The following is a 144179-nucleotide window of genomic DNA, read 5'->3' as shown; positions in this document are numbered from 1 at the left end:
CGTCTTTAATATTGACATTACCTTTTGGTTTCATATATTCTATCTAGATTCAAGATTCAAGTAGCTTTATTGGCATGGTAAAAGTATATTTACAATGCCAAAGCATAGCACAAATTAAACACAACTATACATAAGAATAGAAGTATTTAGTATAGAGTCTATATATCTGTATAAAATAAAACTAAAGTACTATTAAAAATTCTAATAAAGAGACAGGAGAAGGACTGGATCGTGTCTCATCGGTTTATGTGTGTTTTTTTCCGGATGTGACTTGTGGTTCTATTCTTCTGCTTGTCCTTTTATCATGGCAGGTCTTGAAGTACCTTGCAGCCAGGTTAGAGCTTGTTGAGGTTTCTCCCAGAATGTATGGCAATTTGTCCTTTTGTATCTGGTTGAAGTCTTTGTGCTGGTTTGTGAATTGGGGGAAGAATGCTTGCTTAAATTGTGTATAATTACGGCATTTTGTTAAAAAGTGCAGTTCTGTTTCCATTTCATGTTGTGTGCAGTTTGGACACAATCGGTCTCTTTTGGTAGCTAGGTCTCTCTGTGTAGTGAGGTTATAGTCACTGCGTCTGTACATGGTCAGGTCTTTTCTTAGTTTAGGGTCTGCCACTGTATTTAGGTATTCTGCCCATATATATTATCTGTTTAGATACAGATAGCATTTTAATTTACTCTGCTGAGCTGCTGCTTCTGTCCAATGTTTCAGATATTTCTCTTACTGTGTTTTAATGATTTGATTTATTCTAGCTGGGGTTTTGGATTGTAATGTGAGTTCTGAGACCAGCTGGTCGAAGGGGCTTTTCTATGGGTTCAGTTCTTGGTAGTTTAAGGCTTTATGGTGGAGGGTCTCAGTATGACTTCTTTTTAGGTGCACATGGAATTTAATGTATTTTATTTATTTTTTATTTATTTTTTATTATTAGTGGGAACATCCCTAATTCTGCTCTGCAGGCATTGTTTGGATTTTTTCGTTGTACACGAAGAATATGGGCAAATTAATATAAATTAATATAGATAGAAATATCTCTATCTATCTACAGTATCTATAAAAATGGGAAATCGTCAGTGTTAATATCAATTATATAAAATGTAACATCATGTTAAGGGTCATTTATATGTTATATGTGTTCACACTACTTCCCAGTTTAATGTTACACTTTTTAAACCTTTGACATCTATTTTGTGCTGATTCAACACTATATTAAATTGTATATCTGTCAGTCAGTCTGTCTTTGTCTATCTATATTTTGTACCGAAAGTTAAAAGTTTATTAAGGGCACCGTGCAAAGGCTTTTACGGTCTATGTGAAGAACAGACGAGGCGCGCTCATGGCTCAGTGCGTGCAGTCAGTGCAGGAGTTCATCCAGGACTCGTTCGTGCTGATGGTGGCCATCCTGTGCAGCGAGGATGTGGAGAGAGTGACCCGCAAAAACAGCCTGAGCTTCCCCGAGCTGCTGCGGCCTTTCTGCCGCCTGACGTCAGAGGGTAAGAGGGCAGCTGGTCAGACAGCCGCGGATCACCCACCACAACCGATGATCACTAGATGAAACGGTTGTTAGTCAGCTCCCTTACACATACACACTTTCTTCAAAACCTAGTGAGCTGTCTGCCAAGACATTGCCCAAACAGTCAGGTGCAATTACAACGTTCAGACGGGAATAATAAAGTCTAGCTAGGCAGTCCAGTATTGGTTTTGAGAGACCTGCCCAAAAATTTTCCCTAGCAAGGCACCTTATTAGGATTTGAGACGCACTGAAAATTATGTCTAAGTAAGCAGCTCACCAGGTTTTCAGTCACACGCCAAAAATGCTGTTTAGACAGGCAGCTCACTCGATTTTCAGCTACACGCCCAAAAGTGCTGTCTAAATAAGCAGTTCGCTAAGTTTTGAGAGATGTGCCCACAAGATCCGTCTAGGTTGACAGCTAACTAGCTTTTGAGAAACACATGTTCAATAATAGTGTTTAATAAAGGTGTCCCAGACCTAAGAGGGCTCTAATGGTCAGCAAATTCTCTCTGTGTTGAGAAACATAGGGTCTTGTGCACAGTGAGACCGGGGGCCCTATGCTCTAGGGTCCTCTGGCTCATTTCGTAATCCAGCTCTGATCCTCACTTAAATAATGGGAAGGGTTTCAGACCATATTTATCTGAATTTGATCTCTGTTTGTGAAATCTGATCTGATTTCCGCTCACCTGACCATTTAGTGACACGAGTCTTAGACAGACACAGCACAGATCGGATGCCTGTATTGGTGAGGGTTAGATTCCCTCTGTGTTTGACCTGTGCTGTTAATCACCAGCCTGTATCTATTAAAGGATGTGGGATAATCCTAAAGAGGCAGGCAATCAGATCAACTGGCTAAACTTATGAAACTGCCGTTGTGTACAGTGACACAGTAGTCAGTGAATGACCAAGATACACAATCGACCAAAAGTTTGGGGTTTTATTTATTTATTTTTTTTACAAAATTTATTTTTCACTTATTTGTCTTTAAGAGTTGACAGGAAGTAAAAGGGAGAGGGAGATGGGATCGGCAAAGGTCCGCAAGCCAGGATTCGAGCCCGGGACACCTGGATCACATATGATGGCACACGAGGCTATTGGTGCTAATTTGATTTTATTAATTCATGTTTTAGAAGCATCTAATGCTAATCAATATTGTATTTGTTTGATCAAATATACAGTAAAAACTGTGATATTGTAAATTTAATGTAACTTTTCTACTTAATATATTTTGAAGTGTAATTTGTTCCTGTGATCAAAGCTGAATTTTCACCCTCTCCAGTCTTCAGTGCCACATGATCCTTCAGAAATCATTCTGATATGATGATTTAGCACCTATTTATTATTATTATCAATGTTGAAAACAGTCACTTAATATATTTGTGCAAACACTTTCACTATTTTACTGTCACTTTTGATCAGTTTAATGCATAACTTTATTAACCAATAATGATATTTGAAAAGCTAATCATGTTCCATATTCCTCTGGAACAACTGACATGTGTTTTGTGTTTCCTATTTCATTTGTTTCAGTTTTTGTTCCTTGAACTGCTTTTAATTCCTGTCTGAGCGACATCATCACATTCATTGACTGAAATCTTAGAATTCCTCCATTTATCAACAATATTAGTCTTTCAGGAATCATGCAGTTGTGGGAAAACATGGCACATTTTGTATAGCACAATAGACACAGACTTCTTATATCAGTCATAGACTTCACTGATACACTTGTCATCAGAAAACTCTTTCAGATACTAAGAAAAACCCATTTCTCACATTGCATTTGTTGCAGTGTTATGGATTTGTAGAAAAAGCTGGTAACACAGTTAGGTTGACTCAAATGAACACAGTGCTCTCTTTGTGCGTGTGTGTGTGTCCCTCAATAATGTGATGTGATTTATTCAGGAATGCCTTGGCAGCAGAGGAGCAAAGTCTCATCTTTATTATTTATGTCATGCTTATCATGTGAATAGTGGAGTGCAAACACGCAGCTCAAATATTTAATACTTGCGTTCAGCAAGGATGCATTAAATTAATAAAAAGTGACTAAAGATATTTATGGTAAATATGATTTCTATTTCAAATCACTGCTGCTCTTTTGAACTTTATATTTACATAAGAAAATGCATAATTTCCACAAAAATATTAAACAACTGTTTTCAATTTTTATAGCAATAATAAAAAAAGGTATAAAACTGGTATTCTTGAGCAGCAAATCAGCAAATCAGCATATCAGATTGATTTCTGAAGGATCATGTGAGACTGAAGACTGGAGTAATGATGCTAAAAATTCAGCTTTGCATCAAAGCAATACATTACATTTTACAATATATTAATAGAAAACTTAAAATAGAAAACGTTTTTACAGTATTTAAAATAAAGAAAAAATGCAGCCTTGATAAGCATTAGAGACATTGCAAATGTCAAACTTTTGCTCAGTTCCTTTGTGTAATAAATTATTTTAATATGCATTAATGATAATGTACTAGTGGTCCAGGTTGAACCAGTATTGGATTCTAGACCATGTAAAGCCCTGTTCACACCAAGAACAAAACTATAAACAGATCTATAACGATATAGTTCTAAAAATCCTTCTCCATATTAAAGAATATATATATATATATATATATATATATATATATATATATATATATATATATATATATATATATATATATATATATTTTTTTTTTTTTTTTTTCTTTTTTTTTTTTTGCTGGCTGATGAAGATGCAAACATTGACAACCAATCAGAATCAATCCTGCTATCACAAGCTCGAGATTGCGTGTATGTGTGATGTGCTAATATAGTTATCTTTATAGAGATCGTTCTTGGTGTGAAGTTGTGAACAGGCCTTAAGACTGATGATACACAGGGCAACTTCTTAAGCGATATTGCTGGGCAACTTTGGTTAACGTTGGCGTCAATGAGCAACTAGGTGAGACATAGTGCCCACGATTGATTTAAAGTATCCATATATAGAAATGTGTTACCCATTCTCACTGGGAAAGTGCCCAAGCAATGTTGCTCAAAAAAAGTTGCCCTGTGTATCATCAGCTTAATTCTAAAACCTAGAAAAAAGCTTAAGCAGAATAAGCAGCACCATTATTAATTTTACATCAGCCAGTTCATCATCTTTTTTTTTTTCTTCTTTGCTCTCTTTTGTTACTGAACTGTAGGTCACCTGCGTGACCCCAATAACCAGGTGGTTGTGGTGAAGGGCCTCCGGATCAGTGTGACTGGGATCAACACACGGCCTCCACAGACCCCAGAGATGCACACAGTAGCGGTTTTAGCCACGGGCGAATCGGGCAGCCGCCCGGGGCGTCATTTTTTCGTGACACATTGGGGGCGGCAGCACGAGCAGATAAACAAAAAATCCTCTGTGTCGCGAAGCGGTTTTTCGTCATTTATATAATTTCACTGTGTGTGGAATTGGCAAATTGGCGCTCCCTGCAGCTGCCGGCGCCCCTGCTTGCTGAAAATATCCACTGTAGCTTTGTGTTGTGAGAAAAGTGTAAGTGAGTGGGGCGAGAGGCGCGTGCGACATTTCACCTCTGGGTCTCTCTCAAATGGAACGGACAGGGCGGGGGTGGACGGGGACGGGGGATCCACACTAGTAATATAATTAATAATAGGCTAAAGTCAGTCACACACCTCGACTTTCTTCCAAATAACCCACATTTCATTCATAATGTTATAATACAGGCCTATAGTTCCTGCAAATGAAACTAGGTAATACAAGACGATTATGCGGTCATCAAGGTGAATTGGTTTAGTCTTGACTTCTGGTCCTGAGTGACAGTTGGGGGGATGGGAAATCTGTTGATTGTCGAGTGCCAAATAAACAGAGGTGGAGAAGAAAAGGTCAAAGCCAGGTGCCCAATTTCGAAAAAAAAGAAAAGAAGAAGAGGAGAAACGAGCAAAAGATAAAGGTATGCAACTATTGTCTCTGTATGAGACAAGTCATAACTAAAAGTGTGTCATGCGTATAATTTGAGGCAGTAACCTAATGGCACCTCCATGAAAGTTAGATTGATATACTAATTTTGGTTGAAAAATATCCTGAAACCCAAAAAGTTTTTGTTTTTGCCTATACATATAATTTAAAGTCATTTTATTTTTTTAAACAACTGAGTCCCAGTGACCATAGCATAACGTGAATAAAATATAATTTTTCAATGTATTTTTTTACTATTTGTTTCTATGCTCTAAAAAATGTGATGACATGGGGAAAAAAATGAAATAAATAAATGTTTTTATTTTCCGGGTCTAGGAGGATATAGCGTGTAATGACAGACATTTAGTGTGTGAGAGCATGTTTATGTAACCCTTCTATTATGTTTTGAGTCAATTTGACCCTAGGCTGTTTTAGCTTTATAAAACATTATCCTATGGTCTTTTGATTTCAAATGCAGTTAAATTGCAATTTCAGGGGCACTTCTAAAATATTTTGGAGCATCCTCTGCCACTGGTCAGGATGATCGAGGGGGGCGCTCGAAAGGGGTCTCGCCCAGGGTGTATTTCAATGTAGAACCGCCACTGGATGCACAGACTCCTCAGCCAGACGGTCTCTGTCTGCCAGCCTCCAGCATTTCACCCCCCCCCCCCCCCTTTTAATATTACTTCAATTAAAATTTCAGTTAGTAGCCGAGACAAAATTTATAATTTTAAAGTTTAAGATGATTTTTGTAAAATATTTTATTTGACATCATTATTTTTTTTTCAATTAATAAGGACGCTAATATAATAATTTTTTAAATAATTTTTTTTTTTGAGGGAATAGTATCAACACTGTATTGCACATTATTTATCAGTGCACATAATTCCAAATGTTAATAAAAATAACATGTTCCAGCTGAAATGACTTTTCTTTTTAGGTGATGTCATCTAGGACCGGTGGGCAAGACTGTAAAGCCCTGCAGAGAGATGTGCGCTTAGCTGAGCGCATCTCAGGGTCTGCTTTCCCATCTCTGCAGGACATTTACTTCAAACGATGCAAAAGCAGAGCTGTTAAAATCATCAAAAACTCCATCCACCCCAGTAACCATCTTTTCACTTTGCTGCCATCTGGTGACCGCTTCCGTAGCCTGATGGCAAAAACTGAGAGACTCAGGAGGAGTTTCTTTTTATATTTTATTCTTATATTTTTATTGTTTACTTTTATTTAATTCTTCCATAGCTATATTTATGTATATTTTCATTAGGGGCCCAAGCACCGATGGTGTGAGGACCCTATTGTATCTGCTCTCTTTCTTATTATTATTCTTACGCTTCTCCAAAATGAATCGCATTTTTGAGGGCTTAAACATGCTCAAAAAGTCATGAAACTTTGCACACGCATCAAACCTGGTGAATATTTTCGTCTGATATAGGATTCATAAGAGGGTGTGGCAAAATGACTCGACAGCGCCACCTATGCTAAAAAAACCAACAGCCTTCCAGCTATGTTTCATGAATTTTGATGATTCGCCATGAAAAGTGAAGTTGCTATAACTCAGACATACAATGTCCAATCTGCCCCAAACTTCACCTTCGTCCGAACCTGAACAGATTGACATGCCCATATTCAGTTATAGTCATAGCGCCACCTATTGGCAACAGGATTTGACATATTTTACACTGCGTCGAACTACTCCTAGAAATTTTAGTGGTCTTTTTTGTGGTCAGTCTAATCTAAAGGCCTGTGCGATGTTCAGTTGTGAAGATCTTGAGTTTTCGTTAAAAGGTGTGTCCATGGCGCCGTGACGAAGTTCGATGTCTCGCCATGGGAATAAAAGATGTTATAACTCAGGCATAAAATGTCCGAACTTCCCCAAACTTCACATGTGTAATAAGAGTCCTGACCTGTACACATCTGAAGGCCAATATTCCATCGGGTGTGGCAAAATGGCTCGATAGCGCCACCTATTTCGATGGGTCTGACAAATTTCGATGTTTTGCCATGAAAAAGGAAGTTTCTGTAACTAAGACATACAATGTCCAATCTGCCCCAAACTTCACATGTTAGATAAGACTTCTGCCCTTAACTGATCTACATGACCATATTCAGTTATAGTCATAGCGCCACCTGCTGGCAACAGGAAGTGACATATTTTATGCTGCGACAAACTTCTCCTAGAAATATTTTGTCATTAATGTACTTTTTGTGGTCAGTCTAATCTAAAGGCCTGTAATGTTAAATTGTGTAAATCTTGAGTTTATGTTAAAGGGCATATCCATTGTGCCATGACAAAGTTTGATTTCTCTTTATTGTCTAGTTTCGTTTCCTCTTTAGAGCCATCATTCCTTTTGCTGTGAAGTAGAGGTTGATTTTACATGCGCTTTTTCTGAATTCAAACAGAATCAGTTTTAATGTAGTTCATCAGTTTGATTTAATGTAAAATATCTGTTTCTTTTTGCTGTTGCATTTACAGTTAAAAACAATTGTGGTTGTATGTTTCCAGTATTGTAAAGTAAAATTTTATATGTATTATATTTAATTTGATATAAAGTAATTTTATATATGTATTGTCTGTATGTATATACATTTTTTTTTATTTTTTTTTTTATTTACATGTTCAAATAAAAAAACAAACAAACAAAAAAATATATATATTGTGGTTGGCAATTTTGTGCCTGAACAAGACCAATACTCATATATAGACAGGGTCATGAATACAAACATATTCAATAAACATTTATTAAATAATGTAGAATATAACACAAAACACCCTGATTTATATTACTGATGACAATAAAAATAAGCAAAACTAGGATAAATATGTATTAGTATGTTTTTTTGGTTATTCAGTGACTTCTGGTAATGTTTCTTTTTTTCCCCTCATTTTGTTTGAGCCAATTCCACAATCTAAATGCAAAATAGATATGGAGACTGATTTGACCCCCAGACCCTTTTGACTTGACCTTGTTACAATTATTTATAATAAAGCACTTTGTAACTGACTACAACAAACCAGTAATAAAATGTGGGAGCATTAACGGTTGACGACTTCTTTTGACACTTTTACATGTATTCATTTTGCAGGCATATTTATCCAAAGCAATTTGAGGACAATTAGAAGAAATTAATCTTAAGGAGACATTTTTTACAAGTTATGATACAGTAGCTCCAGCTCATTAATGAAGACACAATCTGGCAAATCCTGGAAAGATTCTCTCTCTCTCTCTCTCTCTCTCTCTCTCTCTCTCTCTCTCTCTCTCTCTCTCTCTCTCTCTCTCTCTCTCTCTCTCTCTCTCCCTCCATTTAGGCTTCTTGATGTATGCTGCATCTCATGGGGATCTTTTAGTCCATGGTCCCAGGACTCTGGGGTTCTGCAAAGGAAAATGCAGTTTGTTGGGAGCAGAGTTGAGAAGGTTAATTTGGAAATTTTATAGTTTACAGATTACAAGTTACCCTACTTAAAATGTAATAAATAAAACGTAACAAGTAGTGTATCTATTTCAATTGCCTTATTAATTACTGATTACATTAGATTTTTTAAATTACTTTTCTAAATTTCTAATCATTTTCAAACATTTAAAGCAGGCAGGGTTAATCTTTCAGTAGTACTCAACACTGATTACTGTCAGACTTTCTAAATCTTTCTTCACTTGAATTAAGATACTAATTAATTCATTTTAAAGCACAGCCACCACAAAATCAGACTTTAGCACCTCGATTTACTTTGATATCATTCTGAGGTTAAATACTGTTTTAAAATTAAAATAAGAAACCATTAAATAGCTATGATACTGTTTTTGAAATCAAATCTTTGCATATCTGTAGCAGGAAACACTGACATCTAATGATTCCTGAAATAAATAATTTGTCCTAAAAAAACATTTAAAGAAGTCAATCATATGTATATGTGTGAAATATTCACATAACTCCTTTGTAATTGTTTACATAATTACACATTTTGATTACAGTTACATTTATTTAGTAAATAAATTACGTAATTCCGTTACATGTAACTTATTACTGCCCAGCACTATATAGAAGTTATCCATTTACATTTAATAATGAATATTGGTAGCCCTACAATTATCAAGTATGGGAGGAGAAGACTGGTATGTGGATACATACCATCTGTCTCTTTGGATCCTTTGGTCTCTTGGTCTTCAAAAGTCCAGTCACATCTATTGATAAAGTTGAAATTTAAAGCTCTTTTCATATTTCATAAGAATTACAATGGTATTGAATAAGAACTGCACACCTTCAAGGGAGAGGAGGAAGATGGCATCATGTCCTTTAATGAAGCTTCGACTCTTCAGACGATCATGTGTGATGTAGTTGCTGATATTTTGACCCGGCCCCCGGTAGAATTTTTTACCATTTTGGCCAGTGACTAGACTGCCTACTTTTCGTGGGTTGTCCCAGAAATACTTACCTTTACCCATGTCTGTACAAAAGAGAAGAGACTATTTATAAAACACATTTGTGAACTGTGCTGGCTAGATCAGTCAGAATGAGCAAAGCGGTTTAAAGCTTGCTGAAGGATCCTAGGCAAAATCACCTAGCAACATTGAATCTTTTCATCCCATTCTTTCCTTCGTAATAATTACTTTATTAATATAGCTATTTTTTATTTATTTTTATTTTATTTATGCAAGAAAAGTAGAATAAATATAAGAAAGAAACCAATATTGCATTAGGCTACCTTATGCATTTTACATCTAAACAAAAGCATTCAAATAAGAAAAGCTAATAATAAAATGTAAAAATTCCCTTTAGTGTGTTCTTTACAAATAAATTGATTAGGCCTATAAAAACTACAAAAGCAGTTCAGTCAAGAGCAGCGAGTGATTTCCTCTTTTCATTTATTGTTAGACTAACAGTTATAAGGAAGACGACCTATATTTACACCTACTGTAACGCACAGATCTAATTTAATTTTACACATCAGATGTTTTCCCCAGCAGTTCCATAAATGTTAAGGAAATTAAGACACAAATTAGACAGATTATGTTTGCATGAACACTTAATTGCTGTATTCAGACAATCTCTGCTAGACTTCTGTGCATAATTATCTGGATTGCCTGCCGAAACACCTTTTATGTGGGCACTGCGGATTACAGTCATTGCAAGAAGCGAGTGGAGAAAAGGTCCCCTAATAAGGAAAATGTTACATGCTAAATTACTATTTGGAGCATTGGGATTGCTAGACAAGGGGATAATTAACTAATTTTTGTGAAATCCCCAAACCTGACTAATATCCATTTTCCCCCCTTAGCTCAAAATGAGCTTGTGCAATTTCTGACTCATTTTGCCAACACAGGTAGCATTTTATTTACTTTTATCTATATATAATCTGTAACCAAGTATCTCTACTTAGCATAGCAGCATTAATGGCACATACAAATTACTAATTTCTATAACTTTGTATCTTACAATCAGTTAAGGGCTTGTTTGGATCTGTAGTTATCATCCTAATGTTGTTCATGCGATGTTGGATGTCTGGATTCTGGTCCATCAGCTCCATAGATGCCTGACGCCACGGACATGGCCATTGAAGTTTGTCATCATAGAGTCCAGAGGTCAAGTGGAAGTAGATTGCTGTTTTATTTGGACTATCCTTCAAGCCATTAATGTACAAACCAATCTGAAAGGAGTAACCATCTGGGGATATAAAGCGGGGGCTGTAGATTTCGGAACCAGCAGGGGTTTTAGCGAGAAGACCGGTAACATTACGAAGGCGCCAAATGAATTGAGGACACTTGGTCTCTGAGAGGTTGATGTCATCCAGAGACAGACCACCCTTTGATGTGTCTTTTCCTTTCACCCCTTCAAACACTACTCTGAATTTATCAGAGACATCTAGTGTAACATGATATAGTTTCCAGAAGCCTCCGCCTCCACCTAGGTTGTAAAAGCATAAGTTACCCATAGGCAAAAAATTTTTTTTTATCTATCGGTGTTTTAAACAAAGAATTATTACCTCTGATCTTCTGAATGAGTCTCAGGGCTCCTTTGGGGTCTTTAACTGTGTATTCACGCACCCAGATGTTTAGCTGGTCATCAATGCCCCCGCTGTTGTAGTGATAGAACTGCAGGCATTGGGAGCGTCTTTTGGGATGAAAGAGGCGACTTTCCAGGAAAGCCTTGTCACCCTTGGTTCCTGTAGCTGTGCTGAAATGCATGAAGAACCCAACCCCTGTGGAAGTATAAACTTTATTAGATAATAGATCATTAAACCAGTTTTCTCACTTTCTCTTTGGACCTTATAATGGAGTTTAAAAATTATTTTGTCATATTGGAACCCTTGACAAGAAATGTCTTGAGAAGGTCAAAGAATATTTCCTCAGGGTATCAGTAAAATGTGTTTATCATGACCAAAGCTCCACCATCAAAAAAGAGGTATCAGTGCAGGTTTATAGACTATGAATTATTCAATTTTACATAGTATGTTGATATAACAAAAATTAAACAAAATGAAAAAAATAGTCTCCCATGTGACACCATCCCATTTAAGACAGTATTTGGTATAACTAGGTATTTTGTGATAAGACCTGAAATAATCATATAATAATGCATGTTTTAAACAATTTGTGTTAAATTACCTTGGCAAACAAATACAAATAAAGGTCTAAAAATTTTGTGATTTCCAAAGAAGTTTTGTTAAGTCATGGAAATGCAATGGCAGATTTTTTTCTTTTTTTTTCTATCATAGTTGGCGTAAATAATAGTTGCCGTGTGGAAAAAGGTCAAATTTCCACACAAAACTCCTGCTTGATTTGACTCACAGTGACAAGAGTCTGTATTTCTGATGCATCACAACCAAAGATATTTGTGTTTATATAGAGTTTAGACAAATTAGGTTTTACAATGGGTGGGGCTACTGAGCATGATGGTGCATAAATGTAAAAGAAAATATTGCACAATTTTCTTAACTCACTTGCATGAAGTTTTCATTGTAAATTTTCATTGCAAATTAATGCAAAACTCAGTTTGGTTGAATCCTACCTTTGTGGTTAGGGGTGTACATACCTTTACATTGACCGAGGTTGGTGTAGTCCGTCTGTGGACCGCCCTCTACCATTTGTACACGAGCCCACTTGGCATTTCCACCATCACCCTGGATCATACCACAGATATTCGGCTCCTCAAACTGGCAAGAGTCCAGAAAAGTTGAGGCTGTAGCTGGAAGAGTTATGAAAAAATTTTAGGTGAGTGAGAGAAGCAAAGTATTAGTTGAGCAAGTAGTCTTTATCGTCAAACTAATGTCAATGTATTTATTAAAAAATAACAATCAAAGAATAGTTCACAGAAAGTGCTTAATCATAAACTTACTACAATTGTATAGCCGGTTCAACTTGAGCAGGTCACTGTCACTAAACTCCATGCGTTGACCAATCACATCCAAGAATTTTGGTATTTTGGTAACAATGGTCGGTTCACTGCCTTTGCTGAAGGATTTCTTACTGTAGTGCATGACTGAACCATAATCATAAGGCACACCGAGAGAGCTTGACTCCATTTCATTTTGTAAATAAAAGTTGTCCTTATGACCTGAGTAAGAAACAAACCATTAAAACAGTTAATGAACAAATTAGTTTCTATTTAGTATATGTATAGATTTTAGGAGTTTGGTATGAGAGAATAATCTTATTATTGATGCATGTATTTAAGAATTCAATAGTTACGCTTTTGAATCTGGTCCCACACGATGATAACGTAGTCGTCTCTGTCAGATCTGGATTGTTCGTGCCAGAAACCCAGCGCATGCAGAAACTCGTGCTCCACTGTTCCTAAACGGTCACAGTTTTCACCAATTGACAACTCTTGTTTCCCCATCCGTTGATTCCCCACATATGAGTAACATCTAATTTGAACATAAAAAAAAAAACATTTCATCACCCTGAATTAATTTTTTTTATTTTGCAAATATATACACCACTTAGATACAGCCAGTGGAATAAAAATCCAAATGTTTCCAAATGCCTGAAAGGATCTAACATGTTTATTTGCCTAAAATATTATTTAATACATTTAAGTGATTAAAGATCCGCTGAAGTGCCTTGAAGTGTCACAATTTTCTAATTATACATCCTCAGCATCATTATAGTCACTGCTTTGCTTTACTTACAGTTTCAAATTTAAACTAAAGGGGAAATCTATTAGATTTAGACTGTGGCTGACCCAAGCTGTGATATAAACAAAACACTACTGGATATTTCAAAAAGAGGCGGGGCTTCTTGCTATGTCTTCCTATTTTCGCTAAAACTATGTCAACTCATATAATAATATGTACAGTGTTTGAATTGTTACCTATACCCTATATAGTGCACTACATGCCATCATTTTTATTTATTTTTTTTTTTTTTACTTATGAAAGTTGTTCTGAAAACTTGTTCTGAAATTCCTACTGTTTTAAATAAAGATATTTTCACTAAACCTGCCAGAATAAAACTAGACCCCAAAGTCAAAGATTCCTCACCTAATGTTGAAAAGAAAGATTAAGAAAAAGTAATGGAGCAAAATTAAAGAGAATGCAGAGATGGCTAATGAAACCATTTTGGAGGTGATATTAAATCTGGAAAGTAGGGAGTATGAGAAGCTGGTGAATTTATGTGAAAAATCCAAACAAAGCAGCACCATAATTGTAAACTTAATGAAGGTGATTCAGTTCAACATGGAAGAGGTGAACGAGTGCAACAACAACAACGACACACACACACACACACACACACACACAAAGATCTAAGGACTTTGAGATACAAAATGATCAACTTCCCAAGAATCATGATCTTAAGGAGAGGGTTAGAGAACAGGATAGATATAGAGTGAGGTGGTGCCTCTGTATCAAAGGCATAGAAGAGAAAAAAAAAAAGATGAAGATATTCACTTGTCAATCCATAACAATGTTAGATTAGATGGTTGATTCCTTGATTGATTGATTTCTTGATTGCTTGACTTCTATAAAGCATCCATTTTATTTTGAAGCATTTTGGTTTTGAAGTAATATAAAAAAATATATATATATATTTTTAATATTTAATAATGGTATCAATCAGCTCTATAATCTCAAAATATTCCCCAACTAAAAGAGGATTTCAAGAAGGTTGTGGTGAATGACTTTAAAAAATTAAATACAAAAATGATTTGGTAGGTTTTTGGTTGAAAAAAAAAAAAGTGATAAATTTACATAAATCTGTGAAGATAAGTTTAAATTAGTGTTCTGAACTTATCTTACCCTTTGCCTTTAAATACGAAAATGTAGTTTGGCTCTCCATTCCAGGGTTTAAAGTCAATACAGGTCTTGAGTCTGTATTGCTCAAATGCTCTCAGTATCACGCCTTTAGCATTGATTTCTATAAAAAAAATAATTAAAAAAATTAAAAAAGACAGAAGATGGAGGACAGTGAGTGAGTAATTTGGAGCACATATTCAATTAGAATTATAATATCATATACAGGTCAAAGCATAAATTTAATGGAACTGTATCAGTTATTATTATATTCACAGACCGAGGCTGCTGTCTAGGACATATGGCACAGTTTTTGGCCAGCGATACTTTTCATCCAGAATAATGTTTCTGTCTTCTCCCTGTTAAATATAAACCAAAAAAAGGATTTATTTGAATTAAATAAAAATTTAGCATCTATAATGTATGTATATATATATATATATATATATATATATATATATATATATATATATATATATATATATATATATATATATATATATATATATATATATATATATATATATATATATATATATATATATATATAATTGTATTTACACATTAGTTTGACCTCCTGAGGTTCATTTTGACATTTTCTGAAGGTTAAGATTGTCCTTAAAAATGTTTTATAATTTTTCAGGCCCAGAGATTAAGGCCTTAATTTCTATCCTGTTTGTGGAAAGTGGCATAAGAATTTGTTCAGAGAAAACACTGACCTCCTTTATCAGAATATCTCCTTCCACCAGGTCAAGTCCTGCCGCTGTTGAATGAGACAGCAGTTAATGCAAACTGTTATAGAAATTATGCTACAGATTTAATATGTGATATTAATGTTTCCACAAACCTTCATTTATTTCAAATATATCCAGGTCTTTTCCACTATCCACATTAAACACTGTATTGCCTACAAAAAAATTAGAACATTTTATATAAATATAAATAATTATTGAATATATTGTTGTATAGACTGTTATGACTCACCTGTGAGTGAAGATGTTGGCTTTTAAAGAAAACATTATAGAGATAAGTGTCAGAGGTGCCCATTTACTACAACAAGCTATTACAGTGTAAGTTTCGATATGGTATGAAATAACAACAAACTATCATAAAACTCATTCAGTCTTGAACAAGGTCATTGTACTGTAATATAACAAGAGCTGTGTAAGTTTTGCTTTAAAATAATATTAATTAACACAAAATAGTTTCTCTGACATCTGAATTCTGTACTCACCAAACTCAGGGCTGTGCCACATCCACACAGAATCAGTAATGTATGGAGAGACGCCATGAGAACTTCACTCTGAGACGCTCTCTTCAGAACATCAGTGCATTGTGCATTAACCAATTTATAGAACAAAAGAGCCTAGTATGCAATGATAGTTTATGATTTATTACACCAATGGTTAACTTGATATTATTAGACATGGTAAAAGTAATTATTTATAATGATTTGGATAAGAGTTAGAAGGAGTTTAATGCAACAGTTCACTTAAAATGAAAATTTGCTGACGATTTACTCACCTTTGTTATGGAAAAATTTTTCCAACTCTTGATGAGAGACAACACACAGAGTATTGTAGAATAAGAAAAAGCAGGGGAAAGTCAGAAAATAATACAGACCATCTGTACAGTGTGTGACAAAGAGGAACACTTTGACTCAGTATTTATTACCCAATCAAACCAGGATGTTTCTATATCATCCAATGATAATGCATGCTCATATGTCTCCTTTTATGGTATATATTTTTCCTCAGACTAGGGTTGATTAAGTATTTAAAGTACAGTAAAAAAAAAAAAAAAAAAAAAAACAGCATTTCCCTTTGTGCACTTGTCTCGCACCATTTCACATGTAATGAACATGAGCATCAAAAAATTTGATCCTGCACAACAAAACCAGTCATGAGGGTCATATTATTATTATTATTATTATTTATTTATTTATTTTATACATAAGCTTTATATTCATGTATGGTTTGTTAGGGAAGCATGATACTTGGCCGATATACTGAAAATCTGGAACCTGAGGGTGCAAAAAAATAAAGTATTGGGAAAATCACCTTTAAAGTTGTCCAAATGAAGTCCTTAGTGTCACGACCGGGATACAGGAAAACATGGTGAGAGATCCAAATGCGAGTACATCTTTTATTAGGGGTAATCCAATCATAAACAGTCCATGGAGGGGTCAAAACCAAAAAGCAATCCAACATAAACAGACACAAACACAAGAGCAAGAACATGACTAGACTGACGGGATAATTCATCAAGGACTCTGTGACACATACTAAGACAGACCGGGTATAAATACACAGGGAGAGACAAACGCTAATGGGGAATTGACTGAGTGCAATGATTAATGACCAGTGACAGCTGAGTGCAATGATTAGACAGAGAATGTGAGGAATGTGGTTCATGAAGTGACAGACACCGTGGGGAAGGAGGACATCTAGTGGATACCCAAGGAACACAAACCAGACACTGTGACAATACCCCCCCTCCACGGAGCGGCTCCCAGACGCTCCAAGACAAGACTGACAAAACCAGAGATCAGGAGGGAGGTGGACATGTGGAGGCTCAGGGGGAGGGACAGAGGGCCAGGCAACAGAGGGGAACAGGGACAGGAAGTGAACACACACAAACAAAACAACAACAACAACAACAAAACAGGAGATCAGGGTGGATCGGGGCGTTCAGGAACCCAGGATGACGCCGATTGGGCAAGACCCCAAGGCGGAGCAAAAGACCACCCCAACCGTGTGGTCAGGAAGGAAGCCCCCCAGGACGGAGCAGAAGACCACCACAACCGTGTGGTTGGGATGGATGCCCCACAGTGCGGCGCCGAAGACCACCACAATTGGATCGGACCAGCAGGAGAGCCAGTCCGGTTGGGCAAGTCTGAAACAAAGAACGTGAACAAGTTAAGGGTAGCCTCCGTGGCCACGACAGGATAAGTAGGGCGCTCAGAGAGTTCGACTGAGACGTGATGAGGCTCTGGAAGTTCCGCAGAAGCGAGGAAAGACTCTGGTAGATCAGCCGAGACATGAGACAGGGTCCACAAGCACCTGACTCAACTCTGGAGGGTCAACCGGAACCTGACTCAACTCTGGAAAGTCAACGGGCACCTGCTTAGACTAGAGAATTTTTCAGGGAAAAATAGTAGGCTGATAAGTATATTACCCACCCTAAGAAAAATCATGGAAAGAATAGTATATGAGCAAATTCAAAGCTATTTTTATATAAATGACTTGAACACAGCTCATCAACATGCCTATAGGAAGGTATATTCTACAACTACAGCGTTAACACAAATGACTGATGAATGGCTGAAAGAAATCGAGGCAGGAAAGATAGTGGGCTCTGTTTTACTAGATTTCAGTGCCGCTTTTTATATTCTTGACCATAAATTGTTAATTAAGAAATTGCACTGCTATAGTTTTGACAGGGATTCTATTGCATGGATCAATAGTTATCTTACCAATAGAAAATATTGTGTATATTTTAGTGGAGGTTTCTCAGAAATGAGGGTTATGAGCTGTGGAGTGCCAAAGAGGAGTTGTTTGGGGCCACTTTTATTTTCAATATTTACTAATGATTTACCTTTAGTTTTAAACAATGCTTCCATTGCTATGTACGCAGATGATTCTACTATTTATTCATCAGCGTTTACGTCAAGAGAGCTTAAAGAGACTCTAAATGAAGAGCTAGTGCATATTAGGAGATGGGTTAATATAAATAAATTGGTACTTAATATAGAAAAAACAGATATTGTAAAATATATTTACCAAGACATTTGATTAAACAATTAATGGAAGCTTTGGTTCTCTCTCAGCTTATTGTACAGTCATATGGTCCAATACATCAGAATGTAATCTCAATCGATTACAGGTGGCTCAAAATAAAGCTGCCCGTATAGTGCTTAATTGTTCATATAGAACTAGAGTTTGTGATATGTTGAGTATGTTAAACTGGTTACCAGTTAAAAGTAGGTTATATTTTTCTCTTCTTGGTTTTGCAAGAAATGTTATAACAACAACGACTCCTGTTATTTTATTTAAGAATTTTAAGTTTTCTCAGGATGGACACGAATATGTCACACGTCAGTCATCAATAGGAAGATTTCTCCTGCCTGTTTATAGAACAGGAGCCGGACAGAGAACATTACACTATAGGGCCATGGTAGCATGGAATTCCTTACCTAGTTTTTTGGTTAATGAAGCTAGTAAGATGGTCTTTAAAATTAAATTGAAATTGTATTCATTTACACAAGTTTTTATATGATTTTTTATTTTATTTTTTACTTCTGTTTTGTTAAAAAGGTGTTATATAAGCAAAAGTTTTTTTTCACCCTATAAGTATACATGGGTGCTTAGTTCATGAGTTTGATTTAATTTTTTACCAACTTAAATCAAGGTATATTTTCAGTTCATCTTCTACTAAATGTCTTTGTTTATGGTTGTATGTTGTGTGAATGTATGCTTATTTTGTAAAAAATTATATGTAATAGTGATTTTGACCACTGGGAGAACAGCACTCATATGTATATGAGATAGCTGATTGTTGGATCAATAAACAAACAAACAGACTCTGGAAGGTCAACCGGAATCTGACTTGACTCTGGAGGGTCAACTGGAACCTGACTCGACTCTGGAGGGTCAACTGGAACCTGACTCGACTCTGGAGGGTCAACTGGAACCTGACTCGACTCTGGAGGGTCAACTGGAACCTGACTCGACTCTGGAGGGTCAACCGGAACCTGACTCGACTCTGGAGGGTCAACCGGAACCTGACTCAACTCTGGAGGGTCAACGGGAACCTGACTTGACTCTGGAGGGACAACCGGACACTGACTCATCTCTGGAGGGTTTCTTGTGCTGTGGTGCTGGGCTAGCGGCCATCCTATGCTGCGGTGCTGGGCTGACGTCCATCTTGCGTCGTGACGCTGAGCTGGCAGCCATCTTGTGCTGTGGTGCTGGGCTGGCGACCACCTTGTGCTGTGGCGCTGGGCTGGCGGCCATCTTGGGCCATGACTCTGGACGGGCGGCCATCATGGGCCATGGCTCTGGAGCGGTGGCCATCTTGTGCATTGGCGCTGGGTTAGCGGCCACCTTGTGCTGTGGAACTGGGCTGGCGGCCATCTTGGGCTGTGGCGCTGGCTCAGCAGTCATGACGTGAACACTCCTGGGAATTTCTAGGATCTTGTTCAACATGGAGAAGTAATCCAAAAATGTCTCAGCGGCTATCTTGGGCAGTGGCGCTGGGCTGGCGGCCATCTTGCTATGTGGCATGGGGCTGGCGACCACCTTGTGCTGTGGCCCTGGGCTGCCTTCTATCTTGCCTCGTGGGTCATCATGGGCTGTGGGGCCACCATGGCGGACGTGCGCTTCTTCTCCCCTGTCCGTCCGCCATGGTAGAAGGCGGCTCTGATCCGTCCCACACGAGCCCCCGGGTCGAAGTGGGGCCATGGTTGAGAGCGATGCTGAGCCTCCTCTTGACCACTCCCTCCTTGGCGACCTCCCCTGGTCCCCCGGAAAACCACCAGGCGAGTTCCCTCAAAACTATTCCTATCCCGCTCTGTGGCTGGGGAGGAAACATGAGCAGACATACCGCTGGATCTCAGAGTGACGGAGTCCTTCTGTCACGACCGGGATACAGGAAAACATGGTGAGAGATCCAAATGCGAGTACGTCTTTTATTAGGGGTAATCCAATCATAAACAGTCCATGCCGGGGTCAAAACCAAAAAGCAATCCAACATAAACAGACATAAACACAAGAGCAAGAACATGACTAGACTGACGGGATAATTCATCAAGGACTCTGTGACACATACTAAGACAGACCGGGTATAAATACACAGGGAGAGACAAACGCTAATGGGGAATTGACTGAATGCAATGATTAATGACCAGTGACAGCTGAGTGCAATGATTAGACAGAGAACGTGAGGAATGTGGTTCATGAAGTGACAGACACCGTGGGGAAGGAGGACATCTAGTGGATACCCAAGGAACACAATTGTCACACTGTGACAATTAGTAATGCATATTACCAATCAAAAATTATGTTTTTATATATTTACAGTAGGAAATTTTCAACATACTGCATCTTCATCGAACATGGTCTTTTCCTTAATATCCTAATGATTTTTGGCTTCATAAAAAAAAAAAATATATATTATTACTATACCAGGATTGAAAAATACCATCATTAACTAAAAGGGAAATGCATATACATCTCTACAGTTACAAACTCAGGGGATCTTTTCCATATATCCATATTCCATATATATGTTTCTTTGTCATTATCTAATGAACTTGAACTAGTAATAATCTTGGGGGTTTAGTCACCCATGGTCGTCATCATTTGGTGATGTATAGACGTTATTTTTCTCTATTTTTGCAAAGGTTAAATCAATAGGCAGTAATCTGCAAGTCTCTGTTAATGCCACTATAGCCGCTTGAATAGACTTCAATGAACCAGACAAAATCACATGTTCTGTAGTTACAGCATAGCCAACCTTGTTTTGCCCGTCTCAGGGTCTCTAGAGGCTGACCCCTAAACAAAAAAAGCATCATGTCAGCATTGTCAAAGAGGGTCTCTCTAAGGTCTGGCCATGGCTTCCAAACAGCTTCAAGCTCAGTTACACAGTGAAGTTCTACTTTGTTGTTAACAGAGTGGTAAGATTTAACACAGAGCAGTGTTTCACTGTCACATTTGTTTTTTCAATCAGAATCAGAATCAGAATGAGCTTTAATGCCAGGTATGTTTACACATACAAGGAATTTGTTTTTGTGACAGAAGCTCCGCAGTACAACAGAATGACATCGACAGAACATAAAACACATAATAAAAGAATAAAAAATACAAATAAGTAGATAGTGAATGACAATATACAAATTGACAATTGTAGGCAGGTATATTATGAAATGCAGTTATGTATGTACATGTATATTATGTGCAAAATTTAAGTGTATACTAACTATGTGTGTTAGATAAATAAGTGTATGTGTATATAAATATAAAGTGTAGTGTGTTCGCAGTTATTATCAGCTGTTCATAAGATGGATTGCCTGAGGGAAGAAACTGGTCCTGTGTCTGGTCGGTCTAGTGCTCAGTGCTCTGTAGTGTCGACCAGATGGCAACAGTTCAAAGAGGGAGTGTGCTGGATGTGAGGGGTCCAGAGTGATTTTGACAGCCCTTTTTCTCACTCTGGATAAGTACAGTTCTTGAATAGAAGGAAGGGTTGTACCGATGATTCGCTCAGCAGTCCGGACTACCCTCTGTAGTCTTCTGAGGTCAAATTTAGAAGCTGAGCTGAACCAGACAGTTACTGAAGTGCAGAGGATGAATTCAATGATGGTGGAGTAGAACTGTTTCAGCAGCTCCTGTGGCAGGTTAAACTTCCTCAGCTGGCGAAGGAAGTACAACCTCTGCTGGGCCTTTTTCACAATGGAGTCAATGTGAATGTCCCACTTCAGGTCCTGAGAGATAGTGGTGCCCAGGAACCTGACTCCACTGCAGTCACAGGGCTGTTCATGATGGTGAGTGGGGGGAGTGCAGGGGGGTTTCTCCTGAAGTCCACGATCATTTCCACTGTTTTGAGCGTGTTAAGCTCCAGGTTGTTGAGAGTGCACCAGACAGCCAGCTCTATTACCTCCTGTCTGTAAGCAGACTCGTCACCGTCCTGAATGAGGCCGATGAGTGTGGTGTCGTCTGCAAACTTCAGGAGCTTGACAGAGGGGACATTAGTGTACAGAGAGAAGAGCAGTGGGGAGAGAACGCAGCCCTGGGGAGCTCCGGTGCTGATTGTACCGGTGCTGGATGTGTATTTTCCCAACCTCACTAGCTGCTGCCTGTCTGTCAGGAAGCCGTTGATCCACTGACATATGGAGGTGGGCACGGAGATCTGATTTAGTTTGGGCAGGAGGAGGTTTGGGATGATTGTGTTGAAGGCCGAGCTGAAGTCCACAAACAGGATCCTCACATAAGTCCCCGGTCTGTCTAGGTGTTGCAGAACATAATGCAGTCCAATGTTTACTGCATCATCCACAGACCTGTTTGCTCTGTAGGCAAACTGATGAGGATCTAGCAAGGGCCCAGTGATGTCCTTCAGGTGGGCCAGCACCTGTTTTTCAAATGACTTCATGACTACAGACGTTAGAGCCACAGGCTCTAATTAAGAAATACTGTGTGGTGTCTTAGCCAGCGATCAGTAGACAGATGTGAAGTTTCCTGTTTCAGCAGAATTATTGACACAGCAGTCAAGCTGTGTAATCAGCAGTGTTGCATCAGTGTAACCAATGATTTCTTGGGAAGTCATTATGGCTTTTTCTGCAGTTGCTACTGCCTTAAGCAGTTTGGCAACCTGGCAGCCACAGGATTTTTTGCATAATTTGGGATGATTGTGCAACAATATGAACACATTCACAAGAATGACAATAGTTGTTTCTTTGTAGCTGGTTTTGGACTTTTTTGAATGGCCTCAACCTGTTTTGCAGACAGACTCTCTCCTATAATGACATTCGCCAAAAATGTAACTTGCTTTTGTGCAAACTGTAACTTTTTACTTGCTTGCTTTATGCAGTGCCTTTTTCACTCTCCTCCTTGTTGGTCTGCATACTATCAAGTGTTGCAAGGTATCAGGACAGGAGTAATGGTTCTAGACTCCTTTTCAGTGCCTCTGTAATGCGGGAGAGAGGACTCAGAGGCGAAAGTGGCGATTACAGTCTTTATTTGAGACAGAGAATGACCGCAGGCAATCCAACTTAAATGAGAGAATAATGAACTGAAGAAACCTGTAGGCTGGGAAAAAAACACAAAAACTCCTCTGTGGCAGGGAAGACCAGAGCACTGGCGAGGAACACAAGAGGCTGATGAAGGGAGAGCTCCAAACAGGTAAGCCGAAGTAGCTCCTGACAGGTATTCAATTCAATTCAAGTTTATTTGTATAGCGCTTTTTACAATACAAATAGTTACAAAGCAACTTTACAGAAAATTATGTTTCTACAATATTTAGTAGTGGCTTATAGTGGTGACTGTCAGTTTGTGCACGTTTGACAGGAATTTTAGAAAAATTAATACAAGACGTAGTCAGCCAGACTATGAACATTATTAATATTATTAATTAATAATTATTATATGATGCAGTCACACTTGTAGTAATATTTTTTAGCTCTGTTTGTTGATTCAGGGTTAGCATCATCTGAGGTCCTCTGAGGGTCAGCATTATCTCTTCTCAGGTGTTCTCGATCCAGACTGGAGCTTGTGTAAATCCTGTGGCAAAACATAGAAACAAAATAGAGACATCATTAACATAGCTGCTGTTCCAGCAAAGTTAAATTAATTAGATTAACCCAAGCTAAAGAATAAGAATGCACATTTGATCAGATGCAACTACAATCACAATTTAAGAGATACATTATTTGAATGCTTGGCGAAAGAGATTCGTTTTTAATCTAGATTTAAAAAGAGAGAGTGTGTCTGAATCCCGAACATTATCAGGAAGGCTATTCCAGAGTTTGGGAGCCAAATGTGAGAAAGCTCTACCTCCTTTAGTGGACTTTGCTATCCTAGGAACTACCAAAATCCAGCGTTTTGTGACCTTAGGGAGCATGATGGGTTGTAGCGCGGTAGAAGACAAGTTAGGTACGCAGGAGCTAAACCATTTAGGGCCTTATATGTAAGTAATGTTAATTTGTAACTGATACGGAATTTAATAGGTAGCCAGTGCAGAGACTGTAAAATTGGGGTAATATGATCATATTTTCTTGACCTCAAAAGGACTCTAGCTGCTGCATTTTGGACTACCTGTAGCATTTTTAACACACTCTGTTAGCTTAGACAATTTAGAGGTTTCATCTGGTCTCGTTGAGATATATAGCCGAGTATCATCAGCATAACAGTGGAAGCTAATTCCATATTTTCTAATAATATTACCAAGGGGCAACATGTATATTGAAAATAGAAGGGGACCTAGGACGGATCTTTGTGGCACTCCATATTTTACTGATGATAAATGAGATGACACCCCATTTAAGTAAACAAAATGGTAGCGATTGGACAGGTAGGATCTTAACCATCTTAGAGCTTGCCCTTGAATACCTGTTTAATTTTGTAATCGATCTATGAGTATGTCATGATGTATGGTGTCGAATGCACCACTAAGATCAAGTAAGACTAGAAATGAGATGCAGCCTTGATCTGAGGCAAGAAGCAGGTCATTTGTAATTTTAACAAGTGCAGTTTCTGTGCTATGGTGGGGCCTGAAACCTGACTGAAATTCTTCATACAGATCATTTTTGTGCAGGAAGGTGCTCAATTGAGCAGACACAACTTTTTCTAAAATTTTAGACATAAATGGAAGATTTGAAATAGGCCTATAATTTGCCAGTACACTAGGAGCTAGTTTTGGTTTCTTAATAAGAGGCTTGATAACCGCCAGCTTGAATGGTTTTGTGACGTGACCTAAAGATGACGACGAGTTAATGATATTGAGAAGCATTTCTTCGGCTACAGGTAACAACTCTTTCAGTAATTTAGTAGGTACAGGATCTAATAAACATGTTGTTGGTTTAGATACAGTGATAAGTTTATTTAGTTCTTCCTGTCCTATGGTTGTAAAGCACTGCAGTTTATCTTTGGGTGCGATGGATGAAACTGAAGCGTTAGACGCTGTAGAATCTACATTCGCTATTGTATTTCTAATGTTATCTATTTTATCAGTGAAGAAATTCATAAAGTCATTACTATTTAACGTTGGTGGAATATTTGAATCATGTGGCGTCTGGTAATTTGTTAATTTAGCCACTGTGCTAAATAAAAACCTTGGATTGTTTTGGTTATTTTCTATGAGTTTGTGTATGCTCTGCCCTAGCAGTTTTTAGAGCCTGTCTATAGCTGGACATACTGTTTTTCCATACAAGTGTAAAAACTTTCAAGTTAGTTTTTCTCCATTTGCATTCAAGACTACGAGTTACTTTCTTGAGAGAGTGAGTATTAATGTTATACCATGGCACAGTACGTTTTTCTCTAATATTTTTCAATTTGATGGGGGCAACTGCTTCTAGTGTATTAGAGAAAATAATGCCCATATTGTCAGCCATTTCATTGAATTCATGTGTACAGCAGGTGAGATAGTCCAGGCAGGTTATTTGGGAATCTGTCTTTGGTGGCTGGAACAATAGTTCTGCCCAGACGGTAACGCTGAGACATTTAGTTAATATCAGTGATACGCAGCATGCACAATACAAGGAAATGGTCTGTAATATCATTACTTTGAGGTACAATATCTATAGCAGTAAGATCGATTCCATGAGATATAATTAAATCTAGTGTATGATTAAAACGATGAGTGGGCCCGGTGACATTTTGCTTGACTCCAAAAGAGTTTATTAGGTCAGTTAACGCAAGTCCTAATGTATCATTTGTATTATCAACGTGAATATTAAATTCTCCCATGATTAGCGCCTTATCAACTGTAACTAGAAGGTCTGAGAGGAAATCTGCTAATTCTTTAAAGAATTCTGTATACGGCCCTGGTGGTCTATACACAGTAGCCATAGCAAGAGATACATTAGATTTCTTTTGCATGTCTGACAGTGTAACATTTAGCAGAAGTATTTCAAAAGAGTTAAACCTGTATCCTGTTTTCTGGGTAACATTGAGAATATCACTATATATTGTTGCAACACCTCCGCCACGACCAGTCTGACGGGGCTCATGCTTATAACAGTAGTTTGGTGGAGTAGACTCATTTAGACCAAAATAATAATTTGGTTTTAGCCAGGTTTCAGTCAAGCAGAGTATATCAAAACTATTATCTGTGATCATTTCATTTACAATAACTGCTCTGGGTGTGAGTGATCTAATATTAATGATATTAATGAGCCCAAACATTATAAATTGTTTTTGTTAATTTACTTTCCATGTTTCTGGTTTAATCACGATAAGATGTTTTCTAGATCCTACATTATATTTATATTTTGACCTAACTATTCGGGGACAGACACAGTCTTAATAGTTTTTACAGCGCAAGTACTTTTATCATTTAAGCGGGTTGAACAAAACTAATCATAACAGTTATTTGAGAATTGTCTTACTGGTCACGTGCAAAAGCCATTTGTGGTACTCCAGTTTTCAAGGCGTTTTTGGATCCTCCAATCCATTCATTTAAATGTGGTGCTCTCTGAATCAGTTCCTGTCTAACTGCAAGCATAGTCCCACATCACATTTCTGGCACTTCCATGGGGTGCTCTTTTTGCATCGTATGCAACTCTGTGAAAGGTCTTAAGTATCACTCACAGGAACTGGCAGATGATCGCATCTCTTTCTCAGCCGGCCATCCAGGGGAACATCTGTGAGCGGAGCAGCTAGCAGCTCCTGAAAGTTTTGCCGTGTCATGAGCTTATCATGGTGGATGGCACACAGCAATTTGTGTAAAATGAAGCTGTTGGTCACTGAAATGTCCAGGAAGTGCTGGAAAATGGTCACTTACGACTTGTTTTATGGAGCACCGACTTTGTTCTGATCATCTTGTTGGAGGTGTCAAGTCCCCCCATGTACTTATTGTACAGCTACAGCTGCGACCACGGCCCCGGCCCCTCTGAGATGGTGTTGTGTTCGATGTAGATGGCCCATTTGCTTCTTCGTAGATAATTGGAGAAGCCACACTGAAAAAATAAAATAAAAAAAGCAACATGTGTTACAAACTCACTATATATGTACATAAAAATACTTTTCATTATGAAGCAATTTATTAGTAAGAGAACATTTGTAAAAATATATAAATATATAATAAATAAATAACTATAATAATAATAGCAGTTTTATTTTCACACACATTTGCATACACACAGTCAAACACACATACATGCACCTACACACACACACAAATATACAGATATAGACAAATGCATGCATGCACAAAGTCACGCATGCACGTACACACACACATTTGCATAAACATCATAGACTGTATAAGATACACACATGCACACAGATACACACAAACAGATATACATATACACACAAACACACAGATATACAAATGCACACATTAGCAGTAGCACACGCATAAACGTATGCAAACATGCATGCACACAAACATACATATACACATACACGCACACGCACCTTTACTTACAAACACACACACACACACACACCGATGAAACATGTTCAGCCTCCCAGGTGTCATCAGAGATCAAATCAATCGCCTCCTCTCATGTAAAACCTTTTTTCGCCATGTTTTTGTTCGTCTTTTGTTTATATTTCACAGGGGAACCCAGGGGAACCCTCAATCCAAACAGCGGTTAACTTAACGAGGGGGAAGAGCAGTTAACTGGCTTTATGCAAGAAACATGAAATACAGGATGAATGCGGCGAAGTATAGGTGGTAGAAGTAGTTTGACAGCAACGGGGTTAATGATCTTGATGATTATGCGGAACGGTCCGATAAAGCGGAGTTCCAGTTTGTGAGACTCAGAATGGTGCAGAATATTGGAAATGAAAAGCCACACTCTCTGACCCACAACATAGGGCTCTTGACACAAGACCTATTGGCCACAACGCTCATGCGCTTTCTCGAACGACACAGGGCAGATCTCACCCTCCTCCAGGTTTGTTTGCAGCAACTGATAAACGTTTGAACGGATGGGCAGTTAGTATCCGTTTCTTGGGACGAGAATAGTTGGTACATACAAATGTTGGTAACACAGGCAACACTGAAAGGGTGAGAGACCCGAGGCAGAAGATGGAAGAGAGTTGTGAGCATATTCTGCCCAGGGGAGCTGTTCAGCCCAGGATGTGGGATTGCGAAAGGCTAGACTGCGGAGAATTCTCTCCAAAACCGCAAGGCTCGGACATTTGAGCGGCCAGCTTCTCGATGGCATGTCAGGCAGCGGAGATGTCCTCCTCATGCTTTCAGAGCAGGACAACCTGGTGTTTGACGGCCTTTTGGAGTCAATGGCTGGTCAGATTGTTTTGTAATGCGGGCAATGATCTAGAATGAGAAGACTCAAAGGTGAAACTGTCAATTACAGTCTTTATTTGAGACAGAGTCTGACCACAGGCAAACCAACTTAAATGAGAGAATAATGAACTGAAGAAACCCATAGGCTGGGAAAAAAAAACTTGAACACAAAAACTCCTCTGTGGCAGGGAAGACCAGAGCACTGGCGAGGAACACAAACTCATGAAGAGGCTGACGAAGGGAGAGAAGTAGCTTTTGGCAGGTAGGGTTCTTTGGATGTATGATGAGCACAGAGTAATTCCAGCAGCGGTATCAAAGTAGTAACACCCCGACAGGACAGGACAGGACAAGACGAGGGAGATAAACTGGGGAGGAATGAGCCTAATGGAAAGTGAGAACAGCTGGGGAGGAATGAGCCTAATGGAAAGTGAGAACAGCTGTCAGTAATGAAACAGAAGGTGATGGGGAAAAGGGAGAAAGAGTGACCAGCAGAGGGAGACAGGAACATGACAGTCCTGCAATGTAATGTTGGTGATTCCCAGTAGCCTTGGCCCTTGACATAATCTTGGAAAAGTGTAACATTTCCCATTAAAATTGAATGCAAACCAGAATTGACTGTTGTACTTGCATACTGAACTGTCATTTGCCAGATCGGCCATAGAAAACAATTTGGCATCTGATAGCACTTGAGACATTTTTAGCATATTTGGTGCATGCGCCTAAACTGCAGTACAGCTAGCTTGTCTTGCACAAAACTCCACTTAGTTGGCTGACATTTGTCTCTTATTTTTTTGACAGGAAACAATAGGGTTTTGCATTACACAATAATGACCACTTCTCATACAATAAGTTGCTTCCTTTTTTTGAGTGTATTGCGGTTTATTTAAATAAAAGTCAGATTTTGCTGTTATCGCCACTGGTCCATCTCCTTTTATTAAATCCATATCATACTTTTGTTATGCCAATGTGATCTCATGAGAATTTGTATGTAGCCGGACTAGTTACCAGAAGGTTGCTGGTTAGAGTCTTGGTGGGAGGGAGTGAATGAACAGCGCCCACGGTAACACTTTAGAATAAGGTTCCATTAGTTAATGTTAGTTAATGTATTAATTAACATGAACAAACAATGAATAATACATTTATTACTGTATTTATTCATCTTCGTTAATGTTAGTTAATGAAAATACAGTTATTCATTGTTAGTTCATGGTAATTCACAGTGCATTAACTAATTTTAACAAGCACAACTTTTGATTTAAATAATGCATTAGTAAATGTTGAAATTAACATGAACTAAGACTTATAAATGCTGTAGAAGGATTGTTCTTGCTTAGTTCATGTTAATTAATACATTAACTAACATTAACTAATGGAACCTTATTCTAAAGTGTTACCCTGCCCACTTCTCTGGGTGTGTGTTCACAGTGTGAACACTTCTCACTGCTGAAATGCAGATCACCAATTCCAAGTATGGGTTACCATACTTGGTAAATTTCATGACTTAAATAAAATAAACCAAAAAGATGAAGAAAATTTCTGTGGAGAGGGATCTGTGGATAGCTTCCTCATATCACATTTTAAGACATTTTTATAGCATTTGAAGAAAATCCTTTATTTTTACCTTCTTTGCTTAATTTCTGATTTATATTTTCTTTTCTTTTTTCCAGACTAAATGTCCCTAGTTCTAGAAACCCATGGTATCCATCCAACAGAGTACTGCTGTCAGCACTTACGCTCCATTCAACCTGAGTCTCTATTTCCCTGCAGCTGCAATTTACCCTTGTGATTGTCACCATGAGGGGCAAGTTGTTTCCAATCAGGCTCTTACTGGATTCTTGTGGTGAAGATCCAGGCCCACTGACGCCTGTACCTCTCTTCCCTGAATGATGCAGGGTAAAGGAGTCTACTTCAGACTTTAAGAGCAGGATGGCCAGTTGATCGACATCCCTGGGTCCAGAAGAAGCAATCACAGTATCTCACCATTGCAGGAACATTGTTGCGGAACAATGTTTCCTACTCTGAATCTGAGGCAATAACCTAGAGATATTGTAGATTAAGAAAATAGAAGGTTTATTCTTGCAAGAAAGTCAGACAATCATACAGAGCATCTGTGGAGGAACACTTTGAACAAGTGACAATGCTAAATTTCACCAGATCTATTCAGATGAAAGAAAAAAAACTTTATCTTGGGTGGCCTGAGGGCGAGTCAATTTTGAGTGAATTTTCGTTGTTGGGTGAAACGATTTCTTTAACTTCACACACTTTTTGCATTTTTTATAAAAAATAATATTTATTTTCACAGTAGATTATTGTATTAAAACTATATACAATTTGCCTAATGCAAATTGACCCTTTCATTCAAACATTTTGCCCAAAGTAAATACCACAAACAATATCACAAACATAAGTGTACAGTACATAAATCTTTTATCTGAAAAGAAAGTGCAAGAAGAGATAAATTGTAAAAAACGTTTTTGGCAGATACTCCATTACTAGTAATTTTAAAGGCATGATTAATAGGCCTACCTGAGATCCATAAGATAGCATAGGAAAATGCATTGCTCTTGTTTCATAATTAGATAATCAGGCATTATCTATTGCCTTAAAACCATTTCAACATATCCACAAATTACATTTTACATAACATTGGTAAACTACTTTAATTTAACATCCTCGATATACCATTCCTTTGACTGATTTCTCATTATTTACATCCTTGTGGTTCAGAATCTTCTTCTCAAGCATTTTTGTTTTTTAATGTAAAAAAAAAAAAAAAAAAAAAAAAGAGAGAGAACTGTGTTGTCATCTACGGTGCCCATAAAGTGACTTGTTCATTTTACTTAGTTTTGTCGTGGCGACGACATAATAACTCGTGAAAGTGTGATAATATGTCGTGGCCACGAGATATTAATTTGTGGGAATGTCATATTAACTCGCGGGAACGTCATATTATGTTGTGGACAGGTAATGATATCCTAATGTCGTGGCCTCGAGATGCTATGGGAACAACATCCATTTCTCATGGCCATGACTTCTTATGTTGAGGGAATGACGTTATTCTCGTGGCCACGAGTTTAATGCGTAAACAAACCTGTGTGACCATAGCAACCAGGGATTATCAGAGATGGATTCATTCATATTTTATTTTGAATTGTGAAATTATTATATTATTTATACATATAAAATGTATGCATTTATATTTCATGCATTTATGACATTTTTATGTTAATGTCAAGCATTTACAGTACGCTATTATTTACAAGAATGTTAAGTAAAGAGATCAAAATTGAAGCAAAAAAATTAATATAAACATAATAAAATATAACCAATAATAATGAGCTAATAATAATAATAATAATAATAATAATGTACACATATTACATGGGAATACTATCAGTTAATGAACTTACAAGACTGTAGGAGTTATTTTTAGGTTATATTTTATTATGCACTTAATGTAATATTTATTTATGATAAACTTAATTTGAATATTGACAATCCCATGTAATGGGCTAGGTGCACAAGATGGCGCCGGTGAGCTTCAGCGATGCGAGAGTGTGCATACTTCCGGTCTTGTGACGCTCGCATTGACTGTAAGGGAAACTTACATAAGAAACTTGGCTAGATGTATTTAATTAATGATTTTCAAATTTAACAGCCAATGGTGGTATATCAAAAACATGGGGAAACATCCTCCCTACATTTTGCGTACCTCCGTGTACGCAAACAAGATGCAGAGAGATTTCTGATAAAGCTTTATATGATAACATAATTTATAACTAACTGTACAATTAAACATAATATAATTATGGTAGGTTTGCATTAAATAAAATATCGCTGTTTGCATTCATGTGTGTTTTATCTATGTTTATTAGTTTTGTGAAAGATCTGCAGCATAAATCATTATCTGTCTATGAGCAGCCATGTATATTGTTATTCTTTTTTATTAATTATCAGATTAAAACATATATTAGTCATGTATTTTTTACTGTGTAAAATATTAAAATATGTTGTGAAAATAACGATGAAACAGACTGATGTATTTGTACAATTTAGAAATGGATACTTCTGGAGATAAATCGCAGCCCACGTCTCACGAGGTAAATATTTCATAAAAAAAAAAAAATAATAATAATAATAATGCAAACATTTTCAAGAAATAAGTAATTTGTACAATAACATATTTGGTAAGATAAAAATACATTATGTAGCTGTGTATACACACCATGAGCTCAACTGTCATCTCGTGAACAGTAGTGATCATTAGTGTATTTAATTCATTCACCAGACTTAAACATACACAAGTTTCAAATCCACTGGCTCAGTTAACATTTATAGTATAGTAATAATAGCAGTGTATATCTTATTTGCATTTGAAGTGATATTATAAATCCTGTGAACATATAGAAGGTAATATTTGGACTTCTCTGGTTCTCTGCACTGATGTTTAGAACAACTGGAAATATCTACGCACACACTCACAAGACCGGAAATCCAAGATGGCGGAGATATGCAACTAGCCCACACAGCATGGTAGCCAAAGCCTATGGTTAATATAATAATTAATAATACAAAATAATACAAAATAAAATATTAACGATTCCATCTCTGATTATCCTGGGTTGCTATGGCCACACAGGTTTGTTTACGCATTAAACTCGTGGCCACGAGAAAAACATGTCGTTCCCTCAACATAAGAAATTGTGGCCACGAGAAATGGATGTCGTTCCCTCAACATAGCATCTCGAGGCCACGACATAAGGATGTGGTTACCTCGACAAAATAATATGACGTTCCAACAAATTAATATCTCGTGGCCACGACATATTATCACATTCCCACGAGTTATTATTTCGTGGCCACGACAAAACGAAGTAAACCGAACAAGTCACCTTACGGGCACCGTAGTCATCTTTCTGAAAATGAGGTCTAAAAATTGTCTCTATATGATGCTAGAATTGCACACTGAATGTTCATCTCATCAGTCTGGTTGAGATTCTGTGGTTCATTTAAATAAAGGATTGCAGTTAATCATTGACATGTGTGAATACATTTATTGGGGTAAAGTTCTTTGATTTGTATACGTGTAAATGACTTAGTTACATCGTCCAGGTAGTATCAGTGGCGCAGGTTGAGGTGGCCAATAAAGTTGCAGCTGTAGTACTGTGGATTACCATGGGGTGTCTGCACAAACACTAGACACACCTAGAGGGCACCAGAGAGCACACAAAAAATCTTGAAATTTTTTTTCTGTTTCATGCGGAAGTTCTAAGCGGCCATGCATTATAATTTTTTTTCCTTTTTGTTTTCTCGTTATAACTACTTATTTTTCTCGTTATCTCGACATAACGAAGTTCGTTTTCTCGTTATAACGACTTACTTTTCTCGTTATCTCGACATAACGAAAGTTTGTTTTCTCATTATAACGACATGACAGTTTTACTGTTGCTGTAGTAACGAACTCAACTTTGACAGGCATCTGATGGACAGCCATGCAGGCGCTCTTACTGTAGCCTGTATTTCAGCAAATTTAGCTTCGCCTAGGTAATAATGTCTACAATACTTTACATAAATAAAGGCTGATCAATCACTGTTGATTTTTCCAGAGACAGTACAACGAACGTTTTGTTTTTGTAATTAACATGTTTAAATGGCAACACCGCGAAATTAGAGCTGCTTGGATTAAACTCACTTTTAATTTTCCCTTTATTTGAAATAAAATTATATATAATTTGTAATTTGTAGTAGTCATTATATGATGTGGCAGATATCATGCGTGTTACAAGCTTCTGTTTGAAAAGAGCGTCCATGTGTAGGACTAATTGTAGTGTGTGTGTGTGTGTGTGTGTGGAAAAAAACGATTACAACATTATAGAACAAAACTGAATTGAATAAGCCTATGGATTTTACATATACATCACATTTCTCATCAATATGGTTAACAATAAAGATTAGTAATAAGGAAAAGAAGCACATCAGCCTACATCGTTAAATCCCGTCCTACTGTAGATAAACAGAATACAGTGATGTCAACCTTGGTTTTGATAAGCAGTTATTTTATGACACAGAACGCGTTGGTGAAACTCATGCATCTAGCAGGAACTTAATACACAAAATATTCATATTGATTCAAGCATTTAACATTTATGAATTAATTAAATGTCAGTAATGAAGACTGCACAAATTATAGCGATCACGAGGAAGGTCCGCGTACAGAAAAGTGGACAGTGTACAACACCGCATCAGTTATATTCAGGTCTATAGTGCCACCTGCTGGCGCAGTTTTGTAACTTCTTAGAGAAAATTAATTCGTTATAACGAGAAAACGAACTTCGTTATGTCGAGAAAACGAGAAAATGAAGTCGTTATAACGAGAAAACGAACTTTGTTATGTCGAGATAACGAGAAAATTAAGACGTTATAACGAGAAAACAAGAAGAAAACATATAATAATGCATGGCCGCTTAGAACTTCCGTAGTTTCTTATACAAGACAGCAGTAAGTAATCATTTAAAACTGAAGTGTGTAATTTGGGGATGTTAAAATATAAGTTAGCTATTTATAGGTTGATCCCCCACCCCCCCACCTGGTTCTATCTTCAGTGGGAATTGTCAGTGGGAATTTTTTTTTTTAATCAAATAATGGATATATAGAGAGTTTTGTAATCAAGTTTCTAAATGGTCAAAACAGTTTGAAATTCAGTTTGGTGACGCCAAGATTAAGAATTTCACACTTCAGATTTAAATACCTGAAGCTGAAACTGAAAGGTACTACTTAATGTTTCAAATGATTGTGCTGTAAGTTTAATTCAACACATGATTAATTATTTGAATAGCTCCACATGATGTACAGTATAGGCTACACATGAATGGTGACTGACCACATGTTTGCTGTCACTGGCATGATGTTCATTGCAGTGATCACGTAGATCGAGTTCATCCAGTCCATCCTCCTGGCAGTACAGACACACAAAAGTTCTCACAGTTAAACTGAAATGATATGCCATAATAAATAAATACTATTTAGAAATAGTTTTGGATATATTGATGGTTTGGATTGTGTAAATGGTGCATTATATAATGGGAATGTGCACTATATTTAGGACAAAAGCTTGTGGACAAGAAAAATCAGATGTAAGAATTGTAAGCACCGTTTTAGCAAGATATGTAGCAAAATAATGTAATTTTCATTTTCACTCTGTGCACAGTAAGGGGTTTTTCAAGCTGTTGTCCAGGTACAGTCATCTAGAACAGGGATTTTCAGGGGAATGCAATGGGGGTATTAAGGGATCTGTATACATTTTAGAGAAAAACAAATCAATAAATAATTCAAAAAAGATTAATATTAATAAAATATATACTGAAATAAATACATAATATTAGAAGGTTAAAATAAATAAATTAATAAATAAAAAATATATTAAAATAAATTATAAAACATTTGAATAATAAAAACAAAATTAAGGAAACAACTAAGAAAGTACTTGTATTGGATATTCTATATAATCGCTATATACATATGAACATATATAGCTGATATTGTAGCTGCCTTATAAATTTAAGGATGGGAGTCATAAGAATGATCCTATATGGGGGTCTGTGGCATCTAAAATATTGAAAACCCTAGTCACTATGATCAGGATTTGTTGAATTGTGAATAACCAGATGTCCTCACCCCTGAGGTTGTGAACTCATCTCCATTAGGGTGATCTCTGATTGCCATGGCCTGCTCTGTTTCTTATTATTATTATTCTGCTTCTCCAAAATGAATTACATTTTTGAGGGCTTAAACATGCACAAAAAGTCATGAAACTTTGCACACGCATCAAACCTGGTGAATATTTTCGTCTGATATAGGATTCTCAAGAGGGTGTGGCAAAATGGCTCGACAGCGCCACCTATGCAAAAAAATCAACAGCCTTCCAGCTATGTTTCACGTACATGCACGAAATTGGCACACACATGTAACACACCAATACCTACAAAAAAGACTCTCGAAGCAAAATTCTAAACCCAACAGGAAGTCGGTTATTTTTAATATTATGAGCAAATTTTGTGCAATTTTTTGTCATTTCCATGCGTTGTATTTTAACGCATTCCTCCTAGAGATTTATTCAGATCAACACCAGATTTGTACGCCCAATCTTAAGCTATTTGCGATGCTAAATTGCGACGATCTTGAGTTTTCGTTGAAGGGCGTGTCTGTGGCGGCCTGGCGAATGTGAAGTTGCTATAACTCAGACATACATTGTCCAATCTGCCCCAAACTTCACATGTTTGATAAGAGTCCGAACCTGAACAGATTGACATGACCATATTCAGTTATAGTCATAGCGCCACCTATTGGCAACATGATGTGACATATTTTACACTGTGACAAACTAATCCTAGAAATTTTATGACATCAATGTCTTTTTTGTGGTCAGTCTAATCTAATCTAAAGGCCTGTGCGATGTTCAGTTGTGAAGATCTTGAGTTTTCGTTAAAAGGTGTGTCCATGGCGCCGTGATGAAGTTCGATGTCTCACCATGGGAATAAAAGATGTTATAACTCAGGCATTAAATGTCCGAACTTCCCCAAACTTCACATGTGTGATAAGAGTCCTGGCCTGAACACATCTGAAGGCCAATATTCCATCGGGTGTGGCAAAATGGCTCGATAGCGCCACCTATACACTTTCAATGGAGTGCACCTCAAGCTACGTTTCATTTACATGTACAAAAATTGGTATACGCATGTAACACACCAATACCTACAAAAAAGTCTCTTGGTACGAAATTAGACAGGACAGGAAGCTGCAAAATTAGTGTTGTTTTTGCCATTTTCAGTGGTTGTACTTTAACGAACTCCTCCTAGAGATTTTTCAGATCAACAACAAACTTAGTCAGTGTAATCTAAAGGCCTTTGCGATGTTAAATTGTGAAGATCTTGAGGTTTCGTCAAAGGGCGTGTCCATGGCGGCCTGACAAATTTTGATGTTTCGCAATGAAAAAGGAAGTTGCTGTAACTCAGACATACAATGTCCAATCTGCCACAAACTTCACATGTTAGATAAGACTTCTGCCCTTAACTGATCTGCATGCCCATATTCAGTTATAGTCATAGCGCCACCTGCTGGCAACAGGAAGTGACATATTTTATGCTGCGACAAACTTCTCCTAAAATTTTTTTGTCATTAATGTATTTTTTGTGGTCAGTCTAATCTAAAGGCCTGTGCAATGTTAAATTGAGTTTATGTTAAAGGGCATGTCCATGGTGCCATGACAAAGTTTGATTTGATAAAATGTTCAATCTTCCCCAAACTTCACATGTTCGATAAGAGTCCTGGCCTGAACATATCTGAAGGCCAATATTCCACTTTAATGATAGCGCCACCTGCTGGCAACAGGAAGATTGACACATATATGGAATATACTTTGATATATTTCACTTATATTGATGACTTTAAATGCATATTTCTCACCATTCACCTTTTTACTAAAGCCACTCGCTGCCGGTGAGCCTGGGTGCTAGGGCCCATTCATCGCTGCTTGCAGCTTTAATTGGTGTTGTTTTCTTTAATAATTGCACTGTCCATGGAGCGGACCTGACTTGCATTTCACTGCTGGTTATATTATATGCTATATATAATTGTGTATGTGAAGAATAAAAAATATTGAATCTTGAATCCAATCCAGCTTCCTCCACTTTCTCAGGATGTTGGTGGTGGTTCTTTAGCCTTTTTTGTGTTTGAGACTCAATGTGCAGAAACTCTCTAGACGTGTTCATAACTTTGTTTAACAATGGATTGGCGATCTCTTCAGTTACTGTACATATAAATAGTTCCAACTGACAATCAGTTTTGACTGAAATTTAAGTGTTTCAGAAATGTTGTTTGGGACATTTTAGTTCATTGAGTCATTTTACCCATTCGGTCTCACTTTATAGTCTAGTTTTGTTTCCTGTTTAGAGCCACCATTCCTTTTGCTGTGAAGTAGAGATTGATTTTACATGCGCTTTTTCTGAATTCAAGCAAAATCAATTTTAACGTAGTTCATCAGTTTGATTTAATGTAAAATATTTGTTTCTTTTTGCTGTTACATTTACAGTTAAAAACAACTGTGGTTGTATGTAACAATGTTTCCAGTATTGTAAAGTAAAGTACAATTTTATATGTATTATATATTATATTTTATATAAAGTAATTTCATATATGTATACATGTCTGTATGTATATACATATTTTTTATTTTTTTTTATTTACATGTTCAAATAAAAAAACAAACAAAAAAAACAAACAAAAAAAAGTATTGCGGTTGGCAATTTTGTGCCTGAACAAGACCAATACTCATTTATAGACAGGGTCATAAATACTAAAAAATTAAATAAACATTTATTAAATAATGTTGAATTTAACACAAAACACCCTGATTTATATTACTGATGACAATAAAAATGAGCAAAATTGAGATAAATATGTATTAGTATGTTTTTTTGGTTATTCAGTGACTTCTGGTAATGTTTCTTTTCCCCCCCTTATTTTGTTTGAGCCAATTCCACAATCTAAATGCAAAATAGATATGGAGACTGATTTGATCAGCATGACCCTTTTGACTTGACCTGGTTACAATTATTTATAATAAAGCACTTTGTAACAGACTACAACATACCACTAATAAACTGTGGGAGCATTAACGGTTTCTACTTGTTTTGACGCTTTTACATATATTCATTTTGCAGGCACATTTATCCAAAGCAACTTACAAATGAGGAAAATAAGAAGAAAATAATCTTAAGGAGACCATTTTTTTTTTTTTTTTTTAATGAAAGGTATGATACAATAGCTCCAGCTCATTAATGAAGACACAATCTGGCAAATTCTGGAAAGATTTTTTCACTCTCTCTCTCTCTCTCTCTCTCTCTCTCTCTCTCTCTCTCTCTCCATTTAGGCTTCTTGATGTATGCTGCATCTCATGGGGATCTTTTAGTCCATGGTCCCAGGACTCTGGGGTTCTGCAAAAGAAAATGCAGTTTATTGGGAGCAGTGTTGAGAAGGTTAATTTGGAAATTTAATAGTTTACAGATTACAAGTTACCCTACTTAAAATGTTATAAATAAAATGTAACAAGTAGTGTATCTATTTCAATTGCCTTATTAATTACTGATTACATTAGATTTTTTAAATTACTTTTATAAATTTCTAATCATTTTCAAACATTTAAAGCAGGCAGGGTTAATCTTTCAGTAGTACTCAACACTGATTAATGTCAGACTTTCGATATCTTTCTTCACTTGAATTAAGATACTAATTAATTCATTTTAAAGCACAGCCACCACAAAATCAGACTTTAGCACCTCGATTTACTTTGATATCATTCTGAGGTTAAATACGGTTTTAAAATTAAAAAAAGAAACCATTAAATAGCTATGATACTGTTTTTGAAATCAAATCTTTGCATATCTGTAGCAGGAAACACTGACATCTAATGATTCCTGAAATAAATGAAATAAATCATTTGTCCTAGTCTGTGTCCTAAACTCCTAAAACACTGGTGTCTCATATTTTAAAGAAGTCAATCATATGTATATGTGTGAAATATTCAGTTAACTCCTTTGTAATTGTTAACATTTTCATAGGTAACTTATTTAATCACACATTTTGATTACAGTTACATTTATTTAGTAAATTAATTACATAATTCCGTTACATGTAACTAGTTACTCCCCAGCACTATATAGAAGTTATCTATTTACATTTAATAATGAATAATGGTAGCCCTAGAGTTATCAAGTATGGGAGGAGAAGACTGGTATTTGGATACATACAACCATCTGTCTCTTTGGATCCTCCTCTGCCTCACGGTCATCAATCTCTAATCGCAGGTCTCTGATTTTTGGTCTCTTTGTCTTCAAAAGTCCAGTCACATCTATTGATGAAGTTGAAATTTAAAGCTCTTTTCATATTTCATAAGAATTTCACTGGTATTGAATAAGAACTGCACACCTTCAAGGGAGAGGAGGAAGATGGCATCATCTCCTTTAATGAAGCTTCGACTCTTCAGACGATCGTGTGTGATGTAGTTGCTCATTTTGTAACCTGGGCCCCGGTAGAATTTTTTACCATTTGTGCCAGTGACTAGACTGCCTACTTTTCGTGGGTTGTCCCAGAAATACTTACCTTTACCCATGTCTGTACAAAAAGAGAAGATACTATTTATAAAACACATTTGTAAACTGTGCTGGCTAGATCAGTCACAATGAACAAAGCAGTTTATTGAAAGATCCAAGGCAAAATCTTTTCATCCAATTCTTTCCTTCATAATAATTACTATATTAATATAGCTATTTTATTTTATCTTGGTTATTATAAATAAGAACATAGCCTATGCAAAAAAACAAAAAAACAAACAAAAAACAATCAATAAATATAAGAAAGAAACAAATAATGCATTTGGCTACCTTTTGTGTTTACATGTAAACAAAAGCATTCAAATAAGAAAAACAAATAATTGAATGTAAAAATTCCCTTTAGTGGATTAATAACAAATAAATTGATTAGGCCTATTAAAACTACAAAAGCAGTTCAGTCAAGAGCAGTGAGTGATTCCCTCTTTTAATTTATTGTTAGACTAACAGTTATAAGGAAGACGGCCTATATTAAGACCTACTGTAACGCACGGATCTAATGTAATTTTACACATCAGATGTTTTTCCAAAGCCGTTCCATAAATGTTAAGGAACTTAAAGCTGCAGTAGGTAACTTTTGTAAAAAATATATTTTTGTACATATTTGTTAAACCTGTCATTATGTCCTGACAGTAGAATATGAGACAGATAATCTGTGAAAAAATCAAGCTCCTCTGGCTCCTCCCAGTGGTCCTATTGCCATTTGCAGAAATTCATCCACTCCCGGTAAGAAACAACCAATCAGAGCTGCGGTCCGTAACTTTGTTTGTGTTCAAAATGTAGAAAAATTTATATAATAAGCGAGTACACCATGAATCCATTTTCCAAACCGTGTTTTTAGCTTGTCCTGAATCACTAGGGTACATCTACAATAAGTGTTTATATTCAGACTATTTTAGATTGCTTCGGGGGCACCGTGGCGGAGTAACCCAGTACCTTTGTGATTCTTCATAGACACAAATAGAGAGAAGTAGTTCCGGCTATGATGTTCTTCCGCAAGACACAAGCAGTTCTTTTTATTAACCGCTAGAGCGTCAAAAGTTACCTACTGCAGCTTTAAGACATAACAGATTATGTTTGCATGAACACTTAAATGCTGTATTCAGACAATCTCTGCTGGACTTCTGTGTATATTTATCTGGATTGCGCACTGCCAAAACACCTTTTATGTGGGCACTGCGGATTACAGTCATTGCAAGAAGCGAGTGGAGAAAAGGCCCCCTAATAAGGAAAATGTTACATGCTAAATTACTATTTGGAGCATTGGGATTGCTAGACAATGGCTTAATAAACAAATTTTTGTGAAATCCCCAAATCTGACTAAGGTCCAATATTTTCTCTTTTTTTCTTTTTTGCGTCTTAGCTCAAAATGAACCTGTGCAATTTCTGACTCATCTTGCCAGTACAGGTCGCATTTTATTTACTTGTATCTCTAAATAATCTGTAACCAAGTATCTGTACTTAGCATATCAGCATTAATGGCACATAAAAATTACTAATATCTATAACTTTGTATCTTACAATCCGTTAAGGGCTTCTTTGGATCTGTAGTGATCATCTTAATGTTGTTCATGCGATGTTGGATGTCTGGATTCTGGTCCATCAGCTCAATAGATGCCTGACGCCACGGACATGGCCATTTAAGTTTTTCATCATAGAGTCCAGAGGTCAAGTGGAAGTAGATTGCTGTTTTATTTGGACTATCCTTCAAGCCATTAATGTACAAACCAATCTGAAATGAGTAACCATCTGGGGATATGAAGCGGGGGCTGTAGGTTCCGGAACCAGCAGGGGTTTTAGGAAGAAGCCTTTTCAAATCACGAATGCGCCAAATGTGTTGAGGACACTTGGTCTCTGAGAGGTTGATGTCGTCCAGAGAAAGACCACCCTTTGATGGTTTTTTTCCTTTAACCCCTTCAAACACTACTCTGAATTTATCAGAGACATCTAGTGTAACATGATATAGTTTCCAGAAGCGTCCACGTCCACCTAGGTTGTACAAGTATAAGTTACCCATAGGCTAAAATTATTTATCTATTGGTGTTTTAAACATAAAAAGTATTACCACTGATCTTCTGAATGAGTCTCAGGGCTCCTTTGGGGTTTTTAACGGTGTATTCACGCACCCAGATGTTTAGCTGGTCATCAATGCCCCCGCTGTTGTAGTGATAGAACTGGAGGCATTGGGAGCGTCTTTTGGGGTGAAAGAGGCGACTTTCCAGGAAAGCCTTGTCACCCTTGGTTCCTGTGGCTGTGCTGAAATGCATGAAGAACCCAACCCCTGTGGAAGTATAAACTTTATTAGATATTAGATCATTAAACCAGTATTCTCACTTTCTCTTTGGACCTTATAATGGAGTTTAAAAATCATTTTTTCATATTGGAATCCTTGACAAGAAATGTCTTGAGAAGGTCAAAGAATATTTCCTTATGGTATCAGTAAAATGTGTTTATCATGAAGACCAACGTGCCACCATCAAGAAAAAAGGTATCAGTGCAGGTTTATGGGCTATGGATTATTCAATTTTACATAAAGTGTTGTTCATATAACAAAAATTAAACAAATAGTCTTCCATGTGACACCATCCCATTTAAGACAGTCTTTGGCATTTTGTGATAAGACCTGAAATAATCATATAATAATGTATGTTTTAAACACTTTGTGTTAAATTATCTTGGTAAACAAATATAAATAATGGTCAATTCTGTGATTTCTGAAGGAGTTGTAACATAAATGACTCGAACCGGACAAATTAAAGAGTCTATCGGGGCTGTGTTTGAAACACGGAGCCGAATTCCTCAGGAAGTCATAAAACATTCTGTGCCACAAGTCCCAAGCAAGATGAGCAACCAACTTGTTAACAACACAGCTTTCAACATTAACACCACTAGAATAATTATTTACAATTTCAATTCGAAGAAGAGAAATTTGGTGTCAAATGTGTTGTTCGTAATGGAAATGCAACGCTGGACATCACATGTAAACCCATGAGATCGAGTTAAACACTTCCATTGACTTCCCCCCACCTAGCAGAAACAGACTGAAATTCCTAAGGGGGAAGAGCTTTGAACCTCTGGTCTCCACAGAAGTTTTTGTCAAGACAATGGCAAAGAAACTGTCTTTTGTACATATATATGGACCAGAATGAACTCAAAAAGACTTGAGAAATGAATCAGTCCATCGCTTCACTCCATATTCATTTATGTGTAACCCACACATTCGACTATCATGTTATAATCACTTATTGTGTATGTCTTTTGATAACTATGGGATAGCTTTAGGATACATAGTCATGTCTAGGATCGATATAATCGAATCTGCTTGCTTGAATTAGTCCAGACAATCATTTATTTATCAAATATATCATAACCTGGTTATAGGAATCATGTCCAAAATTAGACCCTGCAAGAGTGGGAAAATTCGGACCACATGCTTGGTAAGATAAACATATGATTTATGATACCCCCGAGCCAAGACAATATCTGATTGGTCAAGACAACATTTGAGGTGTGGCCAATAGGCCAGTTTAAATACTTAGGACACCATAAAATCTTGCTTTTAGTTGTTAGCTTTGCTTCTGCTACTAGTCATGCCTGCTCTTAGCTTTTAGCTTGTAGCTTTGCTACCTAGCTTTAGCTTTTAGCCATGCTGTTTGTTATCACTGTTCTTTAAGCGTGGTTCCAGCGTGCTTCTTAGCCACGATGAGAAGAAACACCACCTTGTCTCGTCAAACTTTATTTCTTTCCTTTTTCGGTGGGAGTTTCGTGTTCTGAGTTAAGTTTTGTAACGTCGAGCCTCCGATGCCTGACCTCGGGTGCCCGTTTCAACTTCAACCAGCCACACAAGTCCATCTTCAGCCAACGCCCAACAACCACGGACTTCCCAAGACGTCACTTCAACGACTACTGAACTTCCAGCCAATCAGCGACAACTTTTTCAAAGGAGACGCAAGTAACCTCCAGACTGTGAACTTTACTGGTGTATCTAATATAATTTTAACTAGGCTAATTATGTGATTGATGGTTGTTCATGTCTATGCAATTTAACGTATTGCTGTAAACTTCCATATTTCCATTCTCTTAAACTCATCTTTTCCTAAATTTCGATCTTCCTGCAACTTGTGTGAATGTGTGAATGTGTGCATGCGTGCGTTTATGTGTTAGATTAGTTTATATGTCTTAGATTTATCTAATAAAGCCTTATTCATATTGAAAAGAGAAGTATCTTGTGTTTTGTGCTTACAAGTTAATGTCTTAAACTGCCGATCTTGTTACTGTGCTAATTGATAGTGTTTCACTAGAGTTTGGATATTAATATCCAGCGCAGATTTGATGTTAAACGGCTCGTTCAGTGAATCGCAGGGCGTCTCAGTGATCAGCCGTGAAACAGTGATTCTGTTCAAATTCCCTTTAAAATCTTCAATGATTCCCTTTGAGCTAAATTGACCTGTTTCCTTTTCAGAGTTTATAATGTAGCTGCTGAGAGAGTGACCAAAGCGCCACCATCAAAAAAGAGGTATCAGTGCAGGTTTATAGACTATGAATTATTCAATTTTACACAGTATGCTGATACAACAAAAATTAAACAAAATGAAAAAAATAGTCTCCCGTGTGACACCATCCCATTTAAGACAGTATTTGGTATAACTAGGTATTTTGTGATAAGACCTGAAATAATCACATAATAATGTATGTTTTAAACAATTTGCGTTAAATTACCTTGGCAAACAAATACAAATAAAGGTCTAAAAATTTTGTGATTTCCAAAGAAGTTTCTAATATACCTGCTGAGAGAGTGACTGTAAGTTTGACATTTATCTTTTTTTAGATATCTCTATATAATTTGATTCCTCTTGTTAAGTCATGGAAATGCAATAGAATATTTTTTTTTTCTTTTACAGTTGGCGTAAATAATAGTTGTCATGTTGAAAAAGTTCAAATTTCCACACAAAACTCCTGCTTGATGTGACTCACAGTGACAAGAGTCTGGATTTTTGATGCATCACAACCAAAGATATTTGTGTTTATATGGATTTGGACAAATTAGGTTTCACAATGGGCGAGGCTACTGAGCATGATGTTGCATAAATGAAAAAAAAAATTGTCAAATTCTCTTAACTCACTTGCATGAAAGTTTTATTGCTAGTGATCCTGTGGCTCAAATTTTCAATATAAATCAATGCAAAACTCATTTGGCTTGAATCCTGCTTTTGTGGTAAGGGGTGTTCATACCTTTACATTGACCCAGGTTGGTGTAGTCCGTCTGTGGACCGCCCTCTACCATTTGTACTCGAGCCCATTTGGCATTTCCACCATCACCCTGGATCATACCACAGATATTCGGCTCCTCAAACTGGCAAGAGTCCAGAAAAATTGAGGCTGTAGCTGGAAGAATTATGAAAAATGTTTAGGAAAAGATGATTGAGAGAAGCAAAATATTAGTTGAGCTAGTCTTTATCTTATCAGTCAAACGAATGTAAATATATATTTTAAAAAAAAACAATCGAAGAATATTCTACAGAAAGTGCTTAATCATAAACTTACTACAATTGTATAGCCGGTTCAGCTTGAGCAGGTCACTGTCACTAAACTCCATGCGTTGACCAATCACATCCAAGAATTCTGGTATTTTGGTAACAATGGTTGGCTTACTGCCTTTGCTGAAGGATTTCTTACTGTAGTGCATGACTGAACCATAATCATAGGGCACACCGAGAGAGCTTGACACCGTTTCATTACGTAAATTAAAGTTTTTTTTATGATCTAAGTAAGAAACAAACCTTGAAACAGTTAATGAACAAATTATTTTGTATTTAATATTAGTATATTTATAGATTTTGGGAGTTTGGCATAACAGAATTATCTTTTTATTGATGTGTGTATTTAATAATATTCAAAAGTTACCCTCTTTAATCTGGTCCCACATGATGGTGACATAGTCGTCTCTGTCAGATCTGGATTGCTCGTGCCAGAAACCCAGCGCATGCAGAAACTCATGCTCCACTATTGCTAAACTGTCACAGTCTGCACCAATTGACAACTCTTGTTTCCTCATCCGTCGATTCCCCACCTTTGAGTTACATCTGATTGAACATAAAAACATCACCTTTTCATCAATTTCATTTTTATTTTTTATTTTTATTTTTTATTTTTTTTACAGCCAGTGCAAAAAAAAGTCTAAATGTTTTCAAATGCCTGAAATGGTCTAACATGTTAATTTGCCTAAAATATAATTTAATACATTTAAGTGATTAAAGATTCACTGAGGTGCCTTGAAGTGTCACAATTTTCAAACTACACATCCTCAGCATTATTATAGTCACTGCTTTGCTTTAGTTAAAGTTTCAAATTGAAACTAAAGGGAAATCTGTTAGATTTAGTCTGTGGCTGTCATAAGCGGTCAAATTTGTCTTCACTGAGATCAACAGCTCGGACCCAAGCTGTGATATGAACAAAATACTGCTGGCTATTTCAAAAAGAGGTGGGGCTTCTCGCTATGTCTTCCTGTTTCAGCTAAAACTATGTCAACTCATAGAATAATATGTACTCTGTTTTAATTGTTACTTATACCCTATATAGTGCACTAAATGCCATCAACCATACAGAAAATGTCATGCGAAAATGGTGGGTTAAGCAGCTACATTTTTTCAAAGCTTGTGACAGTCGTTCTGAAAACTTAGCTTGAAGTGAGTAATTCCTACTGTTTTACATCAAGATGTCTTCACAGAAACTGATTAAACATGCCAAACTACAACTAGACCCCAAAGGCAAAGATTCCTCACCTAATGTTGAAAAGAAAGATGAAGTGAACGAGTGTAACAAAAACAACAACAACAAAATATTTAAGGAGATACAAAATGATCATCTTCCCAAGAATTGTGATCTGAAGGAGAGGGTTAGAGAAAATGAAAGATATAGAATGAGGTAGTGCCTCAGTATCAAAGGCATAGAATAGAAAAAAGATGAAGCTATTAGATCACTTGTCAATCCATAACAATGTTAGGTTAGATGGTGAATTTATTTTCTTTTTTTCTTTTTTCTTTTTGATTTCTATAAAGCATCCATTTTATTTTGAGGCATTTTGTTTTTGGAGTAAGAAAATCATTTAAATGTTATATAATGGTATCAATCAGCACGATAATCTCAAAATATTCCACAACTAAAAGAGGAATTCAGTAGCTATACCTGACTGTAAAAAAGAAAAAAAAAATATTTCGTAGGTTTTTGTTTAAGAAAAAAAAAGTGACACATTTACATAAATGTGTGTAGTGTTTTGAAGTTTTCTTACCCTTTGCCTTTAAATACGAAAATGTAGTTTGGCTCTCCATCCCAGGGTTTAAAGTCAATACAGGTCTTGAGTCTGTATTGCTCAAATGCTCTCAGTATCACACCTTTAGCATTGACTTCTATAAAAAATAATAATAATACAATTTAAAAAAAGGCAGAAGAGGGAGATGTCACGATCATAGACTTTCTGTTCCTTTTGTGTTTCCTTACTTTTGTCATGTTCCATTCCTTGTTTTGTTAATTGATTAATCCCCACCTGTTTCCATTCCTCTGATTACTCAACAGCTCTGACCCAAGCTGTAATATAAACAAAACACTACTGGCTATTTTACAAAGAGGTGGGGCTTCTCGCCATCTGGGCGTGATGATTCGCGGTACTTCTAGTCTCCAGCTCCGCCTTGGCGTGAGGATTCCCTGTCTCTGCCTCCAGCCTCCGAGCCCTGGACTCCACCTCTGTCCTTCGACCCAGTTGCTCCGCCTTGGCACCTAGCTCCCTCGTCTCCACCGTGGACCGTCATCCCACCAGCTCCACCGGCTCCCTCGTCCCTCCGGCTCCGGCTTGGTAGTCATGGACCATCCGCCGCCTCGGGACTCCACTCCTCTGGCTTCGCCTCATCACTCCATCCCTCCGGCTCTGTCAGGCTCCTCCTTCCCTCCAGCTCCACCTCCATCCTCAGTCGCTCTGACTCTGCAGTGGGCTTCTGGAGCCCTGCCTCGGTTGCTGGTGCCTTTAGCGCTGCCTTGGACCAACATACCCTCCGTGTCACCCTGGCTCTCCATCTGCTTGGCTCCAACCTGGGCTCCTCATCCACCGGCGCAGTCTCCGTCAGTTGGCCCCCTGGTGTTGTCGGCTCCTCCTCCACCATGGCTCCTCCCACCGTTGACTCCACCGTGGGTTATCATCCTGGCTGATCTCTGGATGATCATCTTGCTTCTCTTGCATCGGGCTCCTCCATCCACTCCACCCTGGTTCCATGCTCCATGCTCCCTCTTTGCCTGCCCCATGCCTGCCTTCTGAATTCCTACCCTCCCACTGCTGGACTGTCTCTTTCAGTGCGAGGACACAACATTCTGGGAGGGGGTGGACTGTCACGATCATAGACTTTCTGTTCCTTTTGTGTTTCCCTACTTTGGTCATGTTCCGTTCCTTGTTTTGTTAATTTATTAATCCCGACCTGTTTCCATTCCCCTGATTACTTTCCTTGTGTTTAAAAACCCTGTCTGTTTAGTTCCTTGTTGGATGTGCCCTTATTCTCCCATGAGCTTTAAAAGAACTCTTTTGATATATCTTCCTCATGCACCTTATTCTACACACCAGCACACGTATTACAGGAGGACAGTGAGTAATTTGGAGCAAATATTAAATTAGAATTATATTATCATATACAGGTCAAAGCATACATTTAACAGATCCGATTCAGTTATTATTATATTCACAGACCGAGGCTGCTGTCTAGGACATATGGCACAGTGGTCGGCCAGCGATACTTTTCATCCAGAATAGTGTTTCTGTCTTCTCCCTGTTAAATATATACCAAACAAGGATTTATTTTATTTAAATAAAAATGTATTTTGATGTTTAGTGTATCTTACTGTGTATCTTTACACATTAGTTAGACTTCCTGAGGTTAATGTTGACATTTTCTGAAGGTTAAGAGTGTCCTAAAAAAAATATTTCATTATTTTTCAGGCCCGTAGATTAAGGCCCTACTTTGTATCCTGTTCGTGGAAAGTAGCATGAGAATTTGTTCAAAGAAAACACTGACCTCCTTTATCAGAATGTCTCCTTCCACCAGGTCAAGTCCTGCCGCTGTTGAATGAGACAGCAGTTAATGCAAAACTGTTATAAGAATTATGCTACAGATTTAAGATATTAATGTTTCCACAAACCTTCATTTATTTCAAATATATCCAGGTCTTTTCCATTATCCACATCAATCACTGTATTGCCTACAAAAAAAAAACAGAACATTCTATATAAATGTAAAAAAAAAAAATTGAATATATTGTTGTGTAGACTGTTATGACTCACCTGTGAGTGAAGATGTTGGCTTTTAAAGAAAACATTTGTGAGATAAGTGTCAGAGGTGCACATTTACAACAACAAGCTATTACAGCTTTGATATTTTATGAAATAACCACAAACTATCATAAAACTCATTCAGTCTTGAACAAGGTCATTGTATTTTAATATAACAAGAGCTGTGTAAGTTTTGCTTTAACACAATATTAATAAACACACAATCGCAAAATAGTTTCTCTGACATCTGAATTCTGTACTCACCAAACACAGGGCTGTGGCACATCCACACAGAATCAGTAATGTATGGAGAGACGCCATGAGAACTTCACTCTGAGACGCTCTCTTCAGAACATCAGTGCATTGTGTATTAACCAATTTATAGAACAAAAGAGCGTAGTCTGCAGTGATATGAGCTTGTATCCGATAGTTTATGATTTATTACACTAATGGTTAACTTGATATTATTAGACATGATAAAAGTAATTATTGATAATGATTTGGCTAAGAGTTAAATTTGGTTAAAAAAATTAAAATTTGCTGAAGATTTACTCACCTTTGTTATGGAAAAATGTTTTCAGTTCTTGTGAGCCAATAACTCAGAGACTATTATAGTATAAGAAAAAAAACAGGGTTTATTCTTGCAAGAAAGTCTGCACAGTGTGTGACAAAGAGGAACTCTTCGACTCAGTATTTATATCCCAATCAAACCAGGATGTTTCTATCTCATCCAATCATAATGCATGCTCATATGTCTCCATTTAGGGTATCTATTTTCCCTCAGACTAGGGTTGATTAAGTATTTAATGTAAAGTATCTTCCTTGAAGTTTGGGTGTAGGGTGTTTGAAAAAGAAAACATCATTTCTCGTTTTTCACCATTTCGCATGTGATGAACATGAGCATAAAAAAAAATTGATCCTGGACCACAAAACCAGTCATAAGGGTCCAGTTATTGTTATTTATTTATTTTTGAGATTTTTACATCAGAAGCTTTATATAGTTTGTTAGGAAAGCACAATAACAAAGTATTGAGAAAATCACCTTTAAAGTTGTCCAGATGAAGTCCTGAGTAATACATATTTCCAATCAAAAATTAAGTATTGATATATTTACGGTAGGAAATTTGCAACATATCTTCATGGAACATGGTCTTTACATAATATCCCAATGATTTTTGGCTTTATAAAATATTTATAATTTTGACCCATACATTGTATTGTTGGCTATTGCTACAAATATACCCGTGCTACTTATGACTGGTTTTGTCGTCCAGGATCACAAATAAGTATCAGAATGCTTTTACCTAAATCATTATATTCTTTACCTTCTTTGATCAAATAAACAGTTAATGCCTCAAGATGAGAACTAAAGAGCAAATAAAAGAAACATACACAAACTAAAATTTACATAACAAACCAACTTTTGATTATTCTTTAATCATTCCATATATTCAACCATCAAGACCATCAACATTTACATTTATTAATTTAGCAGACACTTTTATCCAAAGCGACTTACACATGAGGACAGTGGAAGCAATCAAAAACATCAAAAAGAACAATGATATATAAGTGCTATAACAAGTCTCAGTTAGGTTAAACAGTACACGTAGCATGGGATTTTAAATAATATAATAAATAAAAAGAAAACAGATATATTACAAAAAGAATAGTGCAAGCTAGTGTTAGAGGTCTTTACACATACACACACACACACACATACAATTGCATAATTAATGAAAAGAATATAGAATACAAAATGATTAGAAAGGTAGTTAGATTTTTTTTAAAGAATAGAATTAGAATAGTGATTGTTAAAGTTAGAGGGTTAAATTAAAGATGGAAGAGATGTGTTTTAAGCTGATTCTTGAAGATGGCTAAGGACTCAGCTGTCCGGATTGAGTTGAGGAGGTCATTCCACCAGGAAGGAACATTTAATTTAAAAGTCCATAAAAGTGACTTTGTGCTTCTTTGGGATGGCACAATCAAGCGACGTCCAGAAAGCAAGCTTATAAAGGGCACATAAGTCTGAAGTAACAAATTTAGGTAAACGGGGGCAGAGCCAGTGGTAGTTTTGTAGGCAAACATCAATGCCTTGAATTTTATGCGAGCAGCTATTGGAGCAGCTATTGGAAGCCAGTGCAAATTGATAAACAGAGGTTTGACATGTATTCTAGTTAATATAACAGGATTCAAAACATGCCATCATTAAGTAAAAGGGAAATGCATATACATCTCTACACTAACAAACTGAGGGGAGCTTTTCCATATATCATTCTTACACAATGGTTTCTTTGTCATTATCTAATGAACTTGAACTAGTACTAAATCTTGGGGGTTTAGTCACCCATGGTAGAATAGAGACTAAATCTGGGAAATCATCATCATCATTTTTGAGCACCTGTGTTTACATCATCATTTGGTGATGTATACAAAAAAAAAAAAAAAAAAAAAAAAAACTCAATTTTTGCAAAAGGTCTACACATCTGAAAAATAATCAGAAAATAAATTCATTTGGCAGTAATCTGCAAGCCTCTGTTAATGCCACTAGTTTAGCTGCTTGGGCTGAATAGACTGCAATGACCCCGACAAAATCACATCATGTTCCGTAGTTACAGTATAGCCAACCTTGTTTTGCCTGTCTCAGGGTCTCTAGAGGCTGACCCCTAAATAAAAAGCATCATGTCAGCATTGTCAATGGGGGTCTCTCTGAGGTCTGGCCATTGATTCCAAACAGCTTCAAGCACAGTTACACAGTAAAGTTATACCTTCTTCCTCTCTGTTGTTAACAGAGTGTTAAGATTTAACACAGAGTACTGCTTCACTGTCACATTTGTTTTTTTTTTAAGAAATACAGTGTGGTTTCTTAGCCAGCGATCAGTAGACAGATGAAGTTTCCTGTTTCAGCAGAATTATTGAGACAGCGTGTGTAACCAGCAGTATTGCATCAGTGTAACCAAAAGTTTCTTGGGAAGCCATTGTGAGTTTTTCTGCAGTTGTACTGGCTGTAAGCATTTTGGCAACCTGGCAGCCACAGGATTTTTTGCATAATTTGGGATGAATGTGCAACAATTTGAACACATTCCCGGGAATGACAATAGTTGTTTTTTGTAGCTGGTTTTGGAATTTTGTGAATGGCCTCAACGCAACAATTTGAACACATTCCCAGGAATGACAATAGTTGTTTTTTGTAGCTAGTTTTGGAATTTTTTGAATGGCCTCAACCTGTTTTGCAGACAGTGACTTCCTCGCTCCTAATGACATTCACCGAAAAAAAATACTTGCTGTTGTGCAAACTGTAACTTTGTCAAGCTTGCTTTATGACCTTCAGTAGCCAAATGCTGCAGCAGTTAAACAGTGTCTTTTTCACACCGCTCCTTTGTTGGTCTGCATACTATGAAGTGGTGCAGGTGTCAGGAGAACTGCTTCTAGGCTCCTTCTCAGTGCCTCATAATGTATTGTTGGTGATTCCCAGTAACCTTGACATAATCTTGTAAAAGTGTTACCTTTCCCAATAAAATTGAATGCAAACCAAAATTGACTGGGTATACTGGCATACTGATCTGTCATTTGCCAGATCGACCATAGAAAAACATTTGGCATCTGATGGCATTTGAGACATTATTAGCACATTTAGTGCATGCGTCTAAACTGCAGTGTTAGTGGCTTGTCTTGCACAAAACTCCACTCAGTTGGCTGACCTTTGTCTCTTATTCTTTTGACAAGACACATAGGGTTCATACTGGGGAGTCATTGCATGGCACAATAATGCCCAATTCTCATGTAATCAGTTGCTTCCTTTTTTTTTTTTTTTTTTTTTTTTTTTTTTGAGTGTTGTGGTTTACATAAATAAATTCAGATTTTGCCGCTATCACCACTGGTCCATCTCCTCTCAAACTCACATCATACTTTTGTTATGCCACTGTGATCTTATGAGAATTTGTATGTATTTCACGTAAAATGTGGTTCTACAAAACGCACATTTACTTACGTTTTCACCGGCACTAAAACGTCCAATAAATGTAAATAATTTTTGTATGAACAACTTTACAGACTTACTAATGAATTCTTATTAGTATTGAAATTGCAACATTATTATATTCAGTTGTCAAATCAATGGCATTATGTTTTCAATTGCGTTATTAAATGAAGCATACTCAATTACTGTATACGAAATGATAACATTTAATTCTGTGTGATTTTTGCAACCAACTCGTTGAGAAAAATACATCATGTAAAACAAGACTTTAAACCTTTACAGTGAATAACGTTTCTGAAGTCTTACCCGTTACTTATCATTTAATATGTACTTTGTTTGATATATTTACTCTGACAAGCTGCGATTGATAATAAAACCCACCAATTGATAATACACCTAAAAGGCAAATTTTGGTATATATATATATGCAACATAAATAGATATAAAGAGCCTAATGCAACTTGACCCATTCATTCAAACATTTTCCCTAAAGTAAATCCAACAAACAATATCACAAACATAAGTGTACAGTACATAAATATTTTATCTGAAAAAAAGTGCAAGAAGAGATAAATTGTACAAAAAAGGTTTTGGCAGATAAACCATTACTTGTCATTTGATTAATAGGCCTGCCTGAGATGCATGATATAGCATACAGTATGAAAATGCATTACTCTTATAATGTCTCATAATTAGATAATCAAGCATTTTCTGTTGCCATAAAAGCATTTCAACATATCCACAAATTACATTTTACATAACATTGGTAAACTACCTTAATATCACATCCTCGATACACCATTTCTTTGACTGATTTCTCAATTGTTTTCTTCCTTGTGGTTCAGAATCTTCTTCTCAAGCATTTTTTAAGGTGTTGTTCAGAATAACCCCCCACTGCCCCCGAGAACTGTGTAGTCATCTTTCTGAAAATGAGGTCTAATAATTGTCTCTGTATGATGCTAGAATTGCACACTGAATGTTCATCTCATCAGTCTGGTTGAGATTCTGTGGTTCATAGAAATAAAGGATTGCAGTTAAACATTGACGTGTGTGAATACATGTATTGGGTTCTTTGATTTGTATAGGTGTTGATGACTTACAGTTATATCGTCCAGGTAGTAGCAGTGACGCAGGTTGAGGTGGCCAATGAAGTTGCAGCTGTAGTACTGTGGATCACCGTTGGGTGTCTGCACACACACTGCACACACCTAGAGGGCGCCAGAGAGCGCACAAAAAATCTTGAAGGTTTTTTTCTGTTTCTTGTAGTAGACAGCAGTCAGTAATCATTTAAAACTGAACTGTGTAATGCAAATAATAGATAGATAGATTGTTTTGTAATCAGGTTTCAAAATGATCAATCTGTTTTAAAAAATTCAGTTTGGTGACGCCAAGATTAAGAATTTCACACTTCAGGTTTAAATATGAACCTGAAGCTGAAACTGAAAGGAACTACTTAATGTTTCAAACGATTGTGCTGTAAGTTTAATTCAACACATGATTAATTATTAGAATAGCTCCACATGATGTACAGTATAGGCTACACATGAATGGTGACTGACCACATGTTTGCTGTCACTGGCATGATGTTCATTGCAGTGATCACGTAGATCGAGTTCATCCAGTCCATCCTCCTGGCAGTACAGACACACAAAAGTTCTCACAGTTAAACTGAAAAAAATGAAAAATAAAACATGTCAAAGACTGTATTTTTCATTCTTTAGCAAAATGCGTATGTCTGCTAAAAAATAAAATAATAATAATAATTTTCAGAATCATTTTAGGTTCCCCAAATATTCTGAAGAACCCCTTTTTTAACTATAAACTACATTTTGTGCAATTAAATTTGAAAGGTTCTGCATGAAGCATAGATGCCAGTAAAGTACTTTTATTTTTAATTGTGATCATATTGATTATCTTTTTTAAAAGCTATGCCAAAATAAATAAATACTATTTAGAAATAGTTTGGGATATTCTTTATATTTTGGATTGTGTAAATGGTCCATTATGTATTGGGAATGTGCACTATATTTTGGACAAAAGCTTGTGAACAAGAAAAATCAGATGAAAGCGTTGTAAGCACCGTTTGAGCAAGATATGTAGCAAAATAATGTAATTTTCATTTTCACTTTGTGCACAGTAAGGGGTTTTTCAAGCTGTTGTCCAGGTACAGTCATCTAGAACAGGGGTTTTCAGGGGAATGCAATGGGGGTAATAAGGGATCTTTGTACATTTTAGAGAAAAACAAATCAATAAATAATTAAAAAAAAAGTTAATTAAATAAATATACTGAAATAAATATTAGAATATTAAAATAAATTAGTTATTATAAAATAAATTAAAATATATTCAATTATAAAACATTTAAATAATAAAAATAATTAAAGTAAACAACTACGAAAGTATTTGGATTGGATATGTTACAGTATATATAATTGCTATATACAAAAGTAATATACAGCTGATATTTTAGCTGCCTTTTAAATTTAAGGATGGGAGTCATAAGAACTGTCCTATATGGGGGTCTGTGGCATCTAAAATATTTAAAACCCCAGTCACTGTGTGCCTTATGATTAGGATTTGTTGAATTGTGAATAACCAGATGTCCTCACCCCTGAGGTTGTGGACTCATCTCCATTAGGGTGATCTCCTTTGCCATGGCCTGTGAGTGAAACAAAATATGAGTTATCCAAACCATAATGTCAATCAAATAATTATCCTCTTGATGGGACTTACCATTCATCCATTGCAGTTTGCACATTATCCTGGGACAGGGCAGGGTTTAGCGGCAGTGGAACTGTGGCAGGTGGCGGGAGGACTTGGATTAGACCAATCGAGGCAGGAGTAATGGGTGCAGGTTGTGTGTATGTTTGCGCCAACAGCTCTCCTTGAATTAAATGTTTGAAAATCCAGGATTGGGCAGGATTGGGTGCAAGTGGCTCCTCTTATCAGGAAGCTGAAACAAAAAATATTCATAAGCATCCAATCCTTGATGACCGCCACTCACAGAAACTGATATTTATTTCTCACTTAAGCAGGGTTTTTACTTACAAGGAATGGATTATTTGCATAATCACGGTTGTCTACTGAGCTTCTGCAGTGTGGACAATGAGCCCTGTATCGAAAAGACTGATTGAGGCATCGCTGTAAAATTCTGAAAGTACAAAGAGAGGAAAAGAGTACTTGTAAGAGAGCATAAAATAATCAACAACTTCAAACATGGAGATAAAACAATGGCTGGCAAGGCTGGTAATCTTTGTCAACCAATCATGTGATGGAATTTCCCTTAAGAAATACTTTAGCTTTTTGCTGCCAGTAAATGCTCAGGTTATTTATGAGAAATGATATGCACTTGTGAATAAGGAGAGACTGCAAATGTATAAAAAAGTAAATCAAATAAATGTCACACATAAAAGCTGTTTCCAACTACAAAAGCACTTTATGAAGAAAATTTGATTTATTGAATGAGTTTGATTTACAATCACTAATCAAATATTTTGCATACGGTATACATTTTTATACAGCATTACTGTATAAAAGTCTAAACTATGTGTAGCTGACACTGATAGGTCATTTATGGGTTGTGTATGAGGTATTTGTTATATCAGGGTTTTGCTCCTTTTTGTATTTTTAAGACTTTACAATTTAAATATAATATTGTGTATGTGTGTCAATTGCATGAATTCTGATGTGCTTATTTTGTGGTAGTGCTAAGTTTTATTAAATCGAAGGTCATGTGACCCTTCCTGATTAGATTTAACCTGGAAGTGCTGCAAATTGAATGAGATTTGAACTTGGATACACCTGTTAGAGCTCTTCACCATTCTACTGCTGGTAACAAGGCCAACACGGTAAAAGTGTTAATTTATGTATATTTCTTTATTTGCATTGATGTCCTTCGTGTTGTTATGTGTGTGTAAAAATATATTTTTTTGTGTTTCTGTTTGTATGTAGTTTTCACGGGTGTTCCATATCTATAAATAAAACAAATGGACATCAGTACTTTGGAAACATGGACTGTTTAATGACCAGCGAGTAGTTACACTATGCATATGTTAAATTATGTTAAATGCCTCACAAACCTACAAGTTTAATCAAGTTTGTAAAGTCTCCACATGAAGTCACCAAACTCACCAATCCATGTCAAATATAAGCCACACTTACACTTTTCCACAGCATGGAGATGGTTGAGAAGGATTCTGTATGTTTTCCCTGCAAACAGGACACTCTTCCTCTGAAGCGGACATGTCCAAATTGTCCTCTATTTAGTCTGTCTGTCAAGTCTCCTCTGATGTCTGAAGATGATGCCAGAAGTGTGAGTCAGTCTCATTTATGTTATTCTCTGTGCAGTACAAATTTAAACGGCACAAATGAATATGAACAATTAAAGTTTAACTGGGCAGGCACACGATATTAGCTTATGTTCACACCTGGAATTTACTAATTATTAATTTAAGATCTCAATCTGCAAAAAGATAAATGGTAAGTTGACCCAAAAATGAAAAATTATCATAATTTCTCACTCTGTCATTCTAAACATGCAAGACTTGCATTCATTTTCCAAACACAAATGAATATATTTTGAATGAGATAATTTCCATCGACAGTCTACACAACTACCACTGTAATACTTTAAGAAGTTCATAAAGAGATCATAAAACTAATCCAAATTAATTGAGTGGTTTAGTCCAAATTTTCTGAAGAGACTTGATCACTGTACAATGAGCAGAATTACTTTTTTTTTCACATTTAAACATTGATCAGGGAACATAAACAGAAAATTTGGAATAAACCACACGATACATATGAATTACTTCTCTTTATGCATTAGTTCTCTTTATGAAGTTTAAGAAGTATTAAAGTGGTAGTTGCATGGACGTCATTCAAGGGACAGAAATCTTATATTCTATTAAAATGTCTACAGTTGTGTTTAAAAGATAACAAAAGGCTGAGTAAACTGATGAAATGTTCTTTTTTTAACGAATCCTGTAATAAAATTATATGGCCATATGTGTCACCCAAGATGTGGGCTAACACAATTTTTTTTTTTTTTTTTTTTTTTTAGAAGCTAAGGTCCTGGCTTCTCCCAAGACCTTCATGGACCCAACTGACCTCTGAATCAGCTGTAAAGGAGGAAAAATAAATAAATAAATGATTGTCTAAGGTGAGACTTTCAGAATAAGAATATCTATATTCATGCTGTATCTATATTCTGTGTTCATGCAGTGTTTTGCTGATTTTGTCATATCTGCTATCTAGAATGGGACAGTGATGTTGCATCAGTTGGTCTTCATTTGATTCCACCATCATCACAAGGCTGCAAGGGACCTGGAAAAATCTCATCCTGTCAAGCTGAAACACATCTTCAAAAAGGTACATTTTGGAGATTTCTGTCACTACCTGTCTGCCTCAAAATATTGCCAGATGGGTTTTATATGAAAAACGAATATAAATAAAATTAGTTGGAGAGCTGACCTTGACTGTTACTTTTATCTTTTATCTGCAGACACTAACAAGAACAGCTTGATTGCAGAGAAGGACCACACAGGCGTACCTGCTCGCTGATGGGACAATGAGGAACATCATTCATCGATGCTGCACAACTCAAATCTGCACGTCATATATGTTCATGTCTAGGTAAATTTGATGTGTTTTATTAAGTACTTTGTTTCTGTGCAACACTTAATAAATTTAACTAATTAACCTCTACACATCTGATATATGCTTTTAAAGTTGTCACTTTGCCCATTTGTTCAATAAATGTTGAAATGGATACATCTGTCTGAAGACTCTTGATTTTATGTTGTACCTGAACACCATACAATAGCATTTTTTTGTTTGCACTGAAAAGAGTACTTTATTAATTACACTTAAAACAACACCAGGGGTGTTAAATACCCCAGAGTGCAAAATTTGGAGTGTTACACTTTACACTTGGAGTGTAATTTTTCTACACTATAAGGTGCTAGATTAACACTCAAAATTCAACACCATGAACGGTGTACTTTTAACACTAGACAGATTGGGACCATATATGATCTTTAGTTGTGTTAAAATTGACACTTTAAGTGTTAAATTGACGCTCCGTTTTACATACTGTGTATGTTTTTTACTTCAGCTGCTTCTTTTCATGATGATAAATATAGAACCGGTTTAACCTGAAAAGTACAAATTTTGTAAAAAAAAAATCTTTAGTGATGCGACTTTATGAAAGCACTGATATATTAGGAGAAGTAAATTTGTGGGCAAATGAATACACTTCCATACTGTACAGTTTTAATTATGCCATTAACAAACTGTTTAATGTCACATCAGTCAATCCCTCTTACACGTCTTTAATATTGACATTAACTTTTGGTTTCACATATTCTACCTAGATTCAAGATTCAAGTAGCTTTATACTGGCATGGTAAAAATATCTTTACACTGCCAAAGCATAGAAACATTTAAATAAAAAAAATTAACACAAATATACATAAGAATAGAATTATTCAGCATATAGAGTCTTTATATCTGTATACAGTAAAACTAAAGTACTATTAAACATTTTAATAAAGAGACAGGAGAAGGACTGTATCATGTCACATCGGTTTATGTGTTTTCTTCCAGCTGTGACTTGTGCCCATGTATATTCTCTGTTTAGAGACAGATAGCATTCTAATTTACTCTGCTGAGCTGCTGCTTCTGTCCAGTGTTTCAGATTTGTCTCTTTCTGTGTTTTAATGATTTCATTTATTCTAGCTGGGGTTTTGGATTGTAATGTGAGTTCTGAGACCAGCTGGCCGAAGGTCCCTTTCTTTCGGTTCAGTTCTTGGTAGGTTAAGGCTTTATGGTGGAGGGTCTCAATATGACTGCTTTTTAGGTGCACATGGAATTTAATGTCTTTTTTTATTATTATTATTATTTTATTATTATTATTATTATTAGTGGGTACTGCCCTAATTCTGCTATGCAGGCACTGTGTGGATTTTTTCATTGTTCACGAAGAATATGGGCAAATTAATATAACTCAATATAGATACAAATATCTCTATCTATTTACAGTATCTATAAAAATGCAAAATCGTTAAATATCCATTATATAAAATGTAACATCATGTTAAGGGTAATTTATATGTTATATGTGTTCACACTACTACCCAGTTTAATGTTACACTTTTTAAACCTTTTAAATCTATTTTGTGCTGATTCAACACTATATTAAATTGTATATCTGTCAGTCAGTATGTCTTTGTCTATCTATATTTTGTACCGAAAGTTAAAAGTTTATTAAGGGCACCGTGCAAGGCTTTTATTATGGCAGACGCAGATCTTTTATGTCATCGCGGAAGTAAAGTCACCTGACCGCCGCTAAGCTTCCTGGGCAAAATTGATCAGCAGGAGCAGTAGATTTCAACATGTCTGCCGTTGGCTGTCAGTAAAGGAGGTGTTTGTTTTGAGCGGATTCGTGAGCTCGGTGAAGAACAGACGAGGCGCGCTCATGGCTCAGTGCGTGCAGTCAGTGCAGGAGTTCATCCAGGACTCGTTCGTGCCGATGGTGGCCGTCCTGTGCAGCGAGGATGCGGAGAGAGTGACCCGCAAAAACAGCCTGAGCTTTCCCGAGCTGCTGCGGCCTTTCTGCCGCCTGACGTCCGAGGGTAAGAGGGCAGCTGGTCAGACAGCCGCGGATCACCCACCACAACCGATGATCACTAGATGAAACGGTTGTTAGTCAGCTCCCTTACACATACACACTTTCTTCAAAACCTAGTGAGCTGTCTGCCAAGACATTGCCCAAACAGTCAGGTGCAATTACAACGTTCAGACGGGAACAATAAAGTCTAGCTAGGCAGTCCAGTATTGGTTTTGAGAGACCTGCCCAAAAATGTTCCCTAGCAAGGCACCTTATTAGGATTTGAGACGCACTGAAAATTATGTCTAAGTAAGCAGCTCACCAGGTTTTCAGTCACACGCCAAAAATGCTGTTTAGACAGGCAGCTCACTCGATTTTCAGCTACACGCCCAAAAGTGCTGTCTAAATAAGCAGTTCGCTAAGTTTTGAGAGATGTGCCCACAAGATCCGTCTAGGTTGACAGCTAACTAGCTTTTGAGAAACACGTTCAATAATAGTGTTTAATAAAGGTGGCCCAGACCTAAGAGGGCTCTAATGGTCAGCAAATTCTCTCTGTGTTGAGAAACATAGGGTCTTGTGCACAGTGAGACCGGGGGCCCTATGCTCTAAGGTCCTCTTGCTCATTTCGTAATCCAGCTCTGATCCTCACTTAAATAATGGGAAGGGTTTCAGACCATATTTATCTGAATTTGATCTCTGTGTTTGTGAAATCTGATCTGATTTCCGCTCACCTGACCATTTAGTGACACAAGTCTTAGACAGACACAGCACAGATCGGATGCCTGTATTGGTGAGGGTTAGATTCCCTCTGTGTTTGACCTGTGCTGTTAATCACCAGCCTGTATCTTTTAAAGGATGTGGGATAATCCTAAAGAGGCAGGCAATCAGATCAACTGGCTAAACTTATGAAACTGCCGTTGTGTACAGTGACACAGTAGTCAGTGAATGACCAAGATACACAATCGACCAAAAGTTTGGGGTTTTATAATTTTTTTTACAATATTTATTTTTCACTTTAAGAGTTGACAGGAAGTAAAAGACATATGAATCACATATGTTGGCACACTGCATGCGAGGCTATTGGTGCTAATTTGATTTTATTAATTCATGTTTTTGGAAGCATTTAATGCTAATCAATATTGTATTTGTTTGATCAAATATATACAGTAAAAACTGTGATATTGTAAATTTAATGTAACTTTTCTACCTAATATATTTTGAAGTGTAATTTGTTCCTGTGATCAAAGCTGAATTTTCACCCACTCCAGTCTTCAGTGTCACATGATCCTTCAGAAATCATTCTGATATGATGATTTAGCACCTATTTATTATTATTATCAATGTTGAAAACAGTCGCTTAATATATTTGTGGAGACACTTTCACTTTTTTACTGTCACTTTTGATCAGTTTAATGCATCTTTGCTGAAAGTATTAGTTCATAAACTTAACCAATTCCATTTTATTTGGTTCATTAAAAATGTTAGTCACTCTTATAAAAAGAAGTGTTCCTATTAGCCCAAGGCTCAGAGAGAGAGAGAGAGAGAGAAATATTATATATATATATATATATATATATATATATATATATATATTTGTGTTCTTTCCAAATGATAAACATTGAGGAAAAAAATAAAAACTTTTTGTGATAATATTGTGATAAACGTGTGCCTTGAAAGTAAATAACTCTTTCTTCATAAGAGCATGTGTTATAAAATGATTTGTAAATAGGAAGTGATGTAATTCTGACAGTGAAACGTGGACAAAAACTGTTGGTTTTACAAAAAAAAAAAATATATATTTGAACAAAATAACTTTATTAACCAATAATGACATTTGAAAAGCTAATCATGTTCCATATTCCTCTGGAACAACTGACATGTGTTTTGTGTTTCCTATTTCATTTGTTTCAGTTTTTGTTCCTTGAACTGCTTTTAATTCCTGTCTGAGCGACATCATCACATTCATTGACTGAAATCTTAGAATTCCTCCATTTATTAACAATATTAGTCTTTCAGGAATCATGCAGTTGTGGGAAAACATGGCACATTTTGTATAGCACAATAGACACAGACTTCTCATATCAGTCATAGACTTCACTGATACACTTGTCATCAGAAAACTCTTTCAGATACTAAGAAAAACCCATTTCTCACATTGCATTTGATGCAGTGTTATGGATTTGTAGAAAAAGCTGGTAACACAGTTAGGTTGACCCAAATGAACACACTGCTCTCTTTGTGTGTGTCTGTGTGTGTGCGCGCGCGCGCGTGTGTGTGTGTGTCCCTCAATGATGTGATGTGATTTATTCAGGAATGCCTTGGCAGCAGAGGAGCAAAGTCTCATCTTTATTATTTATGTCATGCTTATCATGTGAATAGTGGAGTTCAAACACGCAGCTCAAATATTTAATACTTGCGTTCAGCAAGGATGCATTAAATTAATAAAAAGTGACTAAAGATATTTATGGTAAACATGATTTCTATTTCAAACCCCTGCTGCTCTTTTGAACTTTATATTTACATAAGAAAATGCATAATGGTTTCCGCAAAAGTATTAAACAGCTGTTTTCAATTTGGAGTAATGATGCTGAAAATTCAGCTTTGCATCAAAGGAATAAATGACATTTTACAATATATTAATAGAAAACCTTAAATAGAAAACTGGTACTTGAAATTGTAAAAAAAAAAAAAAAAAATCAAAATATTACTGTTTTTACAGTATTTTAAAAAAGAAAAAAATGCAGCCTTGATGAGCATTAGAGACATTGCAAAGGTCAAACTTTTGCTCAGTTCCTTTTTATGTAAAACAATTATTTTAATATGCATTAATGATAAAGTACTTGTGGTCCAGGTTGAACCAGTATTGGATTCTATGTAAAGCCCCTTTCACACCAAGAACAAAACTATAAACAGATCTATAACGATATAGTTCTAAAAATCCTTCTCCGTATTAAAGAATAGCAGATTATTATTATTTTTTATTTTTTTTTGGTAGCTGATGAAGATGCAAACATCGACAACCAATCAGAATCAATCCTGCTATCACAAGCTCAAGAATGCGCTTAGAATAAACTGATGATATCGTCTTCTGATGTGGATGTGTGATGTGCTAATATAGTTATCTTTATAGAGATCGTTCTTGGTGTGAAGTTGTGAACAGGCCTTAAGACTGATGATACACAGGGCAACTTCTTAAGTGATATTGCTGGGTAACTTTGGTTAATGTTGGCGTCAATGAGCAACTAGGTGAGACATAGTGCCCACGATTGATTTAAAGTATCCATATATAGAAATGTGTTACCCATTCTCACTGGGAAAGTGCCCAAGCAATGTTGCTCAAAAAAAGTTGCCCTGTGTATCATCAGCTTAATTCTAAAACCTAGAAAAAAGCTTAAGCAGAATAAGCAGCTCCATTATTAATTTGACATCAGCCAGTTCATCATCTTTTTTTTTTTTCTTCTTTGCTCTCTTTTGTTACTGAACTGTAGGTCACCTGCGGGACCCCAATAACCAGGTGGTTGTGGTGAAGGGCCTCCGGATCAGCGTGACTGGGATCAACACACGGCCTCCACAGACCCCAGAGATGCACAGACTCCTCAGCCAGACGGTCTCTGTCTGCCAGCCTCCTGAAGGGTCGCCCGCCAATGTCATCACGGCCGGAGACTACGACCTCAACATCAGCGGTAAGCGCTTGCAAAGAGTTTTCTGTTCACTTTAACTTCACCTGGGGACATCTGTAGAGGACCTGATTATATTACTGCTACATTTTTACAATAGGAAAGTGGAAATGCCCTAAAGTGAACAAAAATGGGAACTGAGGGATTGTTTCATAATGCAGCATACTTTTATGTAGCCCTTGCAGGATCTCCAAAATGGTGATCATGTGACTATTATTCAGCTGTTTGCCTGTGGATTTACATGTATGCTACCAATCGGTGGGCAATAGAAGCAAACACAATATTCTTAATTATGGTAGCAATATATATTGCAATATACAGTGATGTGATGCACAGAAAAATAATAGTTCTAATTTCCAGAGTAATGGCAGAAAATGGGAAATATTTGGATTTTATACTATTCATACAGATGTTATAGTATTTAAGGTCTGCAGTTATATAAATAAACAAATAATTTGGTGTTTTATACTTTTTTTAATGCAAACCACTTATCTATTTAAAAATATATAATAATTATAGTTTCTGTTGGGGGTATGTAAACATTTTAGAAAAGGAATAAAAGTAAATAAAAAAATGTTTAGTTTCTTATGGACAGAAAAATGGTTTATCTCTCTCTCAAAAAAAAAAAAGACTAAAAGACTAATTATAGATTCTGCAGGGGTGGGAGGGGTGTAAACATTTTAGGAAAGGAATATGAAAATTAATAAAGAAATGGTGTGTAACTTTTTCTGGACAGAAAAATGTAATCTCAATGTCAAAAAAAAAAAAGAAAGAAAAGAAAAAAGAAGGTAATTATAGTTGGAGGGGTTTGTAAAAATTTTGAATACATTATTAATATCAGTTTGTCTTTTTTTTTTTTGCATGAGATTCATTTCATTTTTGTTTCTCATGTCAGCACCTGATGAGGGCAGCAGAGCCCTTAAGGGGAAAAGTGAGAAATGAAATGTTGTAATTGTCTATGAAATTAAAGGGTTTGGTTTGCACTACACAGTTGTTTTATCGTTTCTGATCTCTTTTTTTTTTCTTCATTCTCTAAATTCTCCTATGGATTAATTCTTGGTAAGAGCTCTGACCCTCATACGCATGTTTTCCTCTGGTGTGTGTGTATGCCAGGTCACACACGTGAGCTATGCTGTGCCGTTAAGTGAAGTGTTTGGTCCCTTCTCAGATCATAGGCTCCCAGTAGAGCCCGTCCCTCACGTTGTCCCTTTGCTGTACCCTTCGCTTGAGTGGGCCTAACAACAAACCTCTCAGAGTTAGACACTAACACACCTCTCTAGACCAGAAGCATCCTCCTTTTAACTGAATGAACATATTGCACCTGAATATGAGAACAGAGTCAAGATGCAACAAACAGCAGCGTTAGCATACTTGAATATGTGAACTTCACGGTTGGTTGGTTTGACTACTAAACTAAAGTCTCAAAACTCTATGCTCTAAATTTAACATGAAATCAAAACTGTTCCTATGTACTTAATGCATAAAACATACTCCTGTTCTTATTGTGACAGTTATTTTACTTTTATATGTACTGTTATAATATGCTTTTTATATTATGAATAAATAAGCTATAATAACATTAAATAATTTTATAATTTAATTTAATATTTTGAGTAAGCTTTATTATTATTATTATTATTATTATTATTATTATTATTATTATTATTAAAACTTTAATATTTTTACTTTTAATTTGTTGAAGTTTTAGGAACTTTTCACATTCTGTTTTATTAATGTTACTTCAATTAAAATCTCAGTTAGTAGCTGAGACAACATTTAAGTTTAAGATTATTTATATATATATATATATATATATATATATATATATATATATATATATATATATATATATATATATATATATATATATATATATATATATATATAATTATTTGACATCAACTTTGTTTCAATTAATAAAAACGCTAATATAATGTTTAATTTGTTTTGAGGGAACAGTATCAACACTGTTGTTGTTAATAAAAAAAAAACACAAATTTTAATAATAATAAAAAAAAAAACATCTTCCAGCTGAAATTACTTTTCTTTTTAGGTGATGTCATCTAGGACCGGTGGGTGGCTAAAGTAAGGTTAACCAATAGCCAAGTAGCTATTAGGCATTGCTTTAGGCTTGGTAAAGCATCTTCTCTAAAATAGTACAGATGTACAATAAAGAAATCTAACAAAATGAATGATAGGTTAAATTTTCAAGGTGTAAAGATGCTTTTAAAAAGTGAACTTGACCTGGAGCCTAAACTATTATTCCAGTTCCCAGCAGGTAGAGACTTAAATAAAGGCTGCTTTCTTAAACAAAACGATCATCCCATCCACAATCTGCAAACTTACTTTCAGGGCTCTGATTGCTTTTGACAGTCCAATACATTCTGAACAAAACAAAGGACGTTGCACTCTAAATTTAACATACAGCGTTCGGTTTCTCTCAGAAGTGTGTCACTTTATGGAAGGAAGAGGGGTTGTGATTGGTCTTTCATGTTGATTTTAAAGTATTGGTTTGCAGTGTGTGTGCTGTATTCACTCTGACCAATAGATTTCTTTAGAAATATCCAGATCCATTATTTATTTATTTATTTTTACCTTTGCTTCTGCTAGAACTGGTACTAGTAGTTTGTTTTATGTAGAGGTGCTCCGATCACGATCGGCCGATCGTTATGCGTATCTCCTCAGTAAAGCCAGTTTTCTAATCAGTGGTTAATTCGATCGGCCGATCGTGATCGGAGCACCCCTAGTTTTATGTATGTTTCAAGGGCGAAGTATGTTACATGTTGTGCATTATATGTCATTTTTCAGTCTACTTGATTCTCCTACATTTAGTAGATTGCCTTTCACACATTGTCGATAGTGCTGGGTGATATATCGAAAGATATGATCATGCGCATCTAGTCAGTAAATCGGGTTCCGTGATTATGTTCAGTCACCATCACTGACAAGCTACGCAATATTGCGTTAACTATCGTAGATGAATTGTCAGTGATCTACGGCTCTGTCTATTAAATGCCGCTCCGTTTGAAAGCAGGTGATGGCGATTGAGCGGACCAGATTTACTGACTAGATGCGCGTGATCCTATCGTTCGATATATCGCCCAGCCCTAATTGTCGAAGTTCACCTCTGTTAAAGTTCCCCTGTAGTCAAACATGTTGTCCTTCTAAATTACATATTTTAATCTTGTTTTTTTCTTGTGAAATTGTATTTCTTCTCAAGCCTTAAAATAGCTTGAATGTAACTCTACACTCCTCGTTTACTAAATGCAAATCTATGAATATGCAAATTAACCCTGGCTCCACTCAGTAGCACCAGCAAGGGATAGTCCACAGGAAATAAAATGTGTTTTGGATGGTTTACGCTTCTGTGGTTCCCGTCAGTGAGCTTTAACCAGACTGCCTGTCTCTTCTCCTCTCAGACCGCACGGTCAAAGCGAGCGTTCCCTGGTACTCTGACTGGAAAGAAACCCTCACCCAGCTGAGCTCGTCCAAGTACTACACAGGTATTCCCTTCCTTCCCCTGATGGGCACATGAGACGCCTTCTCCACATCATTTCCCGGCCCGCCTCGCTCTGTAGCAGAACTGTCACTAAATCTTCTTTCCTCTTTCCAATCCAATCCAGCTTCCTCCACTTTCTCAGGATGTTGGTGGTGGTTCTTTAGGCTTTTGTGTGTTTGAGACTCAATGTGCTGAAATTCTCTAGACATGTTCATAACTTTGTCTAACAATGGATTGGCGATCTCTTCAGTTACTGTACATATAAATAGTTCCAATAAGTTTTGACTGAAATTTAAGTGTTTCAGATATGTTAAGGGTTCAGTTTGTTTGGGAGATTTTAGTTCAATGAGTCATTTTACCCATTCTGTCTCACTTTATAGTCTAGTTTCTTTTCCTCTTCAGAGCCATCATTCCTTTTGCTGTGAAGTAGAGATTGACTTTACATGCACTTTTTCTGAATTCAAGCAGAATCAATTTTAATGAAGTTCATCAGTTTGATTTAATGTAAAATATTTGTTTCTTTTTGCTGTTACATTCAGTTAAAAGCAACTGTGGTTGCCAGAAATTCAGAAAAATACTGTAACAATGTTTCCAGTATTGTGGTTGGCATATTTGTGCCAGAACAAGGACAATACTCATATATAGACAGGGTCATACATACAAACAATTCAATAAACATTTACTAAATAGTGTAGGATATATCACAAAACACCCTGATTTATATTGCTGATGACAATAAAAAGAAGCAAAATTTAGATAAATTATGTATTTGTATGTTGTTGGTTTTTTTTTTTGTTATTCAGTGACTTCTGGTAATTTCCTTTTACTGTTTTTAACAAAGTTTATGGTAATTCAAAGTTTTTACCTCAAAACAATAAATGACTATTTTACAGTAAAGTGACATAATGCAGTGTTAAACCAGTTTAAACCACTTTTCTTTTTTTTTTCTTTTTTTTTACTGTATTTGTATCTGTTTTGTACTGTATCTATCAGTTAAACAATTAATAGTTTTTTCTGTAGCATACAAAATTAAATAAAAATGTAAACACTGCATTAGCACACTAATGCTTAAAAATTAGTTGATAATTTAAATGTTTGGATTTTTCTTTACTATTTCTTCATTATGCATTTATTTAGGATGTGCAAAACACTTTTTCAAAGATGCCTGTTTTGTTGTGTAGATATGGTGTACAAGCTCTAAACCTCTCTGTAAAGATAAAGAATTGAACGTAAGGCTGCCAGAGCGAAGTGCATCACACCGTTTGCTTATTACCATGACTGATTCTGAGGGGGCCATTGATTGAGATGAAATGTCAAGGAACTCAGCTAATACAAATCAATCTTCCCCTCATTGCAGGAAAGAATTAAAAGGGGGAAATTGATCATGAATACTTATGTTTCAACCTGTTTTGAACATCCTGTTTCAAAAAAGGTTGAATGCTAATTAGATCATTAAGTGTTCAAAGTGATTAAAAGTGCGAATTTCTGTAGGACAAATCTAGTAAATTTGAATCCACACAGGAGACTATTTTTTTTTTTTTTTGCCCACGATATTTTTCACTCATGTGATGTGCAACAGAGAGTCGCTGGTTATTTCGCAATCATTAGCCTTTTTTTTTTTTTTTTTCAAAAACTGCTTTATCTTTATGCTTGATATTTGAAGGATAATTATTGTTTTTTTTTTTTTTTTTTTTTGGGAAGAACTGTATTTACTTTTAAATAAATGATTGGTAAAGATTGTTGGATTGAAACGTTCTTTGATTTTATTTCTGTTATGTTGCTGTAAAATAGTCTTGCTGTAAAATGTGATCTGTTATAATTTCTTGCATTTCTTGGGGGGTTTCTATTCGCCTTGGCTTTCATAATGTGCTTCTTTCCTCTTCTGCCTGGAGGACTGGTCACGCGGGCCGTAATAATCTTGTTTCTGAACAAGACAATATTTCTTTGTGTTTATCTTACAGCAACAACACCGTGGTTTGAGACTTATCGGGAGAACTTCCTGCAGTCCATGCCAGCATCAGAGCACGAGTTTCTCAACCACTACCTGGCCTGTATCCTTCCAGATTCTTTGCTAATAACTCTACCCCATTTCTTTTTATGCTTGTGTTTTTCCTCTCTCTTTACCACGAGGGATGTGTTGAAATTTAAACCATATATAACGTTCAACTAAGACTGCTATAAAATGTCATGAAATATACTTTCTATAGTAAATTATTTAATAAAATTGCAAGAAAAACTGTCTATTAATGACCAACTCTGCATTTAACAAACTCTTTTTAACCAGTCAAATTCAAACTTTTTTAACCAGTCTGGCCAGATTTTTGATTTAAGTGTTTTAAAAAATATGTACAGCACAGGATAGCACCCTTTTTCTGTCAGTCTCAGTTTTGTTCATCTGTATTCTGTGACATCTCCTGAACTCGGCTGCAGGTATGTTGGTGGTGTCGTCCCGTGAGGCGGTGCCGACAGAACAGTTCCTCAAGCTGTCACAGGAACAGCACAGGATCCAGCACAGTGGGGAATACACTCATCCCAAATGGTTCATCCCCAACACGCTCAAATATTATGTCTTGCTCCATGATATCAGTGAAGGAGATGAGGAGAGGTGTGTGTGTCTTAAGTTTTCTCTTATACCTGTGTTGCTTGTTTCCTGGGTTATGCTTTCTTCTTCTTCTTTTTTTTTTTTCTCAAACTTTTGCACTGTCAAACTGTCACACATAATTGTAAAAGGGAAAGTTCACCCAAAAATGTGAATGCTGTCATTATTTAATCAGCCTCATCTTAATTTGAAGGTGTTATTCACTGAAAATCTACCCTTAAAAGGAGATACATTTTAAAGGGTTACTCCACCCCACATTTTGGTGGTTAATCACTTACCCCCATGTCATTCCAAACCTGTAAAAGCTCTGTTTGTCTTTGGTACACAATTTTAGATATTTTGGATGAAAACCTGGAGGCTTGAAACTGTCCCATAGACTGCCAATTAAATAACAGTGTTAATGTCCAGAAAAGGTATGAAAAGTCATCGTCAGAATACTCCATCTGCCATCAGATGTGCGATCTGGGTTATATGAATACTTTTTGTGAGCGAAGTAAGGATATGCCTGTATCAAATTTTCCTGTTGCGATTAATTGCTAATGCTTTTATCACGGTATATGGTATTATCACGGTATTGATATTTACATTTAAAAAAGTGGTCATAAAAATGTGTAACAGGTTAAATATTTTTTTTCTTAAAACAAAAATAACTGATCATTTAAATACAATAACGCAATACAGAAAAATATATAAAGTTAAAAGTTTTACACAGATTAAAGAACTATAAAGACCCATAGGTATCACTTAACTAGGTAAAACTTAATTAGTTAGCCATTAACATTAACATGAGCAATAGCTACATTTGCTCCAGAAGTTATTAATCTGTTATAAAATACAAGTATTAGTTCATGTTAGCTCATTAAATAACACAATTGCAATTTTAGATTTTAACAACGTGTTATTAAATATTGTAATACCTAAGATTAATGAAAGAGTTTTTCATTGGCAGTTTATGTTAACCGGTGAATTAACTGCTAACTAATGATGCCTTAATTTAAAGTGTGACTGAACAATAAAGAATAAAAACACTTTCAAACAATATCTAGGGCATGTTGTAGTCCAGATAAAAAATAAAAAAAAAATAATAAAAAGTTTGAAAATGAATTAGCTATTAAGTCTAAATATTTAAGTATTTCGTGCTGTGATGATCATCATAGTGAATCCATAAATCTGAATGGCTATTTAAAATTATTTCAATATATTTTAGAAAGTAGCACAGCTGCTTTATTTATGGGGTTTCCAGGGTAAGGGCTGCTTTTTAGCGCCGTCTGCTGTCAAAGAGTGAATGTGCTTTCATTCAGCGCGTCTCTCACGTGTTCCCCCTGTGTGCTTCTCATGCATGCTTGTTTACATCGGAGCACACAAGCGTCTTTCAAGCAGCAGTATCGATATATCGATAACAATATCGTGCATATTCATTACCGTGATATATCGCATTACCAAATACCGGCACAAGTCTAAAGCAAAGAAAACAAAAATAACGACTTTATCAATAATTCCTTTGTCAACGGTCTCCTCTGTGTCATTCCATATCACTGTGCAGCGGATGCGCTGTTTTATTTCAAATCAAGTGAAAGTGATATGGAGTGAGACAGAGGAGATCGTTGACAAAGGAATGATTGATAAAGTCATTATTTTTGTTTTCTTCGCTTACAAAATGTTTGTCGCTTCATATAACCCAGATTGCATGTCTGATGGCAGATGGAGTATTCTGACCACGTTTCATACTTTTTATGAACCTTTGGTCTATGGGACAGTCTCAAGTCTCCTGGTTTTCATCCAGCATATCTTAAATTGTGTTCCGTAGACAAACTGAGCTTTTACGGGTTTGGAACGACATGGGGGTAAGTGATTAATGACCAAATTTTCATTTTAGGGTGGAATATCCCTTTAAGAAGTTTGTAAGAAATGTAATGCTTGAAATATTTACTTTTTTATTTCTTAAGAAAATTCTGGAAATTTAGTAGTGCAACATTTGGTCACCAATGGATCTGTTGCAGTAAATGGGTGCCGTCTGAATGAGAGTCCAAACAGTTGATAAAAACACAATAATCCACAATTCATACAACTTCTATCTATCAATAACATCTTGTGAAGTGCAAAGCTGTGTGTTTGAAACAATTCCACAATTAAGACATTTAAAATTTTAAATAATTGCTTCTGGCTAAAATATGAGTCAATTAGCTATAAAATGTTGATGTGAGAGGACAACAGTGGGGTGGACTTTTTCCACTGGATCAAGCATTATTACAGACTATGAACAAATATATTTGTCCAGAAATTACATCAAGGTGAATAAAAAACGACAAAATATTTGTTATAACTTTTTGTTCTTTAATAACTTTTATTCGTGTTTTTGTGTGCATTTGCACGTGAGCATGCGTTCACTTAAGATTCATCATCGTTACTTTCAATGGAAAATAATTCTTAATTAAACCTTTTCAAATGTAGCTGATGTCTGAAATTATCTTGAACACATGTAGTGAATCATACATGCTTTGAATGCAGTTCCAGCAACTTCCAACTGCTAGTTCTGATTCTGCAATTAAACGAACAGAGTTGATTAACACTGGAAACATATATCCAACACTGCCTCAGGGATTACAGCTGAAGTGATGTCAGGAGAAAACATTTCTGCTTCTCCTTTGTAATTGCATACATTTAATTAGAGAAAGTAGTATGAGTAGAATAATAATGAATCTTAAAAAGCAACATGAATGCATTTGCAAAGCATTTTTCAATGAATATTAATTTTTGACGTCACCCACTTCTTCCTCAGAGAGTTCTCTGCATGTAGATCAGTTGCCAGTCACAGTAATCGTATGCTGCCTGCAGCCTCAAGGTCTGATGAATAGAAGATAAGATGAATGTGGGGAGAAAGATTAGGCTGTCATATATATTTATGATGGTATAGAACAAGCATCGATGTGTCTCTGCATCTCTCAGGGCGGACTCTGTGTACGAGGATATGAAACAGCGGTATGGTACTCAGGGCTGCTATCTGCTCAAGATAAACTCCAGGAGTGGTAGCACTGGTGCGGACGAACAGATGCCGGACCCCTGGAGTCAGTACTTACACAAGAGCAGCATACACAACCCTGTGAGTGCCACAACTACACTTCAGGCTCTGAACATACAACTCATACACTTCTGATTATCGTCATAAAATCTGGTCCACATAGCAGCTTATTGTGGCCAAAAATTAAGTTATGATAACGGAAACCTTACAGATCGAGGGTGAAAGTTTAATGCAATATTTTTATTTTTAATAAATTACATTTATAGAACATGGTGGAAGAAATCACAACTGTTTTATTTTTATATAAAATTAAGTAATTGCACATTATAATATACATTTTATAGTGTTCTTCCTCCGTGGTCAATAAAATTAAAGTTAAATTGCCCTTATTATGAGTAATGAAATGTTCATACTTTCATTATTTATATTTTCATTATTCTAGTTAGAGACTTATGACATAAAAATGAATAATAACTGAAATTATTTGCTACGTCCAACATGTATTGGCCTTGTGGAATTACTATGTTGTATCACTGTTAAATTTCTCTGAATTTGGAAAATTTATTTTGGTCAGCTAAATTACATGTTCCTCATCCCTGGTGACGTTTTATAGGAGATATATGAAGAATCTGCAGTGAGTAATGCGGTGGAAAACAACATCGGCGCAGAGGAAGATGGTCTTGATCCCTCCATTAGAGGTTAGTCCAGCGCAGTTGAACCCCATTATCAGGGATTTTGGTTATAAACCTCATATTGATGAGATTGATTGAATGATTGTCTTCTGTTGATTAGATGTTCCTCTCGTGTTTGCAGACGGCGTCTCAGAGACTCATCCTCTGCAGCTGGACCAGCCCGCTGATTCCGGTTACCCTAGCAACAATTCCAGTCAGTCTGTAAACAATGTGGATGTGACGAGGCCTGAAAAACCGGGCAGCGTGATCTCTAACACCACCCCGACCCCTCGAGGAACCTGCCTGACCCTGAACGACCACGACCACATCCGGCAGTTTATCCAGGAGTTCACCTTCAGAGGATTACTGCCGCACATCGAGAAGAACATACGGCAGCTAAACGACCAGGTACATAAACACAAACCAGCCATGTATTTCATCTCAAGTCTCTGAATTGATTGACTCTTTCTTTGCTGTTCCTAGAAGCTGTGTATTTTACTTGTGTATTTTGAGATGATGTCAAGTTTGGGGGCTGTAAGATTTACACATTTACAAGTTTTGAATTCTCAGCCAGGCTGCATTTATTTAATCAAAAAAATAAATAAAAATGTATATTTTATATATGTATTAAGGCTGGGCAAGTTAATTGATTAATGACGATAATTATTTTGTTGCGTGGTAATGCAGTTTTTTTATATTATTATTATTATGAAAGTCCCTTGCTCACTGGCTCTGAATACACATACAGACAAATCATGGGTCAGAGGAGAGGATGCTCCCGATCAAATTATTTAGGTTAAGCATCAGCATTCACAAACCACTATCAACTGCTATTTTTAACAGAAAAGAATGCAACGAGCTCGAAATCATGACTTATATACTATAAGCTGAAATAAGAAAAATTCAGATAGCACATGAAGACGGCAGAGAAGCGCTCTCACTCAACACAGTGGAGTACATTGTTTTGATAACTTTATGGTTTATTATTTTGAGTCGTATGGGACGCAGTAACACACGTCCCTCTCACAATATATTGCTTTACAGATCTATCGCTTTTGCCGCTCAGAAATATTCACGCAATCATGCAGCACATAAAGATAAAGGCAGTGTGAAATGCGATTTGAAACTGGCCTACCACAACAGCACATCAAGTTTGAAAAATCACCCGAGTTCTGTAAGTAGTTTGCCTAAAGTATATTGTTGGTATAAAAAAAACAAGCTGCCTTTATCTTCCATAATCAGTAATTTTACACGTTATTAAAAACGTGCACTTAATTTGCTTGGAAAATACTTGCGGATATGGCAGCCATTAAAAAAATAAATAAAAAAAAAACCTACAGTAGCCCAGCCTAATAATAGTTTGTCTATATTAAAAGTATTGCTCTTAACAGACGTGTGTTTTGTATCACTAGTGCAATGTCCGTTCTTAGTGCATATTAGCCCTGCCTGTGTCTGGCTCGCGCTGTTCTGTAGTTTATTAAAAGTTTATTCATTCTGAACGTTTCACTTGTTAATATTGCACCAAAATTCGACACTGCTCTCCCTTGGGTCCACAGCAACACAGCTGCCACGCGTGAAGTCGATCGGATGAATGCTTATCGACATAATATAAATGCAAGAAGACAGACAGACACACAGATTCCTGCCTTTATTAGAGAGAAGAATATGTTCAGCCCCTCCGAAGATTCATATATTCAGTGTTGATTACTACCGAAGCTTCGAAGCTCAAAAAATTGTATTCGGACCAGTGTGTTTATGTGTGTGTGCGTGCATGTGTGATCACTTCACTTATACCAGCAGAATCAACTTTAAACACTTATTGTCTTATTAATAATGCATCACTGTAGAAAGGTCTGCTTTTTAGAACTGCAACTAACGATTATTTTTTTCTGTTGACTAATCTAACGATTATTTTTATTACAATAAATAATTAATCTAATGTTCTTTTTTTTAATTAGCTAATGAATCCTTTGGATAACTTTACAAAAAAATATAAGTACAACTTCTAATATAATATTTCAACATTTATTCATTTTCAACCAATGTGGTGGAAGTTTTTACAGTATAAAATAATAGAGGCAAAGAAAATTATTTTACCATGGTAAATATGAGTTTATGATAGCGTTTATAATTAAAACACAGTAGCCATAAGTTGTCTGAGACGTCATGAAATGTTCTTTAGCATCACAAACCGTAAAATGTAGTCAGGGTTCTGCTATGGTTTAGCATGGTTTCCAGAGATCTGGAGCTGATTCGGGGTAGCTCTGTGGTTTGTGACTGTTGTCTTTTAAGTGGCCGTTCACATGTCACATCTTTTGCGCGCTCAAGTTCGTTATTTCCAATGTAGGCATGCGATAAGCGCGCTCATAATGGAAGTGACGCGGTCGCGACACGCTCGTTTTTTCCAGGCGCGTCACAGTTGTGCTGCCGTGGTACACCATGTCGGTTTTGCAAAGTGAACAAAGGGCCATTCATCTGTTTAAAGAATTTCCATACTTTTGATAACAGTGGTCTTCTTTTCTTGTGATAGAATGCAACTTTCTCCATTCCCAGTATGCCATTACGCGAGATGTAAACAAACGCATTTCTCGCACGTTGACGTATTTTTGTAGTCGACATGATCGGTGACGTCGACACATCGTTGCAGCACTACTGCTTTTATTTGTGTACACTCAAACACTGCAGAAAAAAATATATATATTGTTTATATATTTCTAAAACTTGAACTTTGAACTTCTCTGTCATTTTCTTCATCTTTATCAATTTCTCATTCTAGCTTGTCTCAAGAAAAGGTCTGAGCCGATCTCTTTTCTCCGCCACGAAGAAGTTGTTTGGTGGAGGGAAGGTCCCAGAGAAGAGTATTGCTGAACTTAAGAACACTGCAGGGCTGCTGTAAGTGACTTGAAGTACGAATAGAATCGTTTTTGTTGTTCTCATCTGACTCTTGACCCCTGTGACATCAGCTATCCCTCAGAGGCCCCAGAGCTTCAGATCAGGAAGATGGCCGACCTCTGTTTCCTCGTTCAGCACTATGAGCTGGCCTACAACTGCTACCACACTGCCAAGAAGGACTTCCTCTCTGACCAGGCCATGCTGTATGCTGCTGGAGCGCTGGTGAGACGCACACAGCACTCATAACTGCGTGAGATTAGGGACTCTAGCGCTGTTTCTGTGGGTTATCAGAGTAAAACTGATTGAACTCGTCTCAGACTGAATGCCTACTGTCTCTGTGTCTATAGGAGATGGCTGCTGTCGCTGCCTTTCTGCAAAGTGGGGCTCCCAGGCCGTACCCAGCCCACTACATGGACACGGCCATTCAGACCTACAGAGATGTGTGCAAGTAAGAACATGTATTTGGTTTTGTAACATGTTACTGCTTCGTTGATTCATATGGAATTATTTTCTTCCTACCCCCATTTATATACTATATAGTAACATAGTGTTTTTAGTATTTAAAATGTAAAATATTTAAAAACAAAATTAAGTAAATCTAATGTTTTTAAATTTAAGATTTAATATTAGTTCTTGCTTCATTTCGAGTGTTGTAATACATTAACTACCCAGTTTTTGCTTCAGTATTTCATACTAAATTTTAAAAACAAGTTTAGTACTGTTACCATTTCCATTAGTAATTTAAATCAACAAATTAATAAATGAAATTAGTTTTAGTTTATTCTTTGCTTAAGCATCATCAGTGTTTGTTTTGTATGTTTTTTTTTTCTTTCTATTTTTTAAAGAGGTCATCGGATGCTAAATGCACTTTTACAAGTTTTGAACATAAATGTTTGTTCAGTCCACCACTGTTTCACTGCCAGAGCAGATGTAGACAAGATCGACTCCTAAGTGACTGATTTTATAGTTCAATGTAAAAATGAACATAGCAGTCATTATTTACTCCCGACATCTGAGCTGTTTAAGACGCTGTGGATAACACTTGTTTTTGAAGGGAATGCGCCCCTGATCTACCAAAATGCGTCTTTGCGTCTTTGTTCGTTGATCAGACATCAGTTTATGTTGCATAAGTACTTGAGAGATCATTCAGATTTCATTGGAAACCTGCATGCATATGATGCGTGTATGAGACTATTTTTCATGTTTATGTCACAGAAACATGCTATTGGCTGAGAGGTGTTGTCTTTTAAGTGCTGAGATTTTGAAGAGTCAGACCAAATACTCAGACGCTGCTACACTTCTGATCAAGATGACCAGTGAGGTGAGCTCAAGTCCCAGCTGACAGCGTTTCTGTATCAAAACCAAACCAAATGTTTTAGAAGTGTACAATTTCAAACAAGTGTTCCCATTTCAAACTCACTCTTTTGGCTAGACCAATTGCCAATTCAAATCACTTCCTCTCTCTCTCTCTCTGATAGGACTCTGATCTGCGGAGCGCACTCCTATTGGAGCAGGCGGCTCACTGTTTCATTAATATGCGCAGCCCTATGGTGAGGAAGTTTGCCTTCCACATGATACTTGCTGGTCATCGTTTCAGCAAAGCTGGACAGGTATGAAAGCAGACATGAGAAACACTTTCCTAAACTTTACACATCTGTCATTGTCAGCATTAATATTATTAATTAATGATACGTTTTCAGGGGTTTTCAGATTTTTGTCTTTGAAAGTCTGACATGCAATGCATTCAATGGATCAAGAGTTGAGATAATAAAATGTAATTTGATCGAAGACCTGTCATCTGCTGAAATTACAGATAATTTCCCCTTATGATGTCCTCAAAGTGGATGAGATTGCCACTGAATAGATTTATCACTTTCTGAGCATTTAAAGTCATCAACCAATCCTCTCAGCTTTTAGTGGGGCGTGGTCAATGCAGAAATGAGGGCTGTGCAAAAAATCTAACGCAATTTTCATGCGTAAATTGCAGGCAATTCAACACAATTTTTATAGAGGAACCACCGGAAACGCGATTGGGCTAGTTTAGAAGTAATTGGGCAGGTTTTGTTGTGAAAACCTGGTAACTCTGATCTGAACGTACATGCTGGAGATATCTTACTAATCACAGGAGCCCATCAACTGACGAGATGTGCATGAAAATCGCATTAGATTTTTTGCACAGCTGTAGCATAAATTCAATGGAATGAGATCATTGTGACCTCTAATAAAGAATGGTTAGTAAGTAAAAACTAAAAGCGATGTAGAAGAGAAAATGTATTGCTTAAACCTGAGTGGGAAACATTAGGGGTGGGCAATGTACCGGAATGCATGATTGACTGATATACATTGTTCAAGTAGTAGAGATTTTGGACTCCTCTCTATAGCAGTTAAAGACTCACGTGAAGTTGCTATGCTGTGTGGTCAAAATTACCCTATTATGAAAAAGATAATGATAAATCTCATTAAATCATTTCCCATTTTTGTGCCATATGCATCAGACGTTTAGCCAACAGTCCATGGGCATGACATCTGAGGCTGAGACTATTCTTCACCCCCCGGCAAAGAGGGGCGGGGTGAGCTGAGCTCATTAGCATTTGAAGGAACATGGATTAAAACGGCTTGCTGAAAACAGAGCTGATTTTGACAGTATAAAAAGGGTTTTGTTTTACACTACTATTGCGAAATTTTAACCAAAGTATGTTATATACGTTTCATTAAGACCCTAAAGAATCATATCAACTTGGGAGAAAAAGGGCAACCGATGACCCCTTTAAGTGAAAGCAAATAGATGAGAAAGAAAACACGTGTGTAACAGTATATTGGATCCGGGCAGCTCTTAAAGTGACAGCAGTCTAAAATCCCTGCTGTTTATCATTCATGTTAATCAAACAACAAAATAAAGAATATCTCTCACTGCTCTTGACTAAATCCCTTTTGTCACTTTAAAAATAAATATATTTTGTTTACACCTTGAAGAATATGCAGTGTTTTGTATATATTTGATTACTTAATTTTGCATTTCATATTTAATTGTTCTACTGTAGTTTTTATGCATATCTTCATATTAATTTTTTTTTTGTCCTTTTGTTTGTAATTTGTTTCTTATTATTCTTTCATTGCTGACCTGTTCTTGTCTATGGTGAGATTTTTATTATTATTTAAATTGTTTTAGATGGTGTCAAGAATCATGATATTTATATAATATATTTTTATCAAAATATTTTACATCTTAAGATGTTATTAAAAGCAAAAACAATTATATTTTTTAAGCATACCATTAACCGTGAAATAAAATTTACTCATTGTGATACACATTTTTTATCATATTGCCCACCCCAAGGGAACATACAGTACATACTCTTGCTCTATGCCAGGCCTCGTCTTTGGTGTCAAATGCTGATATCTTGCTTACTATTAACGTTTGATTGACTCATCTGAGTTTGCTTTTTATTGCCATGAATAAATCAAAAGCTTGCAAGGCATCTGAAAAGCCATTGGCTCTGAAGTGATAAGAAAAAGCTGTGTTTACAGAGTCTGATGAGGTCAGGCTGTCAGTTTTCACCTGGAAGCTGATGCTGCTTTAACAGCGGTGGGGAAGCTATTGATGTCTCAGTAACATGAAGTGCTCTCACGGACGCAGACACATTCTTTTAAGGTGTCCATCAGTTCACACGGTCTCTCTTTCTGTTACAGAAGAGACATGCATTGAGGTGCTACTGCCAGGCTTTGCAGGTGTATAAAGGTAAAGGCTGGACACTGGCTGAAGATCACATCAACTTCACCATCGGTCGGCAGTCCTTCACTCTGCGGCAGCCAGAGAATGCAGTTGCCGCCTTCCGGCACATTCTCATCAACGACAGCAAACAGTCAGCTGTGCAGCAGGCTGCTTTCCTCAGGGAATACCTCTATGTGTACAAGGTTAGCAACACACAATCTCAATCAAATTAATTACGACTCTGTTTATTCACACCAGGAATGATAACCATATGATAACCATATTAGTGTCCACACCAACAGATGACAACGTTCTGTTTTTTTTTTTTTTAGAGAGCACTGCAGTTTTGTCGTCTGTCACTTTATGGTGATTACTGTTTGGTTGAATAGTAAAAATGTCATGATGGTTACACCACATTATGTTTTTACTTCTTAACCAAGTAGTAAACGCTAATAGTAAAAAGAGCGGTTTTCACAGTGAACCTGCATTTCATCTTGTTTTGCTCTCAGAAAGCAGCTAGACTCTGGCAGTGTCACATTCAGGCCACTGACCCAGTTTCTTTCCCCCACCACAATCAGACTTTAGCCCTGAGTTTATCTGTCTGTGTCTCTGCATGAGACTGCTCTTTTGTCATTGTTTGGTTGAGTCTTTTTCATCAGCGCTCTGGCCTTGGGTTGTTCTGGTCCACGGAACTCCATCATCTTCAAGCATCCAGCCTGAATGCATAATAAGAAGAAATTACAACATTCTTCTTGTTTTGTTTCTTAATGGGAGTTTTATGGTCCCACTCTAGCACTCCAGGATCAGCTGTGTAAAATAGCAGTGTCATGCAGCATAGACAGCAAAAATAACACAATGATACAGCACATGATCATCTATAGACACATTTACATGATTCAAAACTGAAATTAGTCTTTCGAATGTGGTTATTTACAGTGTAATTCCAATGTTATTTTAGTATTATATGCTCTGTAGTATGTATTTTAAATTATTTTTTTGCTATTTTAGTTAAAAACTTGGGATAGTTCTTTATACTCCTAGTTCTTTGTAGGCCTTAACACTGTAAAGTGTGTGTATAATGTGCAGAAGCACTGTGCAATCATATGTTTGGCCAATCAGAAGGCACTGATTGAAGGCATGGTACTCGGCGAATGCCTGAACACAACTTGTATGTGAAAAGAAGAGCCGTTTCTCCAAGTGTTGTTGATATATTTGACACGTTGACCTTTTGCCCTCAGAGCATGAGTCAGTTGACCGGTGACAGCTCCCTCCCGCAGCTGCCTCTGCCCTTCGTGCACAGCTCACAAACACGTGTGTTCTTCGGCCATGAGCGCAGACTCGCCGAAGGTAAGCACCCTCTGTCTGTCTCTCACATTCATGTCCACAAGAAAGTGATAGTTCACATGAACATGATGAAAAAAAGTGTCTTTTAGTCACCCTCATTTTGTTCCAAACTGTTATGCATTTCTATTTTCTGTGGAACACAAAAGAAGATATTTGACAAAATGTTCAGGCTGCGCTCAAGCATACAGTTAAAATGAACAGAGGTTAGGGTTGGCAAAATCCCCACCAAAAATGCCAAATATCCATGAAATATTCTATATGTATTCTATAAAAAATTCCAGCAATGATACATTGAGCTAATTAAACGCAATAAATACAATAAGTAAGTTTTGTTTTATTTTCATTTGTTTGAAGACTGGAATAATGATGCCGAAAATTCAGCTTTACATCACAGGAATAAAAAGTTATTTTAATTTCTAATAATGTCACATTATTACTATTTTACTGTATTTTTGGTCAAATTAATGCAGCCTTTGTGAACATAAGATATTACAAAATCTTACCAACCCTAAACCATTCAACGAAATATTCCAAGCATTGTGTGAGCATCAGACTGTTATTCACAGTTGTGAAAAAGTCGTTATTCACTACAAAAAGCAAGCGTATTGCCTTGAAAGTGACCTGAACAATGATATAATTGACTGTTCCTGCACACTAATACACATAGCACAGCGCCAGTGTCATGAATGACATATTTTAACATCCACATTATGTTGAGATGACCTTTTCCCCATCATGCCCACAGTGAAATGAAGATGAACACCACACCATTTATATACTCCGATAAAAAAAGCAATTTCCAGCGAGAACCTCAAATGAGACTCAAAAAAGAGGAGCATTGCTGAGGGGCTTTTCCTTACATGACAGAATAAATTACATTTAAAATAAGAGAAAGGACATCGGCTACCACATTCCATATCTGCAACCAGCTTCACTTCAATTAAAGAGACGCAAACAAAACGACTCATTTCAGGAATATCACAGAAGTCAGATGTGTGTTTAAAAAAAATTGAGTAAACGATGGAGCGAAGAGAACAGGCCTGAGGTGTGAAAACCTTTTTAATTAAATTATTTTCCCGGAACTCGCGCTGGAAGCGAGGGAGGCTTTAGTGGTGTGTGTTGAATGATGAATGCACGGACCTGTTGTCTCTTCCAATGCGCCGCTTGCTTTCCTGAGGCTTTGAATCCCAAATATCCTTTGAGACATCGGCTGATTGGACAAAAGCCAACTCTCTTGGGATTATATATTCTTGATTTCCATATTTTTCCCTTCCGCTGCCATGATTTGTCAGTCATATTTGTAACGAGAGAAGAAATGTGTGAAGGGAAACCCAATGATCATGTTATTCAGCATGAATGGAAATGATCCAAAAGATGAGTCTTGAGCTTCAGTGGAAGGCAGAACATTCTCTGAAGTGTCAAAACATCAATGTCACAAATTCACTTATTTGGTTAGCAACATATACAATTTCATTCCCAGATAATTTTGGTTATTTCCAAATTTTGAATCCTAGATTTCTGTGTGACCTCGGGTTGTTGGACTCAACGGTGTGTCCGAAAAATACAGTAAATATTTACTGTCATATTTTAAAATGTAATTTATTCCTTTAAAGGTAAAGCTAAAGTTTCAGCATCATTACTCCAGTCTTCACGTGATTCTGTCAGAAATTATTTTAATATTCTGATTCGTTGCCCAATAAACATTTCTTATTATCAGTGTTGAAAACAGTACAAATTTTTGTGGAAAGCTTGATGCATTTTTTAAGGATTATTCGATAGATAGAAAATACTTAATTTGTGAATAAATACTGCTAAGTATGTAAATCTTTACTGTTGATATTGGTCAGTTTCATTGGTCCTTGCTGAATAAATGTATTGATCTCTTTAAAAAAATCCCCCCAAATTTTGTATACCGTATTTTTCGGACAATAAGTCGCACCTGAGTATAAGTTGCATCAGTCAAAAAATACGTCATGATGAGAAAAAAAAAAAACATATATAAGTCGCACGACTATAAGTCGCATTTATTTAGAACCAAGAGAAAACATTACCGTCTACAGTCGCGAGAGGGCGCTCTATGCTGCTCAGTGTAGACCACAGGAGCACCGAGCATCATAGAGCGCCCTCCCGTGGCTGGAGACGGTAATGTTTTTTTTTGGTTCAGTTCTCTTAGTTCATTTCTCTTGGTTCATGTCAAATTAATTTTGATAAGTCGCACCTGACTTTAAGTCACAGGACCAGCCAAACTATGAAAAAAAGTGTGATTTATAGTCCAGAAAATACGGTAATATAATATACATTTATTGTATGTGCAGGACAGACTTTTTGTAAAGGATACATTTTTCTGCGTTGTACTATATTCCAGCTAAATATTTTAACCTGCTTTTTCTTGTATAATTATGCATGCTGTTTCTATTGACATATTAAGACAACATTTAGTATTTTTTATTAATGCTTTATTACTACAATTTAAACAAGTTGAGTGTAAAATTGTGTTTAATGAGTGAACAGAATGTAAAGTTTTATTTACACGTCTATACTAATTTGAACAAAAGTTTTGATATTTATGTTTTGTCTCACCTGTATGTTATCATGGAAGCTCTGGCTTTCTTTTTTCCACAGGTGAGAAACAAGCCGCGACGCATGTGTCTTTGGATCAGGAGTTTGACCGGGATCTTTCCCCACTGTGGAGGGAGTTGGAAGAGCGGGTCGTCGCCGTGGCACATAAAGGGACGGTTCCAATCACCTTCCAGCCCTCCCAATGCTGTCTGAACAGTCAGACGGACAACCTCAGATACCCCCTCGCTGTAGTGGAGGGTATGTTTTTCCCTCCTACATCACAGCATTTTTGTCGGTGCTTTGTATCTGGTCTTCTTATTTTTGATTTGAACACATCTATATTGCCTGCATTTTTCCATTTACAAACTCTGTGGAATTCTGTGGAAGTTTTGATGCACTTTAGGGTCTCCGTTATTGCGTTTGATGTCTTGTGGGGCTGTTTTTTTTTTTTTTTGTTTATTAGTGTGTTTTACATTGGACTGAGATGAATTATTCACCATTTGCTTTCCTCTGTTTCATGAAATCTAAAAGAGAACTAATGAAGCATAGCGCCTTCTGTCTTGCAGCCTCATCAGTGGTATTTGTAGTGCTGCAAGTAAAACTAGTATTGATCCTAGAAATGCATTAGTTATCATGATACTGTACATTCACTTGTCAACACCCCACGGCGAAAGGGGAAGAGTAAAGAGGAACAGGAAGAACCTGCAAACACCCTTTGGTAATGCTGCCATGTTCCTACTTATATTTAATCCTCATTAGCAAATATTTCAGCAGCATAGCACATCAAATAAAACGCACTGTTTTTCGACAAAAACTCTTGAATAGTTCAAAAGAAACAAACATTTCAGGATTTTTTCTCTAAAGTGGACTTCAGGGACCAAAAGGTTGAAGCTCCAAATTGCATTTTTTTTTTCATAAAAACCTTAAATTCTGGTACATTTTCAGATCCGAGTCATGTATTGTTCCTGTCATGTCGTCCGCTGTTATTTTATTGGCTTCTTTCTTGTTTTTGCGTCATAGAGCCCATCATTGTGGAGGTGGTTTTCCGTAACCTCCTCAAGGTTCCTCTGGCTCTGTCGGCTCTGTCTCTGCTGTGGAAGTTTACTCCGAAAGACTTCTCAGATCCTCAGGGCAGCACAGCCGGAGAAACCATCACCAATGAGAAAGAGGCACCATCTTTGAAAGAAGTAAGGCTGTTAGTCGTCTCCCGGTTCACCGTGCCTAATGAGTTTTGCATCAGTTTGATTAACTTCTACATTTGATTCCATCCCAGACAACGGCTCTCAATGACATCATTGATACGCAAGTCATTCCACAGTTCACCATAACTCCAGAGGAGACCAAAGTGGTTTGTGCACCTATTTCCTTTTATCTCTACTCTTCTAATTCATCTTTATCCCCACTGCTATACATTAATTGGCTTTGTGTTCTTTTGTTTGCTCTGGTTTCACTTTCTCAGGCCCGTTTGAAGTTGCTCCCTCATAAAACTGGAGAGTTGCATGTTCTCGGTGTGGTGTACAACCTGGGCACCGGAGAAGTGGACAACAGTGAAGGTGTATCACAAACACTCGCTCTTTGATGTTTTGTAGACACTGAAACCAACAGATAAAGTTATTTATCTGATGTAAGACTAACTGATCTTCGTGCTGCAGGCTCGCTGGCTGGGGATCTGATGTGTGTTCGTGGACAGCAGAATCTGGAGATCCAGGGACCCAGACTCAATATGACCAAAGAAGAAAAGACTTCCGTCAGATATGGACCAGATCGCCGCCTGGACCCCATTATCACTCCTCCTATGCCCTTATTGGAGGTGTGTTTGAGAAAATCGAGGCTGTTTAATGATTTACACTGCTCATATCGCAGTGCCTGAGTGATGTATTGAATATTTACAATATATTCACATTGATTTTTGTGGGGATGTATAAATTTATGCTATATTGTGAATATTGCAGTGATTTAAATAATTTATTAGCACAAATCAAGCAAGTGCAAGTTCAGTTTATTTATTTTTTTAATCCGTTCAGAATGTCTCTATCATTTGAAGAAATGGTATATTCAAAAATAAAAAAATACTGAAAATGTATCACACTCAGGCCATTCAAGATGTAGATAAATTTGTTTCTTTATTGCAACATATTTGGAGAAATTTAGCATTACATCACTTGCTCACCAATGGATCCTCTGCAGTGAATGGGTGCCGTCAGAATGAGTGTCCAAACAGCTGATAGAAACATCGTAATAATCCACAAGTAATCCACAGCACTGCAGTCCATCACTTTACAACTTGTGAAAATCAAATTCATCATTTTTTTCAAACCATTGCTTCTGGATAAAATACCTCTATCGATAATATTGTTTTCTTCAGTTAATATGTTGTCTCATCTGAATCAGGAGAGAAATATGCACAGAGATCAAGCACCCCTTACAAGCAAAAACTGTCCTACACAAATATGTTGGTGGATTTTGATGTGCGAGTTCAACAGATGATGTTTTTTTTTTTTTTTTTTTTTTTCACTCAAGGAAGGGTTTATATGGATTATGGAATCATATATTAACCAGAAGCAAGAGTTTAATCTAGTTAAGTACTTAAGTCTTGATTGATTTGTTTATTACAAAAACAGATTTTCACTTCAGAAGTTGGTAATTGATGGACAGGTTTATTTGTGTATTGTGATGTTTTTAGCAGCTGTTTTGCACTCTCATTGTGATGGCACCCATTCACGGCAGAGGATCCATTTGTGAGCAAGCGATGTAATGCAAAATTTCTTTAATGTTGGCATTATATTGAAGATTTTGTTTTAAGTTACCAGTCTACATTGATGACTTCTGAGGACAAGCTACTGTAATTGGTGGATTTAAGTTTTTATTTCAAGGCATTGAATCTCTTTTTAAAAAGATGGAGAACAAAGTCCTCAAGGACGTTCAGCTTTGGGTTTTTTTAGTTATGTCTGTGAAATTATTGATTTTGACTGACTGAAAGACTTTCATTGAGTGCTCTTATTTCAATTAGTTTGAACTTTTGCACTCAATTGGTGTGATATTGTCAATTTTATATGGACCTTTCTCTGCTTGTAACAAAAGAATGATTAATTATGGTTTTTTTCCACCCAGGTGTTTTTCATTAACTTCCCCACTGGTTTACTGTGTGGTGAGATCCGCAAAGCGTGGGTGGAGTTTGTGAATGTGAGTGCAGTCCCTCTCACTGGTCTTCGGGTGGCGTCCACACACCCAGAGTTCTTCACGTTCGGGAGTGCCACCTCTGACCTCACCCCAGTGACCCCCACGGCAGCTGAACACTGTTCTGCATACAAGACTGTGGCCATGCCCCCATCAGTGGCGACCGTGTCGCTGGTGTCTCCAGCAGCGTTCGGGGTCACCAACGGTGACCGGCCAGTAGTGGCAGAGATTCCTTTATCACAAGGTGTGTTGGGACCTGGGGAGGCGTTGCAGATCCCATTATGGCTCAGGGGCCCCGACCGAGAGGGTGTCCATGAAATCAACTTCCTCTTTTACTATGAGAGTACAGAGAAGACCGCCAAACTCCGGTACATGGCCGTTTATGCTTTATTTTGACTAATAATGGACAGTAATAAGAACTGAGCAGAGTTTAAGAAGGTTTTTGTCAGGCCAATGTAGCTTCTTTGGGTGTATATATTGTGTGGTATTATTAAATCACTAAGTTAATTATAATAATAATAATAATTATAATAACTTATTTTCCTTTTGCATTCTAAGAAATTAAACACAACTAAGACTTCACATGGTAGTAGTAGTAGCCTGTTGTTTAAATATATATGCTGCTTCATCAGAATGAGCTTTATTCACCACCTTAAGTGTGTTTGAATGTGTGTGTGTGTGTGTGTACATATATATATATATATATATATATATATATATATATATATATATATATATATATATATATATATATATATATATATATATATATATATATATATATAAAACACAAGATTATAGAAATTCACAGAACTGTCCCTGCAGCAGCTGAGTAAAAACTGTTACGTCTGAGTATGTAGCACTTTATATTTGTTCCTGTGTCTCCTCGACTGTACTATCTAATAAAGGCAAAATCTCAAAAATATGACTTACTCTACGTATAGAGTTTAAAATATATTTACATTTCCTTACATTGGCCTACTGCTGATGCTGAACTGTTGTGGTTTTGCAATCAAAGTGGCTGATAATCAAACATAAGCGTATGCATTTTCATTTTGGAAATTTGCTGTCTGCCATTTAAAGAGGACTAATGGGCTTTTAACATCATTTAGAGTTTGAAAATTACCACATGGCTTACAGTGACTCATCTTGGCTTTCTCTGATGCTTTCAGTCACAGGGTCCTTCGACACACGGCTTTCATCTGCGCAAGCCGCTCTCTCAGCGTCAGAGCCACGGCCAGCCGCAGCAACACACTGCACGGCAGAGAGAGAGAGACCGAAGAACGGCAGGAGGGAGAGGAGAAGAACGGCAGCATGTTGGTCTTCGTGGACGTGGAGAACATTAACACAGTAAGCTCTTTCCCACACACGGTCTGTTCATGTGTCTTTTTTTCATCTTAGTACTTTCTCTTCTTGCGCTTCATGAAATAGAGATGCACAGTTGTGAAATTCCCTACTAATTTATGCAATTCATGGTAAATAAGCATGAACAATTAAGTATTCAATACCTGCTCTTAGGGCTGGGCAATTTAACCGATTTTATCGATTAATTCAAATTTAATGGTTTGCCACGATTTGCTTTCTTAGAAATCGAGGAATTGCGATCTTGAATAGAAATATTACCAAACTTAAGAATTAGACACTTGGACAATATGCCAATGAGAGCCGTAAAGAGAAAATAATTATTTTTATGACCACGTCAAACGTGAGACTTTTCAGACGCACACTTCTCTTCGCCTCATCGCATGCGCGAGTCAAACGATCGTGGAAACGGTATTGTGCTAGAAGCGTGTGCTCTTCAAATGCATGCACAAATGCACCAGTGCCACTGTAGCCTGTAGAATTTCATATCAAACTGTTAAAGAAACGATTATGCAATATCATAGTTGTCATCAGTTAAGTCGTGAAGTTACCAAATAGATGAGTGTCCGATCCACGTCACATTCAGCAGTGGCCGCTCTTAAAGGGATAGCAGCCAAAAAAACCTCTAAGGATTCATCTATTTTAAATTTAAATTTCAAATACATTTCTGTCTCTTCTCTTTCTCTGTCAGAGCGAGGCAGGTGTCCGTGAGTTTCACATAGTTCAGGTGTCCAGCAGCAGTCGGCAGTGGAGGCTGCACAAGTGCATCAACCCTGTGGGAGATAAAGGTATGACTCCTCCAGCATGCTCTGGGTACATGCACTTAATCTCTTAACAGACACTTCCATTCCTCTTGCAGACAGCTGTGGTTAAGTGTTTTGCTCCACATTGCTTGGTAGTCTGTGGATCGCTCGTTTATTTGGTTCTGTGCCTGAGTTTTTTCTTCCAACCAACACAAAGTTGTTCATAGCAAAATATCCACAATTCATAATGGTGGTCCTTCATAAAATATATATTTTCTTTCCTCTTGCCTCATCTTGCACTCAGACTTAAATCTATATCTTGATTCTTACTTTGTCATTTTCAAGTGTCTCTTATCGAACTGTTTTCTACCCTTTGGTAGAGAACCACTTTCTTAAAACATTAAGGCAGCTATATATTTGCTTTATATATATATAAAGGGAATCGTCATGTTTTGGGGTTCTTGGCCGAAAAGTTTAAAAGCCCCAGCAGACAACCCACAGACAAGTAGTTTTTTTTAAAATATTTAGTTTTGCACATTTTGAAATATTACACAGATCTGTTTGAAGATGCTGTGTAAAGAGCGATCTGCCTGCATAAATCCATATGCCCCTCCAGCACTGTGAATATTGATGCAGAGGAACTTGATTGCACTACAGCAGGCCAAGCAGAGTATCAAAAGACCTGGGAGCGGGTACAGACGCTCGTTGGTACGTTCCATGACCTGCAGCCTTTAAATGGACTGTTGAAATTGAGTCACATTGCATTTGTGTTGAGTCAACTGTAAGGCTGATACCTTAAGAGCAAGAAACGAACGCTCATACACATCCTGCAGAGAGTGATGCAGCTGCTCTGAAATGCTGAGATGAAATTAGGTCACTTTGAAATTGTGCTGAGTGTGTGAAACATGCAGGCATACGCATTTTAGCAGTGCACTAAATTGAAAATTGAATCCGGTGCATGCGTTCATCCTGTACCCCCTCAGCTTGGATGAGGCAAATATATTTAATGATGTGAAAGAACAAGAACTGGCTATAAAACAATGCATATTTAACGGAGCACAACACTTCCAAAGCTAAATCAGTGTATGCCTGTTAAGTGTGTAAAATCAATCTCCTGTTTCAAACAGCAGCCCGCTGGCTGGTGTTGTTTAGTGGCATTTATGCCTGCATCATTCTGCAAAGTTAATAACAATATAAATAGTTAAAATAATATGCTTGAAAAGTACTTTAATTCCGTACTTTTAATTAATTTATTGGCCTATAGGGAAAAGTGTCTTTTAATCTGAAGAGACGATGGATCATGGACCTACAGCTACAAACATGAAGAAGACTGCTTTGTTGTTAGTCTTTGAATACTTTTCATAAAAAAAAAGTTTTTATATAGTTATATATATATATATATAGTTATATATAGTTATATATATATATATATATATATATATATATATATATATATATATATATATATATATATATATATATATATATATATATAGTTATATATATATATATATATATATATATATGTATATGTAACTAAAATGGTACTAAACCATTGTTTCTCATATGGACACCTGTAAAAAATAAATGTAAATATCACCTGAAAAAAAAATCTTTAGGAAATTCAGCCAGGGATTTTTTGGGTGGGTGGTAAGAGACAAATGCCGGCATTGTGGATTTAGATGGCAATTAAATCACTGACTACCCCTTGTAAATGGTTACAGGAACACTCATCTTTTTTTCAAAAACAGGCTAATTTTCCAACTCCACTAGAGTTAAACTCCTGCGGCTCAGTGGTAGAGCATTGTGGGTTATCCTGAATGCACTGGAAGGTATATATGGTATATCCTGAATGCAATGTAAGTCGCTTTGGATAAAAGTGTCTGCTAAATGCATAAATGTTTATGTAAAAAGTTGAGCATCTCGCTTAAAAATGTCCAAAGTGTTCAAAGGAATATTTTCAGACGCTGCATAATATCACTGTAACTACAGAAGAGTCTTAAATAGGAAAAAATAGAAACTCTTTGCTCATTTTTGAGCAAGATTCTAATGGTCTAATCAGATTTAATGATCTATGCTAAGCTAAGCTAAAAGTGCTACTGCCAGACCTGGAGATCGGCTGAATGGATTCAAAAACAGTAAAACTCAACTGTTTAACTCTAGGGGAGTTGGAAAATGAACCTATTTTTTATATATTTTTTTTTTAAGTGGAATGTTTTCTTTAACTTAAATGAATGAAAATATGCGCATTTGAAACTCCCATATATCACAAAAAAATTTTTTTTTTTTACGCTCGCATGAGGTGGTTTTTCTGGCATTTCGAAAAAGGAATAGATCATTCCATTTTCACATTAACGGGCCACTTGGTGTACGTAAAGTCACTTGATCAATCTTTAATGTACTGTAACTTCCAAGAAATATCTCATACACATGTCCACTCTGGAGTGTAAAGGGCTTTCCTTGCCATTAATGCTGGATAACCCTTTATTTACACTGCACACGTCTGTGGTGCATCGGCCAGACTCTGTGACGCTTCTCTAAAGATACACGCATATGCCTCTTTTGATTTAAAAAATAATGGCTAGTGTGGTGGCTGCAATATATGTAAACCTACCAACATTGCTATAACTTATCGTAAGAGGAAAAAAAGGTTTCTTTGCATAACATTGATTGGACACCCGGCTAGTGACATCAAACTTGGTTTGACAAATCTTGTAATTTTGAATATGCGTAAGCGCAAATGAGATTTGACAGCTGTGACAAATGAGTTCTGTAAATAATTAATTTTTGTGCTGTTACGCTCACACAACTATCATCTGGCGTGTTAAAGTAAGTGTAAGTGTGACCTGAGTTCACATGCTAAGGGCAAATTAAAACTAAACCTTTGAAGCGATAATCAAGAAACATGGAAAACAGCTTGTGAAATATGGAGCAAAATGCACTTTAAAATTCAGACTTTGCTTTGAAGAGTTAATTAACTGACCTTGACATCTGAACTGTTTTTGTGCATTTGAGTCTCTTATGTGGAAGCACTTAAAAAAAGGTGGATGAACACTCATCAACTTTCTTGTTTTTGCCTTCATTTCATGTTGTGTTTGCAGACTCTAAGCTGGCCAGCAGGGAGAGGGGGAAGCTGTGCTTTAAAGCCACCAGATGCAGAACAGAAGAAGGTGAGGCTTCCAGTTCACGCACACATACACAAACCCTTGTGTATTCAGTGTATTTCTATGCAACATTTGCAACATTGACTAAACTGCTGTCTGGAAAGACCAAGATGTATTGCATATGTAGAGGTCTATGCATTTTATTTGATAATCGAATAAATTCCTACATGTGACTTTGCCTCCGCAATCACAGGTGCTCACAGACAATTAAAATAGAGCAAACTGTTGTTAACATTCTGATGTTTGAACATAATGACTTTTTTTATTTTCTCCTCAATGCCTCAGCTACCTCAAAAAAATACACCTTTGCCGACCTCAACCTTGGCAACGAACAAGTAAGAATGCCTTTTTGTTCTCAGTACTAGTTAAAATCATGTCACTGACTATAGTCTTCATTCAGCATTCAGTGGATTGATTTACACCCCTCATTGTGTTTCACTCTCTTTGTCTTTTTCTCTTTCATTAGATTGTCAGCTCTACTACTCCATGTGCTGATTTTTTCTTCCGGAGGGGTCTGCCCTCTGAACCCAGGAGAGGGGGCATTTCCACAAGCAATGCTAGTCAAATGTGGAGACAGAGCGGGACTGATGACGGTGTGACCGATATTGTCAAAAAATGCAGTGACGTAGAGCTTGACATCATTGTCCTCTGGAAGGTACCCTGAAGAAATGTTCCTGCATTTATTTTGATTCAAGAAGAGTGTAAAAAAAAAAAAAAAAAAAAAAATATATAAAATAATATTATTATATATATATATATATATATATATATATATATATATATATATATTATTTATTTATTTTTAGGACTGCCGAAGTATGTTGAATATTGATATTGAAGCAGCAATTAACCATTTACCAGACAGCACAATAACACATTTACCAAATTGGATTAAATTAATGTTGTTGTTTTTTTTTTGTATTGTAAGGAATTTCTTTTCAGAAATCATGAAAGTCATGATGATTATTTTAAATTGTTTATAGAACTATTTTAAATAGTAAGAAATAGTCAAAATCTGCATATAGTTCTTCATTCCTTCAATAGTGGATGGGGAATAAAGTCATTTTTTATAATTGTCATTAATTACTAAATAACTAGTGTACTTAAAAAATTTGTGAGTTAAACACACTTTAACTGTTCAACTGGCACCCATGTCATTTCTGTGTAAGTTTCTTGATTTAAACCTTAATAATAGATAATAATACAAGGTGATTTCTAAAAGCATTAACAGCCAACTAGCCACTAACTTCTATTTGTTCACCAAACCAACTGCCTTTCATTTTGGATGAATGCACCAGTGTTTAGCAGCACTAACGTTGATCACTTGTACTGTCAACAGAAAATCAGCTCCTCAGTGAAATCTTGTTGTAATTAATGCATGGCGTTACTGATGCTTTAAGATTTGAGGACAAATATCTTTGTATTAATCATATAATGTCATTTCAGGCGTATGTTGTGGAGGATAACAAACAGCTGATTTTAGAGGGGCAGCTTCACGTTGCACTGCAAACCATTGGCAAAGAGGCCTGCTCACTCTCGCAGAAAGAGGTACTTACACATATGCACTATTTCATAATGACTCTCCCTTGCTATTCAGCTCTTTTAATGCGGGTGCTTTACAAATGTCTGTCTATAAAGAATATAGTCCCTTGCTTTAGTGCAAGAGACCACTGTATCTTTTCAATGAGTCTCGGTAAGTGTTTACTTGAGCAAATGAGCAAATAATATTTTGTGTGTGTATGTTTTGAATTGTCAGTTATTGATAGACCAAATTGGATTTATCCTTATACACACAGGTAAAGCACTCGGTTGGCTTTTTTTTTTTTTTGCCTGTAGGATTCAGTGTTTCAGTTAAATACCCCTCATGGCAAAGAACCTGAACTCAAATAATAGCAATCCTATGAACAGAAGCTTTAACCTTAATATGCAAATGGCCTGTACTTTTAATATCTGTCTTGTCATCTGATAGAGCAAGAAAAATGTCTTACTCAAACTGCCGCAGTCAAACATGCTTGATAGCGTGGAAATTAATTTTAGTGAGTTAATTTATCACTGAGTGGCTGTTGTAGACAGTTAACTCAAGCATTGATAATGCATTTGATCACTGAACTAAAACACTAAAGTGCCCACTGAAGGTGTGCTTTTTTAAATCATTATTTTCTGATTGAGTAAGCCAGATATGAGACCAACACATTGAAACGAGGTCAAAATGACTTTAATTCAGTTCTGTGTTTATGTCTCACTGTAGCTGAAGTAATGGACATCTGTTGACACTCTGCAAGTCGCTTTTATGCCTCAGAGCTTTGATGCTTTTGTAGGGCATAGGTGGTTATAAAGGCACTTTGAAGAAAGTGGTAAAATAAATAATTTCAGTCTCCTGACCTTGATATATGGGGAAAGGTGTAAGTGTCCTCTGACTTTTTTATTAAGAAAGGTGAAGGTTGGAAGGAAGGATTCTTTGGTGCTCAAGGATGAATAAAATGGAGGAGATGGACCTTGAAGCTCATCATTGTGTGTGATTTTTATTGGAGACCTGGGTACTTCTTGTGGAGGGAAAAAAAAGAAGTACATTGCACTAAAGTAAACAAAGGTTTTTTTTTTTTTTTTTTTTTTTTTTCTCATTGCTCTCCAATTATTTATTTTGTCATATGACAAATTCATATACTTGTGCAGGTCATATAATTAGAATATCATCAAAAAGTTGATTTATTTCACTAATTCCATTCAAAAAGTGAAACTTGTATATTATATTCATTCATTACAAACGGACTGATATATTTCAAATGTTTATTTCTTGTATAATCATTTTGATGATTATAACTGACAACTAAGGAAAATCCCAAATTCAGTATCTCAGAAAATTAGAATATTGTGAAAAGTCTAATCAGCTAATTAATCTAAGACTGATATTGTTGTGTGTTAAAGGGATAATTCACCCAAAAATGTATAGTCATCAAAACTTTTATTTGAAGTTTAATATGAATCTTCTGAAGAGACACAAATGTGCTTCCTTGATGCATGAAAACCTGATTGCAAATAAATGCACAGACACTATTTAAACTGAACAGAGATGACATCACTGAATTCAATGATGAACTGCCTTTAACTGTCATTCTGCATTATTGACACAATGTTTTCCTTATGAATGTTGTTCAGTTGCTTTGTCGCAATGTATTTTGTTTAAAGCACTATATAAATAAAGGTGACTTGACTTGAGTGTAAATCAAGTTTGCTCTTCAGTAGACTTAGATTAATGTGGATTACTTAGACCTTTGAGATAAAACGGTATTGTTATTTACTGATAAAGCTCCCAGATGCACACCTAAAAGGAAGCACACCTCAAATTTGAATGTATTGTTTTTGCCTTAAAATATTATTTTTTTATTAAAAATCTCCTTAAAAATTTAACACGTGTTCTGAATAAAATACAATCTGTGTGATTGGCGTGTCTGCTTTTTGTATTAAGCTATGCATACATACATACATACATGATGCAGTTTTGTTCATAATTGCTTATGCAACTGAGAAAATTGTTAAATTAGACTTTATGGACTTTTTTTATAGATAGTCATTATTTTATTGCATTAAATAAGCAATTTAATTTGGTGCATTATTTTGCTCATTACGCCCTCCTGTGGCTTCAGGAAACAGTTTATTTAAAGGGGTCATATGATGTTGCTAAAAAGAACATTGTCTTGTTTATTTGGTGTAATGCAATGTTTATGTGGTTTAATGTTAAAAAAAATTCATTATTTTGTACATTATTGTTTCTCCTCTATGCTCCGCCTTTTTGAAACGCGTAAATTTTTACAAAACTCTCGTTCTGAAAGTCAAAGTCTACGCTGATTGGCCAGCTATCCAGTGCATTGTGATTGGTTGAATACCTCAAGCGTGTGATTGAAATGTTACGCATTTACCATACTGTGATCCCGTGTCCTGGCATGATGAGATAAAACCAATAAAACCCATTATAAACGAGCGTTTGCTGCATCCAGTGGGGACATAATTACTGATAATAATGACTTATACTGTCTTATGTTTGGTTTGAACTGTTCTGGAACAGTGTTGTAAATACAACTTAACCACAGATTTTTTAGTTTTGTCCTTTTTTTGGAAGGCCAAACTAAGTAGTTTTGCTTTCACAACGAAGCACAGAGTGTCTCCATGACATGGCAGTGGCAGCAACAATTCTACAGGTAGAATAAGAGTTACACTGCCTTTCTTTGCAAGAACATTTGGGTGGTCTCAAGCAAATCTTCCCACACAGTGACAAAGACGTGGGTTTAAACGAGGCGTTTCAGTAGGGCGTGGACGAGTCTTAACTTTGATAAAGAATATCTCTTTGGGTTTGAGACTTAAGTCTTTGCAACTTTACAGATCTTAACTATAGACAAACCGCTTGTTACACTCCAAAGAGAAAGGAAAACCTTGAAATTGCATCATATGACCTATGATCTACCCCATTAATATTTTTATGCCCCTTGCAAAAACTCTGATGTTCAATAAATTGAACATTTGATGGGTTTTAACACTTTCCCAGGGGTCTTCGAGCAGTTCACTGGAATATAAGAGTCCTACAGAAAAACCCAGACCCCTAGAGAGGGACTTTTTTTGGCCGTCTTTTCTTAGCATCTGGCACCTCTTATTTTGTGTTTATTCCTTTCTGTTTCTCACTTCAGGTGCTTTGTGAAGTGTCTGACCTCCAATACAAGCTAGATACACACAGTCTTCTGCACTGGCTCTCGCTCAAGTCTTCCTCTCATAATTCGACTTTCTATTTTCTCCATCTGAGACGAAGTGCAAGAGCAATGTGACTTTGAGAGCATTATAAGTGAGTCTGCTCTTTATGAAGATGGATGCATCCTAAGGTGCTTTAATTGGTCAAAGAGCCAGACAGCAGAGACTCTGACCTTCGTTTGTGTCTGCATTTGGCTCTGCATGTCACCTTTCCAATCTAGATGTTCCTCTGTTTGAATATGCAGATTAATATTCAGATGTTTAATGTGTTTACTGTGCAGAAAAATCTTGCCTGTTCTATGTCTATAAAGGTGCAAATAAGCAGCAGAAAAAGCAAGGCTGTTTGGGAGTGTGTGTGTTTCACAAGTATTTAATATATGGTATTAGCAAGGTGAAGGAATCGAGTTTTGTGTGGGTGTTTTGTGCAAAGTGACAGCTCTCTGCTGATTTGACGGCTACACATCAAAAAGCGTGTGTGCGCGCGCATGGATGTAAGTGTAGTAGATGCCAAGTATGACATTGCGTTTTAAAACTCACCTTCATGTCATTTCAAACACACACTGTGGTTTATACGTTTAAAATATATTTGAGTATAAACTGTAATTAAAATGAATGGTATTAAATCATTTTTATAGAAACTGTATTAAAGTAAACATTAATTTTAAATAGTCATGTTTCACATTATTGCTGTTTTCATGTATTTTGATCAGCTTTGATCAGAAATCCTTTAAAAGCATTAATCTTACCAACCCCAAACTTGAACGATTATTTATATCAAAAACTACAATTAATTTTGTGTCATCTTGTTGTAGTTAGTTTTTTTTTTTTTTTTACTTTTAGTTTTCCCCCAGTTACAGTAGTTTTTATTTCTGTTTATTATTATTATTATTATTAACTTGGACAAAAACAAATAAAAATAAACTGTCATACAGGTTTGATACAACATGAGAGTGAGTAAATACAGACTTTTAAAGGGCATGTTTAAAAGTCCTGTCAGTGTCCAAACTCTCTCTTTTGGTTTCCAAATGTTCCTTCTCCATTTCAGCTTCTCATTGATTCACATTTTAATTTTCTCGGTAATCCATTCATCTTTTCCTCCGTTTCCCTCCTGCTGTTGGGCACGATTCCATCCGGTCTGAAATCTCTCACTGCACGCCGTTGCGTAGCAACACCCATTCATTGCGAAGGAAGTCCCTCACATGAGGGAACGGTGTGTCACATGTTGATCTCAAAGTCTTTTTTTAGAAACCCTCACGTGAGCTTGTACTTTTCTCTCTTTTGCATTCGTCCTGTCTCATCCACCACATTCTCTTCACTCAGCCACACACACAAACACTTTACACCGAATAAAAAGATTTTGTTATCAAAGCTATTTCCTCTGCTGGTGCCAATTCCTTTAAGCTTTCAGAATGAATGAAACTTATTCTTTTTGTAAATTAGGAAACTCAGGAAATGGTGCTTCTGAAGTTCAAGCCTGACGTTCCTCCCCCTGTAAGCAAGCCCTCGCTGGAACAGCTTTCCCACCTCATAAAGACTTGTCTCCACTACCCAGAGTCTTATGATCATCCCTTCCCACAAAAGAGGTAAAGTGCATGCAAACAAACACTTTTGAAAAGCTCAAAGAGACCTGAATCGGTTAGCTGAAATCGGCTGACTGTGTTTCTGAGGTGATAAGACTCAGACAGTGACGCCCAATGGAGCGCTTGTCTGGCCTAGTTCTGCAGTGGTGTGTGGAAAGTAGGTGTGTCCACATGAAAGATGGAGATAAACTGGACGGGGTCGAGCTGATGGCACTCCAAGTGCTCAGTCATCACACATTGCTTTAGGTTTGTGCGAATGTGCCCTCAGAAATTTGTTTGTCTGTTCATTGAGGAACAAATGCCAGTCCTCAGTCAATGCTAAAAATCTCACTGAAATGCAAAACACAACTTAGAAAAATTACTGTTCAAAGAGAATACCTGTAACATGAACATAACTCCTTTAAAGTTGGCATGAAATGGAAATTCTCTCTATTACATCTTAGCGATCTTATACAGTAGTAAACAGTTCATCCATGCATTTCATATTTTGACCTAGTAAAACTCAGTCCAAATGTTATAACTGGACCTTCCTGTAAAAACAGCAGTGTGATGTATCCCTAGACTTCTCCAATCTTTTAGTCTGCCCCTTTCTAAGAGTCAACCTCAAGCTCGAATTCCAAACCAATCAACAACGGACAAACATTTTACCAGGATTTACCTCAATGCAGTAGAAAAGAGTTCTTCAGATAAAAATAAATTAAGGTTTTTGAGGAAAGCGTTCCAGGATTTTACTCCATTTAGTGGACTTCATATATAACTTTTTGCCACATTTTGTGACAGGATACACACACAGTAGTGGTCAACTGTTTGACGGTAAACAAAAGAGTCGTCATCGTCAAATAATTAACCTCACTTGAAGCTTTCAGTAAATTAAAAATTGAACACCCAAAACTGTATATGGCATTATAACAAAGACAAACTAAATGTTTATATGTGATATTTTGGAGGGGACGTCGGATGGCGTTGCATGGGGATGCAATGATGTGTGCCATTTCTATAAAATATAAAACGAGAACATGAAAGGAATATTCTAAAAGCTTATTTAGAATAAGGTAAATAATTAGATTACGGATGTCCATGTAAATGAAGTCACTGAAGCAAGAAATCAGTATTTACTAAAGAGAGAACATAATGAGGAAGTAATAACTTTAAAACAACTTCAAAAACATGGAATGCCATCATAAAAAACTAACAAACTATATTAATCAAATTAAAAAATTTCAAGTGCTAAAAGATCTTGCATTTTGATTTTTTATCCTAATTGAACACAAGATTTAGGACATTTCGTTGATATGTTGCACTTGGCTGGAGGCTGGATGTGTTGTATATGATCACGATAATACACTAGCTAGGAGAAAAAAATGGTTGAAATAACATTTGAATTTATTAATAACTTAAATGCTTTGAATGTCTTAAAATTGCAATGTAACTTAAAGGCCGTGTTGCAGGGTAAATTTTTCATTGAATTTGTGCAATTTGCTTGTTGGTAATAAACATTTAAACTGTTATCCATTGCATTTTATGTTGTTGGGCATCACAAAACGGAATATAATACGAAAAAGTAGGTACTATCTTACAGCAGTCTCCTTTCCCCCACAATGCATTGCATTACGTCACGTTGGGGAGAGAATTTACCAAAGCCTGCCTTGAGAGCATTGAGAGTGACTAGAGAGACAAGTAGTAGACGAGAGTATTCAGATAGCGCAGATAATAGATAAATAGATGAATACATAGATATAGACAGATAGATAGACTAGATATATAGATAGATATCAACCAACAGTGACCAAAACGCACTCACTTCCCTAAAGCACAAGCTTTCCAACGCAGTTTCCATGGGACGGCACCGCCCACACAAGCACAGCGACAGACACGCGGCTACGTTTGCATAAACATTTTCACCGGAGGAAGAGATAAACGCTTAGAAACGTCCATATAGCTAGCATGATGCCTTCTATTTCTAGATGACAAAGACAACGTTTATCAGTACTACGACACTATGACAAAGGTTACTGGTACTTATCTGAACTAACGTCATGATCACTGCCACTAGATATAAAGAAAACGTTGATTTTTCACTCGGTGCTATTCAATGACAGTAAAATATGTGTTGTTATTGTGCACTGCTGCTTGTAGACTAGCTCCAGTGCTCATTGTTGCTTTGCTAAATGATAGCAACTCACCAGGACACTTCACCAACTCTCCACTCATTCTCCTCGGACCATGCATTTAATTGGCTTTGACGGACATCAGTTCTTGGCAATTACTAATTTGCCCTCTTACGTCTGGCTGGTTCGAAATTACACGGCTGCGGGCCATCATACATGTTGGTTCTTGCCACCTCTTCTGCATCCCAGTCAGTCGCTATAGTTCAGATGCTGCGTTCCAGGCCGGTTTTTGAGCTCGTAATCACTATTTCATACCACAAATGTGTACTGTTGCAGGCAAGTTACGCCAAACTTTCTGAGTGCAAGGAATTGACGCTAGATTATTTATTTTATTGCAACATTACATTGACCTAGAATTGTTTTTTCAACTTGAACCACTTGCATAAACACTGCATCCGTAGGTAGTATTATCAGTAGGGGTTGCCATTGTTGTTTCGCGTCCTGTGTGCGTTCCAGTGCACTTTCACAAGTTTGAGGTTGGAAAAACACGGGTTGCCTGGAAAGCGGCATCATACTACGCTGAGGCTACCTTTTCTCCCCTTCTCCCCAACGTGACGACATCACCGAGTTGCGTAAAAAAACCCATTAAAACCAAAAACATTAAAAAATGATATACAAATCTTGAGTGATTTATGTACCCAGTAATCGAAAGTGGTGGTTAACATGCAACATGGCCTTTAAGTAGAAACAGATCTTTTGTATTGGAAAATACGAAACTGTAAGGAGGAATTTTGGTTGACTTAAAATAAAATGATTAAACTAAACTAAATTATTTAAGTCGGACGTATGCATCACCAGAAGTTGTTTTTACCAGAAAGGTAAAAAAAAATATAAGAAAATGTATACATGGATGAGTCATACAAAAAATCTGTTCAACATGCGTTTAATTTTTTTTTTAATTATTTATTGTTTTATGTATTTTGATTTTAATTTTAGTATAACAAAGAGTGAGAAGAAAATCGAAGACCTAAAACCGGGTCAAACTCATCTTACTGTGCAACAGCACTGCCATACAAAACTTAAATTTGCCAGGAAATTAAACCAAACATCTTATAGCATGAGATGAATGTTCCAGAGTCAGGGGGTTAGTCCATCCATATTTGTGCTTCAGGACAAATGACTTACAGTTGCTGCACACCCGTATGGGAGTAACAGAAGTTATGAGACCCATTGATCAAAGTAATTTTCAGATGAAAGTCAAGAGTGCTGTATTTTACATCACAAAATTGAATAGAAATTGAATAATCAATTTTGTCTGGCTTAAAAACTTGGCTGCATGTTTGAATTCCGATAAGAGGTCATGAGGAGACACAAATACTCATGTTTTCTATTGCATATTTCAATGGAAGAATTGCTCATTTCAAATGAAGTTTGCCTTTGTGGAGGATGCACAAAGCATTGCTATTTCAAGAATTTGAACAATTATTTTTTTTTTTTTTTCTTCTCTAGTTTATGTATGGTTCCAGTCACCCTGACATTGTCCAACTGTTCCTCGGCTCAGGTAGACGTCATTGTTGATCTACGGCATAAAACGACCAGGTACAGCTCAGTTTTCTCTGATCCCAAAGTCTTTTTGAAATCTTGAGATTGAACTTACAAGCCATCTCGCACTCTTGTTGTCTATCTTTGCAGCCCGGAGTCACTGGAAGTGCATGGGTCTTTTAGCTGGCTGGGCCAGACCCAATATAAGTTGCAGCTCCAGGCTCAAGAGGTGTACAGGCTTTCCTTGAAAGCTTGTTTCTTCCAGGCTGGAGTTTATAATTTGGGCACACCCCGTGTCTTCGCCAAGTTGGCACAGACCAGTGCTATGTGTGAGACCAGCCAGCAGAGCGCCATGCCTGCCCTCATCATCATCAACAGTGTTTGAGGAACTCCGCTTCATCAATCCAACAGTTCTTCAAAGTCCCACCTAAATAAATGAAGTGGACTGGATTTCAAGATTTTTCTACTTGTTGCTAAAACTAAATCTAATTGAGAGAGATAAGTAAATAAAAAGACTTGAACACACATTTCAACTTAACACTGCATCTGATGTGCTTGTACAGTCTGCAATGGTGAGCTAAACACAAACCGACTTCAGATTTTTTGTCTTCAATGCACCTGAAGTGTGACTGGATCTGTTTTTTTCCATGTTAATTTATCTCTCGTGTCAGCCACGCATCTTTTGAAGATTTTTGCTTTTGTTTTATGAAATCTTTTTGTTTTTAGAACTAATTTTTCAAGATCCCAAACATGTGGTAATGTTAATGGCTATGCATCTCTGCATCATACTGTCCTGTCGACTATCTCACGGTTGTCCACTGTGCTCTGTTGCCACAGTAACACAAAAAAAACACAACATTGTAACATGATGACCTGCGGTTAATATCATTGCAGCTGTTAAAAGGAGTAAATATTCTGCCTTATTCAGTCAGGCTGCAAATGTGGTGTTAAGTGGAACTTAAAATCACTTTATGAGAAGCCAGTGGAATCCGTGAAGTCCAACGAAGAGCCATCTTATTAATGTTCGTGACCCGGTGAGGAAATGGCACAATCCATGTTGCCCAGCCAAACAGCATAGACTTGTATGGACCTGCCAGGACACCAAGAGGGGTAAAGTCAGTCTGAGGGCATATTTTTTTGTTTGTGCATCTTTGTGTTGATTGGCTGTGCTGTTTTCTCTGAAGATTTTACATTTTCTACAAACCAATCATCTTCTCCCACCACCCCAGCTCTCATTCTGTCATCTCCACCACTATGCTCAAACTGTTATTTAAATGTATCTACAGGACCGCTTTTCTGAAAAATAAATAAAATAAATGATGTATTATATTTATAACAAATTACTGTACATAGAATAAAATGTAACCAAGATCCTGGCTGCCTGTTGCCTTCTTAGGTGTTTGGCCTATTTTAGAAATGTCATGTGCTGTATTGATTTATCAAGTACCATCTACCAATCACAACACACACGTTTGTTCTCTAACATGCAGTCCCTGGGAAGCATGTAATTGAACATGCACTGGTGCATAATGAATGCAAGGCTTGTTTTTAATAAAAGTAATTTTCTTTTTGTGCCTGGCTATTTGGTTCTAACATTTTTTTAAAGTGTAGTAAAACAGAGCTTCAGAGTCTTGCCAGAAATCCTTTTATTGTCTTCTGCATCTGTTCACTTTTAAGTTCATTCAACAGGGCTGGTTTGGTCAGTGGCACTGTACTTAAGTGAGGTTGGACCGCCTGAGAGGACAACTAGGTTTGTCTGCAATGTTATGCATTTTGTCCCTGAAACGAACAAAAACTAGCTGGAAAACTCAACACGTTTCAACGTCATTCTGTTGATGTTGGCAGCTGAAACATCAGTGAAAGGAATGTGATGAATTTCACAGCAATCGACATAACGGTGCACCCAGCTATTTGATTTGTTTTAATACTTTCTACTTTGTCACAATTTATCTCAGTTTTTTTTTTTTTTCTTCAAAATTTCACTCTTTTTTTATCATGTTTTTTTAATTATTTTTTTTATCTGAAATCATCAGCTGAGCCCACTTTGCAAAACTACAACTACTGTATATGAGTTAACGTGTTGCTTTCCTCTTTCCAGTATTTGCATGCATATACATATTCTTATAATAATCACAATTTGGTGATGTTCTGTGCAAGTAAGCGTCATTAACATATATGCCCATATTACCCTAAATGTCATAAGCATATTGAACCAGCATGTTGACATCAATCATTAGTTTATGTTCAAAGGAAGGTCAGTCTGGGTGACATTAGATAACAGATAGTTTTAAAAATTAAGCTACTTTACCATTTTTTGATTGTTTGGTTATTTTAATTCGCAAGCATGGTTTACATTAATTGAGTGTTCGGGTATTATTAAGATGAATGTAGCCTATAATTATAAGTTTTTTTTTTATATACTTTTAACTCTAAAAGTTATCTGAAAAAAATACTAAGAATAAATCTCAAACATATGATGTGCATGTAAATTACATTTTTTTCTTTTTTTTTTTTTTTTTTTTTTTGGTTCTCAGTAGTACAATGCACATAGTCCAAACATAATTCATATCGCACCAAAAATACCACATACGTGTTTTTTTCTGTCCCTAAAGGGTGCAAATCGACTCGCTCATACATTTTCAGTCTTCCTTAGGACGCTGGAGGGAAGGATTGGATGATTAATGTAGCCCCCTGATCGTTAAAGCTTCCCACCGCTGCATAATTTCACGCGCTTCAGACTAAATGAGCGCTCACGTGCAATTGGATTTGCGCGCGCGCTCGTGTTCAGAGACGCAGAAAGTTTACAGTGGTTTACATTTTTTTCTTAATTTAGAGTTAAAACTGTAAAATAAAACAACAATTTATTGATATACCTTTTAAATGGTGTGTGGGATTAAGCAGGCTGAAACTGCTTAAGGCGTCATGAAGGGTTCAGGATGTTTTATTTATTACATGTGAAACTGTTCCCTCTCTTTTTTCCCTTCACCTCTCCCTTCCCCTATACCTTTCCTTTCTGCTGCGTTCCTTTCTTTCCTGTTCTCCCTTCCTTCCTTTTAATCTCAGTGCGCTTCTGTTTTTGGTTATTTACATTCCTTTTCTTTATTAGTATTATTATTCATAAATTCTTAAAGCACTAATAATTTTGTACTTGAACATGATGCTGAACCTGTTGTCCCAATATGAGAATCCGGTTCTAATGTAATGTGTAAAGGCACGAAAAGCTGCATTCAGTAACGCTCGCTGCCGTCAAAGGTCGATATGTTTTTCCAAACTCACCGTTGCGCGAATCAGGCGTTCAGTACAACTGCTTTTTATGAAAAAAAGTGAGTTGGTGAGGAAGGTGGTAGGGTTCATTCACAACTCGCTGTGAACCTCTCGGGATCACCTGCACGTGCATTTGCGCACAGTCTTGCGCAAGATCGCTCATCACCACCGGGAGGTCTCGTTTTTGGTCTCCCACGCGCATCATCTCGACTCCGCGTGCCACCGCGACGTGGGTCCGAACCGCGGAGCTTTGACGAATGATCACGGATAAAGCGGATGAACACCTTTGGCTTTCCGAGGAGAGGCGAGGCTAACGGCTGTCAAGGTAGGCGAGTGATGTTGGAGATGTTGGATGGAAGTGATCAATCAGGGTTGTTTGAACCCACTTGGATTTTTCTAAGTGATGACATCGAGTGCCTAGCGAGCAGGTGCATGTGGATAAAGAGCGCGCAAAGGAGGCAGGTGCGGATGCGAGAGTTTGGTGCCGATGAGACAGACGCGCGTCTGAAAGCCGAGTGTCTTGCGATTATGCGCTTTTCTGTGTCTTGCGGTGGCGTTCCTCATGCATATACCCCATTCACTTGTTGATTGTTTGTAATCCTGCCTTGAAAACTCATGTGGGGTTTGGTTTTGGTTTTATTAGTGAATGAAGGAAGCTGAAGGCTTGTGTGCTCATTTGCTGAGGGTTGCGCTTCTCTTCGCAAGAAAGTAGTGTGCTGTAACACGTTGGTTAAACATTTGCATCTCAGTCAGTGTTGTTTTGGAATGTATGTTTCCATGTTTAATAATTAACTGCCATGTTTGTCTGATAAAAATGAATGCAGTTTATAAATATGCAACTTATTCCTGGACTATACAAATTATTGTCAAACACGAAGAATGCTGTTACAATCGACCCCACTTCTTGGGTGGTTTGTAACACCAAATAAATACAATTTACAATTGTCCTTGACTTTATTATTTTAGAATAATTATGATTTCCCTTCGCTTGTTTCAGTTTGATTCCAGATAGTAAACATAAACTCTAACAACAATATAGCTATAATAATTTTGGGCACAAAATAGCAGCTAAACCTTATAGAAAGCTATCTATTTACTTAATCATACTTCGTGGCCAAATATGTGCCCAGAAGTGGGTTAAATATGAAAAGACCTCACTCTGAAGGCATCCTTATTTGTAAAAGCATAAAAATAAAGCAAATAAAAGTTGCTTGAAAAATGCTCTCTTTTAGGGTTAGTATGTGGGTTAGGGTTACACTCTTCCCCCCTTTAGTTTTCAAATCTGTAACTGTCATTACGTAGTTTCTGGAGTTCAGTCATCTTACCTCAGACTGTCAACACACTCTCAACAGGTAAATTATTTAAATTTTTAAATTTAAATACAAATTGAACTTAAAAATGTTATCTGGTTTTCAAACAAACATGTTCTTTTCTCTTCTTTTTTGATGACATCTAAGTGTGAGCAGCTCTGACTGAAGTTAGTAAGAGAGACATTGAATTTAGAATCCATATTGTTAGATTTTTTTTTTTTTTTTATTATCATTTATTACTAACAGAGGCTACACTCCAAAAATGATGTCTCATTAGGCCTACTGATTTTCTGGAGTTCAGCTATCCAGCTACACAGACTATCAACACACTCTCAGCAGGTAAATGATTTATTTCTTAAAATGTCAATCATTTTTAACTTTCAAATTGCAATTGGTTTCTTACAAATCATGTCTTTTTCTCTTTTCAGTTTAAGAGAACATGTAAGTGTGACCAGTCCTGTTCAGTTAAGAATACTTCACTCCTTTTTAATCAATAAGTAACAAAAATGTTTTATTTATTGTACTTTTTTTTATTTGTTAAAAAAAATTGAATGATTCGCATTGTAACTCTGAACTCAATTTTGTGTATTTCAGTATTTCACATCCTACAACCTCGTCATCTGCAGAGAGAAACAGCCATTCAGTCACACCAAAATACACATAATGATGGACTTACAGGCATCATAGAGGATTATGAAAATACAGAATTTCACTAAAACTTGGTCCTCATTTCACTATTTCCAGCTTCTATTTTGTGTTACTTCTTTAAGTATTTATTTATGTTTAATGTCAATTGTCATTTTTGCTACAAATTCATGTAATTAAAAAATAAAAGTACCTAATTGACACGTTGTTGTTCTTGTTGTTGTTTTTATGTAAAGCCCTAATAGATACTACAGGATACTGTAATACCAGTCAGATAGAGGTGTAAAAAAAAAAACTATATTAATAAATAATATATACAAATAATATTAATAATGATATAAATATGTTAATATACTAATAGAAATGAAATTAAACTATCATTAAAAGGTTATTTATAACAAGGTTTTTAAATCCTTCATATGTTTTAACAGAGCTTTTACTGTCACCTCAGCTGGATGGTGGTCATGTGATCTTGACTTCTCTCCAGCTGCAGCTCATTTCATGTTACACTGTGTGTTTCAAAACTCTCGCCTGCTGTAATTTTCTCAACCACTGAAACAGAGACAACACCCATACTGTGAATATTTAAAATATTCCAGTAATCCAAGAAATATCTTAGTCTTTATTCAGTGCATAGTATACTCCCACCCCTTTTTTCACAAAATCTGAGGTTTAACTGATGCATTTATTTTATATATAAGTTTATTAATAACAGCCTCTTACTCAGCCTGAAGTGTTTTGGGGTTCTAAGAGTCAGCACCCATAAACAGAGAGGTTATGTCTAGTACCACCCTCATGACCTGATTTTTTTTTGCTTGTCAAGGGGATTTACATGTATACTCCTACATATTCCAAGCATAGATGGACTGTGCATCACATGCCACATATATTTACATTTACATTTAGTCATTTAACAGTCGCTTTTATCCAAAGCGAGTTACAAATGAGGACAATCGAAGCAATCAAAAACAACAAAAGAGCAATGATATACACGTGCTATAACAAGTCTCAGTTAGCTTAAATGCAGTACACATAGCAAGGGCTATTAAATAATATAAGAAATAAGAAGAAAAAAAAAACAGATGGGATAGAAAAAGAATAGAGCAAGCTAGTGTTAGAGATCTTTTTTTGTTTGTTTTGTTTTTTGCTTTTGTTAATTGTATAATAAATGAAAAGAAGACAGATAGAATACAAAGATTAGAAAGCTAGTTAGAATTTTGTATAATAAAAGAAAAGCCAGATAAAATAAAAAAATATTAGAAAGCTAGTTAGAATCTTTTTCTTTTCTTTTTCTTCTTTTTTTTTTTAAGAATAGAATTAGAATAGTGCTAAAGTTAGAGGGTCACATAAAGATGGAAGAGATGGGTTTTAAGCTTATTCTTGAAGATGGCTAAGGACTCATTCCTCCAGGCAGGTCATTCCACCAGGAGGGAACATTTAATTTAAAAGTCCTTAATAGTGACTTTCTTAAACTTTCTTTTGGGATGGCACAATCAAGCGACGTTCACTTGCAGAACGCAAGCTTCTAGAGGGCACATAAGTCTGAATTTAGGTAAAGGGGTGCAGATTCAATTGTGGTTTTGTAGGCAAACATTAATGCCTCGAATTTCATGCAAAGAGCTATTAGTAGCCAGTGCAAATTGATAAACAGAAATATGACGTGTATTCTTTTCGGCTCATTAAAAATTAATCTTGCTGCCATGTTCTGGATTAATTGTAGAGTTTTGATAGAATTGGCTGGAAGACCTGCCAAGAGGGCATTGCAATAGTCCAACCTAGACAGAACAAGAGCTTGAACAAGGAGTTGTGCGGCATGATCCAAAAGAAAGGGCTTGATCTTCTTGATGCTGAATAAAGCAAATCTGCAGAACCGGACAGATGTAGCAATGTGGTCTGGGAAAGTTAGCTGATCATCAATCATAACTCCAAGACTTCTAGCTGTTTTTTGAAGAAGTTATGGTTGATGTGCCTTACTTGATGGTGAAATTGTGATGAAACGATGGGTTTGATGGGAAGCACAAGCAGTTTTGTCTTGCCAAGGTTGAGTTGAAGGTGATGGTCCTTCATCCAGCAAGCAGCTATCGTCAAATCATCAGGATGGAAAGAGAGGTAGTTGAGTGTCATCAGCATAGCAGTGGTATGAAAAGTCATGTTTTTGAATGACAGAACCTATTGATACCGTGTAGACAGAGAGGAGAAGTGGTCCAAGAAATATGCCCTGAGGCACCCCAGTAGTTAGATGTTGCCACTTGGAAACCTCACCTCTCCGAGATACTTTGAGTATATATACATATTTGAATGCATATTTGGCTGGTTATTTAATGTACTGTTTAAGGGGAAAGCAGTCATGAAATGGAACCAGACATTCATCAACAGTGAAATGGGGGCCTGGATTGTGAAGAAAGGGTAATCGCTTGTCATGCTGTCATTGGCCCTGTCCTGTTTCTTTGTGATCAAAAAGTATGACACGGGCAAAAACCTGTAATGTCTTTAGAGACATGGTGGCTGAAAATATAGACCTTCCAGTGTCAGCATTCCAAAGGCTTGCTATTGCTTCTTCTTTTGATTTGTACACTTCTGCAAAAATGAGCAACCCTATGAAGGCTTGCAAGTCAGTCACATCAAAGTCCCCCTAGAGAGAGAGAGAGAGAGAGAGCACAAAGATAAACGGTTCAGAAGGCTGGTTTACCCTGCTGTTTGCTCCTCCCCTATAACCCATGAAAATTATGTTTTTATTATATTGACCTCATTATCACCCAAAACAAATGTGTGTAAAAGGTTGATATTTCTTATGTTTTATACAGCTAAAGACCAAATAACATTGATGCTACAAAATGTGTAGAGGAAAATATAATTTTGTTAATTTTATGTTTACTGGGTTGTCCCCATTAAAGGGATATTTCACCCAAAAATGATGTCATTAATGACTCACCCTCATGACCTCTGTTCATCTTCGGTACACAATTTAAGATATTTTAGATTTAGTCTGAGAGCTTTCTGTTTGACTCATTATGACAGCACCCAGAGAGCATGTGATGTAATGCTAAATTTCTCCAAATCTGTTCTGATGAAGAAACAAACTCATCTGCATCTTGCTTGGCCTGAAGCTGAGTATAATTTATAAAATGGCTTCCATAAACTCATGCCCCCCTATGTGTGTGTGTGCTTTGGATGTTCTGAAGTTGCTTTTAATAAGAAATATAAGATGTGCACATCACAGACACCAAACACTCCAGGCTGTAGTATTTTTAAATAATCTTGTAGTAACAGGTGTGGAGTGAAGTCATTTTGAGAGGAACATCTAGTTGTGCTAATTCATTCACTCGGTTATTCCATTTAGCACAGGGTTTAAAGAAAAGCAAACCCCAAGAAGCCTTTGGCAGTGCAAATATTTGATCTCAGGAATAACATTTTAAGACTTGACAAAGATGAATGTGTGTGTGTGTGTAATAGAGAGTGTGTGTGAGAGAGAGAGAGAGAGAGAGAGAAGAAAGATGGCATACTATAATGGCAGAACAGAAGTGATTGAGAGGACATTGTGATGACATCTGTAAGTTTTACCACGGCGAGCCTGCACTCTTTCATAAATTCAAAGTCATGAAGGAAGGAAGGAGCTTGTTTGTTGTTAATATGTTCACAGAATATGACTTTCAAACAGCTTTACAGCGTGAGATTCAGATTGTATTTGTATCTGGAAGACGGTGCCTAGGAAATATTAGGTCATCAGTAAAACAGTACTTTTTTCCCCTTCCTCCAGAGTGTATAGATTTTTTTTTTTTTTTTGTCGTTGATTTGTCTTAGAAAAGAACTGCCCGTTTGCTAATATAAAAAACATGAAAGCTATTTTACTCATAAAATAGATTTGCGAAGAACATAGTGCAGATCTGAGATTATCGCTCTCTGGAGGTGTTTGAGTGTGCAGACTCAGCCTTTAGCTCCACTGCTGATCAGTATGCTGCATGTGTGCATTTGAGGGAAGTAGGGAAGAAAGCAGGGAAGAAAAAAGAAGGAAAGTGAGAGGGAATATTTTTGCAGATGTGATTTAAAGAACTTGACAATTAGCCTAATGAAATTTAAATGCTAAATGCAGAGCTTACTGTTTTCCGTTTACTGGGAGGGATGCCTGAATGTTTTTTTGATATGACTGAACATGCGATTGAAGGATAACTGAAGTACTGTCAGCAGATTTTCACATAGACATCTCCCTCTCACTCTTTAAATCTGTTCCCAGACAGGTTAAAGGAATAGCTCACAAAATTTCTGTGAATAACAACTGCTGGCCTTAGTTTGGGTAATGTAATTGAATCTGTTTCTACTTTTGTCTACTATATAACATTTCTTGACAGTTACAATTATTAACTTTAACAATTCTGACTTTTTTCTTGGAATTCTGATGAAAAAGTCAGAGGTGAGAGAAAGGAAATCAAAATGTATTATTTTATAACAATTATTATTATCATTATTATTTTTCTCAGGATTGCCTGGATACTACTGGATATACTAATTCAGAATTGTGAGAAAATACATGTGAACTGTGAGATTAAAAATTTGTAATTTTGTAAGTTGTGAACATGTTTTATTCCATGGCAGGAAGAGCTACAGAACTGCAGCATCTTCAGTGGATATAGGCTGTAGTTTAACAATAAGCAGCTGAGAAAACATATTTCAAAATCATTTTTCAGTAGACATAATCAGTTTTGAAAGTTCTGTGTTATGAAAATGATGTGACCTATTAAAGACTGCAGCCTCATTTCATCCAAATATTATAAAATTGTTGGTCTGACTAAGGTCTGTTGTGTTTAAATCTATGCATTTTGCGGATGCATTATATACACTTTTTTCACTTCATGGATTCTCTGGCATCCTGACCTTGGCAATTTTTGCACTATATTCTCTGATTGAGCTTTCGGCTGTTTTAGTACCGAGACACAAAATACCTTAGAGACCTTAAAAATGCAGAAAGCATTGAAAGCGTTTTGTGTTAATTTGAATAAAAGCATTTTTTAAAAGGTTGTCATTCTTTTTTATATTATATTATTAAGGAAAAAGATTTGCAAATTGGATGAAATGTAAAAAAAAAAAAAAAAAAAAAAAAAAATTAAAATACTAATGTTTTAATTTAGCTTTTTTTAATGCACCCAGTCAAATCCATGGAATAATGAGACTCAGTATCCTGTAAATTAAACCAGTAAGAAGTCATGGGGACACAAATGGCACTGTTTCATGACTCATTCTCAGATAATGAAAGATATTTCAATATTGAGGCAATTCATTATAAACCCATAATATGTATTCTGAATCAGACATATCGGTTACACTTCATTTACATTACATTTACATTTAATCATTTAGCATACGCTTTTATCCAAAGCGACTTACAAATGAAAACAACAGAAGCAATCATATAAACAAGAGAACAACAACAGTATACAAGTGCCATGACAAGTCTCAGTTAGTCTAGTACAGAACACATAGCCAGGGTTTACATATATATATGAATGACAAGAAAAGTGCTAGTATTAGTTGCTGCTGGAGAAAAAGATAAGTCAGATTTTACATTTAATGTATGTGAACTTGCAGTGTACTTACCTAAGAAATCAATGGCAATAGAGGTAACCACATGGGTTAAGGTTAGGTTTAGGGTTATTACCCAGTTATTGTACTGCTGACATTTTTGTTTTTGTATGTGTGAAAACTTGAGTATTTATTATTATTATTATTATTATTATTATTATTATTGAGCTCTCTCTCTCTCTCTCTGTGTGTGTGTGTGTGTGTGTAGATGCCAGGACTGGACAACAGTACCTTCCAGTCTAACATCCCAGTGGCTGCTGACATCACAGTGGGCATAGTTTACTCCCTTTTTGGTAAGAGAAAGACTTTTTTTTTTTTTATCTGCATTCTAATCAACTTTGTTCTATGAAACATAACAGAATTATAGGTTTCTCATTTGCTTCTATTTAATCTACATGCAGTACACATCAGTGCACTGTGATCTTAGCTTATCTCCAATGCTTTTGATGGTGTATGTTTGTTAAACCCATGCAGGTGATAGTAAGTGATACAGATTACTTTATATTTGTGATTGTGAAATTGTTGGAATTCACTAAGAAGGAATTGTGCTGGGTGTTATTTTAATATCTAAATCACTGAAGCAATTTTGCAAATCAGGTAATAACACAAACAGGCCTTTGAAATTGGGGCTGTTTGTGCAATCTGATCGCAATGTGAAGGCTTCGTTCAAATAGTAATGAATAAATGGCACATGTACACAAATATGCAATATTTACACATATATTGTGTTTTGCCTTTCTACAAATGATAGATTAAAATATCCATTAATCTAGCAATTGCATTCTTAATTAAGTCAATCATAAAATATATTAGATAGCATGAATGTCTGATATCTGTAACAGTGAATGTTACAGATACTGTCATGATCATTGCTTTTGTCTTGCCAACTGCAGTATGCTGCCAGCAATATTTCATTTGCTGTTTACACGCATCTTTCTGATTAGTTTAAGTGCCAACGATGCAGTTGTGAGAGGCTGCATCCATGACCCACTATAAAAACTCTCACGCACAAAGCACATTTATTGATTCTAGCCAGCTCTCAAAACCGAATTATACAATCAGTCACTCAAGCAGAAGTTTTCTTCTCCTGATTTTTCTTTTTCTCTATTTTTAAATATAAAAAAAATTACGGATGTTACAGCCTTGATGAGAAACCAAAAAATTCTAATGTTTTTAAAAATAATAACAATAATAAATAACTCCAGCGGATATTATGAGATAATGATGTCTTGTCACATGATCATTCAGAAATTTTTCTGCTAAAACAGTTGTGATTCTTAATATTTTTATGAATTATGACACAATAACGTTTAAAAATTGGGGTAAGAAAGATCAAAAAATAAATAAATAAAATAAGATTTATACTTTTTATTAGCACGGACACAATAAAATTGTTCAGAAAATACAGTAAAGACATTTAGAATCTTACAAGATATTTATATTTCAAATAAACTTTCTGTTCATCAAAGAATCCTGAAAAAACATTAAGCATTAATCATTAATTAATTTTTCAGGAACAATAAAAACCATCATTAAAGATTTAGCACCAAAACCAATTTAATAATCAACATATTGTAATTATTTTTAAAGACTGAAAAATGGGACTGATGGGAAACATAGAATAAAAAAAAAGAATAACAACAACAACAAAAAAACATACACAAACAAAACCAAATTAAACCATGCGGCTCATGATGTTACAATGATGTGTAAAGACACAGAACATTTATATTATATTATATTATATTTATATTGCTTGTCTACCTCTGATTCACACAATGTGCAAGCTGTTAGACTTCGCCAGAGTGCGTTCTCTAGTGGACCATTGACATTCTATCTACAATCTCAATTAGGAGTGTATTTCTTATAAGTGTGCAATCTGCCATAAAGCAAGAAGAATAAGCCTCTTCACGTGCCTGCTGCTGAGAATGCACTCAGGAGAATTCGAACAGTTAGCACATTGCAAGAATCAGAGGTAAAAAAAATAAAAAAATAATATGATTACTGTTCAGTTCCTTGTACAGACCAATCGTTTTGTGTCTTTACACATCAGTGTATCATCAAAAGCCACAGGGATTAATTTTTTTTTTTTTTTTTTTTTATCTATGTTTTAGCCGTGATTCCCATCCACTTACATTTTAAGACTGACAGACTGCAACTTTTTCAGTAAAAAAATCTCAGTTTGTGTTCTACTGAAGAAACAAAGTCACCTACATCTTGGATGCCCTGGGGGTAAGCAGATAAACATCAAATTTTCATCTTTAGGTGAACTATCCCTTTAAAACCCTCAATGTAAGTTAATAATATTCTTTTAGTGTCTTTTAGTAATCCACAATAAAGTACTTTGCACTTTATTGCATCACACACAAACTACACGCACACAAACAAACAAAAGATCAATTTCTGCTACCACGCTCACTAAGACATGCACACAAAGGCCCTTCTACAGTTAATGGCCTTTTTGATAAATAGATGCTGAACTGACTGTAAAGCTCTAACATATGGAAGTTTTGGCCTTGTGTTTGCAAATGTGCTACCTACTTTGTGTTGTCTGTATGTGAGTGTATCATATATGATTTAAAGAGGTCCTATGATGCAATTTCACGTTTTCCTTTCTCTTTGGAGTGTTACAAGCTCTTGGTGCATAAAGAAGATCTGTCAAGACTAAAATCTCAAATCCAAAGAGATATTCTTTATAAAAGTTAAGAGTCAGCCAGTCCTATCTAAAACGGCTCATTCTAACACCCCCCCACATGTCTACGACACGATGTGGAAAGATATGCATAACACCGTTCAAAAGTTCATGCAAAGAAAGGTGGCATAACTTTTATTCTCGTTGTTGTGGAGAAGCTGTGTTTTTCATTGTGAAAGCGAAACTAATTTGTTTGGCCTTTCAAAAGAGGACACGACTAGAAATCAGTGTATAACTTGTATTCACAACACTGTTCCAGAACAGTTCTACCCAAATATGTGTGCAACGCATTTTCCGGAGGATGAGGACTGTTTCCTGTGAGAGTAGCCTTCAACTTGATGATTTATTAACAAATTTCAAGAGGAGCACTCGCAGATAATCAATGTGGCCAATTCACCATCATCTATCCAACCACCATGAGAGAGAACCACAATAAATAATCAAAGTAGCCTTACCTTCATTCTCTCTATTCTTTCAGCATCCCTCCACCATCCCAATTCCTCACTGTCGACCCATTCTGGGTGGGGAGCACTCAGCGTTCAGGCCGATACCGAGCTCGGAGTTCCTGGGCAGCATGTCAAATATCCATACTATTCCTCTCACTTTATTATCTTCAAGGCAAACTCATATAACCGGTGTCTGTTTCTTTAAAGTGGGCCAGTACCATATTTGCAAGGACAGTCTGGTACGTCTGACTCTCAGTCTGCAAGTAGTTTAAATATGTTAGGGATTTGCCACTGATGATTGCAACGCAAGTTTTTAGCAGTGTAGAGTAGAGCTTGTTGTTTGTTGTTTCTCCGATCACTAATGCAAACATGGTTTTATGTTTACGCAGCACGATTCGCAAAACAACGTGTAATAAGACAGTGTAAGTGATTATCAGTATTTATGTCACCACGGGATGCAACAAATGCTTCGTTTGGAATGGGTTTTATTGTTTTCGTCTTGTCATGCTGGGACACACATCATCACTATATGGTGAGGGGCATAACATTTCCATCACAAGCTTGAAGCATTCATCCAATCACAATGCACTGGATAGTTGGCCAATCAGAGAACACCTCGGTTTCCAGACAGATGAGCTTTTTAAAAAAGGACGCATTTCAGAAAGTGAAGTTAAAGTGAAAGTGAAGTTAAAGTCGTAACATTTGGGAAGTTTGGTAACCCATACTCAGAATTGGTGCTGTGCATTTAACCCATTAAAGTGCACACACACAGCAGTGAGAAGTGAACACACACCCAGAGCAGTGGGCAGCTGTATATCTAGTGTCCAGGAAGAGAGCTCTGTTTATCCACTCCTTCCTACCTACTGTACAACTCCTGTCAGCACTGAGACTCGAACCTGCGGGTTACATGTCCAACTCTTTAACCATTAGGCCACAGCTGTCCCATAATGTGCAGTATGTGGAAAATAATGTGTTTTTTTTTTTAACCTTAAACCATATAAACACATTTCATTACACCAAATACACAAAATAATTTTCTTTTTAGCAACATCATATGACCCCTTTAAACTCTGACATTAATTTTCCTTCTAACAAAAATTATTTCTCTTTGATGAATGCTTGAACTGAAGGTAAAGCCTAGGTCTGTACACAAAGCTTGAACACAAGTAGGCATTTTCATGTTCATGTTGGTTTTTTGTGCTGTCCTCAGTTTGTTTTGATTGAAAACGCTGTAGTGCCACAATGTTTCATTTGAAATGCACTGTGGATCTCTGCCTTGTTTAGTAATTATTTATGTGAAACAAATTGTCTGTGGAGCACTACAAAACATCTTACAATCCTCCTTGGTCTTATTATTATTATTTATTTATTTTGGTTTACAGTTCCTTGCATAGCTCGTTGCTGTGAGATTAAAATAATTAGACACGTGGTTGATGAAAGTGTTCACTTTCAGCATCATAATTACTGATGCTTTAGGTGCAGAAACAATGGAGAATTGAGTGCCTGAACACTTGTCTGCCAAATGCTAATTGGCTTTTTCAATTCGACATACAGAGCACTGACCTTCTCCTTTATTCTGTCTCTCTTCCGTTTCGCTCTCTTTCATTCACTCTCCTTGCCTCTGTACCCTTCCTCTTGTCAGCTTCCTCATCCTTTCAGCGAAATAAGGATAAGACTGTTGTTTATATCAGGCTGGTAGATTAGCACCTCATCACATGGCTCGGTGGAATACTTGATTTGATTTGCAATCAAACCATTGAACCATCAAATATTTGTGTGCAGTGGCTGCTGAACTGTATATTTTACTGTTTTCTATTACAACACTGCTATTTCAGTGTGTCTTGCATTACTGTCCAGTGTTTTCTATGTTTAATGGAGTATGAACCATTTTTATTATTAGTATTTTATTTTTTCAAACTGAAATGGGCCGATGACACATTTCAGGAATAATAAAATCAGGAATTGAAACAATTTTTAATTTTTTTTGCTTTACTTTTTGTTTTAGTTTTTTTAGCGATATAGTAGTTTCAGCCTCGGACGTTACGACCACGGACCGTCTGGTGCTCAATGTCTGATGCATATGGCACACAAAAGAGGAGACACTTCCAAATCGTCATTTGATTGTTTGAATTATACAGGATTTCCGGGAGACGTCTGTGTCTCATTCTTTAACGTTCTGCCTAGAAACAAAGTTACTGTGATGCCAAGCCCCTCACGAAAGAAGAAAGCCGTAGCATTTACAACTGTGATGATGAGCACTTATCAGGATCAGCTAAGTGCTGGATTCTCAAAAGTATATGAAATACTTAAAGTTTGCGGCATAGAATCTTTAAAATATGTCTCAGAGTTTTATGACAGCATCACCCTGTCAGGTTTGTGTACATGATCCCTGTCATGGGAATTTTTCAGTGTATATTTTATTGATGACAGAACTCAGTATTGCATGCTTTTAAACTTAAGTTTAATATTTTAAGGTATTAAAGCAAGGTCTGAGTCTTCATTTGTGTGTGCTGTTTCTTTACAGAAGGTCTCACAGCACATCTGAAGCTTAGACACTATAGATGTAAATTTGATGAGATTTCCTGACAGTACTGTGTATCAGGTTTGTGATCCTAAGGGAGATTGTTGTGAAAATGTACTTCACTTAATAGAATAAATATACAATTATGATATAATTTCTATCATATTTTCATAAATCATAAATATGATGTTATCCATTCTGAAGCTGACTTAATAATAATGTAATCTTACTGGAATATTCCTTTAAATTGTTGTTATGCGAGTAAAAGTCGGGTTTTAAGCCTGAGAACTTTAAATCTATATGATTTAGGAGAGTCTATAGAAAAGGCTGAACATCTAATACGAAGCTTAGCAATATAAAATCAATCCAAATATTGTTAAATCTAAAAAAATAAAAAAATAAAACATGACAGTCTAATCTTACATTAACCAACATTTAAGCCATTTAATGGCCTGTTTCTGGTCACAAAGTTGTCATACACCATACAAACAGCATTTCCAAGAATTTCATAATTGGCATTTCATCAAGCACTGTCCTCTTGTTTACTGTAGCTTGCTCATTTTTACAAAACAGAATGAATAAGAGATTTTCAATAAAACAAAATGTTTATCAAAATATTTAAAAAAGACGAAATGAATATGTATTATTTTAATTTGCCATTTCCTTGAAATAAACGATTTTATGCCATAATGACTCTTTTGCCACACTGACTTTTTTTTTTTTTTGACTGTATGAAGTTATTATCGCTACTGTCTGCTTTTGAAAAGCTTTTGACTTATTGCTCTACTGTCCTATCTATCAGGCAATGACTTTGCAGCTAGCATTTGCCTCACAAAACTGATTTCAGACATACTTCTGAGGCAGCATAATGGTTTAGTGATCTACAGCCAGTGTTGGGATCGGTACTCAAATTTTTTTTATTTATTACTCATTACTAGTTACAAATTAAAAAAAGATGGTATTTATAATGGTATTTATAAAATAAATGAAAACACTATAGTGTAGCTATAATTTATAATGATACAAAAAAACCAACAGAAAAAAATATCAACAGTTTAACTCATAAATAATAATAAGAATAGTATAACTATAATTTATTTGCGACCTATATACACTTATATAATTTCATTATTTTATCAAACGAAGCCACATAAGATTATAAGAATATTTTTTTTTTGTTTTCCTAAAATAATTTTTACTTTCTTCTTTTTATATCAGGATCAAAGGGATGTTGATGGGCAAAGCCATGTAATGCCAGAGTAAAGTAATGCCACAATTCTATAATGCCACAATTTACACATTGGTGTTCATATCATCCTTTCATCTCACAAAATCAGACTTTATGTGTTCACAAGTCATGAATAAATCTAGGAATTATTGGATTGTTGGACTTCAAAGAGGGGTTAAGTAACTAGCCCAACAGGCGCAAAAACATCATAAGATGATATTTAATTAAATTACAGTTGCGTTGGTTGACCAAAATTCAATTTCATTTCGACGTGTAATGTCAATGTTAATTTTATGTCCAATACAGACATCAGCTGATGTTTATATTTGTTGATTTAAGGTTGTGTGACCAAAATCCAATGTGAAGTCAATGTCAGATTGCCATCAAATACTGACATCAACCTGATTTTCATTCTCGACCAAAAAGTGATGTCTGTTCAACATCATGTCCAACATCAGCCTGATAAATTGACATCCTGTGACTGCTGGGAAGTAACTATCAGTTTTATGGCTGGTAACTGTAATGTATTATTACTAAAATCTTAAAGGGTTGGTTAACCCAAAATTCCAAACCTGCAAGAACTTCGTTCATCTTTGGAACACAAATTAAGATATTTTTGATGGAATCTGAGAGCCCCAACCCTCCATAGACAGCAATGCAACTGCAGTGCTCCCAGGTTAAGAAATATAGCAAGGACATCAGTAGAATAGTTGGTAATAAGCTTCAGGAATACTTTTTCTGCGCAAAGAAAACAATAATAACATAATTTATTCAAGAATTCTTCTCCTTGAGTTACAGTCTTCCACCATTTTGGAGAGTATCCACTGAACGTAAACAACGCAATCAGCATGCGTGCGCTTTCGTTGAATGTAGTCAGCGTTGTTTATGTTTAGTAGACAACAGGTTGTGTTCCTTTCGGTTCAGGTCTTCTGTATGTGCTTTGGTAAATATAAAGCCGTTTTCAAGAGATCTTCAAAGGAGATACCAAACATAATGATAACCTATGACCATGCAGGCTGAAATATAAAAGCCTGCATTTTTTTTTTTTTCACTAACATTCTATTAAAATTGAATTCCAATAATAAACACAATTGATTAGCTGATTGTCTTAAAAGTCCATAGATATAGGCATCAGTTCATACTGCAGTCAACACTTTCTCTAACAAGCCGATGACCAGATGATGCTCGACATACACCACATGTCTTTGATTCTCCACAAACCGACTTGTGTTGTGTGCAAAAAGAACTTCTGGTTCTAAAGTCAGTTATGTCAGAAAATAACTTGTTTCAAGTCATTAGCTCAAGTCCAAGAGACACGACCAGCATATTTAAAGTATGTGTATCTTTTTGTAGCAGAACAAGCTTGAAAGTCTAATGTTATTTTACTAATAAGTCAAAAACTGCTTTTCTAAAAACTCCTGAGGGAACCCATCAAAATGCAAATTCTCTTCTGTCTTTTGGGACTACAGACTGCAGTGCCAAATATCTTTTCTGCAAAACTTTCACCTTTATCAAGAATTTACAAATTAGAGCATGGGTCAGTTCAAATTTGTTGGTGGGTGAAAAAAAAAAAAGCTTCAGAAACGATCTTGTGAAAATTTTCACTTCATCATACCACAAATTCATCTTACATTTTTGGTTTTGCAGGTGTTTGTTCGCTCTGTGGAAACAGTATGCTGCTGTATGTGTCCTTCAAGAAGAAGCACCTCTTAAAACCAGCCGAGTTCTTCATTGTTAACCTGGCCATCAGTGATCTGGGCATGACTCTCAGTCTCTACCCCCTCGCGGTCACCTCAAGTCTCGCACACAGGTACCACAAAGAAATAAAAACTACGAAAAAGGCAGGAAAAAGCAATGACAGTTATGGACAGTTATAGACCCGCATGCAGATGGTCCTGCAATGTACCTACTGCAGCGTAGATTCAAGACCCCTACAATTTTTATATTGGTTTGGCTTGAGTTTGTAAAAGTTGATTTATTTTCTTTTCTCTCCCTTTCTTTCTCTTTCTATCTCTCCATATCCTGTATAGACATAATAATCTATCACTTTACTCCAGCTTATCATGTTTCCAAGGCAAAATGGTTCATATAATCCAAACCAAAAAGGCACACACACATTCAGTTCAATGTGCCATCAAGACGAAACTTGCCAGTAAACGCAAAGATAATAATGATTTTTGGAGACATGGAAAGAATGTAGGAGACAGACTAAATCCAAGGGCTCCTTTTGAGCTGAGCGACTTACAGATAGAGCACATGTCACACATAAATCCAGCCCACTTCCATCAAAGTTAAACTGTCCTCTACTTCAGACTGTGGTTAAGAATGACAATTGCAGTCATTAGTTTATGTGACTTCATGCTGCATCTGAAATGTACCGTAAGTCAGAGGTGTGCCCAAGACTTTGTCCCTCATTTATGTCTGTGAATGATGGATTGTACATCAGGCCACAAACTAACCCAAAGCACATATGAATCCTAAAGGAGAATGTCTTTTAATAGGGGCCCTTGAAATGCTTGATAAATAGGCTTTTAAACTTGCTACCCTTGTCTTTTGTTGTTGACATCAGGGGATGTGTATCCAGTCAAAATCAATGACATTTTGGTTATTTACCATTTACTGTTGTTTATGCATTTACAAAATTCAGTTTACCTATTAAGTATACGTAATTTTCATTAATGCATTTTTAATACATTTCATTCCTTGAAACATTTTTGCTGAGTTGTTATGATTTTAATGTTGTTATTTTTTGTTTTGTGTTATTCTGTATTGACTTTTTTATTTTATTTATACACTTTTTATTTCTTTATTATTCTGAAGTATTAATTCTTATTTATTTTTCTTTCACTTTGTCATAGTTATTTAAAGCAATTTGAATGATCAAATGTGCTAAATACTTAAACTTGCTTTGCTTTTTCTTAATATAGTATAGTGACATAAAGTATAATGAAGAAGGCTGTTATTAAATCTATTTGCAAGGCAAAAGTTGTGATTTGACTGACAAGAATGCATAATAAGGAGGACTACTTTGCGAAGAACCACTGAAGATCCTTTGATTTAGCTTTTTCTTGCTGAGTGCTGTTTCTGTTTGCAGATGGCTTTATGGAAGGACAGTGTGTGTGATCTATGCCTTCTGTGGTGTTTTGTTTGGAATCTGCTCTCTGACCACTCTCACTATACTCAGCACTGTATGCTGCCTCAAAGTCTGCTATCCACTTCACGGTAACCTACATTATATATATATATATATATATATATATATATATATATATATATATATATATATATATATATATATATATATATATATATATATATATATAATATATATATATATATATATATATATATATATATATATATATATATATATATATATATATATATATATATATATATATATATTTTATTATGTTAAATACAGTGCAAAAGTCCTCAAGTAATTGAACTGAATCACTATTGGTTTGGTTGAGAGAATAATTCAATGACTCACTCATATAAACATTCACTTGTTATTTCTTTTATGAATTAGCGCTTAAATAGAATTAACAATTCAATGACTCACTTATGAAAGTCACTTGTTCTTAAATACATTTACAGATTTATTTATTTTATACTTTATTGTTTTGCACTAATATGATGATTGGTTGGGTTGACAGAATAATTCAATGACTTACTCAGATGGCCACTTGTTTTGTTGGTGCATGAATTGGTGCTTTGATGAATTCATAGAATGAATGATTCAATGACTCACTTATAAAAGTAACTTTCCTTTAAAATAATATTACATCATATGTGTTTATCTCTAGGTAATAGGTTCACCTATGAGCACGGTCGTGTGCTAATAGCCTGTGCATGGGCCTATGCACTTATGTTCGCATGCTCCCCCCTCGCCAACTGGGGTCAGTATGGTCCTGAACCCTATGGCACAGCCTGCTGCATTGACTGGGCATGGTCCAATCACGACTCAGTCGCCCGCTCCTACACCTCGGTGCTCTTCATTGCCTGCTACCTGCTGCCATGTGGCATCATCATCGTCTCCTATACACGCATACTGCTCACGGTCCGAGAGTCCCGCAGAGCAGTGGAGCAGCACATCTCAGCACAGACACGCATGGGCAGTATCCAGGCCATCATTGTGAAGGTGTGGTGTTCATTCTTTTTTTGTATTTTTTTTTTTTCAATACAACTATACTGAGTACAATGTTGTATAAAAGTTATGCAAAAGGTTGACAAAGGTAAAAGTCTTTGCTTTCCTTTATGAACAATTCATTGTGTTCTTGCTGAATAAAAAGTATGCATTTCTTAAAATTATGCATAAACTTCTTTTGAACATTAACATATATATTTCCAAAATATCAATGAGTTAGATTTTTTGATTATGTTAGAACAGCTGCCAACATGAGCCCAACGTGCACTCCTAACTCCTTCCGTAATGTTAAAGGTGATATACCATGATGGCCCTCACAAAGTATTGCATGAAGCCTCTATCCTGCTCTTTCTCTATCTTTGTCCAGATGAGTGTGGCGGTGTGTATAGGATTCTTCACTGCATGGAGTCCATATGCACTAGTGTCTATGTGGGCAGCGTTTGGCCATTTGGAGGACATTCCGCCCCTTGCCTTCGCCATCCCTGCAGTTTTTGCCAAATCCTCCACCCTTTATAACCCTCTCATCTACCTCTTGCTCAAACCCAACTTCCGCCACCTCCTCTGCAAGGACATGCGCTCCCTGCGAGGGGTTTGCATGCACTACTGCCTGTGTCAGTGTTTTCCCCTCTGGAGCTACCGCCCATCGCTAGCCCTCAATCTGCGGCCCCTACGGCGACAAGGCAAATCCATCTCAGAATCGACAGGGGGGCCTGTAGGTCTGTTTCATTGCCCTTGCGAGAGGTGCAACGACCCATTTGAGCAGTTTAAGCACTACCCACGCCACTGTCCCGTCAACGTGAACACTGTGCAGTTGTCTCTGCAGGACAGCACCGAACCCGAATTGGAGCTGGAACTTAAACAAAAACCCACAGAGGTAAAAGAACGCAAACCAAAGAGCCAGTCAATGGAGTGTAAGAAATCTGTACGGGTGATTGTGAGGGGGCACAAATGTTCCGAAATTGACAGTCTGGAGATCACTTTGGAAACGTTGCCTGTTCACAGCAAAGCTGCCAAAAATGCCAAACCATAACACCTGAGCCTATGCATGGGTGTCTGTTTAAACGCATGCAGTGCGTGTGTGTATTCACTTGTCTTGGAGTGGAGCAGACTTTCACATATGCCTCAATTAAGACCCTGACAACAAATGACTGTCTGAACAAAGTATTGTGTGTTGATTTGTCAGTAATGGCAATGATTGTTTTTTAAAGGAAAAAAAAATGTTTATTATGAACAACTGACAATATTACTGAAACATTACTGACATATTAGTGTTTTTTTAACTCAGTGATTCTTTTTTAATGAAGTGTACACATGTCTTGGCTACCTGCTGAGGGACTGAACACATATGCATTCTTGAAGTCACTTCGGTAAACATGAACAGTACTTTCTACAACGTGTGCTACTGAAACCTCCTTTCAAATCACTTTTTACACATGGAATAGTTGGCCATGGATCATTTTAAAACCCGGTTAAATTAAATCCTACATTATTTTGCTTCATTTCATATTTTTTATATTGATTATAATTACCTAGGGTTAACCATTAATCCTGGGTATTCATATGCTGTTTCAACCCGTATATTCCTTAATCCTAAAATAATGTTCTTATTTGCATATTTGCAATGTTAGTGTCATTGATTTAATAAAAAAAAAATATCACCAATAACAGCTTTAGCATTGCACATCTTCATATTATACAGGTGCTGGTCATATTATTAGAATATCATCAAAAAGTTTATTTATTTCACCAATTCCATTCATAAAGTGAAACTTGAATATTAAATTCATTGATTACACACAGACTGATATATTTCAAATGTTTATTTCTTTTAATTTTGGTGATTATAACTGACAACTAAGGAAAATCCCAAATTCAATATCTCAGAAAATTAGAATATTGTGAAAAGGTTCAATATTGAAGACACCTTGTGCCACACTCTAATCAGCTAACTAACTCAAAACACCTGCAAAAACCTTTAAATGATCTTTCAGTCTAGTTCTGTAGGCTACACAATCATGGGGAAGACTGCTGACTTGACAGTTGTCCAAAAGATGACCAATGACACCTTGCACAAGGAGGACAAGACACAAAATGTCATTGCAAAAGAGGCTGGCCTAGCACATTAATAGAGAGGTGAAGGGAAGAAAAAGATGTGGTATAAAAAAAGTGTACAAGCAATAATTATACAACCAAGCCCTGGAGAGGGTTGTGAAACAAAACCCATTAAAAAATGTGGGGGAGATTCACAAAGAGTGGACTGCAGCTGTAGTCAGTGCTTCAAGAACCACTAAGCACAAACATATGTAAGACATGGGTTTCAGCTGTCGCATTCCTTGTGTCAAGCCACCCCTTATGAAACAAAAATATATTACAGTATATTGGAAAATATAATGTAATATATTAGGCATATATTCTTATATATATTTATTTTTTCCAATATATTGCAATATATTGAAAGTGGCAATCATTTGTATATTTTGCAATATATTATATAATATATGTTTCATTAATATATTATTAAATGTATTCAAATATATATTAGGAAATATAAAGGGAAAATAATATATTACAATATATGACAATATATTTTAAGAAATATATTGGTAAATATATTTTCCTTTCGTATGGGACTCTTGAACAACCGACAGTGTCAGAAGCATTTAGGACTGGAATGCTGCTGAGTGGTCCAAAGTTATGTTCTCTGATTAAAGAGATTTTGCATATCCTTTGGAAATCAGGGTCCGAGTCTGGTGGAAGAGGGGAGAGGCACACAGTCCACGTTGCTTGAGGTCCAGTGTAAAGTTTCCACAGTCAGTGATGGTTAGGGGTGCCATGTCATCTGCTGGTGTTGGTCCACTGTGTTTTCTGAGGTCCAAGGTCAATGCAGCCGTATACCAGAAAGTTTTAGGGCACTTCATGCTTTCTGCTTCTGAACTTTATGGAGATGCAGATTTCATTTTCCAACAGGACTTGGCACCTGCACACAGTGCCAAAGCTACCAGTACCTGGTTTAAGGACCATGGTATCCCTGTTCTTAATTGGCCAGTAAACTCACCTGACCTTAAAGGTATTGTGAAAAGGGAGATGCGATATGCCAGACCCAAGAATTCAAAAGAGCTGAAGGCTAACAGAGCAACCTGGGCTCTCATAACACCTGAGCAGTGATTGACTGCATGCCACGCCGCATTGCTGCAGTAATTTATGCAAAAGGAGCCCCAACTAAGTATCGAGTGCTGTGCATGCTCATACTTTTCATGTTCATACTTTTCAGTTGGCCAAGATTTCTAAAAATCCTTTCTGTGTACTGGTCTTAAGTAATATTCAAATTTCCTGAGATACTGAATTTGGGATTTTCCTTAGTTTTCAGTTATAATCATCAGAAATAAACATTTGAAATATATCAGTCTGTGTGTAATCAATGAATATAAAATACAAGTTTCACTTTTTGAATGGAATAAGTGAAATTAATCAACTTTTTGATGATATTCTAATTATATGACTAGCACCTGTATATTGTAGACTGTATTATTATGTTTTCCTGAATGGACTGAATTATGAAATGAAACACTCTCTTCTTCAAACATTTTCCATTATACAACACACTGGCTGTGGCTGAAAGCTTAGGCTGACTCGATGCCTTGTTGCCTTTTCAGTCAATGACTTTGCAGGTAGTTTGTGCATGAAGTCACCTCACAGACAGACTTCTGGGGCAAAATAACAGTTTAATGATCTAAAGTGAAAGTGTTGACATTTGCAAAGTATGGTAACCAATTGGTGCTCTGCATTTAACCCATCCAAGTGCACACACACACAGCAGTGAGTAGGAAACACACACACCCAGAGCAGTGGGCAGCCATTTTTTCACCTGTGGAACAATCGGGAGTTCAATGCCTTGCCCAAGGGCACTTCAGCTGTGGGTATTGAGGGTTGAAGAGAGCACTGTTCATTCACTCCCCCCCACCTACAACTCCTGCCGGCACTGAGATTTGAACTTGCAACCTTCAGGTTACAGGCCAAACCACTACAAACCACTTTCTCACAGCTGCCCCCTAAAATAAATTTGAGAGATCTTTGATGATAAATTCATGAGAGCTATGATGAAAACTAAGGGAATATCTAATTATTACAATACTAATTTATTGTTAGTAATTACATAAAAAGTGGAAAACGTTGGTTAAATTTACACAGATTGACCACCAACTGGAATTTTCAAATGATACTTTCATTTTTGTAGCTTAAAAGAAAAAGGAAAATATCAAAATATCTAAATTTGTGCTCCAAAGATGAACTGAGGTCTTACAGGTTTAGAACAACCTGATGGTGAGTAAGTAAGGACAGAGTTATATTTTGGGGTGAATCAATCAAATGCACAGGATTGTGGGATATCAAAGGCAGTGAATGACACAGATTAAGGCATCTCAGGAGACAGAAAATGAAGCTAACATTGGACCTCGATGCCTTCCTACCATGGAAGGTATCCTCCAAAGGCAGCCACAGTGTTTCCAAAACATGTGAATATGAGGCACATGATTGTTCTAACACCTCATCATTGTCATCACCTCAACATGTCTGTGCCAACAATGTGGGTTTAACATCACAATAGCATTGCTAACCTAACTCCAGAGCAGGGTTTTATAATACCAGGTAAAAAGCAGTGTTAACCATGCTACTATGCTATAAGTGTGAAACATTCCTCTAGCCGGGGGTTGAAAGCTGAGTTTATTCATGATGAAAACCTGGGGTTAAATGCAGCATGAACAACCCTATTAAAGTGACTAACTGATATGCATAAAATTTTGTCTATTATAAAAACGTTTATAAAAAAAAAAATAAAAATAAAAAAATGTTATTGCCGTTGGATGGATGTTTTGTGGGTAACACTCAATAATCTGTTTCAAAGCTGCTAAATCATTGAATGAGACTGAATTCAGACTGATTTCCATGTTTGTATTTAGTCACACTTACGTAGTATCTTAGTTTTTAATTTTTGTTTCCGGCCCCTTACATTTTTTTCTATAAAATATAAAAAATGTTATTAAATATTTATGGCAGGGAAGATCTCTGTTGTGTGTATCTTATGTGATTGCTACAATATTCTGGGTGTTCAGGGAAACACTATGCTGATATCCAAAATAATCCTAAAATATGAATTATATATGTGTGTGTTAGTGTGTAAAAAAGAATAATGGTTTATTAATCATCCTTGTACATATTTATAATCTCTCTGTTACAGATCCGTTTGTATTTGACATTGGCTCTTTATGTAAAATTTACCATATGCTTTTTTTATTTATTAAAATATTGATTTGGATATAGATATTTATTTTAGTTCAGTGCATTTGTTTATCTGTTAATTGCTTTTATTTATTTATTTTTTAAGTCACATATCTGGGGAAAGCAAACCTTGGTGTAACCTAAGTATTTAATTACTTAAGTTAAACCCTTTTAAATGTGGCTAATGTTTCAGATGTTTATTGCATGATTGGAGGAGTATCATTTCTTTCAACTCCATGTTCTTGGTGCTGCAAATGAAAATGTTAAACTTGGAGTTTCAATACACTTGCAAAAACTAAAACTGAAGTTGTTTTTTTAAGCTAAAAGGAGAGTAAAATAAAATGGTGATGAAAAAAAAAGATGTATAATGCCTTTCTTTTTTTTCATTGACACAGCCAGGTACATACAAAACACTCCCACACAAATGAAGAATACAACCCCCTCCCCCCCCCCCCAAAAAAGAGTAAACATAATTATTTAATTTAATCATCTTTAAACTCAACATCTTAAATGTACTATCAACCTGATAAATATTAATTAGCTGTTAGATATGGATATTGAAATGGCGACAAGCTAAGATTTGGCAAACCAGATGTGAACCTCAGTGTTTGGTTTGCTCACTTGTTTCAGCACTCTTTTGAACTGCTATTTTAGTTACATTGTCTTTCTTCTTTGCATCTGCATGTTTGTTGACTGACAGCTTGCATAAGTTAATAAAAGTGCTTTTGCCAGTGAATTTCGGCTGAGTGGGTCAAAAGTATACGTGGCCAAGAGCGCTTTGAACACTGGATATTTTCTCCATAATCACTACATTTTATGACCATGAAATACTGTCAAAATTGAACACACAGTTTTTATACTGAGCTAATCTGTTATCCCCTATAATGTAACCTTACATTTTAATTACCATCACCATCAGTTTCATTTTGAAATATGCATAGTCAAATAACCGAAAGAAAGAGAGACCCGTTTCAGTTTGCTTCCAAATCAAGTCCAGTTTCAGTCAAATCCAGTCCGACAAGGCCATTTTTGTATAAAGCTGCTAAGTAATGATAATTTTGTCATTTGTAGTATTCTAAAATCTACAGAATATCTCTGTGAAGTTCAAAAACTGTAATTTTTAAAGATTAACTGTAATCTTAATCCTGCCAGATATGCTGTCCGTTCCTGACATTGCCTTTCTTTCCTGACCCACTTCATCTGACTTCTGACAGACCATAACTTTAATGTGGAGTGAGAGCTGTTTCAACACTTAACTGCTGGAATGAGTCAGCAATTCATAAACTATTAAGACTTTTAATTGCACTTCTATATTGGTTTTGATTTTTTGACATCACTTAACTTATACTGTAGGGCAGTTAACTTACAGTATACTGTACAATAAACACAATTTATATTGTGTTTGAGTGTGACTGGTGCAAAGCAGATGTCTGAACAGCAAGCATTGTAAGACACTGATGCTTGTGGGTTTAAGGAATCATCACCATGGCTACCCGGCTGTTTATCCGCATGTGACATTTCTTACCAACGCAATAAGATGAGAGGCAAACACACAAACCTGGAGGTAGGAATTCAAATCATTATAGTGTGTGTTTGACAGTAAGGAAGCAGACGTGTGTGCTAGTCCAGTGGTTGTATATTAGCACTGTGTAAGTGTGTGTTTGCAGGTGACTGTGAGACAAACGTGCGTCATTGGTTCAATTGATAAAATGCTCTCAACAGCAGCCCACACATGCACACATTCACGCATAAAAATGCACCTCCAGGAGAAAATCGGTGAGAAAATAGTATGAAATGCATATAGAGATTATACTGTACATCAACTGGATGGTCAGGAAATGATCACACAATGCCCTAAATCAACACTATTTGTCTCAGAGTAAGTGGTAGACATTTTGCTATAAAATGATTATAATTACATTTATATTTTATTCTCTAGTGAAAAGTTTAAATAAAAAAATGTAGCCTATAATAAGAGAAATGCTATCAGCCTATTATAGCAACTTGCTAATAGAAAACACTATTGAAACTGATTGCATGATACCAAAACTTTTATATCAGTGGAAGGAAATATTTGCATATTTTAACTAGTATGTGCAAAAAAAAAAAAAAAAAAAAAAAAAAACTTTCCTTTTGACACCACATCTTAAAACCAGTGATCATCGTATGCGGAACAAGTAACAAAAAATGTCATCCATCTACCTCACAAAGAGGCAGCTACCAAGATGGTGAATGTGGTTTTACTGAGTGCAACATGTTCCTGAATGAACATCTTTGTTGATCCTGGAACACCTTTCCAATCAACCAATCAGAATTGAGGGATACGTTTACAGGAAATGTCCATTTTAGCCTCACAACCAGTGTTAGGTGCTTCTACACCCTTGATATTCAACTGATTTGAGGTATAAATTCTGGGTAGGGTTCAGTTTCGGGGTAGAGATAGGGTTAGGTTTATGTTTCGGGACATCAACAACCTAACCCTGATCCTGGAACATCCCTGCTGAAACAAACAAAAATAAACATCACAGGGAATTCCAATAATTTCCACTACATTAACCATTACAAACCATCAACTTTTAACTATTAAACCCATTAAAAATGATTTTCTGTAATGTGCTTTGGGGAATACTCCACTAACATTTATTGGTTTTAACAAGCCACAAATAGAAGGTGACCAATTACCAGTAGAGACCCATAGGTCCCATCATAACTAGTAATCCATTATAAATTTTGTGATGGTGTCTGTTGTTTGTTTGTTTTTTTTACCAGGGATGTCTTGGCACAATCACAGCGACCCTAGGCAGATGGAGCAGAGCAAGGATCAAGAGAACTAGAAAATCATTGCATTCGTGATGTTCTTGGGTGTAAAATCATTAAGAACACAAGTAGCCTACGTCAAGTGAAAAGTTCTCGAGAAGGATGATGGAAAGAAGGATGAAGCGATAGGAACAGGGATATTTTTAGAGCAGCATTACACCACCCCCCTGTTTCCTGCTGCCTCACGTGAGGCTAAATTTAGATCGGTTGTTGGCGACAGAGACCAGCATGGAATACAAAACAGTTTACACACACACACAGAGAGAGAGAGAGAGAGAGAGACCACCCACTCCAGCACACACTCATTCATTAAAAATTGCTCATCAGGGTTGGACTGAGCAATATGAAAGTAATCCATGAAAACAATATGCAAGAAACAGATGCTGGGTGTTATTTTTCCATATCTTGTGCCGTGCAATGGTCATTGAACAGGTTGACTGTTTGTGTGTGACCCCAACTGTCGGTGGAAGTAACGTCTTTATCTGTATTCCGGTAAGGCAAGATCTTCTGGGTCTCCCTTACCACAATGACAAACAATCAAATGCCACATTGTTTCACTGTAACAAGTTAAATGTTTTGCTTGTTGATACGTTTTCTGGCATTCTCATCATGCTCTTAAATTTTTTACAGGTAATTTATGCTCATTAAAATGGTTACATAAACACATTTACTGCATTTTTAAGAAATATTATTAAAATTATGTTTTACTAAACATAAGATTTGGAGCAGGTCGCCCTCTAATGGACACATACAGGAACATGACCAGCCTTACAAGTCAAAGTTGTACTATCAATAATAACGATATGTGCTTTACAAAGTGTAAAAATAAATGCACAACATGCATAAATGAAAAAAAAAAAAAAAAAAAAAAAAAAAAAAAAAATACATTTTGTTCTGGGGATGTAAAGGAGGACAGATGTCCAGAAAAGTGCTGTATGGATGTTTGAATCCAGTAATTCTCTCTCCAGATTGCTGAGAAAGTCATAAATGTAACTTATTACTGCAAAGGTTGTATGTGTGTGTGTGTGTGTGTGTTTGCTCTTGTTTTTGTGAAATATCAGGACACAACTCTGTATAATGACATGGGTATGACACAGGTATTAGAAGGAGAGGGTGACTTATGAGGACATAACCCATGTCCCATTTTTTTTTAACGCTTATAAACCATACATATTAAATCTTTTTATTATTATTATTATTATCTTAATGTGCATGTTATATAAATAAATGTAATTGATCACCAGATGTCAAGTTGGTGTAATAAAATAAATAAATAAATAAATAAATAAATAATAATAAAGTTTAATAATTAACTATTAAATAAAATAGTTTAATAGATAACTACTAAAAATTAAATCATATTAAATTCTTAATGGGAGAATGGAACTGAACAACAAACAACTGCAGCATTTAACTAGAAAAATGTAATAGCTTTTAGAATGTATTGTAGTCAATCCGATCTTGTGAAAGTGTGTTTGGTGTACTGTTTTTACCATAGATTGTATAAAAAACATGTACGTAAATGGGCAAAAAGGCGAGAGTTAATTGCTGAAACCGCGCCGGCCTAGCTCGAAGGCAGAGGCAATCCATCTTTTGCGCAAGTGGCCACACACTTAATTATGCAAAACTAAAATAATTTTGTGTTGTAAGCATGTTTTTTGTTTGTTTGGCATTTTAACATGGGGAGTCTATGGGACTCTCTTTTTCAGCCAGCCCCTAGCTGCCAGTTGACGAATTACAGTTTAAGTCACTTCCGTGTTGGCTTCACAACACAGAGCGCTAGGTTGTTGAATGGTTTATTTGCGTTCCATCGATTTGCTAAATCGTCTGCACAATTTACTAAGTCCTTCTCTCGATTTATAAATCATGTACTCGATTTAGCAAATCGAGGGAATGAATTAGTAAATCGTGCTGACAATTTGTAAATCGAGGGAACGAAATAGTAAAGAATATCTTATTTATGCGAAAACTGCATGCATGGCCGGACTTACCATTGGACTAGAGTGGGCTGCAGCCCATGGGCCCCACCTTGTAGGGGCCCCACCTTTGTCTGTTTACGTTTGTTTGATAACGATTTTTACCAGGGGCCTCCCCTCGAAACGCGATTGGGATAGTTTTGAGTAGCAATTAGGTGGGTTTCGTTGTGAAAACCTGGCATTCCTACGTGCGAGATCTAAATGGGCCAGCTGAAGCTACAGCTTACAACTGCGACATTCGAGGCCACAATCGAACAGCATAAACTGTTTTTTTTTTATTATTTCACACAGAAGGACACTGAATTGTGTCTTCACCGATTGGTTTGTTATCACATGGCTACTTCAGCCATTAAGCATTTAGCCCCAAAGAACTCACATTTGTAAACATAATGACAAAAACTGCATATTCATTTACACACCAAACGTGCGTATCATATGCACACCAAAGTAATTTTTTGGCTATTAATACCACAAGTTTTTGTTTTTATTTTATGTTCTACAGTATTTATAAGCATTTTCATGATTCCAGGCTTAGTGTAGTATATAGTATTGTAGTAATTTTCAGTTTAATCCTTACATATCTTGATGATCTTGTTATACTACTGCTGCTGCTTCCACAGGTTTCATTTCCTCTATGCCATGGCTATCACTTTTTCCATTAACCTTGGCACAACAAGAACTTAGGCAAGGCTTTTCTCGCTGAGTTTGTTGTGAAAGTGCAGTTTTTGCTGACTGAGCACAATATTGTGTGAGAATTCTGTTTTAACCTCTGTTCCTTTCAAGCAGTGAAGATCAAGGACAAATGTATCTCCTCTGCTTCATTGCTTTTCTGAAGTGGTTTAGCTTTCTACTAGAGATGGGACGTTTGACACTGAGGGTCTGAAGCCTGACTTACTCTATTAAATCAAAATAATGTGTCGAGGCTTGTGTCAAATCTCTGTGATCACTTGACTGATGACGTTTGAGGATTCATACATCACAATAAAAAAACACAAGAAGCAAGGTGACTGATTTGAACCTTTGGTGCGGCTTCATTCATTATAAGGAGACGTGAAATGCTTGGTGTTACCTCCCTGCTTCATAGTAACAAGTTAATGTGTGGACACTGATTTTCAGATTGAATATAAACTGTTATTGCTGAGTATTGCTTTTGTGTTGAAACTGGAATTAACAATGTGTAAATAATTTTTTAATTGTCTGCTATAATTACAGCTGACCACTAGATGTCAGAGGCAGGGGCTTAGAATCTTCTTTGGTAGCTACAATCAGGAAAGAGCCTCAAAAGCTTCAGGAGGCTTCATCTGCCCATTTCTACTTTTTACATTGAATAAGTGGCAATTCAACACAGTACTACAATTTTTAAAGAATTATAAAGTTACACAATGGTTTTATTAGGCAGGACAATGAAGATGAATAAGTTTTAAAACACACTTTAATAAATTCCATGACAGGTTATCTCCAGAGAGGGCGGAATCACGAACGAACGAACAGACACAGAATGCCGGACAAAGACAGAATGAACAGATTTGATTAAGTAGGGTTGCTAATGAGAGACATATTGTCTTCAATATACACAGACAGTTCACTCACAACCTGTATGTAATGTAAATGTAATGTAAATGTAAATGTAACCTCCATGGTCATGACAGGGCAGACATCAGATGACAGAAAAACCTCAGGATAAAAGTATTAAATCTCCCAAGTCCTGCTTCAGCTCACCCTCAGTGGTGGTGCAGTGGGTGGGGCATTTCTTTGTGCCCTTGCTCACTACTGACACTTTGACCACCGTGTGTCTAACAGTTGGCTCACCCACCTGGACTGACGTCGATTGAGGCTCTGGCTCCAGTGTTTTACCTGTACCAGAAAGCTTTTCTATCTTTACTATCTCCTCTTTGTAGAAACCTTCGAGTTTTTCTTTTAGCAAAGAAACTGCTTTAATTATATCATCATAAGGGAAGAGAAGAGATGAGAAGAGAATTCACACAAATACAAAGGTGGTATTACAGGCCCCCCACGGAAACTCTACAGACACACAAAGAGAAACAACAAAATAATAATAATTTGAAAAGATAAAAAAAAAAAGACACACAGTCCTGTTTTTGTTCTCAAAAGCTATATGTTACCAGCAGGGAATCGATGAGATCCTCTGTGTGCGAAAGCTTCTCCAGTTCAGTGTCTCTCCTCTTCAGATCATCAATCTCCTGCACCAATTCCTTCATGTTTTCTTCAGCTTGGCTCACTGCAGCTTTTTCATGATCTCTGATCAGCTGTGTGACCTCAGATCGGCTTCTCTCCATTAGACGCATCGGTTCAGTAAAGTTCCTCTACTGCCTTCTGTGCAGCGTGCTGCAAGCTTCGGTGGGACTGGAAGTGAACTGGGATCCTCACTGATTGGAAGAGAGTCTTAACTGACCAGTTATATTTCTTTTTTAACTTTTTTTTTCATCTTCTTATGTTGAGAGGACATTAGGGGAGTGACAGCAATAGGGGAGTGGGATTGGAAAAAGGACCACAAGCCAAGGCTTAAACTGTTGTACTATGTTAGATCACTGTCCACAAGGTTATGGCTCCAAACCATGAGATGTTTCTACAAGTAGCTAACTCACCTTATGAGTCTTCACTTCTTCTCTCAGCTGCTGAAGATCTGCCTTGATCATCTGGATTTTTTTGCTGTAAGTTTATTGTTTTTGCTCCAGGTTTTTCTGTGGAAAAAATGAATAAAATAACAGTAAAAAATAAAAATAACAGTCAAGCTAGTAAATGTTATTTTACATAAAGAAACTATGTAATGTTAAGAATAGTGATTTTTTTTTCAATCAGTACAGTCATATGCACACCCAATTACAGTTAGAAAGATGCTACAGTAGCTTTGCTTCCAAATGCCTCAACAAAAGATTCAATCCATTTAAAAACTGCCCATTTAATTAACTAATTTAATGTCAATAGTAATAATCATATTTAGTAATACCTGTCTCCTTGAATACCTGTTATGGTGTCATGGTTTTTATGTTCATTATGTCCAGTTGCTTATGATGTTGAGGACAGAACATCTGCTGCAGTTGTCCAGTTGCATCAATCACTTTGTGTGGGTTACCTGAGCAAAATTCTTCATGACGATCAAAATGAGTCTGACAATAAGATTCCAGACAGGACTTAACAGATTTGTGTTTTCTTCAAGTGCAGACGTCACACTCCACATCTCCAGCATCAGCAGCTTGTAATTTAGTGACGTGACATACAGCCAAGTATGGTGACCCATACTCACAATTTGTGCTCTGCATTTAACCCGTCCAAAGTGCACACACACAGCAGTGAACACACACCCGGAGCAGTGGGCAGCCATTTATGCTGCGGCGCCAAGGGAGCACTTGGGTGTTCAGTGCCTTGTTCAAGGGCACCTCAGTCGTGGTATTATCGGCCTGAGACTTGAACCCACAACCTTAGGGTTAGGAGTCAAATTCTCTTACCACTAAGCCACAACTTTCCCACAAGTCTTCTTCAGTTTCTCTACCATTTCACCCAAGATGGTGCTTTTGCCTAAAGCAGGTCTTGGACTGAAGATCTGTCTGCACTGAGGGCAGCGGTCTGTAATACAGCTCATACAGTGACTCTGTCCACAGGGAATGATCACTGATTCTTCAGTAGATCCAGACACACTGGACAGGTGAACTGGTCCTGTCGCAATCAATTCAAAACACTGTTTTCAAGACCTCACATCTGCAAAAGTTGTGCCAGTGAATTTGATTTGAGCTAATTATGTTTTTTTTTCCTTGTTAGAATAATGTAGGCTACAAGATTTTGTAGATGCAGTTTTATAACTATCTAGGTTATTACACTACAGAGTTTTGACTGGTTAGCTGCAGAAAGTTATCTTGCTGGCAGATGATCTAATCAGAGCCCCAGCTATGTAGGCCTATGATTTTACAGATAATTCCTAGCCTGACAATGACAGATTTCCCTAACAATTTCATCAAAGGTGTGCCTGGTATATTCTTTATGGGTCCTTTTTAATAAGCTAATTATTCTTGGATGATTCAGAAGATGTGTCTTTAATAAACTGAGTATCATACTTTCACATTACTTTCATATGGCTACATTTCTTCTAGTCCAAAGGCCACAAAAATGTATGACTGAATGTGGTAAGAACAGGTCAGAATGCAGTATCCAAGGACCAAAAAGCAAAGAAAGAACGAAAAGGCAAAAAGTAAAGTGTGAGAATAAAATATGATGAAAAATAACTGACAATGATTAATTAGAGATCATATTAACAAGGAGTCTCATGAATGGTCTCTGGTGGCAAACATGCCATTGACACTTCAATATGTATTTTTTATACATCATCTCGTTTGGAGCTCCTCTTTCAGATTGCTAAATTAACTACGCACCTGTGGAATAAGTTATTGAGGAGTTTTAGGCTAGCGACTTTGTTGTGTGCTGTAGCCTGTAATATGAAGTTGCTATTTTAAATTCAGATCAGGCTGTGGAAAAACAGCATCATTTTATTTTATGAAAACTAGAACTTTGAGCCTTTTCACTTTCAAAAAAGCTGGTCCTTCAAAAACTATATCAAAAGATAAAAGACAATAATTATTGTTCATTCAATATGAATCGATATTGAATCACCCTTTAGAGATTTGCTAGTTAAATGCATATTTATCTGTATGTCTACTTACGTTTTTCTGTGAGATTTCTAAAGGAAATGACAGCATTGATAATCTGCTTGAGACTGTGACTGAGCAGGACGTGTGCAGTGTCTCCATCTAAAGGTAAGAAATAGGCTTTACATTGTTCAGTTTACCAAAAGCAACTGTGCTTCAGTTTTTTTTTAAAACGAAGCACATTTAGCTTATCACTACACATCAAGACTTTTAATTACAAGTGATTGTGTTCGCTGTAATTTTAGAGAGTTTTTTGGATTAATCTCATGGCATTTCCCAGGTGTCCTTTGGTTTACTTATATTCAAACAACAGAGTTACTAGTTTATATAGACAGTATTGAGCTAATGTATGATGTCACCCTTTACTATAGTTAGAATGCCATACTGAGGACGCACAACCAGGAAAATATATGCTAAACCATGAAGAATAAATAGCATCTCAAACAAATCACGAGGTTACCATTTCATACAACACTATTTTGAGACTACATAATCAATCATGTGTACTTACACAAAAAAGAAATATGTTTTTGGGGGGGATATTTGTCCTTTAAAGGGATAGTTCACTTTCAAATTAAATGTTGGTATGCTTTAGCTTATCTCAATGACATCCAAGATGTAGGTTTCTTTGTTTCCGCAGTATTTCCCATTTTGATATTTTTAGGTGGTCACCACCTGAAAGAGCATGCACAGAGGAGTCCAAATGAAACAATTCCACATCATAAGTACACATTGATGACCTAAGACACGAAACGAGCGGTTTGTGTAAATAAAAACGAACAGTATTTTATAATTTTTACCTCTTGTACATAACCACATCCAACTGATCTGAGGGCGCGAGGGCTTCCCTGTTGTGACATGCACGCACGCTCTGGCTTAGTCTGTGCAAACTTTATATAAAGTTTGGTATGACACTTTTTTTAATTGATTTGTGTTTTTTTTTAATCACACTGTTTTTACCTTTTCATGTATATTCATGTCTTTTTAATTAAAATAATAATAATACAAAATTAAAATAAAAACAGGTCTTTTTAACATATGAAATATCATATGAATAAAATATAATAATATAATAAGATATACAGGTGCATCTCAATAAATTTGAATATCGTGGGAAAGTTTATTTCAGTAAATCAACTTAATTTTGAAACTGACTTTTTTTTTGTTTTTTTGTGATGATTTTGGCTCACATTTCACAAAACCCCACCAATTCAATATCTAAAAAAAATAGTGAATTGTTGGCCTTGTGGAAAGTATGTTCATTTACTGTACATGTACTCAATACTTGGTAAGGGCTCCTTTTGCTTTAATTACTGCCTCAGTTCGGCGTGGAGGTGATCAGTTTGTGGCATGCTGAGGTGGTATGGAATCCCAGGTTTCTTTGACAGCGGCCTTCAGCTCACCTGCATTTTTTGGTCTCTTGTTTCTCATTTTCCTCTTGACAATAGTCCATAGATTCTCTCTGGGGTTCAGGTCTGGTGAGTTTGCTGGCCAGTAAAGCACACCAACACCATGGTCATTTAACCAACTTTTGGTGCTTTTGGTGATGTGGGCAGGTGCCAAATCCTGCTGGAAAATGAAATCAGCATCTTCAAAAAGTTGGTCTGCAGAAGTAAAGTGCTCCAAAGTTTCTTGGTAAACAGGTGCAGTGACTTTGGAAAAACAATATTGAAAAAAACACAATGGACCAACACCAGCAGATGACATCACACCCCAAATCATCACAGGCTGTGAAAACTTAACACTGGACTTCTAGCAACTTGGGCTATGAGCTTCTCCAGCCTTCCTCCAAACTCTATGACCTTGGTTTCCAAATGAAATACAAAACTTGCTCTCATCTGAAAAGAGGACTTTGAACCACTGGCCAATAGTCCAGTTCTTCTTCTCCTTTGCCCAGGTAAGACGCCTCTGATGTTGTCTTTGGTTCAGGAGTGGCATAACAAGAGGAATATGCCAACTGTAGCCAAATTTCTTAACATGTCTGTGTGTGGTGGCTCTTGATGCCTTGACTCTAGCCTCAGTCCATTCCTTGTGAAGTTCCTTCAAATTCTTTAATCAGTTTGGCTTGACAATCCTCCTAAGGCTGCAGTTATCTTGGTTGATTGTGTATATTTTTCTTCCACACTTTTTCCTTCCACTCAACTCTCTGTTTAACATACTTGGATACAGCACTCTGTGAACAGCCAGCTTCTTTGGCAATGAATGTTTGTGGCTTTACCCTCCTTGTGAAGGGTGTCAATGATTGTCTTCTGGACAACTGTCTGCAGTCTTCCCCATGATTGTGTAGTCTAGTGAACCAAACTGAGAGACCATTTTGAAGGCTCAGGAAACCTTTTCAGGTGTTTTGAGTTGATTAGCTGATTGGCATGTAACCATATTTTAATTTGTCGAGATGGTGCATTTGTGGGTTTTTGTTAAATGTGAGCCAAAATCATCACAATTAAAAGAACCAAAGACTTAAACTTCAGTCTGTGTGCATTTAATTTTTTAATACCCAATTTTCATAATGAGTATGACATCAAAATACAGCAAGAGCAATTCAAAAGCACAAGTAGCCGTATACTCTCTAAGCTCTTGCGGTGCTTTGATGTCATAAAACGATCGGTCTGATGGTGATGACCCGCTTCAAGTCGAACAAGATGATTCAATTAACCATTCATAAAGAACCAATTACTTCACTCCTGAATGAATCAGCCATTTGAACGAATCAAACGAATGAATAAATTACTCGATGACTTTTACCACCACCTACTGGCAGTTTTAGTTTATTATTTAGAGTATCATTAAATAGTTATTTTTAATATTTTTTTAGTAATAATAATAAAATTAATAAAATTAATTATTAAAGTTGTAGTTCACCCAACCAAAAATTCTCCAATCAATTCTCTCATCATTTACTAACATGGTCCAAAAGCGGCTGTAATTGTAACACAAAAATCCTAAATAAAAAGCAGAATTTAGGGATTTTAAAATAAATGTCCATTAAACGTGTTTACCAGTCTATTATATGTTTTTATAAACATGATGCCAGTGTGTGGCACATCTGTATTTCAGTGGCAGATGACACTGAATGTTCTGAAATAGGCTACCAGTGCTGTTGTGTGTGGGTGTTCACACAGATTACTCATTCTAGAATACACACGGGAATAAAATTATCATGGATTACTACGAATATTTGTAAAATTCATTTTGGTGAAATAAATCACACTTAAACTGAAGCATCACGGTCACTAAAGAATCAAACAGCAGCTGTGTAGTGCTTATTTTATTGTATTATTATTAATAATAATTTTTTTTTTTTTTTGTTTTTTTTGGAGTATGTACTATTTCCGGCTACATAATAATGATGATGATGATGATGATAATAATAATAATAATAATAATAATAATAATAATAATAATAATAATAATAATAATAATAATAATACAATTTAATACTAATATTTAATATGAATATTTGTATAGACTTACATGAGCTACGAAAATCTTGACATAAATAAATAAATAAATAAATAAATAAATAAATAAATAAATAAAT

The 144179-nt window shown here is 36.4% G+C and overlaps 3 protein-coding genes and 1 long non-coding RNA gene across 10 annotated transcripts in view; 2 read left to right on the top strand and 2 right to left on the bottom strand.

The window, feature by feature from the left end:
• LOC127983868 (meprin A subunit beta) overlaps window positions 1-50872 on the bottom strand; it is a 75291-nt gene extending 24419 nt beyond the window's left edge. The window contains exons 1-15 of one of the 6 annotated variants that reach the window (XM_052586251.1): window positions 50670-50872; window positions 50378-50458; window positions 50126-50144; window positions 49984-50043; window positions 49860-49903; window positions 49535-49613; window positions 48095-48212; window positions 46711-46889; window positions 46351-46569; window positions 46039-46191; window positions 42872-43087; window positions 42328-42795; window positions 40625-40810; window positions 40447-40547; window positions 8164-8819 (exon numbers count right to left, since the gene is read on the bottom strand). In XM_052586251.1, the coding sequence (XP_052442211.1) occupies window positions 8778-8819; window positions 40447-40547; window positions 40625-40810; window positions 42328-42795; window positions 42872-43087; window positions 46039-46191; window positions 46351-46569; window positions 46711-46889; window positions 48095-48212; window positions 49535-49613; window positions 49860-49903; window positions 49984-50043; window positions 50126-50144; window positions 50378-50434 (1941 nt within the window). In that variant the 5' untranslated portion in view covers window positions 50435-50458; window positions 50670-50872 and the 3' untranslated portion in view covers window positions 8164-8777. Of the gene's footprint in view, window positions 1-8163; window positions 8820-15393; window positions 15438-15521; window positions 15582-15658; window positions 15678-15908; window positions 15990-39517; window positions 39634-40446; window positions 40548-40624; window positions 40811-42327; window positions 42796-42871; window positions 43088-46038; window positions 46192-46350; window positions 46570-46710; window positions 46890-48094; window positions 48213-49534; window positions 49614-49859; window positions 49904-49983; window positions 50044-50125; window positions 50145-50377; window positions 50459-50669 lie in introns of those variants that run through there. The other 5 variants (XM_052586250.1, XM_052586252.1, XM_052586246.1 and 2 more) reach the window with 5 other exon arrangements.
• A 10513-nt stretch (window positions 50873-61385) lies between these two features.
• Window positions 61386-105457, top strand: LOC127983859 (trafficking protein particle complex subunit 8-like). 2 transcript variants are annotated; one of them, XM_052586224.1, is made up of 30 exons: window positions 61386-61726; window positions 65190-65384; window positions 68798-68881; window positions 70839-70928; window positions 71308-71482; window positions 74423-74576; window positions 75109-75193; window positions 75309-75574; window positions 77943-78058; window positions 78130-78280; window positions 78406-78506; window positions 79274-79379; window positions 79537-79668; window positions 81749-81973; window positions 83009-83117; window positions 85737-85931; window positions 86694-86860; window positions 86947-87021; window positions 87133-87226; window positions 87326-87483; window positions 88785-89218; window positions 90023-90200; window positions 90904-91000; window positions 94057-94125; window positions 94405-94454; window positions 94586-94774; window positions 95566-95667; window positions 100297-100439; window positions 104054-104143; window positions 104237-105457. In XM_052586224.1, the coding sequence occupies exons 1-30, from the start codon at window positions 61570-61572 to the stop codon at window positions 104469-104471; spliced, it is 4422 nt and encodes a 1473-aa protein (XP_052442184.1). In that variant the 5' UTR covers window positions 61386-61569; the 3' UTR covers window positions 104472-105457. The 2 variants fall into 2 exon arrangements, with proteins under 2 accessions (XP_052442184.1, XP_052442185.1); XM_052586225.1 differs by lacking the exon at window positions 68798-68881 and having other exon boundaries at window positions 61451-61726.
• A 9630-nt stretch (window positions 105458-115087) lies between these two features.
• Window positions 115088-127154, top strand: LOC127983536 (opsin-5-like). Its single transcript, XM_052585729.1, has 5 exons — window positions 115088-115172; window positions 123414-123576; window positions 124861-124988; window positions 125576-125910; window positions 126284-127154. Exons 1-5 carry the CDS (start codon window positions 115088-115090, stop codon window positions 126944-126946), a joined length of 1374 nt encoding a protein of 457 aa, XP_052441689.1. The 3' UTR covers window positions 126947-127154.
• A 10243-nt stretch (window positions 127155-137397) lies between these two features.
• Window positions 137398-141667, bottom strand: LOC127984400 (uncharacterized). Its single transcript, XR_008160587.1, has 2 exons — window positions 138107-141667; window positions 137398-138005 (listed from the first exon to the last, which is right to left on the bottom strand). It is a non-coding gene; the product is annotated as an uncharacterized LOC127984400 (long non-coding RNA).
• Between the last annotated feature and the right edge of the window lie 2512 nt (window positions 141668-144179).

Source organism: Carassius gibelio, chromosome B20 (assembly GCF_023724105.1).
Source record: "Carassius gibelio isolate Cgi1373 ecotype wild population from Czech Republic chromosome B20, carGib1.2-hapl.c, whole genome shotgun sequence".
Classification (NCBI taxonomy): Eukaryota; Metazoa; Chordata; class Actinopteri; order Cypriniformes; family Cyprinidae; genus Carassius; species Carassius gibelio.
Note: the sequence above shows the minus strand (reverse complement) of the source record. Positions and strands in the feature narration are given on the sequence as shown.

Excerpts from the sequence above, each read along its gene's own strand:
- LOC127983536 (XM_052585729.1), top strand. The coding sequence starts at position 115,088 with ATGCCAGGACTGGACAACAGTACCTTCCAGTCTAACATCCCAGTGGCT. Across the intron at positions 115,173-123,413 it reads CATAGTTTACTCCCTTTTTG|GTGTTTGTTCGCTCTGTGGA; the intron begins GTAAGAGAAAGA and ends TTGGTTTTGCAG. Across the intron at positions 125,911-126,283 it reads TCCAGGCCATCATTGTGAAG|ATGAGTGTGGCGGTGTGTAT; the intron begins GTGTGGTGTTCA and ends ATCTTTGTCCAG.
- LOC127983859 (XM_052586224.1), top strand. The coding sequence starts at position 61,570 with ATGGCTCAGTGCGTGCAGTCAGTGCAGGAGTTCATCCAGGACTCGTTC. Across the intron at positions 79,669-81,748 it reads GTTTCAGCAAAGCTGGACAG|AAGAGACATGCATTGAGGTG; the intron begins GTATGAAAGCAG and ends TTTCTGTTACAG. Across the intron at positions 81,974-83,008 it reads AATACCTCTATGTGTACAAG|AGCATGAGTCAGTTGACCGG; the intron begins GTTAGCAACACA and ends TTTTGCCCTCAG.